Genomic DNA, 118,708 nt, shown 5'->3' with positions numbered 1-118,708 from the left:
TCAATCCCCATATCCCTTGATTCCCCTGGAGTCCAGAAATCTGCCTATCTCAGCCTTGAATTATATTCAATGACTCAGCATCCACAGCCACCTGGGATAGAGAATTCCAAAGATTCACAACCAAGTGAACAAATCCCTCATCTCAGTCTTTAAATGGCCAACCCCTTATTCTGCACCTATGTCCCCTAGAACTAGACTCTCCAGCCATGGGAAACAACCTCTCAGCATCTACCCTGTCAAGCCCCCTTATAATCTTATATGTTTCAATGAGATCACCTCATTCTTGTAAACTCCAGAGAATACAGGCCCATTCTACTCAACTTCTCCTCTTAGGACAACCCTCATCCCAGGAATTAATCTGGTGAACCTTCGCTGCACCGCCTCCAAGGCGAGTATATCCTTCCTTAGATAAGGAGACCAAAACTGTACACAGTATTGCAGGTGAGGTCTCACCAAAGCCCTGTACAATTGTAGTAAGACCTCCTTACTCTTGTACTCCAACTCCCCTCGCAATAAAGACCAACATGCCATTTGCTTTCCTAATTGCCTGCTGCACCTGCATGCTAACTTTTTGTGCTTCTTGTATGAGGACACCCAAATCTCTCTGGACACCAACATTTAATAGTTTCTCACCATTAAAAACGATTCTGTTTTTCTATTCTTCCTACCAAAGTGAATAATCTCACATTTCCCCACATTATACTCCATCTGCCACCTTCTTGCCCACTCATTTAACCTGTCTATATCCCTTTGCAGACTCTCTGTCCTCCTCACAGCTTACTTTCCCATCTAGCTTTGTATCGTCAGCAAACTTGGATTCATTACACTCAGTCCCTTCATCTAAATCATTAATATAGATTGTAAATAGCTGAGGCCCAAGCACTGATCCTTGCGGCAAATGACCAGTTTATCACTACTCTCTGTTTTCTGTCCTTTAACCAATCCTCTATCCATGCTAATATGTCACACATGATAAGGGCTCATGGGGTTGGGTGTAACAACCTTTTATGTGGCACCTTATCGAATGCCTTTTGAAAATCCAAAATATACAACATCCATTGGTTCCCCTTTATCTACCCTGCTAGTTACGTCCTCAAAAAACTAATAAATTTGTCAAACACTATTTCCCTTTCATAAAACCATGACTGCCTGATCATATGATTTAAGTGTCCTGTTACCACTTCCTTAATAATGAATTCCAGAATTTTCCCGACAACTGACATAAGGCTAACTGGCCTGTAGTTCCCTGTTTTCTCTCCCTCCTTTCTTGTAGCGGGGTGACATTTGCTACTTTCCAATCTGCCAGGACTGTTCTAGAATCTAGGGAATTTTGGAAGATCATAACCACTATCTCTGCAGCCACCTCTTTTAGAACCCTCCAACATAGGCCATCAGTTCCAGGGCATTTATATATATTGCTTGGATAATGAGTCTAAAAAAAGGCAAACCAAGCACTGGGGTTCATTTCTAGAGGGATAGAATTGAATTGAAAAGCAGAGAAGTTATGTTAAACTTGTATGGAGCCTTGGTTAGACCACATTTGGAGTACTGTGCACAGTTCTGGTCTCTATATTATACAAAGGATATAAAGACATTGGAGAAGGTGCAAAAAAAGATTCACAAGGATGATACCAGAACTGAGGCTATTCTTACCAGGAACAAGTAAACAGACTGGGGCCTCTTTTCTCTAGAAAAAGAGAAGGCTGAGGGGTGACCTGATAGAGGTCTTTAAGATTATGAAAGGGTTTGATAGGGTGGACTGAAAATGTTTCCACTTGTGGGGGAGACCAGAACTAGACATTATAAATACATGATGGTCACTAATAAATCCTATGGATAATTCAGGAGAAACTTCTTTACTCACTATCAAGGAGTAGTTGAGGCAAATAGCCTAGATCCATTTAAGGGGAAAGCTAGATAAGCACATGGAGGAGAAAGGGATAGAAGGATATGCTGATAGGGGTGGATGAAGTAGGGAGGGAGGAGCATAAACAGCATAGATCAGTTGGCCTGTTTCTGTGCTGTAGACTCAATGTAATTTTATTCTACATTTTGGCCTCTATCTTTGCATTCCAACTACTGATGTCAAGCTGCGTTCATTTTATGCTCAAGGTAGAACACTTTCGAGTATCTCCTGCTACAAGGTGTGTGTGGACATGGTAAGAACATAATAGGAGCCTGTTTCACCATTCCATTAGATCATGGCTGATCTATACATCATCTCCATATTTTGATACCTTACCCAACAAAAATCTATTGATCTCAGACTGGAAAGCTTTAATCAATGCAGCATGCATAGCCTTTTGGGATAGAGTTCCAGATTTCCACTACCCTTTGTGTGAAGTGCTTCCTGATTTCACTCCTGAATGGCCTGACTAAGATTGGACTCTCAAGATATCAAGCAAGTCAGTCAGTGCCTTAGAGAAAGAAAAGTGTGGAGTTCCACTAAGGAAACCAGCCTGCAGTAGGGGTAGAGGTAACTGGATTCCACATCAGGCAAAAATGGTGCAGCTTCTCCTCACATCCTGAAATGGTCCTGTTGGGTTTCTGAACTCACTCTTCAGTCACAGACATGCATTTATACAGCAACTTACCTCATCTCTCAAACACGAGTCACAACCAGTGAAAACAGCAGTCATCACCACCCCTCTCCCCCCAAACCCTTACAAACTAAAACAACCTGCATTTATATAGCAACTTTAACGTAGTAAAACATCCCAAGGCGCTTCACAGGAGCGATTATCAAACAAAATTTGACACCGAGCCACATAAGGAGATATTAGGACAGGTGACCAAAAGCTTGATCAAAGAGGTAGGTTTTAAGGAGCATCTTATAAAGGAGAGAGGTGGAGAGGTTTGGGGAGGGAATTCCAGAGCCTAGGCTGTTGAAGGCACGGCCGCCAATGGTGAAGCAATAAAAATCGGGGATGCATGGGGGGGCAAGAATTGGAGGAGCGCAAAGATTTCGGAGGGTTATAGGGGTAGAGGAGATAGAAACATAGAAACTAGGAGCAAAGGCAGGCCATTCGGCCCTTCTCCGCCATTCAAAATGATCATGGCTGAGATTACAGATAGGGAGGGGGCGAGGCCATGGACGGATTTGAAAACGGATGAGAATGTTAAAATCAAGGCTACCGCCCCATCTCCAAAATCGTTGAATGTGTTGTCGCCTCCCAAATCTGTGCACATCTTTTCCACAACTCCATGTCTTAATCTCCCATCAGGTTTCTGCCCCAGCACAATACAGAAACTGCCCAAATCAAAGTCACAAATGACATTTGTGAATGTGACAATGGCACATTTTCCATCCTTGTCTTCCCTGCAGACCTTGACACAGTTGACCACAGCACCCTCCTCCAACACCCTTCCCGTTACTATGCTCAAGAGAACTGCCCTTATATGGTCCTCTTTAGTGACATCATCCAGACATGACATCAGCTTCCACGTGTACACTGACAACATGCAGCTCTATCTCTCCACTGCCTGTGTCGTCAGGCTGCACGTCCAACATCCAGTCTTGGATGAGCCGCAATGTCTTCCAGCTAAACATTGGGAAGATCAAAGTCATTGTCTTGGGCCCCCACTACAAACTCAGTTCCCCCGCCACTGATTCCATCTCCCTCCCTGGCCACCATCTCAAGTTGAATCAAACTGATAGCAATGCAACCTCGGCATTCTACGTGACCCAGAGCTGAGCTTCCGGCCCCATAACCTCTCAATCACAAAGATCGCCTATTTCCATCTCCATAATATCGCCTATTTCCACTCCTGTCTCAGCCCATCTGCTGCTGAAACCCTCATCCAAGCTGTAGTCACCTCCAGACTCGACTATTCCGATGCTCTCCTGGCCGACCTCCCACCCTCCATAAACTTCAGCTCATCCAAAACTCTGCTGTCCATATACTAACTCGCACCAAGTCCAACTCGCCCAACGCCTGTCCTTGCTACACCTCAAATTTAAAATGTTCATCCGAGTTTAAATTTCTTCATGGCTTCCCCCCCGCCCCCCCCCCACCCCCAAGAGCTCCCTGACTCTGTCCTCTTGTACATCTCTCCCTCCCTTTGCCCCACCATCGACATCAGTGCCTTCAGCCAACTAGGCTCCGCGCTCTGGAATTCCCTCCCTGAGCCATTTCGCCACTCCGCCTCACTCTCCTTTCAGACCCTGTTAAAACCCACCTCTTTGACCAAGCTTTTGGTCCCCACCTTTGACTCGGCGTCCATTTTTGCCTGACTACACCTTTGTGAAGGTCCTTTTAACATTTTATTCTACGTGAAATACATTATGTAAATCTAAGTTGTTGAAATATTTACATAGGAAAACACAGCAGCCATTTTGTACACAATGTTCCACAAAGCGACGAGACAAATGACCAGTCTGCTCCACGGTGGTGTTGACTTAGGGAGGAATGTTGGTCAGGACAATGGAAAAACGCTCTTTGCTTTGACTGGTGCATGGGGTTCTTTAGCTTCCAGTGAAATAGTCAGACAGGCTTCAAATTAACCTCTGGCCTAAGGAGCGGAACCTCAGACAGCGCAGCACTCCCTCAGCGTCACTAGATCAAGTGTTCAAATCCTGGAATGGGGACTCAAGCCCACAGCCTTTCAAAATGATGTCAACTGAGTCAAGCTGACACTACTTGGACTCAAGAAAAATTTGCATTTATACAGCACCTCTCACCTTAGGACGTCCCAAAGCACTTTACAGCCAATTAAGTACTTTTGAAGTATCGTTACTGTTGTAATTTGGGAAACGCAGCAGCCAATTTGCACACAGCAAGATCCCACAAACAGCAATGTGATAATGACCAGATCATCCACTTTTCAGTGATGTTGGTTGAGGGATAAATATTGGCCAGGACACCGGTGAGAACTCTCCTGCTCTTCTTCAAAATAGTGGCCATGGGATCTTTTACTTCCACCCGAGAGGGCGGACGCGACCTCTGTTTAACGTTTCACCCAAAAGAGAGCACTTCTGACAATGCAGCACTCCCTCAGTATTGCACTAGAAGTGTTAGCTTGGATTATGGGCTCAAGTCTCTGGAGTGGGACTTGAACCCATGACGTTCTCATTCAGAGGCAAGAGTGCTACCCACTGAGCCACAGCTGACACCTGTGTCAGCAGAATCCAACCAAATCTTCACAAAAAGAACCAAGATACTGTATAGAAAAGTTTAATGATGGTTCACCATTCATACCAAATAGTTACGAGACTGTACAAAGAATATACACTGCAAGCAGCATGACCTTGCAGTTAAGCAGGTGACAGCATCACAGAACCCTCCCCCCCAACCCTATGGCAGTGAGTGTGAAAAGCATCTAGCTCATACATCCTGTTCATTATCCAAGGCAGTTAAAACCATATCAGCAGCAGCCTCCTGCTTAAGGAGCGCCCACCCATCACTAGAGCACAATGTCACACCAAAGAGACGGTCAGTATCCTCTTACCACCCTGCCCCACCTCCCACCCTACTAACAAGCCCAGTTCCAGCAATGGGAAAGCTGCTTGGTGACTGTGATTGGTGCTGTACCTCCCACACTATTCCGCATCAAGCATGAAAGGTAAATGAGGACAACCCTGCCTCCTAGTGTTGACCCCATTAGTTCTGCGTTTTGATCCAGGTTGCGATAAGGATTCATGTTACATTAATCTGTTAATGGTCCAGGTCTGGTGAACAGAAAGGCTCCTAGAATGCTCCTTGCTGTTGGGTTTGCCAGTGTACTCCTACATCCAGTATTAAATGGGCTAAAGGGCACATGCAAGGAATCGGGGAATGGCCCTGGGTTTAAGAGCCACACATCAGGCAATCCGCCCGGTTCTCCAGTGAGCACACCATGGCTGCTTTGTTCCTTTCCTTCTCGTCTGGTGTCACTGATGCGTTCTCGTGGAGCTTTTCCTTGTTCAGCGTGAACTGGATAGGATTGGCTGCAGGCCGGGTCCTTAAATAATACATCCCGGTCTTCAGTCCCTGTGAAGCGAAGCAGACTGGTTATCAATGCTGCATATTCAGACTTTCAGCACTCACCACAACCACCTGCTCTTTCCCTGTAGCCCTGTAAATTTTTTCCCCTTCAAGTATTTATCCAATTCCCTTTTGAAAGTTATTACTGAATCTGTTTCCACCGCCCTTTCAGACAGTGCATTCCAGATCATAACTCGCTACGTAAAAATTTTTTCCTCATGTCACCTCTGGTTCTTTTGTCAATCATTTTAAATCTGTGTCCTCTGGTTACCGACCCTCCCGCCACTGGAAAGTTTCTCTATCAAAACCATTCATGATTTTGAACGCCTCTATCAAATCTCCCCTTAACCTTCTCTGCTCTGAGGAGAACAACCCCAGCTTCTCCAGTCTCTCCACATAACTGAAGTCCCTCAAGCCTGGTATTATTCTAGTAAATATAGCACCTTTAATGTAGTAAAGCATCCCAAGGCGCTTCACAGGAGTGGTCAAACATTTGACACCATGAGATATTAGGACAGGTGACCAAAAGCTTGAGCTAAGAGGTAGGTTTTAAGGAAAACACACACACACTTTATATAGAGCGAGGGGTTTAGGGAGGGAATTCCAAAACTTAGGGGGCTAGGCTGCTGAATGCATAGCCACCAATGGTAGAGCGATGGAAATCGGGGATGTGCAAGGGGCCAGAATTGAAGGAGCCCAGAGATCTCGAAGCTCATGGCACAGAATGTAACCGCCCTATAAATATTTGTTTTTCATTAATCTCCCCCGTGGTAATCTTCCCCCCACCCTCCCAAAGGCACCAGCCCTTGCTGTGGGAAGGATTCGAGCAGCAACAGCCTCGGTACATGACCCAGTGAGCCAAAATGTTGAGAATCGGCGACTGATGGATTTTGGGGGTGGGAGAAAGACACGTTCACCCCAAGCTGAGTCGGATCAGTCTGTTCCACATAGTTACTGCCTCAGAGGGTTGGGAGTTTTGTTTTAATCTCCAGTTCTGCTCGAGACTCATTAATTTTAACTCCCATCTTCTGTAGATCTATGCTCAAACAACCTGCTTGTCTAACCATCTCAGGAAATTACAGATCTGGAACATCTTTCCTCTCGCCATCAAACCCTTCAAGTAGAATCTGCCGATACCGTTCAGCATCGCAGATTCCTCCACCCGCCCCGCCCCCCCCCGATATTTACCTGCTTCCAGCCGTAGAAGTGCATGCTGGTCAGCTTGCCATAATTGGGCTCAGCAACGTGAATATTCAGTGACTGGCTTTGGTCGATGTAAGCACCGCGGTCAGCCGCCATCTTAATCACCGTCTTCTGCGATATCTCCCAGACGGTCTTGTACAGCAACTTCAGGTCATCGGGGATCTCGGCAACGTTCTGCCAAAAGAAACAGGATTTATTACAGCTCCAATAGAGGCGTAGGACTGTACACCACAGGAGGGCACCATTTGGTCCATCTGTGCCCTCTCTCAACATAGGAACAGGAGTGAGCCGTTCAGCCCCTCGAGCCTGTTCAGCATCTTAACGCCATTTACCCACCTTGCTTCCATATCTTTAAATACCCTTACCTAAGAAAAATCTATCAATCTCAACGATCATACAACAAATCTATCAATCTCAATAAAAGAACTATCATTGCAGTCCCATCCCTCTGCCCTTTCACCACTTTAATTCAAGTATTTCTCCATTTCCCTTTAAGTGGTTATGGATTCTGCTCCCGTCACCTATGCCCTACAACCACTGGGCAAAATAATTTCTGCTAGCCCTGCCCCTCATTTGTTTGTTCATTTAATTATTTTAAATTCATGACCTCCAGTTACCGACTCACTGACCAGTGGAAATAGTTCTTCCTGATTTATCTCATCAAAACTCCACAATTTTGAACAGCTCTTGGCTCTCCTCTTAGCCTTCTTTATTCTAATGAAGCGATCCGTTTCATTTAGCATCTCCTTACTAGGGTTGTAGTAAAGTGCACGGGGGTGAAGGTTTGGTGGTTATAGGTCTGCCACCGGGGGTGGGAACATTGCAATCAATTTAAGGCGATGAATTAAAACACGCATTAAAATTGGTTTCAGCAGGATTTTTTCACTCCCCTCCTATAGCACATTGGTAACAAGACACTAAGCTCAAGAGACAAAACCAACTAGAATTAAACTAACACCAGTGACTTGAGTGAACGAGGCGAGCTGCAAGGTGCAGCGTTTCCTACCTGGATCGATCCATTCTGAGCAATGATCTGGTTCTTCATATCCTCGCTCCACAGCCCACGCTCAGTAAGGTCCTTCAATAAATGCGGGTTCACAATCTGCAAGCATGACACACAGCATCATGAGCTGCCCTAGTCCACCTAGAGCTCCCATTCTCTTACCCCGTTCCAACATTACCGTCACCCCATTATACGAGGGTGTCTCACCTGGAACTCCCCAGAAAGCACACGACGGGAGTAGATATTGCTGGTGTACGGTTCAATCGACTCATTGTTACCCAGGATCTGAGCTGTAGACGCAGTTGGCATTGGAGCAAGCAGGAGACTGTTTCGAACACCATGGCTACCCAGAGAGAAACATATAAAGAGCGACGGGAGGTTAGGAGGCCTTGTTATGAATTCTCAACTGGTCATGGTCTAACAAGTTTCACACAAGTCACTAAGTGCAAGAAAGGACACAACCCAAATACAATCAGATTTCCTCTCATTATAGATAATAGAATCACAGCACTGAAGGCGGTCATTGAGCTCACCGTGCCTCTGCCAGCTCTTGCATGCAAATTAAGAGCAGGAGTAGGCCATTCGGCCCCTCGAGCCTGCTCTGCCATTTGATAAGATCATGGCTGATCTGATTGTGACCTCAACCCTACTTTCCCGTCTACCTACTAGAACCTTTGACTCCCTTGTTAATCAGGAATCTATCTTTGAAAGAGCTATCCAATTAGTCCCACTCTCCTGCTCTTTCCCCATAATATTGCAATTTTTTCCTGTCTCAATCTCTGGTGCTAAGAATTTTCATGTACAGGCAAAGTCCAATGGGCCCAAATAACCAGAGTTTCTTTGACATCAAACCCAACTATCCCTCCTTCTAAACCAGGTAGCTACAGACCATTTAGCTTCATATCAATAGCAGACAGACCATCAAATTCCTCTGGGAGATTAGCATGTGTACAGAGGAAGGGAATACAGACTTTCTAAAAGTACCTGAAAAGACGTCACAGATCAGTGAGATGGAATCTATTTTGGGAACAGATATAGGTGGGGGCAGATACACAAATCTGGGGAAGGGGGAAAAGAGAGATGCACCTCATTATACAGCCATGGACGAGGTGCCATGTAGATTCACTGGGATAGTACCAGGGTGGGAGGGTGCAACTATAAGAGGATTCCAAAACTAGGGCAATATTCACCAGAGCAGGGAAGGTTAGAGGGGGATCTAATAGAAGGGTGTATGATAGAAGGGTTCAAATGATAAAAGCACTTGGGAAGGTACTGAAAGATTATTTCTACTGGTCAGTGAATACTGGTCATTAGGAAAGATTGGATAGGCTGGGGTTGTTCTCTTTGGAGCAGAGGAGGCCGAGGGGTGATTTAATTGAGGTGTACAAAATTATGAGCGGACTAAATAAATAGCTGATAGGGAGTACCTATTTCCCTTAGCAAAGAGGTCAATAACCAGGGGACATGGATTTAAAGTGAGTGGTAGAAGGATTAGAGGGGAGCTGAGGAAATGTTTTTACCCAGAGGGTGGTGGGGGTCTGGAACTCACTGCCTGAAAGGGTGGTAGAGGCAGAAACCCTCGTCACATTTAAAAAGTACTTGGATGTGCACATGAAGTGCGGTAACCTACAGGGCTACGGACCAAGTGCTGGAAAGTGGGATTAGGCTGGGTAGCTCATTTTCGGCCGCGCGGACACGATGGGCCGAATGGCCTCCTCCTGAGCCGTAAATTTCATATGATTCTAATAGGCAACGAGACTGCATAGCCTCAGGATCAGTGCTGGGATCACTAAAGGGAAAGGGAAGGAGGAATATAGTCACAAAGGGTTATCAGAGTACAGAAACCATTGTAGCAATTGGCCAAATGGCAGACTCCTGTGTTGAATGTTCATTGATTCTCGTGATGTCCCTCATCATTCCCCCCCTCCCCCTCTCACCACAACCAGAACACCATCAGTTTAACTAACCTGATTGAGTTCTTTGACAAAGTAACAGAGGAGGTTGATAGTTATTGTGATTGATGTTGAGTATATGGGCTTTCAGAAGGCATTTGATAAAGTACCACATAATAGATTTGTTCGCAAAATTAAAGCCCATGGGATTAAAAGGGACAGTGACAGCATGGATACAAAATTGGCTACGGGACAGAAAGCAGAGAGTAGGCGAACAGTTGATTTTCAGACTGGAAGTATACAGTGGTGTTCCCCAGGGGTCAGTATTAGGACCACTGCTCTTTTAGATATATAATAATGGCCTGGACTTGGCCATTATTATATATCTAAAAGAACATGGGTATAATTTCAAAGTTTGCAGATGACACGAAACTTGGAAACGTAGTAAACAATGTGGAGGATAGTAACAGACTTCAGGAGGACAGAGACAGACTGGTGAAATGGGCAGACACATGGCAAATGAAATGTAATACAGAGAAGTGTGACGTGATACATTTTGTTAGAATGAGGAGAGGCAATATAAACTAAATGGTACAATTCTAAAGTGGGTGCAGGAACAGATAGACCTGGGGGTGCACATACACAAATCTTTGAAAGTGGCTGGACAAGTTGAGAAGGTATTAAAAAAGCATATGGGATCGTGGGCTTTATTAATAGAGGCAGAGAGTACAAAAGCAAGGAAGTTATGCTAAACCTTTATAAATCATAGATTAGGCCTCAGCTGGAGTATTGTGTCCAGTTCTGGGCACCGCACTTTAGGAAAGATGTGAAGGCCTTAGAGAGGGTGCAGAAGAGATTTACTAAAATGTTATCAGGGATGAGGGACCTCAGTGACGTGGAGAGACTGGAGAATCTGGGATTGTTCGCCTTGGAGCGGAGAAAGTTGAGTAGGGTTTGATAGAGGTGTTCAAAATCATGAACAATTTTGACAGAGTAAATAAGGAGAAACTGTTTCCAGTGGCAGAAGGGTCGGTAACCAGAGGACACAGATTTAAGGTGATCGGCAAAAGAACCAGAGGGGAGATGAGGAAACATTTTTTTTTAAACATAGCAAGTTATGATCTGGAATTCACTGCCTGAAAGGGTGGTGGAAGCAGATTCAATAGTAACCTTCAAAAGGGGCATTGGATAAATATTTCAAGGGAAAAAATTTCGAGGGCCACAGGGAAAGAGGACTAATTAGATAACTCTTTCAAAGAGGCAGTACAGACACAATGGGCCAAATGGTCACCTGTGCTGTACAATACCCCTCAATCCCACCTACTGACCTTCTCCCTCAACACCTTCTCTCCAGAAACACATTTAATTCTCTTCTGACCCCATTTACACTGTCCTTCCCAGGGAACTTATTCCACAACACGATTTCCCCTTGCCGTCCATTCTCACCCCTTCACCACTTGCCTGGATCAGGTGTCAGTTCTCTTCATAATCTTGAGAAACTCAATTAAGTGACCTCAGTCTCCCCTTTCTCTAACAGGGTTGTTCCAACCCAAGAAAGTGCCAACTGAATAGACAAAGAATCCTCACCATCCTCTATTCAGCCCCTTCAAAATTATTTAACAGAAACTTACTTTGCAATCCTCTCCTTCAGCCCCTTCCAGTCCCAAAGATCAGTGGGAGTGACGTTCCACATATCATACTGAAGGATCTGAAAGCACAGCAGTCAGCATGTGATAAATTCATAGGGATTTTGTCCTGTTTAATACAGAAGAACGCACATGATCTTTAAAACCACTGGGACTGAAAACAAACTGCACATAATCAACCCCCACAGAACACAAGGCTTGCAATCCACGCATCGTGTACACTAAGCTCACCGTGACATAGGGCATTACAGTGTTTGATGGCACAGTGTAGAGGGAGCTTTACTCTGTATCTAACCCGTGCTGTACCTGCCCTGGGAGTGTTTGATGGGACAGTATAGAGGGAGCTTTACTCTGTATCTAACCCATTGGGACTAGTTGCTCATTAGTTGCCGGATGTCTGAAATCTCTGCTCTGTCACTCTAGACATTCCATTTGCTCCGGTTCTCTAACGCGGGTGATACGGATACATTAGCTATCAATAATAGTCACTGGCACAGTTCACTCAGCACATTTTCAGGCATTTAAACCCTCTCCTGACAGCACCTACACGTGCTGTGGTATGGGTTCCAGGCATGAGCTGTCCTCCAGCACTTTATCCAAATGTCCATATTTGATGTGTGAGCAAGGATTTACAAACATTTCAACCATGTAGGGTATCAGTCAAATCAGCCCTCATCTGTTGTCCACACACTCACTGAACTAGGAGGGGTCGTTGGATAGCCATTGGTAGCAGAAATTTCCCTCCATGACTCGGGGTGTCAAGTTGTAGCATCCAGGTTTAGATCAGATAACTGGGGACAGTAGTGCAGCGGTTATGTTACTGGACTGGACTAATAAGCCAGAGAACGTGCGTTCGAATCCCAACAGGGCATAACATATTATAAAATCTGGAAATAGAAAGCTGGGATCAGTAAGAGTGACCATGAAGCTGTCAGATTGTTGTAAGAACCCAACTGATGTCCTTAACTGGTCTGGGCCTGTGTGACTTCAGGCCCACACCAACGTGGTTCACTCTTAACTTCCCTCTGGTTTGCTAGGCCACTTCACTCAGTTGTGCAAGACAACCCACCAACTTCTCAGGGCAACTGGGGACGGACGGACAATAAATGCCGGCCTTGCCAGCAATGCCGACATCTCGAGAATGAATTTAAACAAAAACTCAGAAGGTGCTGGGAACTGAATGGTTATAAAAGGAGGCCTCAGAGATAAGTAACTGGGAGCTGTGCCACACTGAGGATTGAATGTGGGCCTGGAACTGTAATGGGGCTGAAGTCAGACTGTTTCACCAGAAACACTCACCCCTTTGCTGACAGGGCAGCCCTGGTAACTCTCATAGGGGCCCAGCTCCCTGGCTAGGTCACAGCTAGCATCCAATGCTGCGTAATAAATGGTCTCAAAGATCTGGATGTTGAGTTTCTGAGCTTCTTCACTTTCAAAGGGCTGTCGCATCAGGATGAAGGCGTCCGCTAGGCCCTGGACTCCGATTCCTATCGGCCTGTGTTTTTTGTTAGAATATTCTGCCTAAAAGACACCAATGATGGAAGCGCTCAGCAAGCATGTTAAACAATTTCTCATGTCATTCCTAAAATTTTGATCAGCAACGTCCCAACCCCTGCAACAGCCTCAGTGCTCACAGGCACGATGGCCCGAATGGCCTCCTCCTGTGCTGCCATTTTATGTTAAAGCCCAACCCCAAACAGAAAAAGTCATAACTTATTAAACAGCACAACAGGAAAACTCATTAAACCCCAACAAGCCTGACCCCTTTTCAAAGATCAACCTCATCTGTCCTCCACCCCAGCTCCCCACATCCTCCACCCTACCCACAATCTAACAATAAAATGAGACCCTCCCCAATATGGCCTCTATCCCACCAACTCTTGACGTACCTCAGGAACTGGATAGTAGTTCACGTCGATGATTTTATTCAGGTTTCTAACGATTACCCTCGTGACCTCAGCGAGTTTGTTGAAGTCGTAGGTGCGTTCTGCGGTGACGTACATATTCAGCGCCAGTGAAGCCAAATTACAAACTGCGACCTGCCAACAAAAAGCCGAACCAGAGGGTGGGATCAGTCTCAAATATTACAACAGGCTGTAGAAATACTCAATATATTACTTTAACATTAACACCAGTGATGGGTAATTCAGTGGACAGCTCCCCCAATGGCCATGTCAGTAAATGCACCATCGATTGTCTTTGAGAGACACACAAACCAGAAGCTTCAAACTCTCATCCCGGCCTCTGCTAAGTTAACTATGCCCAGCGAGGACAGTGTTTGGGGTGCTACAGCTGACTTTCCACAGGGGTGAGACAAAGATTCGAGTAGTGGTCTTTAATACCAGTCTTTCACCGATCACCAACAATAAATTACCAGATTTCTTTGGAGTGAATTGGTAAACACTGATTTCCTGTCAAATGAGAGTTAAACCACAAGCATCAGAATGTCAGCAAGCAAAAGAGCCTCGATAACGATACTGCGACGTTATTAGCAAAATTAATATACTGTGCTACATACAACAATCCTAATATTGTCTGGTGTGGCTCAGTAAGTAGCACAACTCACCTCTGAATCGGAAGGTCGTGGGTTCAAGTCCCACTCGAGACTTGAGCACAAAATCTAGGCTGACTCTCGCAGTGCAGTAGTCAGAAGTACAGTCTTTTGGATGAGACATTAATCCCTGTCGGGTGCATGTAAAAGATCCCTTCAAAGAGCAGGGGAGTTCTCCCCGGTGTCCTGGCTAATATTTATCCCTCAACCAACATCACTAAACAACAGATTATCTGGTCATTATCACATTGCTATTTGTGGGGTCTTGCTGTGCGCAAATTGGCTGCTGCGTTTCCTACATTACAACAGGGACTACAGTTCAAAGGCTGTGAAGCACTTTGGGATGTCCCACGGTCACGTAAGGAGCTCTACAATTGCAAATTCTTTATTGCAGTCGAATGCTACAGAAAGTATGTTAATTCCTTAATGTCCAAAGGAATTAAAAACACTGTGGTTATTCAAAGACTGCAGGCAGCGATATCTTTTTAGTCATTTGTTACAGGGACTTGAGGATTTGCCCACAAGTTACTGGTGATTTTGAACGGAGTGGGCCTGTGCACTCTGCTCACCTCGGTCTGACTGGTGTACTCCACAATCTCGGTGCACAGGTTGCTACATTTGATGGTGCCCAGGTTCTGCTGATTACTCTTCCTGTTACAGGCATCTTTGTACAGCATGTACGGAGTTCCCGTCTCGGTCTGCGACTCAATGATGGCGTACCACAGCTGCTGTGCCTCCACCACCTTGCGTGCACGCCCCTCTTTCTCGTACCTGCAGGGAGAGACAGCCGGTTGTAGCAGGAGCTGACAGGTTACAGTGAGATGGGGCAGACAGTCCGATATTTAAATACTCGTTGGGGTTACTCACATCAGCGCCTATACTTAGAGATAAAATCCACCAAACCAATTCACTTTTGACAGAGATCATGTCTACAATAGGTTAGATAGGTGGTTGAAGGAAAGGGAATAAAGGTATGTGGGAATGAGAACATGGACTAGAATTACAGCTCATGTGGACAGTAAACCAACACAGATTGGTTGCACCAAACAGCCAGTTTCTGTGTTGTAATTTCCATGTACCTTTGCTGTCTGTTACATGGAGGCCATTCAGCCCATCAAGCATGTTCAGTCATTCAATTAGATCATGGCTGATCTGTATCTCTACTCCCATCTACCTGCCTTAGCTCCATATCCCTTAATACCCTTGCCTAACAAAAATCTATCAATCTGTTTTGAAATTTTCAATTGACCCCCAGCCTCAACAGCTTTTCGGGGAGGGAAAAGAGTTTTTCAGATTTCCACTCCCCTTTGTGTGAAGAAGTGCTTCCCGACATCACCCCTGAACGGCCTGGCTCTAATTTTAAGGTTCTGCCCCCTTGTTCTGGACTCCCCCCACCAGAGGAAATAGTTTTTTTCTGTATCTACCCTATCAACTCCTTTTAACATTTTAAATACTTCAATTAGATCACCTCTTAACCTTCTACGCTCAAAAGGAACACAAGCCAAGTTTATGCAACCTGTCCTTATAATTTAACCCTTTTAGCCCCAGTACCATTCTGGTGAATCTGCTCTGCACCCCTTCAAAGCCAATATATCCTTCCCGAGGTGCGGTGCCCAGAACTGAACCCAGAATCTCCAGATGGGGTCTGACCAAAGCTTTATATAACTGAAGCATCATTTCCTCCCCTTTGTATTTCAGCCCCCTTGAGAAAAAGGCCAACATTCATTAGCCTTTATAATTATTTTTTGTACCTGACCACTAGCTTTTTAATAACTTACGTACATGGACCTCTAAACCTCTGTTCCTCCACAGGATACTTCATTCATAGCATCTAATTTCTTCCGGTCAATAGATAGGCCTGTACCCCCAGTGCTGTACAGTGACATGCCTGTACCCAGAGTACAGAGTAAAGCTCCCTCCACACTGTCCCATCAAACGCTCCCAGGGCAGGTACAGGATTAGATACAGAGGAAAGCTCCCTCTACACTGTTCCAATGTGTGACATCCCAAATTCAGGAGTGCCCCCCTCCCCAACTATCTCAGGCGAGGTTGCCAAATTAGTAACCATTGTGATATGGATCGACGGTCACTACAAAGCAGAATATCATCCAGTTCAGGGACACATTACCATCCCATCAGTCTGGGCTGCATTCAAACCCTTGTGCCAGTGGTGTCCATTTTTAGTTTTGAACAGGTGATCAGCGTGGTTCAGTGGCAGCACACTCCAGCCACACTCAGCCAGAGTTGTGGGTTCAAGTCCCACTCCAGAAGCTTGAGCACATCATGCAGGCTGGCTGTACAGAGGGAGTGCTGCACTGTCAGAGGTGCCATCTTTCAGAGACGACGCTAAACCGAAGCCCTGTCTGTCCTCAGCTGGGTGTAAAATATCCCATGGCACTTTTTTTTTAATGAACTGGTCATTATCACATTGCTGTTTGTGGGATCTTGCTGTGCATAAATTGGCTGTCATGTTTCTGACATTACAACAGTGACTACACTTCAAAAGTACTTCGTTGGCTGTAAAGCGCTTTGGGATGTTCTGAGGTAGTGAAAGGCGCTATATAAATGCAAGACTTTCTTTCAGATATTTGCATCTCAAACCAAGGTGGCCCCTTTTTCCTGTTTGCAACAGGTTGAAGGGGCTCCTTACCTCTCATACAGCACCTCAAACTCCTCCCCCCAGGTCTCATCCAGGCCTGGGCAATCGTGAGGACACATCAAAGACCAGTTCTGCAAAAATTAGAGAGCAATGAGTACAATGTGAAGAGATTACAGTACAGAAGGAGCCCCTTCACCCCCATCGCACCTCGAATCCCATTTCCTCGCTCTAATCTGAGCGATTTGAAGAGTTCAGCATCCTGTCTAGACTGGTCAGACGGGGTGCATCGCAGACAGTGCCTCCTGCTCCCACACCACAGGTACCCTAATGCAGCACAGCTTGTTGGATACACGCAAATTGTAGGATTCAATCTTTCAAATCCTTCAACTGACAGTCATGTGACACAAGCTGTACTGTCAAAACGTGACTGTCGGACGTGGCTCAGTGGGCAGCGCTCTGAGTCAGAAGGTCGTGGGTTCAAGTCCCACTCCAGAGACTTAAACACAATCTAGGCTGACACTAGTGCAGCACAGGGGAGGGAGCAGCAGAGTCACCAGAAACTGAGGTAAACCAAGGCCCCCTTCTGCCCTCAGGTGGGTGTAAAAAAAATCCCACCACCACAATTTTGAAGAGCAGGGGGGAGTTCTCCCCAGGTGCCCTGGGCCAATATTTATCCCTCAACCAACTTCACTAAAACAGATCACCTGGTCATCATCATATTGCTGTTTGTGGGATCTTGCTATGCACAAATTGGCTGCCGTGTTTCCTACATTACAACAGGGACTGCTCTTTGAAAAGTACTTCATTGGCTGTGAAGGGTTTTGGGATATCCGGAGGTGGTGAAAGGCACTGTGGAAATGCAAGTCTGTCCATCAGCGATTTGTTACTTTAACTGGCCTTCTGGCCAACGTTGGGACTTCCTGTGCTACAGGCCCTCGCCCTTCGTCTCTGCTGCTCCATCCAACAGGAGACAACTTTTGACTCTTCCCATTCCCTTCCCCCACTCTCACAACGACACTCTTACCTGGTTATTCTCAACGCGCTTCATGAAGAGATCCGGGATCCAAAGTGCGTAGAAGAGATCGCGAGCTCGTTGCTCCTCCTTGCCAGTGTTCTTTTTTAAATCCAGGAAGTCAAAGACGTCCATGTGCCAGGGCTCCAGGTAAATGGCGAAGGCCCCCGGTCTCTGCAGCGGAGCAAATGGTCACGGCTCGGTCAAGCTACGCTATAAGTTACTACGGCTTGAACTTCCTTCTAAACCCACTTCTAGACGCAAGCAAGCACTTAAGTTACCATGTACCTTGAAGCTTCGCTAGGGTGCAACTCCTAGAGTGGGCCATTCACGTAAATCTACACATGGAACTATTCGACGGCTATAAAGTACGCACATGTACTTCCAAACAGAGCCCCCCAACCCCCCTGTCTAACCCAAGGGGGCTGAAACCAACTGCAGTCCTTAACTAGCATTGTGAATGAGACCAGTTAACTCAGCACAAACTGGGAATTAAAGCTAGTTTCATTACACAGTCTCCCAAAATTGCAAGACCCCACTTAGGAACAGGAGGTGACCATTCAGCACCACAAGCCTGTTCCATAGTTCAATCAGATGACGGCTGATCTGTATCTTAACTCATTTACCCCTTTGCTCCACATCCGTCAACACCCTTACTTGACAAAAATTTATCGGTCTCAAACTGTGAAAATTTCAACTGACCCCCAGCATCCAGCTTTTTGGTGGAGCAAGTTCCAGATTTCTACCAGTGTGTGTGAAAATGTGCTTCCTGATTTCACCCTAGAACGGCTTCGCTGTAATTTTAATTTTAAGGTTACGCCCCCTCGTTCTGGACTCCCCCACCAGAGGAAATAGTTTTTTTCTGTATCTACCCCATCAACTCCTTAACATTTTAAATAATTCAATTAGATCACCTCTTAACCTTCTAAGCTCAAAAGGAACACAAGCTTAGTCTGTGCAACCTGTCCTTATAATTTAACCCTTTTAGCCCCAGTACCATTCTGGTGAATCTGCACTGCACCCCCTCCAAACCCAATATATCCTTCCTGAGGTACGGTGCCCAGAACCAAACTCAGCATCTCCAGATGGGGTCTGACCGAGGCTCTGTACAACTGAAGCACCACTGCGTTCCCTTTTGCATTCCAGCCTCCTTTAGATAAAGGTCAATATTCCATTAGCCTTTCTGATTGCTTCTTGTACCTGTGCACTAGCTTTTAGTGGTTTGTGCACCTCGACATCCAACGCCCTTTGTTCTTCCACAGCTCCTAGTCTCCCGCCATTAAGAAAATATTCCGCTCTGACTTCCTTGGATCCTAAGTGGATTACCTCTCACTTCCCCACTTCACTGGGGCAGAGTCTCAGTACTGTGATGCTGTGTAACTATAGCTGGCAGTTCTCAAAAACACTAACACACTCACCTTGTTTCCTCCTTGGTCCACGTAACGTGCAGTGTTATTGTAAACCCGCAGCATTGGGACAAGGCCATTGCTGTTTCCATTAGTCTGAAATGTTAAGAGTCGTTGTTACCAATGTACTACAACAGCTTGCCCTTACAGATTGTCTTTAACGTAGTAAAAACGTTCCAAGGCGCTTCACAGGAGCGTGAGCAAGAAAAGGCAATATAAACGAGTGGGCACAATTCTAAAAGGGGTACAGGAACAGAGATCTGGGGGTATATGTACACAAATCATTGAAGGTGGCACGGCAGATTGAGAAAGCAGTTAAAAAAGCATATGGGATCCTGGGCTTTATAAATAGAGGCACAGAGTACAAAAGTATGGAAGTCATGATGAACCTTTATAAAACACTGATTTGGCCACAACTGGAGTCGTGTCCAGATCTGGGTACCGCACTTTAGGAAAGATGTGAAGGCCTTAGAGGGTGCAGAAGAGATTTACTAGAATGATTCCAGGGATGAGGGACTTTAGTTACGTGGATAGACTGGAGAAGCTGGGGTTGTTCTCCTTAGAACAGAGATGATTGCGAGGAGATTTGATCGAGGTGTTCAAAATCATGAAAGGTCTGGACAGAGGAGATAGAGAGAAACTGTTCCCATTGGCGGAAGGGTCAAGAACCAGAGGACATAGATTTAAGGCGATTGGCAAAAGAACCAAAGGTGACCTGAGGAAAAACTTTTTTTTTAAACACAGCGAGTGGTTAGGATCTGGAATGCACTGCCCGAGGGGGCAGTGGAGGCAGATTAAATCATGGCCTTCAAAAGGGAACTGGATAAGTACTGGAAAGGAAATCATTTGCAGGGCTACGTGGATAGATTGGGGGAGTGGGACTAGCTGGATTGCTCGTGCATAGAGCCGGCACGGACTCGATGGGCCAAATGGCCTCCTTCCGTGTTGCAACCTTTCCACGATTCTAAGATTCTAAGGCACGGCTGCCAAAGGTGGGGCGATGAAAATCAGGGACGTGCAAGAGGCCAGAATTGGAGGAGCGCAGAGATCTTGGAGGGTTGTAGGGCTGGAGGAGGTTACACAGATAGGGAGGGGCGAGGCCATAGAGGGATTTAAACACAAGGATAAGAATTTTTTTTTTAAAAAACGAGTCGTTCCCAGACTGGGAGCCAAAGTAGATCAGCAAGCACAGGGGTGATGGGTACCATCAGGATCGCAGCCCAACTATTTTTGGTCCAATACATTTCTCCCAAGTTTGTGTGTAGCTGGTCAAAGCACTGAAATTAGCCCTCCTCCAGTTAAGTATCTTCACCTTTGATTGTTTACTTGTCCCTTTCCATAACTACTTTAAACCTAAATTGTAATGAACAAGATTTCGACGAGGAAATGCTTGGGCAATCTAGACGCACAAAAACATCTAAGGTCTGCACAATATGCCAGCCAATTTATAACTTAACTTCTGTTATGGGGTGACCTGATTGAGGTCTTTAAGATTATGAAAGGGTTTGATAGGGTAGACGTGGAGAAAATGTTTCCACTTATGGGGGAGACCAGAACTAGGGACCATAAATATAAGATAGTCACTAATAAATCCAATAGGGAATTCAGGAGAAACTTCTTTACCCAGAGAGTGGTGAGAATGTGGAACTCACTCCCACAAGGAGTAGTTGAGGTGAATAGTACAGATACATTTAAGGGGAATCTAGATAAACACATGAGGGAGAAAGGAGTAGAAGGATATGCTGATAGGGTGAGATGAAGTGGGGGGGAGGGGGAAAGAGTGGAAAAAGGAGACACGTGTGGAGCATAAACACCGGCATAGACCAGTTGGGCCGAATGGCCTGTCTGTGCTTTAATTTCGATGTAATGCTGTGAGCTCTCCTGAAAATCCGTTAGCATCGACACCCATAGGCCTCTCATCCAGAGTGCAAACCGCCAGCTCTTCATACTCACGCCTGCGATGTAGCTTCCTGTTGCTCGGATACTGCTCACGGCAACACCAATCCCCCCGGCCGATTTGGAAATCAGAGCACATTGCTTCAAAGTATCGTAAATCCCTTCAATGCTGTCATCCTTCATGGCTAGCAGGAAACAGCTGCAAGACAGAGTAGGTTCAGCGGGTGAACGGAAAGGAAGAGGGAAAGGTTCTGTCCTATATTCCCGAGACTCTATTGCGCAGGCCATTAGGTTTGAAGAATGGGAGATAGATCAGGAAATAGCTGTTAGGCGAAACCAAGCTTAGATAAAAACATATGATCAGGAGTAGGCCATACGGCCCCTCGAGCCTGTTCCACCATTCAACAAGATCATGGCGGATCTTCGACCTCAACTCCACTTTCCCGCCAGATCCCCATATCCCTTGATTCCCCTCGAGTCCAAAAATCTATCATGGTCTCGAACATACTCAACGACTGAGCATCCACAGCCCTCTGGGGTAGAGAATTCCAAAGATTCACAACCCAAGTGAAGAAATTCCTCCTCATCTCAGTCTTGAATGGCCGACCCCTTATCCTGAGACTATGCCCCCTAGTTCTAGACTTTCCAGCCAGGGGCAACAACCTCTCAGCATCTACCCTGTCATGCCTCCTCAGAATTTTATACGTTTCAATGAGATCACCTCTTATTCTTCTAAACTCCAGAGTATAGACCCATTCTACTCAATCTCTCCTCATAGGACAACCCTCTCATCCCAGGAATTAATCCAGTGAGGCTCTAAAGGTATATCCTTCCTTAGGAAAGGAGACCAAAACCGTACACAGTACTCCAGGTGAGGTCTCACCAATGCCCTGTACAATTGTTGCAAAACTTCCCTACTCTTGTACTCCAAGCCCCTTGCAATAAAGGCCAACATGCCATTTGCCTTCCCAATTGCTTCCTGTACCTGCATCTTAACTGTGTTTCTTGTATGAACTCACCCAAATCTCTGAAAACCTACATTTAATAGTTCCTCACCATTTAAAAAATTGTTTTTCTATTCTACCAAAGTGAATAACCTCACATTTCCCCACATTATACTCCATCTGCCACCTTCTTGCCCACTCACTTAACCTGTCTATATCCTTTTGCAGACTGTGTCCTCCTCACAGCTTACTTTCCCACCTAGTTTTGTATCATCAGCAAACTTGGATACATTACACTCGGTCCCTTCGTCTGTCTTTAATATAGATTGTAAATTGCTGAGGCCTGAGCACTGATTCTTGCGGCACCCCACTAGTTACAGCCTGCCAACCTGAAAATTATCCGTTTATCCCTACTGTTTTCTGTCCTTTAACCAATCCTCAATCCATGCTAATTATTACTCCCAATCCTGAGCCCTTACCTTGTATCACAATCTTTTGTGGCACCTTATCAAATGCCTTTTAAAAATCCAAATATACGACATCCACTGGTTCCCCATTATCTACGCTGCTAGTTACACCCTCAAAGAACTCTAATAAATTTGTCAAACACGATTTCCCTTTCATAAAACCATGACTCTCCTAATCATATTATGATTTAAGTGCCCTGTTACCACTTCCTTAATAATGGATTCCAGCATTTTCAGGATTTCAAACGGGTGAAGATTATGGGAGGAAGGAAAGACCGAGGGAGCTGGAGGTCTGAGGTGTTGGAAGCGACAAGAGAAGCGATCATAGTAATATTGATAAGACACGAACGAGGTTAAAAGCTAGCAGTGAGAAAAGTATTACCATCGGACAAGGCTTTTTATTGAATTTTGCCCAGGAATGCCATAGAGATAATGGGAGGGTTTGAGATAAGAGAGCAGCATTCAACTGGACTTTAGACAGAGGCTGGAATGGAGAGGCAACGTGGCCAAGAGTGCCAATAGAATTAAAAATCATACTGTCAAAGCTAAGAGATGGTGACTGTTTGGGTTTGTAAGCTATCGAGTACAGTCGTGGTTACAACATTGGACTAGCAACCCTGAGGTTGAGAGTTCAAATCCTACCATGGCAAGTTCAATGAATCTGGCAATTTGTGGGTTAGCACCAGGCATAATGACACTGAAACCAGCTGGATCGCAATAAAATCTGCCAACGCGATCCAGTCAGACCTACATGTGATTCCAGTCCCACTACATAGAATCATCGAATGGTCACAGCATAGAAGGAGGCCATTCAGTCCATCGAGCCCATGCCGGCTCTCTGCAAGAGCAATCCAGCTAGTCCCACTCCCCCGCCCTATCCCCATAACCCTGCAAATTTTTTCTTTCAAGTATTTATCCAGTTCCCTTTTGAAAACCACAAATGAATCTGCCTCCACCACCCCCTCGGGCAGTGCATTCCAGATCATAATCACTCGCTGTGTAAAAGTTTTTCCTCATGTCGCCTTTGGTTCTTCTGCCAATCACCTTAAATCTGTGTCCTCTGGTTCTCAACCCTTCCGCCAATGGGAACAGTTTCTCTCTATCTACTCTGTCTGGACCCTTCATGATTTTGAATACCTCGATCAAATCTCCTCGCAACAGTCTCTGTTCAAAGGAGAACAACCCCAGCTTCTCCAGTTTATCCACGTAACTAAAGTCCCTCATCCCTGGAATCATCCAGTGCAGCACGCTAAAGATCTTAAACTGTGCACAGATCTCCCCACAATGACTGAAATGTTTCAGGTCATTAAATATAGGACCAGTGCCCGATGTGACAACAAATAATGTTCCAGTATTTGACAAAAGATCTGCAATATGATCTTGGAAATACAAGTCCATTAGTGTCATCCGTTTAATGGGAATCCATCTCAACACAGTGCCCACAAACAGTGAGGAATTCCATTCTATCATGCGGACCACACACAGTGGGGAGATCCATCCCATCGCTGCCCACATACAGTGAGATCATTGTTGACACTGACCTCTGAAGTGGCCTAGTTTATTTTTTATTCATTCTCAGGATGGGAGTAACACTGGCACAGCTGGCATTTGTTGCCCATCCCTAGTTGCCCTCAGGTGGTGGGCCATGTTCTCGAACCGCTGCAGCCACTTCAGAGGGCAGCTAAGAGCCAACCACGTTGCTGTGGGACTGGAGTCACATATTCAGTGGCAAATACAATTTCTCCATCAATCCTTGGGAACTGAAGGTAGCAGATACCCTGTGGTCATGTTGATAACTTCAATAATCTTACAAGACACTGAAATGCACAGATGCTATTAACCTCATCGCCTCAACCACTAAAGTAACCCATGACTAAGCTCCATGGTCCAGCTCCCCTTGCGTGAATGGTCCACTGTCCATGACACAACCGAGATGGAGAAGGAGAAAAGACAAAGTGTAACCAGTGATCAGAAGATAAGGCTGGGTTTTAAAAGGCCCATAGGGTGTTGTAAGAGGAAGGGAAAACAGAGCAGGAAGGAGCTCCAGTTTTGAAGTTCTGGTAAAGAATGGTTTAGAGCAGTAGTTGTTGAGCCTTGGGGTTTAACTGTGAGGATTGCAGGGAAAAGGGAGACTGATCGAAATAGTGAGTGCAGGCCTGGGAAGCAACGAGGGGGCAAAGTTCAGAGGAGTGCCATACCTGGAGAGTTGAGGCCTGTTGGTGCCTGCGTTGAAGAGGGTGGGCGAGGCATGAGTAAACCACCTCTCTGACAACAGGTTGTACGTTTCAATGGCAGCATCGATGTCACACTTGTGGATTCCGACAGAGACCCTCATCAGCATGTGCTGAGGACGCTCCGCCACTAGAAAACAGAGCCCACGTCAAACAACGTAAAGGTAACTGAGCAGATACAGAATCAGAGACTCGCGGTGAATCTGGCGCTGCCGTGGGCTCAACGTCAGTCAGCCATCTTTGGGAACCAGGTTTTGCTCCAGTTCAGTGAACAACGCCTCCTGTCTTCAAGGGTTGGACATAAAATGAGTTTGGCCGTCTCACCCCCAGTTCCTCGTGACGATTCAGCACTAAACTGGTAAATGTAACTCAGGAGGGTGCCACTGGATGGCTGGTGCAGGAAATAGAACCACACACCACTGCAGTGTTGAGATTGGACAGCCGCCAGCATGTCTAGAATTCCCAGTACTAACCCCCCACACACTAAAACAAATCAATAAAAATCAACACTTCAAACTTGAGCTACCAGCTGCTGTCTCCTTTTGCAGCCCAATAGCTGTGCAAAGGTTTATCATACAGGGGCAATAAGAGAAGACTGAATCCCAGTGCTCTGCCAGCCAACAGTCACAGGGATAGGGAGATTTCCCATTTCACTACAGAAGTGAGTTAAACCTTCATCCCCCTCCATCTAGGCTGGAATTCAAACCAGGTCCCAGTAGCAAAAAGGTAGCGACTAAACCACCTCACACCCAATATGGATTGAAACTTGGGTCCCAGGGGGCAGGGCAGTCCCTGGCCCTCTGCACCGCCTGGTGGTCAGAAAGGATCTAGGGAGAGAGTCAGCATCTACGCAGAGCTTTTCCTGTTCCACAGCAAACCCCAGAGAGATAGCAGCAGGCCATACATACCCTTTCCAGCGATCTTCAGCAGATAGGAGCGTTCCAGTGTCTATAAAATGAAATTGCAAGAATAAGCCGACAACACCAAAGGCATTGCAACTAAAGCGAGCAATTCCTCCCCAACATACTCACCTTGAATCCAAAGTAATTGTAAGAGAAGTCCCGGTCGTAGATAATGACAGAGTTCAGGCGCTGAAGGAGAAGAACAGCATCATTTTAGTACAATTTGTAATTCAGCCAAGTTGAATTATATAACCTCTCCACCTCACCGGAAGGTGCAGACTTTTGTGTTGTCACTTGCACATCCCCGATTTTAATCGCTCCACCATTGGTGGCCGTGCCTTCAGCTGCCTAGGCCCTAAGCTCTGGAATTCTCTCCCTAAACCTCTCCCCCTCCTTTAAGACACCGCTTAAAACCTACCTCTTTGACCTCTTTTACCGGTCCCAGTATCTCATGTGGCTCGGTGTCAATGTTTGTCTGATTATGCTCCTGAGACACACCTTAGGACTTTTTCTACACTAAAAGCACTATATAAATGCAAGTTGTTGCATTGCACAGTTCTGTAGACACTCTGGTACCTTGTGAAGGTTTCCATCGGGTCACACACGAGCTTAGAGAGTGAACACTGGCAGGCTATTGGACTATGGGGGGAACATCACAACTGAGCCCGGTCGTGTCACTACCGAACATCCAGGCACATTCCAGCATGTCAATGTATGGGGATCAGGGACCCGGAATTCCACTCCCCAACCTAACCTGAGGGCACTAAAGCCAAATGTTGCTTCCACTGTAGTACCCAACTGTACTCAGCAGATCTAGGATCAAATCTGGGTCCTGTCACATTACATCAATTGTTACCTTCAGTGGCTAAAAGGAGCTATCTTTCCTCCCCATCATTCCCACAGCAGGAAAGAACTCACATCTTTGTTTTCCAGTACAAAATTCATAGTTTCCTTGGAAATCATGGGCGAGTGGTGGCTATTCAGAGGGTTCACATAGTTATACAGATCCTCCATGACCTCTGGAAAAGAAAGCAAACAGGCATAAGACAGAGTATGATCCCTCTAAACTAGTGTCAATCTACTAGTTATAAGGCCTAATACCCAAGTCGCAGTAATAACCAAAGCAGAAATAATCAGTAATGTCAAACAATCAAACAATGGCTGGTTTGGGAAATGAAAAAATGAAAAATGGATCTAACCCGTGCTGTACCTGCCCTGGGAGTGTTTGATGGGACAGTGTAGAGGGAGCTTTACTCTGTATCTAACCCTGTACCTGCCCTGGGAGTGTTTGATGGGACAGTGTAGAGGGAGCTTTACTCTGTATCTAACCCATGCTGTACCTGTCCTGGGAGTGTTTGATGGGACAGTGTAGGGGGAGCTTTACTCTGTATCTAACCCTGTACCTGCCCTGGGAGTGTTTGATGGGACAGTGTAGAGGGAGCTTTACTCTGTATCTAATCCTGTACCTGCCCTGGGAGTGTGTGATCCATATGCACGAGAACTTCTGGCCATTGAGAAAGCAGCCTGTACACGTGGTCAGTCCCCACCGGTGAAGACGACCCAATGGGCCATGCCCAATTGCTACAGTATACATTGATTGTAACACCGACCAAGAGATCCCCTGTTCGTTTCTCACACACAACTCACCACTGAACACTTTCTTAGTTTCTTTGTGGAGGTTGGAGACTGCAATCCGTGCAGCCAGAATGGCGTAGTCAGGATGTTTGGTTGTCATGGTAGCAGTAGTTTCTGCTGCCAGTGTATCCAGTTCGACTGTGGTGACACCACTGTACAGGCCCTGAATCACCTTCATCGTAATCTGCACCTAAAGGAGAATAAAACCATTTCAGCAAGATTACACTGGGTACAACTCAATCTCAAAAACACAAGGGCACCATTAATTTGATCCCCCACCCCATCTCACCTAAGTGACACTTTTTGGGGTACAGGTTCCCCAAGTGACAATCTCCCCCCAGCACCACGCCAAAGCAGCCACTCCTTGTTTACACCTAGACAGTGTGTTAGAAAGAATGAAAGGACCTGCATTTAGATAGCGCCTTTCACATCCTCAGGACATCCCAAAGCGCTTTACCGCCAATGAAGTACCGTCACTGTTATAATGTAAGAAACGCAACACAGCACAGCAACATCCCATAAAATGGCAAAGAGATAAATGACCAGATCATCTGTTTTAGTGATGTTGGTTGAAGGGTAAATATTGGTCAGAATGCCCCTGCTCTTCTTCCAATAGTGGCTGTGGGACCTTTTCCATCCACCTGAGGGGGCAGACTGCGCCTCGGTTTAATGTCTCATCCGCAGCACCGCACCTCCGACAGTGCAGCACTCCCTCAGTACTGCAATGAAATAGTGCTGGGACACTATTTGACAATGGGAGGCTTTACAGTTAACCACATTATGAGGATGGATTAGAAAAACTTGGGACTTCAGCCTTGAGGGGGATACATAAGGAGGCTTCATCCCTGTACCAGGTGTATTAGAAAAGATAATCCTGAGTATTACCTCAAGTTAAACTATAAGAGAAGGGAGAGAGGCATAAACAGGATAGGCGTCACGAAGACTTCACACAGACTGATCAATTTCTGGAATGGGCACCAGGTGGAGATAAGAGTCTGGGTCTTTGAAGAGGTAGGCTGCATGCTGTGATAGTGGGGATTGTAGGTCTCTGCTGAAGGATGGGCTGAATACCCCAATCCTGTCCTCACCTATCATGTGTCAGTGATCACAAGTGGTAACCCTGCCTGATTTCCCCCTTCCAGAGACCAGGTCAACAGCAGGCACTCCTGCAACTGTGAGCAATCACACAACGATTTGTATTTATATAGAAGTTTTAATGTGGTAAAAAGTCTCAAGGCGCTTCACAAGAGCAATCAAACAAAATTGACACTGAGCAAAGGAGGCGTTAGGACAGGTGACCAAAAGCTTGGTCAAAGAGGCTGGTTTTAAGAGGGGGGGGGGTCTTAAAAGGAGGAGAGAGAGGCAGAGAGGTTTAAGGAGGGAATTCCAGAGCTTAGGGCCGAGGCAGCTGAAGGCACGGCCGCCAATGGTGGAGCGATGAAAATCGCGGATGGACAAGAGCAAGAATTGGAGGAGCGCAGAGATCTGAGGGTTGTAGGGCAGAATCCAAGGACAGCACTGCCGCCCTATTCCTGCAGCTCTCGCACCCATCTGACAGGAATGCAGATAGCGGCTCACCCCTTGACAATGGAAATTAGACGTCCAAGACGGACCAGAGAAGACAACACAGAGCCAAAATAGCAGTGTCTGTACAGGACAATTCGAAACCCCTGGTGGCACCAATAGGCAGATCATCAGTACCTCAACTAATTCTCGTGGTGATCAACAGCTGAGCCCAATCAGACCGACCACTTTCAACAGGAGTCACTAGGGAACAATCAAGTGCACGAGCCATGGTTAACTTCCACTAGTCGCAGGCCCCTATTTACAGCAGCTAATTCAGCAGAGACTGGTGATGGAACTAGCCACCTAACTCCACCTAAAGCTTTGCGATTAGTGATCTTCGGTGTCAGCCGTGGCTCAGTGGGTATCACTCTCACCGCTGAGTCAGAACGTCGCGGGTTAAAGTCCCTCTCCAGAGACTGGAGCACAAAATCCAGGCTAATACTCCGCTGGATGAGACGCTAAACCGAGGCTCAGTCTGCCCCCTCATGATGATATTTGAAGAGCAGGGGGAGTTCTCCCCAGTGGCCTGGCCAATATTTATCCAACATCACTAAAAACAGATTATATCTGGCCATTTATCACATTGCTGTTTGTGGGATCTTGCTGTGCACAAATTGGCTGCTGCGTTTTCTACATTACAACGGTGACTACACTTCAAAAGTACTTCATTGGATGTAAAAAGCTTTGGGACGTCCTGAGGTCGTGAAAGGTGCGATATAAATGCAAGTCTTTCTTTAACATCACTTGACATTTATCCAATCTCAATCCTTCGAGGTCATTTTTTTCATGTGTTGTTTGTGGGACCTTGCTGTGCACAAATTGGCTGCCACGTTTCCTACAGTATTCTCTCTTTCACGATCTATATGATTTAGTGCCACACCAGGTGACACATTTATCCAATTAAATCACTGGTAGAGCTCACAAACTGTCTGTGGAATAAAATCAAACACTTAATGGTGAAATTGGCTTCAAAGTCAATCACAACAGAAAAACATTAACATAACAAGCCACTCACTGGATCCACAAAGTCAGGGTTCAGGCCGTAGCACAGTTTCTGTATCCGGGAAGTGATCTTGTCAAACATGACTCGCTCCTGACGGCCATCTACACAACAAAACATTACAAGTTCAAACACTTTGCCATCCATTGGGAAGTCAACAACTGGGATTTATTTTGGGCCTTTAACATAGTAAAACATCCCAAGGTGCGTCACAGGAGTGATCATCAAACAAAATCTAACACCGAGCCACAAGGAGATATCAGGATAGGTGACCAACAGCTTGGTCAAAGAGGTAGGTTTTAAAGGATTACTTTGCGTCAGTATTTACAGTAGAAAAAGAGGATAGCATGCCGGAAATCCCAAGAAAACTAATATTGAATCGGGGACAGGGACTCTATAAAATTAATATAAGTAAAGCAACAGTAATAAGAAAATAATAGCACTAAAGAGTGACAAATCCCCAGGACCAGATGGTTTCCATCCCAGGGTTTTAAAGGAAGTTGGTGAGCACATTGAAAGATTATAGTTAGGGCATCTGCAAAGTTCTCTAGATTCAGGAACTGTCCCTAGATTGGAAAATTGCACGTCACTCTGCTTTTTAAGGAGAGAGAGGGAAACCGGGGAATTATAGACCAGTTAGCCTAACATCTGTTGTGGGGAAAATGCTGGAGTCTATAATTAAGGATAGGGTGACTGAACACCGAGAATTTTCAGTTAATCAGGGAGAGCCAGCATGGATTTGTGAAAGGTAGGTCGTGCCTGACAAACCTGATTGAAATTTTTGAAGAGGTGACTAATGTAGTGGTCAGGGGATTGTCAATGGATGTTATTTATATGGACTTCCAGAAGGCATTTGATAAAGTCTCATAAAAGACTGTTAGCTGAGATAGAAGCCCATGGAATCGAGGGAAAAGTACGGACTTGGTTAGGAAGTTGGCTGAGCGAAAGGCGACAGAGTAGGAACAATGGGTAGGTACTCACATTGGCAGAATGTGACTAGTGGAGTCCTGCAGGGATCTGTCTTGGGGCCTCAATTATTCACAATATTTATTAACGACTTAGATGAAGGTGTACAAAGTCTCATATCTAAGTTTGCCGATGACAAAGATTGGTGGCATTGTAAGCAGTGTAGATGAAAACATAAAATTACAAAGGGATATTGATAGATTAGGTGAATGGGCAAAATTGTGGCAAATGGAATTCAATGTAGACAAATGTGAGGTCATCCACTTTGGATCAAAAAAGGATAGAACAGGGTACTTTCTAAATGGTAAAAAGTTAAAAACAGTGGCTGTCCAAAGGGACTTAGGGGTTCAGGTACATAGATCATTGAAGTGTCATGAACAGGTGCAGAAAATAATCAAGGCGGCTAATGGAATGCTGGCCTTTATATCTGGAGGACTGGAGTACAAGGGGGCAGAAGTTATGCTGCAGCTATACAAAACCCTGGTTAGACCGCACCTGGAGTACTGTGAGCAGTTCTGGGCACCGCACCTTCGGAAGGACATAATGGTCTTGGAGGGAGTGCAGCGTAGGTTTACTAGAATGATACCCGGACTTCAAGGATTAAGTTACGAGGAGAGATTACACAAATTGGGGTTGTATTCTCTGGAGTTTCGAAGGTTAAGGGGTGATCTGATCGAAGTTTATAAGATATTAAGGAGAACAGATAGGGTGGATAGAGAGAAACTATTTCCGCTGGTTGGGGATTCTAGGATTGGGGGGCACAGTCTAAAAATTAGAGCCAGACCTTTCAGGAGTGAGATTAGAAAACATTTCTACACACAAAGGGTGGTAGAAGTTTGGAACTCTCTTCCGCAAACGGCAATTGATACTGGCTCAATTGCTAAATTTAAATGAGAGATAGATAGCTTTTTGGCAACTAAAGGTAATAAGGGATATGGGCCAAAGGCAGGTATATGGAGTTCGATCACAGATCCGTCATGATCTTATCAAATGACGGAGCAGGAATGAGGGGCTGAATGGCCTACTCCTGTTCCTATAGGAGCATCTTAAAAGGAGGAGAGGGGTAGAGGGGTTTAGGGAGACAATTCCAGAGCTTAGGGCCTAAGCAGCTGAAGGCACGGCCGCCAATGGCGGGGCGAAGGGAGTTACGTGCCAGTAGTGAAAACTAGTGAGTCAAACCACACAAATTTCTTTGAGCATTTGGTGCACACTTCCTCCACAGCCTACTGCCAACTAGATACTAGCTGGAACCGAAATGCTGACGAGCCATGTTGTAGGATGCAGCCAGAGACAGTACAGACTAAGCCAGGAGAGAGCACTCTGTGTGCGTGCAGACTAAAAACATTAAAAATAGATTATGTCCCATGTTTATAAAATGCCACAGTGAGGCCAATGGATGGTTTGTGCATTTTTCAAACCACAGCCTGTCATCGCTCCCCGCATCAAGCTCGAGTGGTGCAAGATGGCATTCCCCAGGGGTCATAATCCCGAGCCTTGAGATATGTTTCTCGCTCCATAGATCCTGCCTGACCTGTTGAGTTTCCAGCATTTTCTGTTCTTATTTCAGGATTTACATAGGAAGGAACAGGAGTAGGCCATTCAGCCAATCGAGCATGTTCCGCTATTTGATAACATGGCTGATCTGTATCTTACCACCATTTGCCCACCTTGGTGCCACATCCTTAACTACCAAAAATCGATCAATCTCAGTTTAGAAATGTTCAATTTTCCCCCCAGCCTCAACAGCTTTTTGTGGGAAGAGAGTTCCAGATTTCCACTCCCCTTTGTGTGAAGAAGTGCTTCCTGACATCACCCCTGAACAGCCTAGCTCTAATTTTAAGGTTATGCCCCCCTCCCCACAGCATCTGCAGTATTTTGCTTTTAGTTTTAGACAGATTAGAATTGGACTATGGACCTATACTGTCATTTTAGCATCTGTAGAATGCAACCCACTTTTTTTTTTAAATTCATTCATGGGATGTGGGCGTCGCTGGTGAGGCTGGCATTTATTGCCCATCCCTAATTGCCCTTGAGAAGATGGTGGTGAGCCGCCTTCTTGAACCGCTGCAGTCCGTGTGGTGACGGTTCTCTCACAGTGCTGTTAGGAAGGGAGTTCCAGGATTTTGACCCAGCGACAATGAAGGAACGGCGATATATTTCCAAGTTGGGATGGTGTGTGACTTGGAAGGGAATGTGCAGGTGGTGTTGTTCCCATGCGCCTGCTGCTCTTGTCCTTCTAGGTGGTAGAGGTCATGGGTTTGGGAGGTGCTGTCGAAGAAGCCTTGGCGAGTTGCTGCAGTGCATCCTGTGGATGGTACACACTGTAGCCACAGTGCGCCGGTGGTGAAGGGAGTGAATGTTTAGGGTGGTGGATGGGGTGCCAATCAAGCGGGCTGCTTTGTCCTGGATGGTGTCGGGAGATTCTTGAGTGTTGTTGGAGCTGCACTCATCCAGGCAAGTGGAGAGTATTCCATCACACTCCTGACTTGTGCCTTGTAGATGGTGGAAAGGCTTTGGGGAGTCAGGAGGTGAGTCACTCGCCACAGAACACCCAGGCTCTGACCTGCTCTCATAGCCACAGTATTTATATGGCTGGTCCAGTTAAGTTTCTGGTCAATGGTGACCGAGATGAAGGGACTGTTATAACTGCCATTTAAATGGGACAGCCTGGATCATCCAAGTTCAAGAGAATTGACTCATGAGTTCTGATCTTCACTTTCAAATTGCTCCGTAGCCTCAGCTCTCCCGAACTTTGTGATCTAGAACAACTTCACTTCAGTTCCCCGCTCCCTCCACTCCAACAGCAGCTCTGAAAACCATTACCCCCTCCTCAAATTCCCATCAATATCTTCACCGTCTCACCTCGCCTCGCACGGAAACTTGATAAACACCAACATAGACTTATCCATCAAAAGCTTCGAGACCCTCCTCTATGTGCATTCGTCTCCTCCTGAGACCTCCGTACTTAAAGTCCACCTTTTTTTTTTATTTGTTTGTGGGATGTGGGCATCACTGGCGAGGCCAGCGTTTATTGTCCATCCCTAATTGCCCTTGAGAAGGTGGTGGTGAGCCGCCTTCTTGAACCGCTGCAGTCCGTGTGGTGAAGGTTCTCCCACAGTACTGTTAGGAAGGGCATTCCAGGATTTTGACCCAGCGATGAAGGGACGGCGATATATTTCCAAGTTGGGATGGTGTGTGACTTGGAGGGGAACATGCAAGAAAGAAGGGAGAGTAAAAACAGGGAACTACAGGCCAATTAGCCTGAAATCAGTCGTTGGGAAAATGCTGGATTCCATTATTAAGCAGTAACAAGGCACTTAGAAAATCATAATATGCTTAGGCAGAGTCAAAATGGTTATGAAAGGGAAATCGTGTTCGACAAATCTATTAAGAGTTTTTTGAGGATTTAATTAGCAGGGTAGATAAAGGAGAACCAGTGGATGTCATATATTTGGATTTTCAAAAAGCATTCGATAAGGTGCCACATAAAAGGTTGTTACACAAGATGAGGACTCATGGGGTTGGGGGTAACACGTGGATAGAGGATTGGTTAACAGACAGAAAACAGAGTAGGGATAAACGGGTCATTCTCAGGTTGGCAGGCTGTAACTAGTGGGGTGCCACATGGATCAGTGCTTGGGCCTCAGCTATTTACAATCTATATTAATGACTTGGATGAAGGGACCAAGCGCAATGCATCTAAGATTGCTGATAATACAAAGCTAGGTGGGAGAGTAAGCTGTGAGGAGGACACAAAGAGCTTGCAAAGGGATATATACAGATTAAGTGAGTGGTCATGGTGGTGGCAGATGGAGTGTGATGTGGGGAAATGTGAGGTTCTTCACTTTGGCAGGAAGAATAGAAAAAAATGCTGAGAAACTATTAAATGTTGGTGTCCAGAGACACTTGGGTGTCCTCGTACAAGAAACACAAAGTTAACATGCAGGTACAGCAAGTAATTAGGAAAGCAAATGGAACGTTAACCTTTATTGCAAGGGGGTTGGAGTACAAAAGTAAGGAAGTCCTACTACAATTGAACAGGGCTTTGGTGAGACCTCACCTGGACTGTGTACAGTTTTAGTCTCCTTACCTAAGGAAGGATATACTTGCCTTAGAGGCGGTGCAGCGCAGGTTCACTAGATTGATTCCTGGAATGAGAGGGTTGTCCAATGAGGTGAGCTTGAGTAGAATGGGCCTATACTCTCTGGAGTTTAGATGAATGAGAGGTGATCTAATTAAAACATAAGATTCTGAGGGGGCTTGACAGGGTAGATGCTGAGAGGTTGTTTCCCCATGGCTGGAGAGTCTAGAACTGGGGGGCATAGTTGGAGAATAAGGGGTCAGCCAGTTAAGACTGAGATGCGGAGGAATTTCTTCACTCAGAGCTGTGGATCTTTGGAATTCTCCACCCCAGAGGGCTGTGGATGCTCAGTCGTTGAATATATTCAAGGATGAGATGGATAGATAGATTTCTGGACTCGAGTGGAATCAAGGGATATGGGGATCGGGTAGGTAAGTGGAGTTGAGGTTGAAGATCAGCCCTGGTCTGATTGAATGGCGGAGCAGGCTCGAGGGGCCGAATGGCCTACTCCTATTTCTTATGTATACGTGCGTGTGCATGGTTGGTCATGGGGTGGGAAGAAGATCACAGTCAAACAAGGGGCAAAAGTTCACTGCGTGGCCTGCATGAGCTTCTGAAATCTGCATACCCACGGCCAGAGCGACAGCACAAGTCATGCTCTGTAGCAGTTACACCAACCTATAGTGCAACGGACACCGAGCAAAACACCTCTGCGGTGCCTAAATTTTGCCCGTTGCCGGAGATTCTTACCGACCCTCAACAGCTTGCCCAGTGTTACAAGGTGCTTGCTTTTGGCTGTTTGAAAATGCTGCAACGTGGCTCAGGTCTCTCAACGTGGTGCACCTGCTGAATCCCTACATCCACCTTCCGATGTACAACGGTCGAATTTCTTCAGGTACTGACTGTCTAATTTGAAAGCATTTGTTTCTTTAGAGTTAATCTTCTTCCATTCTGACCCAAGTTAAAAGCTTTTCCTTCAGATCATCAGGTCTGCCCTAGTTTTAAGCTCCCTGTACTTGTATTCAGTTTCTCATGGGTCTGACCCAGTTTCAAACTCTTTCTATTTACTTTTGCCTGGGTTTTTAACCCAGTTTTAAAACCCTCTAGAGTTATATTCCGTTTCTCTTGCGTCTGATCCAGTTTTAAACTTTCTATTCAGGTGACTTGGTTTATTGGAGCGCTCAGATTTACACAGGTTTCTAGCTGCATCAGGCTCATGTCTATCTCTCTATATGCAGCTTCCCGCGCCATGTCCCAGTTTAAATTTCTTTCATACTTATAGTTCCGGGTATAATTGCCTCACCCACTTCCCGCCATTGTGTAACAACCGAAAGCTTAGGCGCCAAATTCAAACTATAAACAGGCGGGAGAGGGGGAGCGCGGGAAATAAAATACTGCAAAAGGAGAACAGAACCGGGAAATAAATCGAACCGGGAGCGGGGCCGGCGGATACCGTGCAGACCGAATATATAAAGCCGGAAAATAAACCAAGAAGCGGCGGCCTGACAGCCTTTTCCCGCCCGCACCTCTTACAGAAAATTAGAATAAAATAAAAGACACCGACACAGAAAGTAACAGGGCAGTAACCAGCCCGAGTGTAAAGGACAGGGGAATATAGATATAAACACAAACTAACAGGGCAGTAACCAGCCCGAGTGTAAAGGACAGAGGAATATAGATATAAACACAAACTAACAGGGCAGTAACCAGCCCGAGTGTAAAGGACAGGGGAATAAAGATATAAACACAAACTAACAGGGCAGTAACCAGCCCGAGTGTAAAGGACAGGGGAATATAGATATAAACACAAACTAACAGGGCAGTAACCAGCCCGAGTGTAAAGGACAGAGGAATATAGATAAACACAAACTAACAGGGCAGTAACCAGCCCGAGTGTAAAGGACAGGGGAATAAAGATAAGCAGAAACCGATAGATTGATGCAGACGGACACGAAGTCCCAGAATATAACAGAAATTAAACCATTAATAAAAAGACACGGTCTATAATCTTCCCAAAGCTAGGACATAAGAAATTGCTAGACTAAAAAGGCCAAGGTGCACCGAGACCACCTTGTACCATCCTGGTAGTCACATGATACACGATAATGGCGTTGTCTAATCATAGCAATCAATTTCCAATTAATCTACAACAGACCCAGACATAGAATAACAGCACAGAAGGCGGCCATTCGGCCCATCGAGCCTATGCTGGCTCTTTGTAAGAGCAATCCAGTTAGTCCCATTCCCCCACTCTTTCCCTGTAGCCCTGGATTTTTTCCCTTTCAAGTATTTGTCCAATTCCTTTTTGAAAGCCACAGTGTTGTTTTCGTTGGAACAGAGGAGGCTGAGGGGTGATTTGATTGAGATGTACAAAATTCTGAGGGGCCTAGATAGAGTGGATAGGAAGGACCTATTTCCCTTATCAGAGAGGTCAATAACCAGGGGGCATGGATTTAAAGTAATTGGTAGAAGGATTAGAGCGGAAATGAGGAAAAAAATTTTCACCCAGAGGGTGGTGGGGGTCTGGAACTCACTGCCTGAGAGGGTGGGAGAGGCAGAAACCCTCAACTCATTTAAAAAAAACCTGGATATGCACATGAAGAGCTTTGACCTGCAGGGCTACGGACCAAATGCGGGAAAGTGGGATTAGGCTGGATGGCTTGTTTCTGGCCAGCGCGGACATGATGGGCCGAATGGCCTCCTTCTGTGCCGTAAATTTTCTATGATTCTACGATTGAATCTGCCTCCACCACCCTTTCAGGCAGTGCATTCCAGATCATAACTACTCAGTGTAAAAAAGTTTTCCCTCTGGTCGCCTTTGGTTCTTTTGCCAATCACCTTAAATCTGTCCCCTCTGGCTCTCATGAGGTGAGGAAAACCCCCAGTGGGGGAGAGCTTTGGGAACCATAGGTCCAAAGTCACCTGTTCCTCCCAGTCCTGTTACACTCACCACATGTCATGTCTCAAATTACTCATACGCTGTATCCCAAAATATTGTTTTCTGAAAAATCTAACTTGCATTTGAATGAATCAATACTAACTGTTTCCACTGAGCCTGTTCCTGATTTAGGACACTGGTAATTCTAAAATTAAGGATATATTCCATTCTGAGAACACCAAATCTCCTATGGGTGAGGGCTTACAGCTTCAGTGCGCCTGGTGGTCTCGAGCTTTGCTGCACACTTAAAACCACTTGGTATAATTTGAAAGTGGCAGTATAACTACAGTCTAAAACCACATGAACCCCTCTCTCTCTGGCAATCTTATCATAGAGCTGGGATCAGAGTCCCATACATACATCTGACTTCATGTAATCTGTACATGTGATTATATCTGTATATTCCACATACACACACTAAACATCTTAACAAATTGTCAACTTTTTCATATTCTAAATTTTTATACCCACATTTATAATTGAAACTGCAGATATAAACTAGTCCCATAAACACCACCCCCCACCCAGTGGATTTTCACCATCATTTACAGGAGGATGTAGTTACAGCGTGACAAGTTAATACAAATATACACATAGGAATTTATAATTGAATACATTTAGAAATAAAGGACAGATAACATGACTTTAAAATGGGATCTGAATCACCTCTAAGCACTCCAGCCCAATTATCCCTTCCCTTCAGCTGAAAACTACACTTGATTTTGACTCTGCAAGAAACCATTGTTAGCCATTTCTCCATCCTTGCACCCAGACTAGTTCTCCAAAACCCCACAGACTGCAGTCCCCCCCCAAAAACCCCACAGACTGCAGTTTACCCCGAGTCGGGCCCCCTCACTGCAGACGGTACCTCTTTTGATGACGAACATGGTGCAGACCGTCTCTCTCTCTCTCTCTCTCGGACTCCTTGGTCCGGGCTGACTGGGGCCTGCGGCCGAACTGTCTCACCGTGGGCCTGGTGCCGGGGCCTGACTCGCTATCCGCTCGGGGCCTGGGGCCCGGTTGTCTGTCGGGTGCGGGGGTCGGGGTGTCCGCTGGGCCGGGTGTGGGGGGTCGGGGTGTCCGGGTGTGGGGGCCTGAGGGTCGGGGTCCGGGTGTGCGGGGGGGCCGCTGGGCCTTTTGTAGGAGAGTTGGGTGGGTCGGGGTCTGGTTGTCTGTCCGGTGCGGGGGTCGGGGTGTCCGGGTCTGGGGGTCGGGGCCGGGTGTGCGGGGGGTCTGGGGTCTGGGCCTGGTGTCCGCGGGCCGGGTCCGATTCTCCGCTCCGCTCGGGGTCTGGGGGTCGGGGCCGGGTGTCGGGGTGTCCGGGGGGTCGGGGCCTGGTGTCCGGGCCGGGTCCGATTCTCCGCTCCGCTCGGGGTCTGGGTGTCGGGGCCGGGTGTCCGGGGGGTCGGGGCCTGGTGTCCGGGCCGGGTGTCGGGGTGTCCGCGGGCCGGGTCCGATTCTCCGCTCCGAGCCTCAGACTGAACGCGCGCTCGCGCCTCCCGCCGGGATATTTACGCGGAGCGACCAATCAACAGCCGGGTAATCCCGACTTCAGCCAATCATAAATAGTGTAACATCACGTTGGCCAATGAAGACGAGGCTATTGGCGGCGGCTAGGGGAGAACCCTACCTCCGCCAATCAGAGCAGAGCCCGCTCGGCCGCGGTCACCATGGTAGCGCCGGGATTGCGGCCTGCTGCGGCCAGTGAAGCCTGAGCCTGGCTTTAAAAGTGTTGCTGAGCTGACCCGGTTCAGGAAACAAGACTTAGGAGGAATTACATTGAAACTATGGCTCAGGGTGATAACATGGGAACCGGAACTCTTTTTACTCATCCAGTTGTTCTGATCTGGAATTCACTGCCTGAAAGGGCGGTGGAAGCAGATTCAATAATAACTTTCAAAAGGGAATTGGATAAATACTCAAAGGGGAAAATTTTGCAGGACTCTGGGGAAAGAGCAGGAGGAGTGGGACTAATTTGTTTGCTCTTACAAATAGTCGGCATAGGCTTGATGGGCCAAATGGCCTCCTGTACTGTAATTCTATGATTCTAGGAGTAGGCCATTTAGCCCTTCCAGCCTTCAGTTAGATCATGGCTGATCTGACCAAAAAACATCAATCAACAGCCTGCAAGCTATCATCTGACAAGTTCAGAGGCAGTGGGCACCTTTCTGTGGAAAAGTTGAAGGAGAACAAGTTCTCAAACAAATCTGGCTGCAGATCCACAGGGCAGAGCCAGGGTAAGAACATATCCTGGGCTGCAGTACAGAGAGAGGCTCAGGGAGGCTTCATCGAAAGGGAACAGCTCTGCATTGTCCACACCAGACCAAATCACAACAAATTCATTCGTACCGTAGTTGGGAAAAGGAAGTGGACAATCGGAACTGTCCCAACCTCTGAGCACTGCCCCTACAAACAACAGGCAGACTTTTTTTTTTATTCGTTCACGGGATGTGGGCGTCGCTGGCAAGGCCGGCATTTATTGCCCATCCCTAATTGCCCTTGAGAAGTTGGTGGTGAGCCGCTTTCTTGAACCGCTGCAGTCCGTGTGGTGACGGTTCTCCCACAGTGCTGTTAGGAAGGGAGTTCCAGGATTTTGACCCAGCGACAATGAAGGAACGGCGATATATTTCCAAGTCGGGATGGTGTGTGACTTGGAGGGGAACGTGCAGGTGGTGTTGTTCCTATGTGCCTGCTGCTCTTGTCCTTCTAGGTGGTAGAGGTCGCGGGTTTGGGAGGTGCTGTCGAAGAAGCCTTGGCGAGTTGCTGCAGTGCATCCTGTGGATGGTACACACTGCAGCCACAGTGCGCCGGTGGTGAAGGGAGTGAATGTTTAGGGTTGTGGATGGGGTGCCAATCAAGCGGGCTGCTTTATCTTGGATGGTGTCGAGCTTCTTGAGTGTTGTTGGAGCTGCACTCATCCAGGCAAGTGGAGAGTATTCCATCACACTCCTGACTTGTGCCTTGTAGATGGTGGAAAGGCTTTGGGGAGTCAGGAGGTGAGTCACTCGCCGCAGAATACCCAGCCTCTGACCTGCTCGCGTAGCCACAGTATTTATATGGCTGGTCCAGTTAAGTTTCTGGTCAATGGTGACCCCCAGGATGTTGATGGTGGGGGATTCGGCGATGGTAATGCCGTTGAATGTCAAGGGGAGGTGGTTAGACTCTCTCTTGTTGGAGATGGTCATTGCCTGGCACTTATCTGGCGCGAATGTTACTTGCCACTTATGAGCCCAAGCCTGGATGTTGTCCAGGTCTTGCTGCATGCGGGCTCGGACTGCTTCATTATCTGAGGGGTTGCGAATGGAACTGAACACTGTGCAGTCATCAGCGAACATCCCCATTTCTGACCTTATGATGGAGGGAAGGTCATTGATGAAGCAGCTGAAGATGGTTGGGCCTAGGACACTGCCCTGTGGAACTCCTGCAGCAATGTCCTGGGGCTGAGATGATTGACCTCCAACAACCACTACCATCTTCCTTTGTGCCAGGTATGACTCCAGCCACTGGAGAGTTTTCCCCCTGATTCCCATTGACTTCAATTTTACTAGGGCTCTTTGGTGCCACACTCGGTCAAATGCTGCCTTGATGTCAAGGGCAGTCACTCTCACCTCACCTCTGGAATTCAGCTCTTTTGTCCATGTTTGGACCAAGGCTGTAATGAGGTCTGGAGCCGAGTGGTCCTGGCGGAACCCCAACTGAGCATCGGTGAGCAGGTTATTGGTGAGTAAGTGCCACTTCATAGCACTGTCGACGAAACCTTCCAACACTTTGCTGATGATTGAGAGTAGACTGATGGGGCGGTAATTGGCCTTGTCCTGCTTTTTGTGGACAGGACATACCTGGGCAATTTTCCACATTGTCGGGTAGATGCCAGTGTTGTAGCTGTACTGGAACAGCTTGGCTAGAGGCGCAGCTAGTTCTGGAGCACAAGTCTCCAGCACTACAGCTGGGATGTTGTCGGGGCCCATAGCCTTTGCTGTATCCAGTGCACTCAGCCGTTTCTTGATATCACGTGGAGTGAATCGAATTGGCCGAAGACTGGCTTCCGTGATGGTGGGGATATCGGGAGGAGGCTGAGATGGATCATCCACTCGGCACTTCTGGCTGAAGATGGTTGCAAACGTTTCAGTCTTGTCTTTTGCACTCATGTGTTGGACTCCGACATCATTGAGGATGGGGATGTTTACAGAGCCTCCTCCTCCCGTTAGTTGTTTAATTGTCCACCACCATTCACAACTGGATGTGGCAGAACTGCAGAGCTTTGATCTGATCCGTTGGTTGTGGAATCGCTTAGCTCTGTCTATAGCATGTTGCTTCCGCTGTTTAGCATGCATGTAGTCCTGAGTTGTAGCTTCACCAGGTTGGCACCTCATTTTTAGGTATGCCTGGTGCTGCTCCTGGCATGCTCTTCTACACTCCTCATTGAACCAGGGTTGATCCCCTGGCTTGTTGGTAATGGTAGAGTGAGGAATATGCTGGGCCATGAGGTTACAGATTGTGGTGGAATACAATTCTGCTGCTGCTGATGGCCCACAGCGCCTCATGGATGCCCAGTTTTGAGCTGCCAGATCTGTTCTGAATCTATCCCATTTAGCACGGTGGTAGTGCCACACAACACGTTGGATGGTGTCCTCAGTGCGAAGACGGGACTTCATCTCCACGAGGACTGTGCGGTGGTCACTCCTACCAATACTGTCATGGACAGATGCATTTGCGACAGGTAGATTGGTGAGGACGAGGTCAAGTAAGTTTTTCCCTCGTGTTGGTTCGCTCACCACCTGCCACAGGCCCAGTCTAGCAGCTATGTCCTTCAGGACTCGGCCAGCTCTGGTGCTACCAAGCCACGCTTGGTGATGGACATTGAAGTCCCCCACCCAGAGTACATTTTGTGCCCTTGCTACCCTCAGTGCTTCCTCCAAGTGGTGCTCAACATGGAGGAGGACTGATTCATCAGCTGAGGGAGGACGGTAGGTGGTAATCAGCAGGAGGTTTCCGTGCCCATGTTTGACCTGATGCCATGAGGTCCAGAGTCAATGTTGAGGACTCCCAGGGCCACTCCCTCCTGACTGTATATCACTGTACCACCACCTCTGGTGGGTCTGTCCTGCCGGTGGGACAGGACATACCCAGGGATGGTGATGGAAGAGTCTGGGACTTTGGCTGAAAGGTATGATTCTGTGAGTGTGGCTATTGTTTGACTAGTCTGTGGGACAGCTCTCCCAATTTTGGCACAAAGTCCCCAGATGTTAGTGAGGAGGACCTTGCAGGGTCGACTGGGCTTGGTGTTTTGCCGTTGTCGTGTCCGGTGCCTAGTGGTCCGTCCGGTTTTATTCTTATTATGACTTTTCGTAGCAAGATTTTACAACTGAGTGGCTTGCTCGGCCATTTCAGAGGGCAATTAAGAATCAACCACATTGCTGTGGGTCTGGAGTCACATATAGGCCAGACCGGGTAAGGACGGCAGGTTTCCTTCCCTAAAGGACATTAGTGAACCAGATGGGTTTTTACGACAATCCGGTAGTTTCATGGCCATCATTACTGATACTAGTATTTTAATTCCAGATTTTTATTTAATTAATTAATTGAATTTAAATTCGCCAGCTCCCACGATGGGATTTGAACTCATGACTCTGGATTTTAGTCCAGGCCTCCAGATTACTAGCCCAGTAACATAACCACTATGCTACCGTACCCTGGCAATGCAACTGCTCATACTCCTGCTGAACTCTGGTTGAGGCTAAGGAGCATGCAAGAGAAATTCCCAGGAGAGGATGGCATTGCCAAATGCGTGCTCAGTGAGGCCCCCCCAGTGACATGATGGCCATGAGCTCTTCACCAAGTTGTGAGTGCTGGGCTACTTTTCTCAGAAGCTAGAAATCAGCAGTGGCCATAATGGTCCATAAACCAGGCAAAGGCCCCATGACACCAGTAATTACTAACCTGTCAGTTTGAGAAACCAGCTGGAGAGAATCATCACATACCATCTCTAAGATCACCTCAAGGGCATTGACTCCAAACCAGGCCATGCAGTGGTCAGGAGATGAAAAAGTACCAGTGATAACTGCTACGTCTGACAGTGCGCATCCTCTGAGGCTTAACAAGAAAGAGTGCGCAGTGGCGTTGCTCCAGGATGTGGAAATGGCTTTTGAGAAGGTTTGGCACTATGGGCTGAGATTTGGACTCTCCCAGCCCTCCATACCCAGTGAGCTGATTCGATGGATATCAAATCATAGAATCATAGAAAGGTTACACCACAGAAGGAGGCCATTTGGCCCATCGAGTCTGTGCCGGCTCTATGCAAGAGCAATCCAGCCAGTCCCACTCTCCCGCCCTTTCCCCACAGCTCTGCAGTTTTTTTCCTTTCAAGTACTTATCCAGATCCCTTTTGAAGGCCATGATTGAATCTGCCTCCACCACCCCCTCGGGCAGTGCATTCCAGATCCTAACCACTCGCTGTGTAAATAAGTTTTTCCTCATGTCACCTTTGGTTCTTTTGCCAATCACCTTAAATCTATGTCCTCTGGTTCTTGACCTTCCGCCAATGGGAACAGTTTCTCTCTATCTACTCTGTCTAGACCCTGCATGATTTTGAACACCTCGATCAAATCTCCTCGCAATCATCTCTGTTCCAAGGAGAACAATCCCAGCTTCTCCAGTCTATCCACGTAACTAAAGTCCCTCATCCCTGGAATCATTCTAGTGAATCTCTTCTGCACCCTCTCTAAGGCCTTCACATCTTTCCTAAAGTGCGGTGCCCAGAACTGGACACAATACTCCAGTTGTGGCCAAACCAGTGTTTTATAAAGGTTCATCATGACTTTCATACTTTTGTACTCTGTGCCTCTATTTATAAAGCCCAGGATCCCGTATGCTTTTTTAACCACTTTCTCAACCTGCCCTGCCATCTTCAACGATTTGTGCACATATACCCCCAGATCTCTCTGTTTCTGTATCCCTTTTAGAATTGTGCCCTCTAGTTTATATTGCTTCTCCTCGTTCTTCCTACCGAAATGTATCACTTCGCATTTTTCTGTGTTAAATTTCATCTGCCACGTGTCCGCCCACTCCACCAGCCTGTCCTCTTGAAGTCTATCACTATCCTCCTCACTGTTCACTACCCTTCCAAGTTTTGTGTCATCTGCAAATTTTGAAATTGTGCCCAGTACACCCAAGTCCAAGTCATTAATATATATCAAGAAAAGCAGTGGTCCCAGCACTGACCCCCGGGGTACTCCACTGTACACCTCCCTCCAGTCCAAAAAAGAACCATTTACCCCTACACTCTGTTTCCTGTCCCTTAGCCAATTCTGTATCCATGCTGCTACTGCCCCCTTTATTCCATGGGATGCAACCTTGATGATAAGCCTACCATGTGGCACTTTATCAAACTCCTTTTGAAAGTCCATATACACAACGTCAACTGCATTGCCCTCATCTACCCTCTCTGTTACCTCATCAAAAAACTCAATCAGGTTAGTTAAACACGATTTGCCTTTAACAAATCCGTGCTGGCTTTCCCTAATCAATCCACCCGCATCCAAGTGACTTTTAATTCTGTCCCGGATTATCGTTTCTAAAAGTTTCCCCATTACTGAGATTAAACTGACTGGTCTATAGTTGCTGGGTTTATCCTTACACCCTTTTTTGAACAAGGGTGTAACATTTGCAATTCTCCAGTCCTCTGGGACCACCTCCATATCTACAGATGTTTGGAAGATTTGGGCCAGTACCTCCGCTGTTTTATCTCATCACTGTTTGTGGGATCTTGCTGTGCGCAAATCGGCTGCTGCGTCTCCTACATTACAACAGTGACTACACTTCAAAAAGTCCTTCATTGGCTGTGAAGCACTTTGGGAAGTCCTGGGGTCGTGAAAGGCACTGGTATAAATGCAAGTTCTTTCTTTAATTCTTAGTTGGCTAAATAGTGAGTCTCAGGAGGCTAATTTGCATCCCATCTTCATCCAACATCTACGCATGTGCTCCTTCCAGCAGGGATTGGTGATTAGTACTGGAAAGTCTGACTGTTCTCCCCCACCCCTATCCATCGACCGGAGAAGCTGAGGCTGGTTGTAGCACCTCTACTGACACCCTCGCTGAAATCAGCTGATTCACCGTGGACCGGGGATTTTGTAGTTTTATGGCCCATGTGGTGCTTTAACTGCTGAGCTATTAGTGATGGTCCCTGCCAGAATGTGTGAGGGTGCACCGTGGAAACTGCTCAATTCATGACAGCCAACAGGGCCATATCCTGCCTGTCAGATGCCATTCGGCCCATCGTGCCTGTACTGGCTCTTTGAAAGAGCTATCCAATTAGTCCCACTCCCCTGCTCTTTCCCCATAGCCCTGCAAATTTTTCCTTTTCAAGTATTTATCCAATTCCCTTTTGAAAGTTATTATTGAATCTGCTTCCACCGCCCTTTCAGGCAGCGCATTCCAGATCAGAACAACTCGCTGCGTAGAAAAGAATTCTTCTCATCTCCCCTCTGGTTCTTTTGCCAATCACCCTAAGTCTGTGTCCTCTGGTTACTGACCCACCTGTCACTGGAAACAGTTTCTCCTTATTTATTTTGAACACGTCTATCAAACCTTCACTTAACCTTCTCTGCTGTAAAGATAAAATCGAAAAGACAAGAGGTAAAATCTCTTATCCAGCTGAGGTGTGTCGTCGCCAGTGGAGTCTACTGAGCTCCAATAACTTTAGGGTATGTTGCTTAACGAGTTTTGCATTCGGTCTAAATCTCAAGCAGCAGCAGGCTCCAGCCAGCGGAATGAGCTGTGCTTTGAGCTGAGCTCCCGCATGCTGGACACTTTTAAGAAATACGGAAGAACAAACAAACTTGCATTTCTCTTGCACCTTTTATGCGCTCAGGACATCCCAAAGGTGCTTCACGGCCAATTAAATACTTTTGAAGTGTTGTAATGTGGGGAAAGAAGGCAGCCAATTTGCTCACAGCGAGGTGTCACAAACAGCAAATGAGATAAATGACCTGTTCTAGTGTTTTTTTTACTCATCTCCCTCGACACAGATTTAAGGTGATCGGCAAAAGAACCAGAGGAGACATGAGGAAACTTTTTTTTTTACACTGTGAATTATTACGATCAGGAATGCGCTGCCTGAAAGGGCGGTGGAAGCAGATTCAGTAGTAACTTTCAAAAGGGAATCGGATAAATACTTGAAGGGAAAAAATTTACAGGGCTAGGGGGAAAGAGCTGGGAGTGGGACTAATTGGATAGCTCTAACAAAGAGCCAGTACAGGCACGATGGGCCGAATGGCCTCCTGCGCTGTACCTACCATGATGATGCTGTGACTTCGTTGCACCATTGACACAGTCGATAACACCATCCTCCACTAACTCCTTTCCTCTGTTGTCCAGCTCAGTGGACTGCCCTCGCTTGGTCCCACTCTTACGTATCCAATCGTAGCCAGAACATCTCCAGCAAAGGCCCCTCTTCCCTCTCCTGTTCCGTTACCTCAGGATCTGTCCTTGGCCCCTTCATCTTCCTCATCCACATGTTTCCCCTTGACAACATCATCAGCGGATATGGGGTCAGCTTCCACATGTGCACTGACGACACCCAGCCCTACCTCTCTCAACCCCACCACTGACTCTTGTCCAACATGCAGTCCTGGATGAGCCACAATTTCCTTTGGTTAAACATTGGGAAGACTGAAGCCATCATCGTAACCTCAGCACCCTATTTGACCCCACACTGTGCATACGTCTATTCTCCATCACAAAGACCACCTACTTGCACCTCCGTAATATCGCCCGCCTGATCTTCTTCGAAATAGTGGCCGTGGGATATTTTACATCCACCTGAGAGGGCAGACAGGGCCTCGGTTTAACGTCTCATCTGAAAAACAGCACCTCCGACAGTGTCAGCCTGGATTATGGCTCAAATCTCTGGAGTCGGACTCAAGGGGCTGAATTTTTTTTAATTCATTCATGGGATGTGGGCATCACTGGCGAGGCCGGCATTTATTGCCCATCCCTAATTGCCCTTGAGAAGGTGGTGGTGAGCCGCCTTCTTGAACCGCTGCAGTCCGTGTGGTGAAGGTTCTCCCACAGTGCTGTTAGGAAGGGAGTTCCAGGATTTTGACCCAGTGACGATGAAGGAACGGCGATATATTTCCAAGTCAGGATGGTGTGTGACTTGGAGGGGAACGTGCAGGTGGTGTTGTTCCCATGTGCCTGCTGCTCTTGTCCTTCTAGGTGGTAGAGGTTGCGGGTTTGGGAGGTGCTGTCGAAGAAGCCTTGGCGAGTTGCTGCAGTGCATCCTGTGGATGGTACACACTGCAGCCACGGTGCGCCGGTGGTGAAGGGAGTGAATGTTTAGGGTGGTGGATGGGGTGCCAATCAAGCGGGCTGCTTTGTCCTGGATGGTGTCGAGCTTCTTGAGTGTTGTTGGAGCTGCACTCATCCAGGCAAGTGGAGAGTATTCCATCACACTCCTGACTTGTGCCTTGTAGATGGTGGAAAGGCTTTGGGGAGTCAGGAGGTGAGTCACTCACTGCAGAATACCCAGCCTCTGACCTGCTCTTGTAGCCACAGTATTTATATGGCTGGTCCAGTTAAGTTTCTGGTCAATGGTGACCCCCAGGATGTCGATGATGGGGGATTCGGCGATGGTAATGCCGTTGAATGTCAAGGGGAGGTGGTCATTGCCTGGCACTTGTCTGGCGCGAATGTTACTTGCCACTTATGAGTCCAAGCCTGGATGTTGTCCAGGTCTTGCTGCATGCAGCCACGGACTGCTTCATTATTTGAGGGGTTGTGAATGGAACTGAACACTGTGCAATCATCAGCGAACATCCCCATTTCTGACCTTATGATGGAGGGAAGGTCATTGATGAAGCAGCTGAAGATGGTTGGGCCTAGGACACTGCCCTGAGGAACTCCTGCAGCAATGCCCTGGGGCTGAGATGATTGGCCTCCAACAACCACTACCATCTTCCTTTGTGCTAGGTATGACTCCAGCCACTGGAGAGATTTGCCCCTGATTCCCATTGACTTCAATTTTACTAGGGCTCCTTGGTGCCACACTCGGTCAAATGCTGCCTTGATGTCAAGAGCAGTCACTCTCACCTCACCTCTGGAATTCAGCTCTTTTGTCCATGTTTGGACCAAGGCTGTAATGAGGTCTGGAGCCGAGTGGTCCTGGCGGAACCCAAACTGAGCATCGGTGAGCAGGTTATTGGTGAGTAAGTGCAGCTTGATAGCACTGTCGACGACACCTTCCAACACTTTGCTGATGATTGAGAGTAGACTGATGGGGCGGTAATTGGCCGGATTGGATTTGTCCTGCTTTTTGCGGACAGGACATACCTGGGCAATTTTCCACATTGTCGGGTAGATGCCAGTGTTGTAGCTGAATGGCCTCCTCCTGTTTCTAAGTAATTCCTGGCTGTCATTTCAGGGGATGTGCTGGTTTTGTTTTGTTTTTTTGTATTTTTGCCCTCCCACCACAGAATTAAGATGTTCCACTGACACCAAACACATAACTGATCCGGAAGAGTTGACATGGGAACAGCTCCACCCCCTCTCTGCATTATTATACCTGTGATAAACACAGCAGCCTCCAGGTGTTTTATTACCGACTCCGTGGAGACAGGTGAGGGATCATTTTACAGGTGAAACTCTGGTGTCAGTCTCAGGGGTTCGTGCTGGGAAAAGTTTCCTGTCAGCACCTCGCTCTCTGCCTCTACCTGTGGACTGATCCATCACTCCAGCTTCCATCTTATTTATTACTTGATGTCAACCGGGAGCAACTTAAAGCTGTTCTAAATGAGACTTCTAGAAAAATGGGCCAATTACATGAAGAACACAGACAGCATCAGTCAGGAAATAAAACCATCGGGGGCCCAACAGGTAAGGTGGGCTTCTTGTCACTCTCTGAGGGGGAGAGGGAGGGGGTGTGCATGTTTGGCCCGTGAACCTTGAAACCTGCTGACTCCCTTCAACTTTCAATCGGTTAGCAGATGACTTGAAAAACATGCCAAGAAAGCAGGGTGTAAATGGAGATTCGTCAGAAGGATGTTGAAGCAGAAACTTCTTTAGTGGGAAATGTTTGGAATAGTCCAGTGACAGAGGCAAAAACAAACCTCTGGGGCTGCTCGAGATGCAGTGAGATGGCAGGATAGGAGAGGGAGGGGCCTCGACAGATCCACTGGGCTTTCCTCAGCCCCCGACTACTCTTCCGGTCCTGGTTAGTAATTGTAAACCCAAAGAGAGAGCACTAACTGGCTGTTTAGCTGAATAGCTGTCTCAAAGAGCCGGCACATGCAAGGTGGGCCGAATGGCCTCCTTCTGTGGTGTATCATTCCACGATTCTGCCGGAGGGGTAGAGGCGAGGTTGTTGGCATCGGAGGACCGGGTGTTATCCATTCCTCTTTACACAGAGAGGATAACTTTATCTCTGTACCTGTTGTTGGTATTTCCTGATCGCCGGAGTTTGGGGGAGAGTTTGGGGCACACAGCTTGTGCCTCATTGGCAGCACGTCTCGGGAAATGACTCACCAGGTGGAGCTGAAGTTCTGAGTGTAAACCGGTCTGATCACTGGCCCCTGCTCGTGCCTGTGCGTGATATGGTTGACGAGGGGAAAAAAAATCTAATTTTTGGCAACTAGTATGAACCTGCAGATGACCTCATCGCAGTGTCATCACATGCCTGGGGCTGTCATTTCTTCACAAAATAATGAAAGACTTGCATTTCTACAGCGCCTTTCACCACCTCAGGACGTCCCAAAGCGCTTTACAGCCAATGAAGTACTTTTTGAAGTGTAGTCACTGTTGTAATGTAGGAAATGTGGCAGCCAATTTGCGCACAGCAAGATCCCACAAACAGCAATGTGATAATGACCAGATAATCTGTTTTTCTAGTGGTGTTGGTTGAGGGATAGACATTGGCCCCAGGACACTGGGGAGAACTCCCCTGCTCTTCTTCGAAATAGTGGCCATGCAATCTTTAATGTCCACCTGAGAGGGCAGACGGGGCCTCGGTTTAATGAATATTAAGGGAGCGCTGTAATGTAGGAGGGTCAGTACTGAGGAAATGCTGTAATGTCGGAGGGTCAGTACTGAGGGAGCGCTGCACTGTCGGAGTGTCAGTACTGAGGGAGCGCTGCACTGTCGGAGGGTCAGTACTGAGGAAATGCTGTAATGTCGGAGTGTCAGTACTGAGGGAGCGCTGCACTGTCGGAGTGTCAGTACTGAGGGAGCGCTGCACTGTCGGAGGATCAGTACTGAGGGAGCGCTGCACTGTCGGAGGGTCAGTACTGAGGAAATGCTGTAATGTCGGAGGGTCAGTACTGAGGGAGCGCTGCACTGTCGGAGTGTCAGTACTGAGGGAGCGCTGCACTGTCGGAGGGTCAGTACTGAGGAAATGCTGTAATGTCGGAGGGTCAGTACTGAGGGAGCGCTGTAATGTCGGAGGGTCAGTACTGAGGGAGTGCTGCACTGTCGGAAGTGCCATCTTTCAGATTAAATATTACACCGAGGCCCCGTCTGCCCTCTTAGGTGGATGTAAAAGATTCCATGGCACTATTTGAAGTGGTCGGCCACCCATTATGCACCGACTTGTTTTTTCTTTCCATGGGTATAGCGGCGATCGGGGGGGGTATAGCGGTGATCGGGGGTATAATGGTGATCGGGGGGTATAGAGGTGATCGGGGGGGTATAGCGGTGATTGGGGGGTATAATGGTGATCGGGGGGTATAGAGGTGATCGGGGGGTATAACGGTGATCGGGGGGTATAACGGTGATCGGGGGGTATAGAGGTGATCGGGGGTATAGCGGTGATCGGGGGGTATAATGGTGATCGGGGGGGTATAGCGGTGATCGGTGGGGTATAGCGGTGATCGGGGGGGTATAGCGGTGATCGGGGGGTATAATGGTGATCGGGGGGTATAGAGGTGATCGGGGGGGTATAGCGGTGATCGGGGGGTATAGAGGTGATCGGGGGGGTATAGCGGTGATCGGTGGGGTATAGCGGTGATCGGGGGGGTATAGCGGTGATCGGGGGGTATAATGGTGATCGGGGGTATAATGGTGATCGGGGGGTATAATGGTGATCGGGGGGGTATAGTGGTGATCGGGGGGGTATAGCGGTGATCGGGGGTATAATGGTGATCGGGGGTATAATGGTGATCGGGGGGGTATAGCGGTGATCGGGGGTATAGCGGTGATCGGTGGGGTATAGCGGTGATCGGGGGGGTATAATGGTGATCGGGGGGGTATAGTGGTGATCGGGGGGGTATAGCGGTGATCGGTGGGGTATAGCGGTGATCGGGGGTATAATGGTGATCGGGGGAGTATAGCGGTGATCGGGGGGGTATAGCGGTGATCGGGGGGTATAATGGTGATCGGGGGGGTATAGCGGTGATCGGGGGGTATAGCGGTGATCGGGGGGGTATAGCGGTGATCGGGGGGGTATAGCGGTGATCGGGGTGGGTATAGCGGTGATCGGGGGGTAAAATGGTGATCGGGGGGGTATAGCGGTGATCGGGGGTATAATGGTGATCGGGGGGTAAAATGGTGATCGGGGGGGTATAGCGGTGATCGGGGGTATAATGGTGATCGGGGGGTATAGCGGTGATCGGGGGCGTATAGCGGTGATCGGGGGGTAAAATGGTGATCGGGGGGTAAAATGGTGATCGGGGGGTATAGCGGTGATCGGGGGTATAATGGTGATCGGGGGGTATAATGGTGATCGGGGGGTATAGCGGTGATCGGGGGTATAATGGTGATCGGGGGTATAATGGTGATCGGGGGGTATAGTGGTGATCGGGGGTATAATGGTGATCGGGGGATATAGCAGTGATCGGGGGTATAATGGTGATCGGGGGGTATAGCGGTGATCGGGGGTATAATGGTGATCAGGGGGTATAGCGGTGATCGGGGGTATAATGGTGATCGGGGGGTATAGCGGTGATCGGGGGTATAATGGTGATCGGGGGGTATAGCGGTGATCGGGGTATAATGGTGATCAGGGGGTATAGCGGTGATCTGGGGGTATAATGGTGATCGGGGGGATATAGTGGTGATCAGGGGATATAGCGGTGATCGGGGGGTATAATGGTGATCGGGGGGTACAGCGGTGATCGGGGGTGTAATGGTGATCGGGGGGTATAGCGGTGATCGGGGGTACAGCGGTGATCGGGGGTATAATGGTGATCGGGGGGATATAGTGGTGATCGGGGGGTATAGCGGTGATTGGGGGGTATAATGGTGATCGGGGGGTATAGTGGTGATCGGGGGTATAATGGTGATCGGGGGGATATAGCGGTGATCGGGGGGATATAGCGGTGATTGGGGGGGTATAGCGGTGATTGGGGGGTATAATGGTGATCGGGGGGATATAGTGGTGATCAGGGGGTATTGCGGTGATTGGGGGGTATAATGGTGATCGGGTGGGTATAGCGGTGATCGGGGGGGTATAATGGTGATCGGGGGGTATAATGGTGATCGGGGGGATATAGCGGTGATCGGGGGGATATAGTGGTGATCAGGGGGTATAACGGTGATCGGGGGGGTATAGCGGTGATCGGGGGGTATAACGGTGATCGGAGGGTATAGCGGTGATCGGGGGGGTATAACGGTGATCGGGGGGGTATAACGGTGATCAGGGGGTATAGTGGTGATCTGGGGCGGGGTGTAACGGTGATCGGGCTGTGGGGGAGGGTTTAGTAGCATTACAGTAAAGAATAGTTCAGAAATAGGAGGGATCAGACAGGGGGCAAACACGAGGCAGTCTAAGATGAGTTTGGAGTGCGTATGCATAAATGCACGTAGCATGGTATATAAGGTTGGTGAGCTGCAGTCTCAAGTCGCCACATGGGACTATGATACACTGGCAGTAACAGAGACCTTGCTCAAAGAAGGCGAGGATTGGGAACTTAATATTCCTGGCTACAAGGTATTCAGGAAAGACAGGGAAGGAAAGAGAGGAGGGGGAGGTGGCAGTATTGATCAAAGAAACTATTATGGCACTGGAAAGGGATGATGTAGTTGAGGAGTCAAAGACAGAATCTATTTGGTTAGAATTAAGGAACAATAGAGGAGCTATTTACGCCATTGGGTGTATACTATAGCCTATCAAATAGTGGGAAGGAGGTAGAGGAGCAAATTTTCAGGCAAATTACAGAAAGATGCAAAAACTATAGAATAATGATAATAGGGGACTTCAATTATCCAAATGTAGACTGGGATAGTAACAGTGTAAATCCTGGAATGTGTACAAGAGAACTTTCTTGATCAGTGTGTTTTCAGCCCAATGAGGAAGGAGGCAGTGCTGGATCCAGTTCTGGGGAATGCAGTGGGGCAGGTGGAGCATGTTTCAGTGGAGAAGCATTTCGGAAACAGTAATCATAATATCATCGGGTTTAGAATAGTTATGGAAAAGGATAAGGAACAATCAAATGTGAAAATGCTTAACAGGATCAGGGCTAATTTCAGTGGGATAAAAGGGGATCTCGCCCAGGTGGATCGGAATCAAAAATTGTCAGGCAAAACAATAATTGGATAATGGGAGGCCTTCAAGGGGGAGTTGGTTCGGGTACAGAGTAGACACAGAGTAGATACGAGGGGGAAAGGAAGGGCATCCAAAGCTAGAGCTCCCTCGATGACTAAAGATACAGGGATTAAAATAAAACAGAAAAAGGTTATGATGAATGTAAGGTTCATAATACAGTAGAGAACCAGGCTAAATACAGAAAGTACAGAGAAGATCTAAAAAAGGGAATAAGAGGGGCAAAGAGAGAGTGAGACTAGATTAGCGACTAACATAAATGGGAACCCAAAAGTCTTTTATAAACATATAAATAGTAAAAGGGTCGTCAACTCTAGCCTCTAGCCAAGCTGTTCCAGTACAGCTACAACACTGGCATCTACCCGACAATGTGGAAAATTGCCCAGGTATGTCCTGTCCACAAAAAGCAGGACAAATCCAATCCGGCCAATTACTGCCCCATCAGCTCACCGATGCTCAGTTTGGGTTCCGCCAGGACCACTCGTCTCCAGACCTCATCACAGCCTTGGGCCAAACATGGACAAAGAGCTGAATTCCAGAGGTGAGATGAGAGTGACTGCCCTTGACATCAAGGCAGCATTTGACCGAGTGTGGCACCAAGGAGCCCGAGTAAAATTGAAGTCAATGGGAATCAGGGGGAAAACTCTCCAGTGGCTGGAGTCATACCTAGCACAAAGGAAGATGGTAGTGGTTGTTGGAGGCCAATCATCTCAGCCCCAGGACATTGCTGCAGGAGTTCCTCAGGGCAGTGTCCTAGGCCCAACCATCTTCAGCTGCTTCATCAATGACCTTCCCTCCATAAGGTCAGAAATGGGGATGTTCGCTGATGATTGCACAGTGTTCAGTTCCATTTACAACACCTCAAATAATGAAGCAGTCCGAGCCTGCAAGCAGCAAGACCTGGACAACATCCAGGCTTGGGCTCATAAGTGGCAAGTAACATTCGCGCCAGACAAGTGCCAGGCAATGACCATCTCCAACAAGAGAGAGTCTAACCACCTCCCCTTGACATTCAACGGCATTACCATCGCCGAATCCCCCACCATCAACATCCTGGGGGTCACCATTGACCAGAAACTTAACTGGACCAGCCATATAAATACTGTGGCTACAAGAGCAGGTCAGAGGCTGGGTATTCTGCGGCGAGTGACTCACCTCCTGACTCCCCAAAGCCTTTCCACCATCTATAAGGCACAAGTCAGGAGTGTGATGGAATACTCTCCACTTGCTTGGATGAGTGCAGCTCCAACAACACTCAAGAAGCTCGACACCATCCAGGACAAAGCAGCCCGCTTGATTGGCACCCCATCCACCACCCTAAACATTCACTCCCTTCACCACCGGCGCACTGTGGCTGCAGTGTGTACCATCCACAGGATGCACTGTAGCAACTCGCCAAGGCTTCTTCAACAGCACCTCCCAAACCTGCGACCTCTACCACCTAGAAGGACAAGAGCAGCAGGCACATGGGAACAACACCACCTGCACGTTCCCCTCCAAGTCACACACCATCCCGACTTGGAAATATATCGCCGTTCCTTCATCGTCGCTGGGTCAAAATCCTGGAACTCCCTTCCTAACAGCACTGTGGGAGAACCTTCACCACACGGACTGCAGCGGTTCAAGAAGGCGGCTCACCACCACCTTCTCAAGGGGCAATTAGGGATGGGCAATAAATGCCGGCCTCGCCAGCAACGCCCACATCCCATGAACGAATTTTTTTTAAAACGGAAGGGTGGGAGCGATTAGGGACAAAAACGATCTTCTTGTTGAGGCGGAGGGCATGTCTGAGGTACTAAATGAAAACTTCACATCGGTCTTCACTGGAGAAGAGGATGTTGCCATTGTAGCCGTAAAGGAGGAGGTGGGAGCGATATTGGAGAGGATAAAAATAGATAAAGAGGAGGGACTTAAAAGATTGGCAGTACTCAAAGTAGAAAAGTCACCTGGTCCAGATGGGATGCGTCCGAGGTTACTGAGGGAAGTGAGGGTGGAAATTGCGGAGTCTCTGGCCACAATCTTCCAAACATCCTTAGATATGGGGATGGTGCCAGAGGACTGGAGGATTGCAAATGTTACACCCCTGTTCAAAAAAGGGGAGAGGGATAAACCCAGCAATTACAGGTCAGTCAGCCTAACGTCTGTGGTGGGGAAACTTTTAGAGACAATAATCCAGGACAAAATTAATCGTCACTTGGAAAAGTCTGGGCTAATAAATGAAAGTCAGCACGGATTTGTTAAAGGAAAATCGTGTTTGACTAACTTGATTGAGTTTTTTGATGAAGTAACAGAGAGGGTTGATGAGGGGAGTGTGGTTGATGATTGATGTGTATATGGACTTTTAAAAGGCATTTGATAAAGTACCACATAATAGACTTGTTAGCAAAATTAAAGCCCATGGGATTAAAGGGACAGTGGCAGCATGGATACAAAATTGTCTACGGGACAGTAAGCAGAGAGTAGTGGTGAACGGTTGTTTTTCAGACTGGAGGGAAGTATACAGTGGTGTTCCCCAGGGGTCAGTATTAGGACCACTGCTCTTTTTGATATATATTAATAACCTGGACTTGGGTTTAGAGGGCATAATTTCAAAGTTTGCAGATGACACGAAACTCAGAAATGTAGTAAACAATGTGGAGGATAGTAACAGACTTCAGGAGGACAGAGACAGACTGGTGAAATGGGCAGACACATGGCAGATAAAATTTAACCCAGAGAAGTGTGAAGTGATGCATTTTGGTAGGAAGAATGAGGAGAGGCAAAATAAATTAAATGGTACAATTTTAAAGGGGGTGCAGGAACAGAGAGACCTGGGGGTGCACATACACAAATCTTTGAAGGTGGCAGGACAGGTTGAGAAGGCTGATAAAAAAGCATATGGGATCGTGGGCTTTATTAATAGACATGATGTGGAGATGCCGGTGATGGACTGGGGTTGACAATTGTAAACAATTTTACAACACCAAGTTATAGTCCAGCAATTTTATTTTAAATTCACAAGCTTTCGGAGATTTTCTCCTTCCTCAGGCAAATGTTTTCAAAACATTTGCCTGAGGAAGGAGAAAATCTCCGAAAGCTTGTGAATTTAAAATAAAATTGCTGGACTATAACTTGGTGTTGTAAAATTGTTTACAATTTATTAATAGAGGCACAGAGTACAAAAGCAAGGAAGTTATGCTAAACCTTTATAAATCATTGATTAGGCCTCAGCTGGAGTATTGTGTCCAGTTCTGGGCACCGCACTTTAGGAAAGATGTGAAGGCCTTAGAGAGGGTGCAGAGGAGATTTACTGGAACGGTACCAGGGATGAGGGACTTCAGTTACGTGGATAGACTGGAGAAGCTGGGGTTGTTCTCCTTAGAACAGAGAAGGTTAAGGGGAGATTTAATAGAGGTGTTCAAAATCATAAGGAGAAACTGTTTCCAGTGGCAGGAGGGTCGGTAACCAGAGGACACAGATTTAAGGTGATCGGCAAAGGAACCAGAGGGGAGATGAGGAAACATTTTTTTACACAGCAAGTTGTTCTGATCAGGAATGCGCTGCCTGAAAGGGCGGTGGAAGCAGATTCAATAATAACTTTCAAATGGGAATCGGATAAATACTTGAAGAGAAAAAATTTGCAGGGCTATGGGGAAAGAGCAGGGGAGTGGGACTAAATGGATAGATCTTTCAAAGAGCCGGCATAGGTGCGATGGGCTGAATGGCCTCCTCCTGTGCTGTAAGATTCTATGATACCATGTCAGCAGTGATCAGGTGGGGAGGGTATAGCGGTGATTGGGTGGGGGTAGTGGGGAATGGTGGGGGTATAGAGGTGATCGGATAGGGGGGTATAGAGGTGATGGGGGGTATAGCAGTGATCGGGTGATCGGGGGTAGCGGTGATCGGGGGGTAGCGGTGATCGGGGGGTAGCGGTGATCGGGGGGTAGCGGTGATCGGGGGTAGCGGAGATCGGGGGGTAGCGGTGATCGGAGGTAGCGGCGATCGGGGGGTAGCGGTGATCGGGGGGTAGCGGTGATGATCGGGGGGGTAGCGGTGATCGGGGGGTAGTGGTGATCGGGGGGTAGCGGTGATCGGGGGTAGCGGAGATCGGGGGGTAGCGGTGATCGGGGGGTAGTGGTGATCGGGGGGTAGCGGTGATCGGGGGTAGCGGAGATCGGGGGGTAGCGGTGATCGGAGGTAGCGGTGATCGGGGGGGTAGCGGTGATGATCGGGGGGGTAGCGGTGATCGGGGGGTAGCGGTGATGATCGGGGGGGTAGCGGTGATCGGGGGTAGCGGTGATCGGGGGGTAGCGGTGATGATCGGGGGGTAGCGGTGATCGGGGGGTAGCGGTGATCAGGGGGGTAGCGGTGATCGGGGGTAGCGGTGATCGGGGGGGTAGCGGTGATCGGGGGGTAGCGGTGATCGGGGGTAGCGGTGATCGGGGGTAGCGGTGATCGGCGGGTAGCGGTGATCGGGGGGTAGCGGTGATCGGGGGGTAGCGGTGATCGGGGGTAGCGGTGATCGGGGGGTAGCGGTGATCGGGGGTAGCGGTGATCAGGGGGGTAGCGGTGATCGGCGGGTAGCGGTGATCGGGGGGTAGCGGTGATCGGGGGGTAGCGGTGATCGGAGGTAGCGGTGATCGGGGGGTAGCGGTGATGATCGGAGGTAGCGGTGATCGGGGGGTAGCGGTGATCGGGGGGGTAGCGGTGATCGGGGGGTAGCGGTGATCGGGGGGGTAGCGGTGATCGGGTGGGGGGTATAGCGGTGATCGGGGGGTAGCGGTGATCGGGGGGTAGCGGTGATCAGGTGGGGGGTATAGCGGTGATCGGGGGGTAGCGGTGATCGGGGGGTAGCGGTGATCGGGGGGTAGCGGTGATCGGGGGGTAGCGGTGATCGGGGGTAGCGGTGATCGGGGGGTAGCGGTGATCGGGGGGTAGCGGTGATCGGGGGGTAGCGGTGATCGGGGGGTAGTGGTGATCGGGGGGTAGCGGTGATTGGGGGGGTAGCGGTGATCGGGGGTAGCGGTGATTGGGGGGGTAGTGGTGATCGGGGGTAGCGGTGATTGGGGGGGTAGCGGTGATTGGGGGGGTAGCGGTGATCGGGGGTAGCGGTGATCGGGGGGGTAGCGGTGATCGGGGGGTAGCGGTGATCGGGTGAGGGGTATAGTGGTGATCGGGGGGTAGCGGTGATCGGGGGGTAGCGGTGATCGGGTGGGGGGGTATAGCGGTGATCGGGGGTAGCGGTGATCGGGGGTAGCGGTGATCGGGGGTAGCGGTGATCGGGGGGGTAGCGGTGATCGGGGGGTAGCGGTGATCGGGGGTAGCGGTGATCGGGGGGTAGCGGTGATCGGGGGGTAGCGGTGATCGGGTGAGGGGTATAGTGGTGATCGGGGGGTAGCGGTGATCGGGGGGTAGCGGTGATCGGGTGGGGGGGTATAGCGGTGATCGGGGGTAGCGGTGATCGGGGGTAGCGGTGATCGGGGGGTAGCGGTGATCGGGGGGTAGCGGTGATCGGGTGAGGGGTATAGTGGTGATCGGGGGGTAGCGGTGATCGGGGGGTAGCGGTGATCGGGTGAGGGGTATAGTGGTGATCGGGGGGTAGCGGTGATCGGGGGGTAGCGGTGATCGGGGGGTAGCGGTGATCGGGTGGGGGGGTATAGCGGTGATCGGGGGTAGCGGTGATCGGGGGTAGCGGTGATCGGGGGGTAGCGGTGATCGGGTGAGGGGTATAGTGGTGATCGGGGGGTAGCGGTGATCGGGGGGTAGCGGTGATCGGGGGGGTAGCGGTGATCGGGGGTAGCGGTGATCGGGGGGTAGCGGTGATCGGGGGGTAGCGGTGATCGGGGGGTAGCGGTGATCGGGGGGGTAGCGGTGATCGGGGGTAGCGGTGATCGGGGGGTAGCGGTGATCGGGGGGTAGCGGTGATCGGGGGGTAGCGGTGATCGGGGGGTAGCGGTGATCGGGGGGTAGCGGTGATCGGGGGGTAGCGGTGATCGGGGGTAGCGGTGATCGGGGGGTAGCGGTGATCGGGGGGTAGCGGTGATCGGGTGAGGGGTATAGTGGTGATCGGGGGTAGCGGTGATCGGGGGTAGCGGTGATCGGGGGGTAGCGGTGATCGGGGGGTAGCGGTGATCGGGGGGGTAGCGGTGATCGGGGGGGTAGCGGTGATCGGGGGGTAGCGGTGATCGGGGGGTAGCGGTGATCGGGGGTAGCGGTGATCGGGGGGTAGCGGTGATCGGGGGGTAGCGGTGATCGGGGGGTAGCGGTGATCGGGGGGTAGCGGTGATCGGGGGGTAGCGGTGATCGGGGGGGTAGCGGTGATCGGGGGGTAGCGGTGATCGGGGGGTAGCGGTGATCGGGGGGGGTAGCGGTGATCGGGGGGTAGCGGTGATCGGGGGGTAGCGGTGATCGAGCGGGGATGATGTCGAGCCGGTGCCCGATCCACTACCTCCTGTTTAGCCCACTCGCTGAAGTCGAATTTCCCCCCACCATTTTCCCCCTCCCTGTACACTCTATTAATTTTTTTCTTTTTCAAATATTTAACCACTTCCCCTTTTAAAAGCTATTGTTATGGATTCTGCCTCCCCCTCCCCCCGCCCCCCCCCGATCAGGCAATCCATGTCCTAACAACCCACTGCAGAAAAAATAATTTCTCCACACCTGCCCTTCCATACTGCAGGAGTGCTGCATTGTCAGAGATACCGTCCTTCAGGTGAGATGTTTAAGCCGAGGCCCTTGCTCTTGATGAAGAGCTGGTAGTTTTCCACTGTCTTGGCCAATATTCCTCCCTTCACCACTCCTCCTGCCAAAAGTACAATTACCTGGGTATTCACCCACTGCTGCTTGTGGCTGCATCTAAAAATAGCTCCGTATGCTCAATGCGTCAAAACATTTTTGATTATGTCATAAATAGAAGTACATATTTCTTTTGTTCCTGTCACTCTCCATCACTACTTAGGTAATACAGGGAAAGATTATTGTGCATTCTTTATTTATTTAGCTCAGTGGGCAGCGCTCTCGCCTCTGACTCAGAAGGTCGTGGGTTCGAGCCCCACTCCAGAGACTTGAGCACAAAATCCAGGCCGACACTCCCAGTGCAGTACTGAGGGAGCGCTGCACTGTCGGAGGGTCAGTACTGAGGGAGCGCTGCACTGTCGGAGGGTCAGTACTGAGGGAGTGCTGCACTGTCGGAGGGTCAGTACTGAGGGAGCGCTGCACTGTCGGAGGGTCAGTACTGAGGGAGCGCTGCACTGTCGGAGGGTCAGTACTGAGGGAGTGCTGCACTGTCGGAGGGTCAGTACTGAGGGAGTGCTGCACTGTCGGAGGGTCAGTACTGAGGGAGTGCTGCACTGTCGGAGGGTCAGTACTGAGGGAGTGCTGCACTGTCGGAGGGTCAGTACTGAGGGAGCGCCGCACTGTCGGAGGGTCAGTACTGAGGGAGCGCCGCACTGTCGGAGGGTCAGTACTGAGGGAGCGCTGCACTGTCGGAGGGTCAGTACTGAGGGAGCGCTGCACTGTCGGAGGGTCAGTACTGAGGGAGTGCTGCACTGTCGGAGGGTCAGTACTGAGGGAGCGCTGCACTGTCGGAGGGTCAGTACTGAGGGAGCGCTGCACTGTCGGAGGGTCAGTACTGAGGGAGTGCTGCACTGTCGGAGGGTCAGTACTGAGGGAGTGCTGCACTGTCGGAGGGTCAGTACTGAGGGAGTGCTGCACTGTCGGAGGGTCAGTACTGAGGGAGTGCTGCACTGTCGGAGGGTCAGTACTGAGGGAGCGCCGCACTGTCGGAGGGTCAGTACTGAGGGAGTGCTGCACTGTCGGAGGGTCAGTACTGAGGGAGTGCTGCACTGTCGGAGGGACAGTACTGAGGGAGTGCTGCACTGTCGGAGGGTCAGTACTGAGGGAGCGCCGCACTGTCGGAGGGTCAGTACTGAGGGAGCGCCGCACTGTCGGAGGGTCAGTACTGAGGGAGCGCCGCACTGTCGGAGGGTCAGTACTGAGGGAGTGCTGCACTGTCGGAGGGTCAGTACTGAGGGAGCGCTGCACTGTCGGAGGGTCAGTACTGAGGGAGTGCTGCACTGTCGGAGGGTCAGTACTGAGGGAGCGCTGCACTGTCGGAGGGTCAGTACTGAGGGAGAGCCGCACTGTCGGAGGGTCAGTACTGAGGGAGCGCCGCACTGTCGGAGGGTCAGTACTGAGGGAGCGCTGCACTGTCAGAGGGTCAGTACTGAGGGAGCGCCGCACTGTCAGAGGGTCAGTACTGAGGGAGCGCTGCACTGTCAGAGGGTCAGTACTGAGGGAGCGCTGCACTGTCGGAGGGTCAGTACCGAGGGAGCGCTGCACTGTCGGAGGGTCAGTACTGAGGGAGCGCCGCACTGTCAGAGGGTCAGTACTGAGGGAGCGCTGCACTGTCGGAGGGTCAGTACCGAGGGAGCGCTGCACTGTCGGAGGGTCAGTACTGAGGGAGCGCTGCACTGTCAGAGGGTCAGTACTGAGGGAGCGCCGCACTGTCAGAGGGTCAGTACTGAGGGAGCGCTGCACTGTCAGAGGGTCAGTACTGAGGGAGCGCTGCACTGTCGGAGGGTCAGTACCGAGGGAGCGCTGCACTGTCGGAGGGTCAGTACTGAGGGAGCGCCGCACTGTCAGAGGGTCAGTACTGAGGGAGCGCTGCACTGTCGGAGGGTCAGTACCGAGGGAGCGCTGCACTGTCGGAGGGTCAGTACTGAGGGAGCGCTGCACTGTCGGAGGGTCAGTACCGAGGGAGCGCTGCACTGTCGGAGGGTCAGTACTGAGGGAGCGCTGCGCTGTCGGAGGGTCAGTACTGAGGGAGCGCTGCACTGTCGGAGGGTCAGTACTGAGGGAGCGCCGCACTGTCGGAGGGTCAGTACTGAGGGAGTGCTGCACTGTCGGAGGGTCAGTACTGAGGGAGCGCCGCACTGTCGGAGGGTCAGTACTGAGGGAGTGCTGCACTGTCGGAGGGTCAGTACTGAGGGAGTGCTGCACTGTCGGAGGGACAGTACTGAGGGAGCGCTGCACTGTCGGAGGGTCAGTACTGAGGGAGCGCCGCACTGTCGGAGGGTCAGTACTGAGGGAGCGCCGCACTGTCGGAGGGTCAGTACTGAGGGAGTGCTGCACTGTCGGAGGGTCAGTACTGAGGGAGCGCTGCACTGTCGGAGGGTCAGTACTGAGGGAGTGCTGCACTGTCGGAGGGTCAGTACTGAGGGAGCGCCGCACTGTCGGAGGGTCAGTACTGAGGGAGCGCTGCACTGTCGGAGGGTCAGTACTGAGGGAGAGCCGCACTGTCGGAGGGTCAGTACTGAGGGAGCGCTGCACTGTCAGAGGGTCAGTACTGAGGGAGCGCCGCACTGTCAGAGGGTCAGTACTGAGGGAGCGCTGCACTGTCAGAGGGTCAGTACTGAGGGAGCGCTGCACTGTCGGAGGGTCAGTACCGAGGGAGCGCTGCACTGTCGGAGGGTCAGTACTGAGGGAGCGCTGCACTGTCAGAGGGTCAGTACTGAGGGAGCGCCGCACTGTCAGAGGGTCAGTACTGAGGGAGCGCTGCACTGTCAGAGGGTCAGTACTGAGGGAGCGCTGCACTGTCGGAGGGTCAGTACCGAGGGAGCGCTGCACTGTCGGAGGGTCAGTACTGAGGGAGCGCCGCACTGTCAGAGGGTCAGTACTGAGGGAGCGCTGCACTGTCGGAGGGTCAGTACCGAGGGAGCGCTGCACTGTCGGAGGGTCAGTACTGAGGGAGCGCTGCACTGTCAGAGGGTCAGTACTGAGGGAGCGCCGCACTGTCAGAGGGTCAGTACTGAGGGAGCGCTGCACTGTCAGAGGGTCAGTACTGAGGGAGCGCTGCACTGTCGGAGGGTCAGTACCGAGGGAGCGCTGCACTGTCGGAGGGTCAGTACTGAGGGAGCGCCGCACTGTCAGAGGGTCAGTACTGAGGGAGCGCTGCACTGTCGGAGGGTCAGTACCGAGGGAGCGCTGCACTGTCGGAGGGTCAGTACTGAGGGAGCGCTGCACTGTCGGAGGGTCAGTACCGAGGGAGCGCTGCACTGTCGGAGGGTCAGTACTGAGGGAGTGCTGCGCTGTCGGAGGGTCAGTACTGAGGGAGCGCTGCGCTGTCGGAGGGTCAGTACTGAGGGAGTGCTGCGCTGTCGGAGGGTCAGTACTGAGGGAGTGCTGCGCTGTCGGAGGGTCAGTACTGAGGGAGTGCTGCACTGTCGGAGGGTCAGTACTGAGGGAGTGCTGCACTGTCGGAGGGTCAGTACAGAGGGAGCGCTGCACTGTCGGAGGGTCAGTACAGAGGGAGTGCTGCACTGTCAGAGGGTCAGTACTGAGGGAGCGCTACACTGTCGGAGGGTCAGTACTGAGGGAGCGCTGCACTGTCAGAGGGTCAGTACTGAGGGAGCGCTGCACTGTCGGAGGGTCAGTACTGAGGGAGCGCTGCACTGTCGGAGGGTCAGTACTGAGGGAGCGCTACACTGTCGGAGGGTCAGTACTGAGGGAGCGCTGCACTGTCAGAGGGTCAGTACTGAGGGAGCGCTGCACTGTCAGAGGGTCAGTACTGAGGGAGCGCTGCACTGTCGGAGGGTCAGTACTGAGGGAGCGCTGCACTGTCGGAGGGTCAGTACTGAGGGAGCACTGCACTGTCGGAGGGTCAGTACTGAGGGAGCGCTGCACTGTCGGAGGTGCCGTCTTTCGGATGAGATGCTAAACCGAGGCCCCGTCTGCCCTCTCAGGTGGACGTAAAAGATCCCACGGCACTTTTTGAAGAAGAGCAGGGGAGTTCTCCCCGGTGTCCTGGGACAATATTTATCCCTCAACCATTGGAACAGGAGTAGGCTATTCACCCCCTCGAGCCTGTTCCAACATAACTAAAACAGATTATCTGTTCATTTATCTAATTGCTGTTTGTGGGATCTTGCTGTGCGCAAATTGGCTACTACGTTTCCTGCATTACAACAGTGACTACACTTCAAAAGTACTTCATTGGATGTAAATCACTTTCGGACGTCCTGAGGAGGTGAAAGGTACTATATAAATGCAACATTTGAAGGTCTTTGTCCAATCAGCGCGCACCGTTTGTCTGTGGACCAGAAGTGACCATGGGGATCATTTATTTCTCATTTTCTTTGTAAGGAAGAACTTGCATTGGTCCAGTGGTTTATAATGGCCGGGAATTTCCTCAGAGCTATTCTCGTTCTGCTCCCAAACTTCGTCAGAATCCCAGTTCACCTGTGTAAACAGGATTTCCATTGAAACTGCCGCCAAGTTACGACGGTGGGACAGGAGCAGCTCCGAGGAAATTCCCAACGTATATCTTGCGGGACATCCTAAAACGGTTCGCTGCCAATAAATTACTTTGATGTGCAGTCACTGAGGCCTGTAACACACAAATAACATTCAAAGTAATAACCAGCTCATTTATTTTTTGGGTGTGAGAATGTTGGCCAGAACCACTCCCTGCTCCTCTTCGAATAATGACACGGCATCTTTTACACCCTCCTCTGAGGATGCAGCACTCCCTCAGTACTGCACTGAAACTTAGAGGGTTGAATTATGAGGACAGGTTGCAGAGACTGGGCTTTGTATTCCCTCGAGTTTAGAAGATTAAGGGGTGATCTAATTGAGGTGTTTAAAATGATAAAGTAATTCAATAGGGTAGATAGAGAGAAACTATTTCCTCTGGTGGGGGGAGTCCAGAGCAAGGGAGCATAACCTTAAAATTAGAGCTCGGCCGTTCAGGGGTGATGTCAGGATGCACTTCTTCACACAAAGGGGAGTGGGAATCTGGAACTCTCTCCCCCAAAAAGCTGTGGCTGCTGGGGGTCAATTGAAGCTTTCAAAACTGGATAGGTTTTTGTTGGGTAAGGGTATCAAGGGATATGGAGCTAAGGCGAGTAAATGGAGTTGAGGTATAGATCAGCCATGATCTAATTGAATGGCAGAACAAGCTGAAGGGGCTGAATGGCCTCCTCCTGTTCCTATGAAGTGTCAGCCTAGATTATATGCTGAAGTCACTGGAGTGGGTCTTGAACCCACAACCTTCCGACTCAGAGGCGTGAGTGCCACCAGCTTTGGCTGATGGTGGAACGGGACAGAGGTGATGCAACGAAGGGCAGACAGGATACATACTGGGACCTGGGGCTGGAGGAGGTTGAAGAGGTTGGGAGGGGTGAGGCCACGACAGGACTCGCAGGCGAGGATAAGGATTTTGAAATTTGGTGCGTTGCGCGATGGGGAGCTCATGAAGTTCGGTGAGGACAGGGTGAAAGGGAAGCAAAGCTTAGTGCAATAGGATGTGGGCAGCAGAGTGTTGGACGACTTGCAATTTGTGAAGGAGGAGGTCAGAGGGGACGGAATTGGAGTAATGGATTCTGCAGGTAACCAAGGCCTGGAGAAGGGTTTCAGCGGCAGCAGGGGTGAGTTGAGGTGGAGATGGGCAGTGTCGCGGAGGTGGAAATATATAGTGAGGTTGAAAATTAGAATCAATTTTCAAAGGGCTAGTGTCCCTATTCTGAACTCTCCGACAGATGATAGACCACCTTGGTCCACTTCAAATGCAAGTTAGATAGATTTCTTTCAGAAAATAACATTTTGGGATACAGTGTATGAGTAATTTGAGACTTGACCTGTGCTAACTGTACGAGGCTCGGGAGGAACAAATGACTTTGGACCTCCTGATTCCCAAAACTCTCCACCACTGGGGGTTTTCCTCGCCTCATGTCTGGGTCTGTTGTAGACTCATTGATGGAGATTGATTGCTATGATTAGTGGTACCTGTGTGGTAGAAGGTGAACTAGATGGACCTTGGTCTTTTATCATCCAGCGATTCCGAGGTTCCTAAGGGATGGAGGTTTAGTTGACGACCATTTCTGTTTTTCTATTCGAGGGAGTGCCTTGCCTGCCCATGTGTTGTAGAGAGTGCTGAGGGGGGTTCGGTGCTAGGGAGGCTACCAGTGCTGAAGAACATAATGAACCAGTTGGGTTTTTTTTCAACACTCTGGCAGCTATCATGGTCCACAAAATATCAGGCTATTGAATTTAATTTCAGAATTTGCTATGGTGGATTTGAACTCGTGGCCTCTGGATTGCTCATCATAAAACCACTAGGCTACCATCTCCTCTGTATGGTAGCTCATGCCAATGAAATGACAATACGGACTCAAAATTCCAGCCTAAATCAACCAGATGTGACCAGATGTTGGGATAACGCCTTTTTTTTTTAACATTACAACAGTGACTACACTTCAAAAGTCCTTCATTGGCTGTAAAGCTTTGGGACATCCTGAGGTTGTGAAAGGAGCAATATAAACACAAGTCTATCGCCACGTCACCGGGAATATCTGTGGAGCAAACTCACTGAAGGACTCATGTGAGCTTTACGGCAGATGAAGCAAGGGGACCCACCTCTGTAATGCAGAAGCAGTGAAACTTACGAGAGGGTGGGGCGGATGGGATTGTATACCTAAAGCAATTAGATCAGGAGCAAGGAACCAAACCATGCACTAGGTGTTTTTTCTGATGATGCACGATCTCCCCTCCCCTCTCGTGGGCATCGATTGGTACTGGGGTACAGTGACATGTTTGTCAACTGACCTCCAGTACCTCACCCAAGTGTTAACCATGACCCTTGGTAGTAAGTGTTGGCAAAGTATTCTGGTAGGGTTATTGGTCTGGCTCCTGGTATGGATGTGGTAATCTAGTGGTTATGGTGCTAGACTGCCAACCCAGAGGTCATAGGTTCAATTCCCACCATGCCAAATTATGAGGTTGAATTCAGTCATCATAAAAATGACCATGAAAGCTGCTGGATTGTTGTAAAAACCCAACTGGTTCCTTTCTCTGCCAATTGTAGTGTCCCAGCTGTGTTCAGTTCTGGGCACCGCCACCTCAGGAAGGATAAATTGGCCTTGGAGGGGGTGCAGCTCACATTCACCAGAATGATACCAGGGCTAAAAGGGTTAAATGATGAAGACTTGGCATGCATTAACTCGTTTTGTATTCACTTGAGCTTAGAAGGTTGAGGTGTGATCTAATCAAGGTGTTTAAAATGATAAAGGGATAACATGTCAGGAGTGCATTAAAGAGTAAAGCTACACTCCCAGGGCAGGTACAGCACGGGTTAGATACAGAGTAAAGCTCCCTCTACACTGTCCCATCAAACACTCCATCACAGTACTGAGGAGTGGTGCATTGCTGAAGGTGACATTAAACCAAAGCTCGTCTGCCAGTTTGGTTGAAGTAAAAGATCCCATGGCACGATTTGAAGAAGAGTGGCGAGTTCTTCCCGGTGTCCTGGCCAATATTCATCACTCAACCGACATCACCAAAATAGGATTAACTGGTCATTCTTCCTATTTGCTGTTTGTGGGATCTTGCTGTGCACAAATTGGATACAGCATTTACTAAATAATATCAGTGATTGCACGTCAAAGGTAAATTCGTCAGATATGAACGACTTTGGGATGTCCTGAGGATGTAATGAAGCACTACTTCTTTACCCAGAGAGTGGTGAGAATGTGGAACTCACTCCCACAAGGAGTACTTGAGGTGAATAGTGTGGATACATTTAAGGGGAAGCTCGATAAACACATGAGGGAGAAAGGAATAGAAGGATATGGTGATAGGGTGAGATGAAGTAGGGAGGGAGGAGGCTCGTGTGGAGCATAAACACCAGCACGGACCAGTTGGGCCGAATGGCCTGTTTCTGTGCTGTAAATTCTATGTAATTCTATATAACAGCAAGATCTTTCTTTAATGAGACGAATGGTCCTTTCTTGTCTCTAGTTTTCCCATTTTGCGAGTGCTCAGTTTACAATTCCCCCCTCCCCCTCAATCCTTTGATTGCCACAATGCTGATTTTCATTGATCCCATTCCCTTCTCTCTTCTCTGTGAGCGGGCGATGCTGAGTTCCTTCGTCCGATGTGTTCCGTTACTGGTGGTCAGTTCAGTTTGACACTCGCTGTGTCAGAGACCGGACACTGAAGGACGTTGTCTTTGTTGAGCAGAGATTGCCCAAACACGTCTTGACTGTGAGTAGCACCGTGCATACTGGAGAGTCAGTCTTTAAGGAACGCCTGCTCAGCTGGTATCAGACATATTGTCCTGTCTCTGCTGCATTACAGGGACGATAGTGTAGTGCTTATGTTATTGGACTAATAACCCAGGGCACATGAGGTCAATTCCCACCATGGGCAGTTAGAGAATTTAAATTCAGTTTCAATAAATCTGGAAATAAAAAAACTGTTATCAGTAAAAGTGACCATGAAACTTACCATATAAAACCCAACTGGTTCATTAATGTCCTTTAGCGACGGAAACCTGCCGTCCTTCCCCGGTCTGGGCCTATATGTGACTCCAGTCCCCACACCCAACGTGGTTGACTCTTAACTGCCCTCTGAAGTGAGCCTAGCAAGAAATGCAATTCAAAGCAAGTAGAGACAGGCAATGAATGCTGGCCTTGCCAGTGACACCCACATCCTGTAACCCAGCTCTGTTTTTTGCCCTTATTAAATCTTGGCCTGAGGCTACATTACTAACCACCATTTATCTTTTTGTTTTCCCACACAGGCTCCTGTGACTCTAAGCAGTGGAAACTCGGAGAGCAATGTCCGGGCCCAGGAAGGTGCCCAGCCTCTGCCCCTGCCTTCCTCTGAGACGCCAACAGCAGCTCCCGAGGCACTGCCACCCCGAGGCACCTGGGGTGGAAAGTACGAGTTCTTGCTGTCCTGTATCGGGTACTGTGTGGGACTGGGCAATGTCTGGAGGTTCCCCTACCTCTGCTATCGCAATGGAGGAGGTAGGAAACGGGCAGAGTTCTGGGGGAATGATGGGCACCACAGTTTCTCACTCTCCCTACTTTTCCTTTCCGCTCAGTGTCAAATGTTCCCACCCCACACCCCCCACCCGCCCCCCCCCTCATAAATCTCCTTGAAACCTCTCTCTCCTGAGGAGCGCTACAGAAATGTAATTTGCCGTTACAAGCTGGTGCAGATCCACAGGCGACTGAGCAGGATAAGCGGTACCCAATATAGGCCTGTAGGCCAGGATCACTCTTTCCAATCCCCTTTATCTCAGGGGGGTTGGAATTCAAAGGGGAGGAAGTGATGTTCCAGCTGTACAGAGCTCTGCTCAGACCCCATCTGGAGACTGCATTCAGTTCTGGGCACCGCCCCTCAGGAAGGAGATATTGGCCTTGGAGGGGGTGCAGCGCAGATTCACCAGAATGATACTGGGGCTTAAAGGGTTAAATTACGAGGACAGGTTGTATAAACCTGGTTTGTATTCCCTTGAGTTTAGAAGATTAACGGGTGATCTAATCGAGGTGTTTAAGATGATTGAAGGATTCGATAGGGTGGATAGAGAGAAACTATTTCCTCTGGTGGGGGGAGTCCAGAACAAGGGGGCAGAACCTTAAAATTAGAGCCAGGCCGTTCAGGGGTGATGTCAGGAAGCACTTCTTCACACAAAGGGGAGTGGAAATCTGGAACTCTCTTCCCCCAAAAAGCTGTTGAGGCTGGGGGTCAATTGGAGTTTTCAAGACAGAGATCGATAGAATTTTGTTGGGTAAGGGGATGGAGGGATATGGAGAAAAGGCGGGAAAATGGAGTTGAGGTACAGCCATGATCTAATTGAATGGCAGAACAGGCTCGAGGGGCTGAATGGCCTCCTTCTGTTCCTATATTCCATGTGTTCATGAGAGTAGAGTGAGTGGAGTTCTTTGATTACACAACTACAAATACAGTCCCCACCACTTACAGCGGCTGCGTTGGTGATAACACGATTTGCCCGCTATATGCCTGAAAGGGCGGTGGAAGCAGATTCAATAATAACTTTCAAAAAGCATTTGGATAAATTGAAGGGGAAAAATTTGCAGGGATTTGGGGAAAGGGCATTGGGAAGGGGGATTAATTGGATAGCTCTTTCAAAGGGCCGGCACAGGCACGATGGGCCGAATGGCCTTCTTCTGTGCTGTAAGAGTCTATGATTCTATGTGTCGGATGGTTTATATGAATCACTTGCAGCTTGCGAAACTTGACATGTTGCTTTCTGTGTGAGTAAATGAGGGGAAGTGAAGGAGCAGCTTTACTGTAAACTGCCGCCAATCGATAAACTCTCGACATGGAATCTGGACTCAGCGCAACGGAACCTGGTTTTTGGGATATCGGCTCGGCAGGTGGAATCCAACATTTAGTGACCAATTACAAAGTCAAACTGAGGCTTGAAAGCAGCCTGGGTGGGGGGGGTAGGGGGGTGTTGGGAGAAGGGGGATCGGAGGGGGGCAAGTGGTGGAGGAGGGGGATGGGCGGGAAGGGGTAAAGGGGTAGGAGGGGTGTAGGGTGGTGGGAGGAGGGGTACGGGAGTGGGAGGAGGTGGGGGGTGACTGTAGGGGTAGGGGTTTGGGAGGAGGGGGTAGGGGGATGGGAGGGGGTAAGGGGATGGGAGGCGGTGGGTAGGGGGTGAGGGTAGGGGTAGGGGGGTTGGGAGGAGGGGTGGGGGGTGGGGAAGGGGGGGTAGGGGGGTAAGGGGATCTGGGATACTTCCCACTTGGCTCCAGGTATTCCTGCAAGGCAATGTCCTAACGTATAGGCTGATCCTCATTGGACAAACAGCAGGAATCTCACCAGTGCTTGGTGTACAGTTTTAGCTGCTCAAGCCCCAGCAATTGCCCTGCAACATTTAGAAGTCCCTAAACATTCACTCCCTTCACCACCGGCGCACTGTGGCTGCAGTGTGTTCCATCCACAGGATGCACTGCAGCAACTCACCAAGGCTTCTTCAACTTACTTCCCAAACCCGCGACCTCTACCATATAGAAGGATAAGAGCAGCAGGCACATGGGAACAACACCACCTGCACGTTCCCCTCCAAGTCACACACCATCCCGACTTGGAAATATATCACCGTTCCTTCATCGTCACTGGGTCAAAATCCTGGAACTCCCTTCCTGACAGCACTGTGGGAGAACCTTCACCACACGGACTGCAGCGGTTCAAGAAGGCGGCTCACCACCACCTTCTCAAAGGCAATTAGGGATGGGCAATAAATGCCGGCCTCGCCAGCGATGCTCACATCCCATAAACGAATTTTAAAAAAGCCAAACTCTCCTGGGCCTAGGTAATGGGGCAGTGTCCCTACGAGGGAGAGAGTGCACTCCATATTTCCCATATAGGTTCCTCGGGGGAGTCTCCTAAACATGACCGTGAGTTTCTGGGTGCATCAGACACCAATCTATGAACAGAAATCACCTCCACCACCGCTGAAATTCTCATTCCCTATCTTTGTCACCTCAAGGCTTGATTTATCCAATTCCCTCTTCACCAGCCATCTCCACTGATTCCCAGTCCACCAATGCCGCAATTTGAAAATTCTCATCCTCGTGTTCAAATCCCTCTGTGACCTCGCCCCCTCCCTATCTCTGTAACCTTCTGCAGCCCTACAACCCTCCGAGATCTCTGCGCTCCTCCAATTCTGGCCTCTTGCGCATTCCCAATTTCATTGTTCCACCATTGGCGGCCGTGCCTTCCGCTGCCTGGGGCCTAAGTTCTGGAATTCCCTCCCTAAACCTCTCCGCCTCTCTCTCCTCTTTTAAGACGCTCCTTAAAACCTACCTCTTTGACCAAGCTTTTCATCACCTGTTCCAATATAAGAACATAAGAAATAGGAGCAGGAGTAGGCCATACAGCCCCTCGATCCTGCTTCGCCATTCAATCAGATCATGGCTGATCTTCGACCTCAACTCCACTTTCCTGCCCGATCCCCATATCCCTCGATTCCCCTCGAGTCCAAAAATCCATCCATCTCAGCCTTGAATATATTCAATGACTCAACATCCACAGCCCTCTGGGGTAGAGAATTCCAAAGATTTACCAGCCTCTGAGTGAAGAAATTCCTCCTCATCTCAGTCTTAAATGGCTAACTATTCTACGACTATGCCCCCTAGTTCTAGACTCTTCAGCCAGGGGAAACAGCCTCTCAGCATCTACCCTGTCAAGCCCCCTCAGAATCTTATATGTTTGAATTAGATCACCTCTCATTCTTCTAAACTCCAGAGAGTATAGGCCCATTCTACTCAATCTCTCCTCATAGGACAACCCTCTCATCCCAGGAATTAATCTAGTGAACCTTCGTTGCACCGCCTCTAAGGCAAGTATATCCTTCCTTAGATAAGGAGACCAAAACTGTACGCAGTCCAGGTGTGGTCTCACCAATGCCCTGTACAACTGGTGTAAGACTTCCTTACTCTTGTACTCCAACCCCCTTGCAATAAAGGCCAACATGCCATTGGCCTTCCTAATTGCCTGCTGTACCTGCATGCTAACTTTTTGTGTTTCTTGTATGAGGACACCCAAATCTCTCAGAACACCAACATTTAATAGTTTCTCACCATTTAAAAAATATTCTGTTTTTCTATTCTTCCTACCAAAGTGAATAACCTCACATTTCCCCACATTATACTCCAACTGCCACCTTTTTGCCCACTCACTTAACCTGTCTATATCTCTTTGTGTCCTCCTCACAGCTTACTTTCCCGGTGTGTTTCTGATCCCCTGCTCTGTGTCTCTGGTCCAAATGTGTTCCTGATGCCCTGCTGTGTGTCTCTCTGTTCCAGATGTGTTCCTGATGCCCTGCTCTGTGTGTCTCTGTTCCAGATGTGTTCCTGATGCCCTGCTCTGTGTGTCTCTGTTCCAGATGTGTTCCCGATGCCCTGCTCTGTGTGTCTCTGTTCCAGATGTGTTCCTGATGCCCTGCTCTGTGTGTCTCTGTTCCAGATGTGTTCCCAATGCCCTGCTCTGTGTGTCTCTGTTCCAGATGTGTTCCTGATGCCCTGTTCTGTGTGTCTCTGTTCCAGATGTGTTCCTGATGCCCTGCTCTGTCTGTCCCTGTTCCAGATGTGTTCCTGATGCCCTGCTCTGTGTGTCCCTGTTCCAGATGTGTTCCTGATGCCCTGTTCTGTGTGTCTCTGTTCCAGGTGTGTTCCTGATCCCGTATTGCATCATGATGCTGTTTACAGGCCTGCCACTTTTCCTGATGGAGCTGAGCCTGGGACAGTATGGTGGGGCTGGGCCAATAACCGTGTGGAAATGCTGCCCTCTGCTGAAAGGTTCCGTATTTCACAATCTGTCGTTGCTAGTGTTAGAATTGTAGAATCATAGAAAGGTTACAGCACGGAAGGAGGCCATTCGGCCCATCGAGTCCGCACCTGCTCTATGCTGGACCAATCCAGCTAGTCCCACTCCCCCGCCCTTTCCCCGTAGCCCTGCAAATTTTTTCCTTTCAAGTACTTATCCAGTTCCCTTTTGAAGGCCATGATCGAATCTGCCTCCACCACCCCCTCGGGCAGTGCATTCCAGATCCTCACCACTATTTGTTAAACACAATTTGCCTTTAACAAATCTGTGCTGGCTTTCCCTAATCAATCCACACTTGTCCAAGTGACTGTTAATTCTTACCGTTTCTAAAAGTTTCCCCACCACCGAGGTTAAACTGACTGTAGTTCTGTAGTTGCTGGGTTTATCCTTACACCTTTTTTTGAACAATTCTCCAGTCCTCTGGCACCACCCCCATATCTAAGGATGTTTGGAAGATTATGGCCAGTACCTGTGCAATTTCCACCCTTACTTCCCTCAGCAACCTAGGGTGCATCCCATCCGGACCGGGTGACTTATCTACTTTAAGTACAGCTAGCCTTTCTAGTACCTCCTCTTTATCAATTTTTAGCCCATCCGGTATCTCAACTACATCTTCATTTACTGAGACTCTGGCAGCATCTTCTTCCTTGGTAAAGACAGATGCAAAGTCCTCATTTAGTACCTCAGCCATGCCCTCTGCCTCCATGAGTAGATCTCCTTTATGTTCCCTAATCGGCCCCACCCCTCCTCTTACTACCCGTTTACTGTTTACATGCCTGTAGAAGACTTTTGGATTCCTTTTATGTTGGCCACCTTTCTATTCTCATACTCTCTCTTTGCCCCTCTTATTTCCTTTTTCACTTCCCCTCTGAACTTTCTACATTCAGCCTGGTTCTCACTTGTGTTATCAACCTGGCATCTGTCATACACCCCCTTTTATCTGGTTCATCTTACTCTCTGTCTCTTTTGTCATCCAGGGAGCTCTGGCTTTAATTGTCCTCCTTTCCCCCTCGTGGGAATGTACCCAGACTGTACCCGAACCATCTCCTCTTTAAAGGCCGCCCATTGTTAGATTACAGTTTTGCCTGACAATCTTTGATTCCAATTTACCCGGGCCAGATCTGTTCTCATCCCACTGAAATTGGCCCTCTTCCAATTGAGTATTTTTACTTTACAGTGATCCATGTCCTTTTCCATAGTTATTCTAAACCTTATGATACTATGATCGCTGCTCCCTAAATGCTCCCCCACTGACACTTGCTCCACTTGGCCCGCCTCATTCCCCAGAACCAGATCCAGCAATGCCTCCTTCCTCATTGGGCCGGAAACGTACTGGTTAAGAAAGTTCTCCTGAACACACTTCAAAAATTCCTCCCCCTCTTTGCCCCTCTTATTATTACTACCCCAGTCTATATTAGGATAATTGAAGTCCCCCAGTTATCACTACTCTGTGGTTCTTGCACCTCTCTGTAATTTCCCTGCAAATTTGCTCCTCAATATCCTTCCCACTAGTTGGTGGCCTATAGAATACACCCAGTAGTGTAATGGCACCTCTGTTGTTTCTTAACTCTAACCAAATAGATTCTGTCCTTCACCCCTCCAGGACATCCTCTCTCTCCAGCACTGCAATATTCTCCTTAATCAATACTGCCACCGCCTCCTTTCTTCCCTTCCCTATCTTTCCTAAACACCTTGTATCCAGGAATATTTAGTACCCAATCCTGTTGTTTTTCGCTTGTATATTTTTTAACCCTTCTTCTCATGAGGGAGCTGACTCATGCTGGGTACAGTTGCTCAGGTCAAGGGTCAGCTCTCTCGTTCACAGACAGGGTCAGAAGGTATTGGGTTCAAGCCCCATTCCAGAGACTTGAGCAGATAATCTGGGCTGACGCACACAGTGCAGCGCTGAGGGAGCGCTGCGCTGTCGGAGGTGCCGTCTTTCGGCTGAAACGTTAAATCGCGAGTCTGCCGCGTTACAGGAGAAGACCATTCAGCCCCTCTAGCCTGCTCCGCCATTCATTTAGATCATGGCTGATCTGTACCTCAACTCCATTTACCCGCCTTTGCTCCATATCCCTTGATATCCTTACCCAACAAAAATCTAATCGATCTCAGTCTTGGAAAATTCTCAATTGACCCCCAACACCCACAGCCTTTTGAGGATGGGAATTCCAGATTTCCACCACCCTTTGTGTGAAACACCTGCACGCTAACCAATAGCCAGCACCTGCAGGGCTACAGATGGCCAGAGAGCATTTATTGCCCATCGCCAATTGCCCGGTGGGCATTAACAGTCAAGCACACAGTGGTTAAGAAAGCACGATCGTGTTACCCAGTGAAGCCTGACGTCAGTCCCCTTTGCTGCTCTCCCAGGGATTGGAATCGGAATGCTCGTAGTTGCATCGTTGGTCTCACTTTACTACAATGTGATCATCGCCTGGACGTTCTACTATCTGGGAAACTCCTTCCAGAACCCTCTGCCTTGGTCTTGTGAGGCTGCAGCAAACATTCACCTGTGTCAGGTAAGGAGCGAGAGCCCCCGGCCTATCGATCCCAGGTGGGTGGGGAATCTCTGGAGGGGGGGGAATAGAGAAAGACCAGACCTCCATCTATAGAAACAGCCCGACACATCTCACAGTACTTCACACACAGCGGATGAGAAGAATAATTGGTTCATCTGTTTTTGTTGGTTGGGGGAGGAATGTTGGCCAGGACACCGGGAGAACTCCCTGCTTGTCTTCCATCGCTGCCACGGGATCTGTAACACCCACCAGAACAGGGAGCTGGGATCATGGTTTAACTTCTCATCCGAGAAACGGCACCAACGACAGTGCAGGACGGGGCCAAGGGTCGCAGTGCAGGACGGGGCCAAGGGTCGCAGTGCAGGACGGGGCCAAGGGTCGCAGTGCAGGACGGGGCCAAGGGTCGCAGTGCAGAAACATCGAAACATAGAAAATAGGAGCAGGAGTAGGCCATTCGGCCCTTCCATCCTGCTCCGCCATTCAATATGATCATGGCTGATCCTCTATCTCAATACCATATTCCCGCTCTCTCCCCATACCCCTTGATGCCTTTTGTGTCTAGAAATCTATCCAGCTCCTACTTAAATATATTCAGTGACTTGGCCTCCACTGCCTTCTGTGGTAGAGAATTCCACAGGTTCACCACCCTCTGAGTGAAGAAATTTCTCCTCATCTCAGTCCTAAACGTCCTACCCCATATCCTGAGACTGTGACCCCTCGTTCTGGACCCCCCAGCCAGGGGAAACATCCTCCCTGCATCCAGTCTGTCTAGCCCTGTCAGACGGGGCCGAGGGTCGCAGTGCAGGACGGGGCCGAGGGTCGCAGTGCAGGACGGGGCCGAGGGTCGCAGTGCAGGACGGGGCCGAGGGTCGCAGTGCAGGACGGGGCCGAGGGTCGCAGTGCAGGACGGGGCCGAGGGTCGCAGTGCAGGACGGGGCCGAGGGTCGCAGTGCAGGACGGGGCCGAGGGTCGCAGTGCAGGACGGGGCCGAGGGTCGCAGTGCAGGACGGGGCCGAGGGTCGCAGTGCAGGACGGGGCCGAGGGTCGCAGTGCAGGACGGGGCCGAGGGTCGCAGTGCAGGACGGGGCCGAGGGTCGCAGTGCAGGACGGGGCCGAGGGTCGCAGTGCAGGACGGGGCCGAGGGTCGCAGTGCAGGACGGGGCCGAGGGTCGCAGTGCAGGACGGGGCCGAGGGTCGCAGTGCAGGACGGGGCCGAGGGTCGCAGTGCAGGACGGGGCCGAGGGTCGCAGTGCAGGACGGGGCCGAGGCTGGAAAGTATAAGAGAGATAAAATAAATTAGTTTCAGTGATTCGATGACGCCAGGTTTGCGTCGTAAAAGGCTGGAGGTTGTGGAATGTTACACTCTTTTCTCATTCTCTGCAGAATTTAACAACAAACCAAACTCGGCAGAGTGTCAGTGAAGTCTTCTGGAAGTACGTATCCTCATTCCTTCCCCTGTTGGTCTAGTTTTATTACCGATAATGTTACTAGCGCTGTTAAAAATCTTGCATAAGATAGAAAAATTAATTTAGATATAAATATTTCATTTATACAGCACCTTATCACATCTCAGAAACATCTTACAATACATAGAATTTACAGCACAGAAAGAGGCCACTCGGCCCAACAGGTCCATGCTGGTGTTTATGCTCCACACGGGCGAGAAGTTTCTCCTGAGTTCCCTATTGGATTTATTAGTGACTATCTTATATTTATGGTCCCTAGTTCTGGTCTCCCCCACAAGTGGAAACATCTTCTCCACGTCTACCCTATCAAACCCTTTCATAATCTTAAAGACCTCGATCAGGTCACCCCTCAGCCTTCTCTTTTCTAGAGAAAAGAGCCCCAGCCTGTTCAGCCTTTCCTGATAGTTAAAACCTCTCAGTTATGGTGTATCATCCTTGTAAATCCTTTTTGCACTTTCTCCAGTGCCACTATAGCCTTTTTGTAATATGGAGACCAGAACTGCGCACAGTACTCCAAGTATTGTCTTAAATCTATGCCCCCTGGTTATTGACCTCTCTGCTAAGGGAAATAGATCCTCCCTATCCACTCTATCTAGGCCCCTCATAATTTTATACACCTCAATTAAATCTCCCCTCAGCCTCCTCTGTTCCAAGGAAAACAACCCCAGCCTATCCAATCTTTCCTCAGAGCTAAAATTCTCCAGTCCTGGCAACATCCTCGTAAATCTCCTCTGTACCCTCTCTAGTGCAATCACATCTTTCCTGTAATGTGGTGACCAGAACTGTACACAGTACTCAAGCTGTGGCCTAACCAGTGTTTTATACAGTTCTAGCATAACCTTCCTGCTCTTATATTCGATGCCTCGGCTAATAAAGGAAAGTATCCCATATGCTGCCTTAACCACCTTATCTACCTGTCCTGCTACCTTCAGGGATCTGTGGACATGCACTCCAAGGTCCCTCACTTCCTCTACACCTCTCAGTATCCTCCCATTTATTGTGTATTCCCTTGCCTTGTTTGCTCTCCCCAAATGCATTACCTCACACTTCTCCAGATTGAACTCCATTTGCCAATTTTCTGCCCACCTGACCAGTCCATTGATATCTTCCTGCAGTCTACAGCTTTCCTCCTCACTATCAACCACACAGCCAATTTTTGTATCATCTGCAAACTTCTTAATCAAGCCCCCTACATTTCAGTCTAAATCATTAATATATACCACAAAAAGCAAGGGACCCAGTACTGAGCACTGCGGAACCCCACTGGTAACAGCCTTCCAGTCACAAAAACAGCCGTCGACCATTACCCTTTGCTTCCTGCCACTGAACATATTTTGGATCCAATTTGTCACTTTCCCTTGGAACCCATGGACTTTTACTTTTTTGACCAGTCTGCCACGTGGGACCTTGTCAAAAGCCTTGCTAAAATCCACGTAGACCACATAAAATGCACAGCACTCCAAGTATGGTCTAACCAGACCAGAACTGTGCACAGGACTCCGAATGTGGTCTAACCAGACCAGAACTGTGCACAGTGCTCCAAGTGCGGCACACGCCATCGGTTAATTTGCTGTGAGCTAGAGTTACAGCCCCTTGGCTCTGCAGCCTACAGACTCACATCTCCAAGTCCTGCTGTACAAAGAAGGATGCTGGAGGAGCCTCGCACTTACACGGAGGTGCTGAGGTGCATCTCAGAGGACCAAATACAGGTGGCAGGGGTAACCACAGAGTGCAGTGCTGTGGTCTGGATTGCAAACTATGTGGCACTACCTGGAACGTAAGTTCTGGGACCAATTTCACCCGCAGGCAGACGCAGCAGTTCAACAGCCTTGTGTACACAGCACGAGCCAACAAACAGGGAGCTGAATGACCAGTTGATCTGTTTTTAACTGGTGCTGGTGGAGGGGGATGTGCTGATCAAGACACCGGGAGAATTCCCTGCTCTTCTTCGAATAGAACCGTGGAATCTTTAATATTGGAAGCAGCAAACAGACAGCTGTCAGTGCAGCACTTCTGAAGGGGGTGAATATCGACCCCATAGAATGATCAATAGTTGAAATGGACTCCCAGACAGATGAGGGGAGACAAAAACCCTGTAATCATTTAAGAAACAAGTGAATGCTGAAAATAACAGGATGGGTCAAAAGGCCTCCCTCGTCCAGTAACACTGGAATAGAGTGTGAGCTCCAGGTCAATCACCACAGGTCGGAATCCTGGACGGGATGTTGAACATGACCTTGGTTTAGTGAGTCCCTGCAAACGCTCTGACTCTTTGTACATATCTCAGGGTCACTCTTTGCTGCAGTGTTAGTGTTCGCACAAGCCTCTGATGCAGTGGGTTCCTTGTTTTGCAGTGAGCGTGTCCTGGGATTGACGAGGAGCTCAGGCCTACATGACCCTGGCCCTGTCCGTTGGGAGTTGGCGATTTGCCTCCTGGCTGCCTGGGTCATTATCTTCTTGTGCTGTCTGAAGGGGATCCGCAGCTCAGGCAAGGTGAGTCGATTACAGAGAAATCTATTTCATGGAAAGGGCCTCCCAGATAGAGCATCAGACAAGCAGCTGATGAGAAAAGACCATTTGGCCTATCCTCTAGTCCCCTAACTCTCCCATCGAAGCCCATCCCTCCAGTCCCCCAACTCTCCCATCGAAGCCCATCCCTCCAGTCCCCTAACACCCTCATCGAAGCCCATCCCTCCAGTCCCCTAACTCTCCCATTGAAGCCCATCCCTCCAGTCCCCTAACTCTCCCATTGAAGCCCATCCCTCCAGTCCCCTAACTCTCCCATTGAAGCCCATCCCTCCAGTCCCCTAACTCTCCCATTGAAGCCCATCCCTCCAGTCCCCTAACTCTCCCATTGAAGCCCATCCCTCCAGTCCCCTAACTCTCCCATTGAAGCCCATCCCTCCAGTCCCCTAACTCTCCCATTGAAGCCCATCCCTCCAGTCCCCTAACTCTCCCATTGAAGCCCATCCCTCCAGTCCCCTAACTCTCCCATCGAAGCCCCTCCCTCCAGTCCCCTAACTCTCCCATCGAAGCCCCTCCCTCCAGTCCCCTAACTCCCCCATCGAAGTCCATCCCTCCAGTCCCCGAACTCTCCCATCGAAGCCCATCCCTCCAGTCCCCTAACTCCCCCATCGAAGCCCATCCCTCCAGTCCCCGAACTCTCCCATCGAAGCCCATCCCTCCAGTCCCCTAACTCCCCCATCGAAGCCCATCCCTCTAGTCCCCTAACTCCCCCATCGAAGCCCCTCCCTCTAGTCCCCTAACTCCCCCATCGAAGCCCATCCCTCCAGTCCCCTAACTCTCCCATCGAAGTCCATCCCTCCAGTCCCCTAACTCTCCCATCGAAGCCCATCCCTCCAGTCCCCTAACTCTCCCATCGAAGCCCCTCCCTCTAGTCCCCTAACTCCCCCATCGAAGCCCATCCCTCCAGTCCCCTAACTCTCCCATCGAAGTCCATCCCTCCAGTCCCCTAACTCTCCCATTGAAGTCCATCCCTCCAGTCCCCTAACTCCCCCATCGAAGCCCATCCCTCCAGTCCCCTAACTCTCCCATCGAAGCCGATCCCTCCAGTCCCTAACTCTCCCATCGAAGCCCATCCCTCCAGTCCCCTAACTCTCCCATCGAAGCCCATCCCTCTAGTCCCCTAACTCCCCCATCGAAGCCCATCCCTCCAGTACCCCAACTCTCCCATCGAAGCCCATCCCTCCAGTCCCCGAACTCCCCCATCGAAGCCCATCCCTCCAGTCCCCTAACTCCCCCATCGAAGCCCATCCCTCCAGTCCCCTAACTCCCCCATCGAAGCCCATCCCTCCAGTCCCCTAACTCTCCCATCGAAGTCCATCCCTCCAGTCCCCTAACTCCCCCATCGAAGCCCCTCCCTCTAGTCCCCTAACTCCCCCATCGAAGCCCATCCCTCCAGTCCCCTAACTCTCCCATCGAAGTCCATCCCTCCAGTCCCCTAACTCTCCCATCGAAGCCCATCCCTCCAGTCCCTAACTCTCCCATCGAAGCCCATCCCTCCAGTCCCCTAACTCTCCCATCGAAGCCCATCCCTCCAGTCCCCTAACTCCCCCATCGAAGCCCCTCCCTCCAGTCCCCTAACTCTCCCATCGAAGTCCATCCCTCCAGTCCCCTAACTCTCCCATCGAAGCCCCTCCCTCCAGTCCCCTAACTCTCCCATCGAAGCCCATCCCTCCAGTCCCCTAACTCTCCCATCGAAGCCCATCCCTCCAGTCCCTAACTCTCCCATCGAAGCCCATCCCTCCAGTCCCCTAACTCCCCCATCGAAGCCCATCCCTCCAGTCCCCTAACTCTGCCATTGAAGCCCATCCCTCCAGTCCCCTAACTCCCCCATCGAAGCCCATCCCTCCAGTCCCCTAACTCTCCCATCGAAGCCCCTCCCTCCAGTCCCCTAACTCTCCGATCGAAGCCCCTCCCTCCAGTCCCCTAACTCTCCCATCGAAGCCCCTCCCTCTAGTCCCCTAACTCTCCCATCGAAGCCCCTCCCTCTAGTCCCCTAACTCTCCCATCGAATCCCATCCCTCTAGTCCCCTAACTCTCCCATCGAAGCCCCTCCCTCCAGTCCCCTAACTCTCCCATCGAAGCCCCTCCCTCCAGTCCCCTAACTCCCCCATCGAAGCCCATCCCTCCAGTCCCCTAACTCTCCCATCGAAGCCCCTCCCTCTAGTCCCCTAACTCTCCCATCGAAGCCCCTCCCTCTAGTCCCCTAACTCTCCCATCGAATCCCATCCCTCTAGTCCCCTAACTCTCCCATCGAAGCCCCTCCCTCCAGTCCCCTAACTCTCCCATCGAAGCCCCTCCCTCCAGTCCCCTAACTCTCCCAACGAAGCCCCTCCCTCTAGTCCCCTAACTCCCCCATCGAAGCACATCCCTCCAGTCCCCTAACTCTGCCATTGAAGCCCATCCCTCCAGTCCCCTAACTCTCCCATCGAAGCCCATCCCTCCAGTCCCCTAACTCCCCCATCGAAGCACATCCCTCCAGTCCCCTAACTCTGCCATTGAAGCCCATCCCTCCAGTCCCCTAACTCTCCCATCGAAGCCCATCCCTCCAGTCCCCTAACTCTCCCATCGAAGCCCATCCCTCCAGTCCCCTAACTCTCCCATCGAAGCCCATCCCTCCAGTCCCCTAACTCTGCCATTGAAGCCCATCCCTCCAGTCCCCTAACTCTGCCATTGAAGCCCATCCCTCTAGTCCCCTAACTCTCCCATCGAAGCCCCTCCCTCCAGTCCCCTAACTCTCCCATCGAAGCCCCTCCCTCCAGTCCCCAAACTCTCCCATCGAAGCCCATCCCTCCAGTCCCCTAACTCTCCCATCGAAGCCCATCCCTCTAGTCCCCCAACTCTGCCATTGAAGCCCATCCCTCTAGTCCTCTAACTCTCCCATCGAAGCCCATCCCTCCAGTCCTCTAACTCTCCCATCGAAGCCCCTCCCTCCAGTCCCCTAACTCTCCCATCGAAGCCCCTCCCTCCAGTCCCCTAACTCTCCCATCGAAGCCCATCCCTCCAGTCCCCTAACTCTCCCATCGAAGTCCATCCCTCCAGTACCCTAACTCTCCCATCGAAGCCCATCCCTCCAGTCCCCTAACTCTCCCATCGAAGTCCATCCCTCCAGTCCCCTAACTCCCCCATCGAAGCCCATCCCTCCAGTCCCCTCACTCTCCCATCGAAGCCCATCCCTCCAGTCCCCTAACTCTCCCATCGAAGTCCATCCCTCCAGTCCCCTAACTCCCCCATCGAAGCCCATCCCTCCAGTCCCCTCACTCTCCCATCGAAGCCCATCCCTCCAGTCCCCTAACTCTCCCATCGAAGCCCCTCCCTCCAGTCCCCTAACTCCCCCATCGAAGCCCCTCCCTCTAGTCCCCTAACTCTCCCATCGAAGCCCCTCCCTCTAGTCCCCTAACTCTCCCATCGAAGCCCATCCCTCCAGTCCCCTAACACCCTCATTGAAGCCCCTCCCTCCAGTCCCCTAACTCTCCCATCGAATCCCATCCCTCCAGTCCCCTCACTCTCCCATCGAAGCCCATCCCTCCAGTCCCCTAACTCTCCCATCGAAGCCCATCCCTCCAGTCCCCTAACTCTCCCATCGAAGCCCATCCCTCCAGTCCCCTAACTCTCCCATCGAAGCCCCTCCCTCCAGTCCCCCAACTCTCCCATCGAAGCCCATCCCTCCAGTCCCCTAACTCCCCCATCGAAGCCCATCCCTCCAGTCCCCTAACTCTCCCATCGAAGCCCATCCCTCCAGTCCCCTAACTCTCCCATCGAAGCCCATCCCTCCAGTCCCCTCACTCTCCCATCGAATCCCATCCCTCCAGTCCCCTAACTCTCCCATCGAAGCCCATCCCTCCAGTCCCCTAACTCTCCCATCGAAGCCCATCCCTCCAGTCCCCTCACTCTCCCATCGAATCCCATCCCTCCAGTCCCCTAACTCTCCCATCGAAGCCCATCCCTCCAGTCCCCTAACTCTCCCATCGAAGCCCATCCCTCCAGTCCCCTAACTCTCCCATCGAAGCCCATCCCTCCAGTCCCCTAACTCTCCCATCGAAGCCCCTCCCTCCAGTCCCCCAACTCTCCCATCGAAGCCCATCCCTCCAGTCCCCTCACTCTCCCATCGAATCCCATCCCTCCAGTCCCCTAACTCTCCCATCGAAGCCCATCCCTCCAGTCCCCTAACTCCCCCATCGAAGCCCATCCCTCCAGTCCCCTAACTCCCCCATCGAAGCCCATCCCTCCAGTCCCCCAACTCTCCCATCGAAGCCCCTCCCTCTAGTCCCATAAATCTCCCATCGAAGCCCATCCCTCTAGAGCTCCCAGGCCCTACACAACACGTTGATTGTAGTGCCAGTTACTGTCTGAGCAATTGGAGGTGGCAGCCTTTATCTCCAGATTTGATCAGCTGCATAAAGGGTCTATATGGCATTGAAAAAATCCACATGATTGTGTCAGACTCAGAACACCAGGCACTATTGCACTAATGAGATTGACAATTTAGTGCCAATAGGCAGTAGATTTGTGCGGAGGGACAAAGCTCACTAGGAATTGGACTGAGGCTGCCCCAAACTGATTCCATGTAGACCTCTTACAGCTGGGAGACAGACGAGACTTTCTTTCCATCAACCTGGGCCGGCTTGAACCCAGGCCCCAGATGTGAAAGGCCAGTGTCTCGCTCCACCACCCTGCACACTGTGTTGTGTGAAAAAAGTCAGCTGGACTCCCTCAAACACTTCACTCAGCTCAACGACGTGCACCCGCCCATCCGACTTTGCTTTCTCCTGACATCCTCCCGTTTCTCTGTATGTTTCAGGTCGTTTATGTCACTGCGACGTTCCCTTACCTGGTCCTGATCGTGCTGATTATCCGCGGTGCCACACTCAAAGGCTCCTTACAGGGAGTGAAATTCTACCTCAGCACCGACTGGAAACGCCTGGGAAGTGCTCAGGTACTGTACAGATCGCAAATCCACACACTCCTGCTCCTCCCCGTCTTAAAATAGAGTTCACATCGCACTGTTTCCCTACTCTAACCCATTCTTTACCAGGGCCGTAAAACTGTGGAGCTCTTTCCTTCAAACTTCCCATAGGAGAACAGGAGGAGGCCATTCAGCCCCTCGAGCCTGTTCCGCCATTCAGATCATGGCTGATCAGTATCTGTCTTCGTTCCACAAGCCTTAATACCCTTACCCAACAAAAATCTATCAAAAGCAAGATACTGCAGATGCTGGAAATCTGAAATAAAAACAGAAAATGCTGGAAATACTCAGCAAGTCAGGCAGCATCTGTGGAGAAAGAAACAGTTAACGTTTCAGGTCGATGGCCCTTTGTCAAAAATCTATCAATCTCAGTTTTGAAATTTTCAATTGACCCCCAGCCTCAACAGCTTTTTGGGGGAGAGAGTTCCAGATTTCCACTCCCCTTTGTGTGAGGAAGTGCTTCCTGACATCACCCCTGAACGGCCGAGCTCTAATTTTAAGGTTATGCCCTCTTGTATTAGACTTCACCAGCAGAAGAAATAGTTTCTCTCTATCGACCCTATCAAATCCTTTAATCATCTTAAGCACCTCAATTCGATCACCCCTTAATCTTCTAAACTCGAGGGAATACAAGCCCAGTCTATGCAACCTGTCCTCGTAATTTGACCCTTTTTAGCCCCGGTATCATTCTGGTGAATCTGCTTCCCCTCCAAGACCAATATCTCCTTCCTGAGGTGCAGTGCCCAGAACTGAACACAGCAACTTCCTCCTACAATCTACAGGCTTTTAAAACCCAAGTTTGGTGGCACCAACTCGCTGCTTCCTGGTTTACCTTATCTTCTCACCTACTTTCTCATAATCTTAAAATTAGAGCTTGGCCGTTCAGGGGTGAAATCAGGAAGCACTTCTTCACACAAAGGGGAGTGGAAATCTGGAACTCACCCCGCCATGATCTAATTGAATGGCAGAACAAAGTCAAGGCCAACTCCTGTTCCTATGTTACACCTTGTCTTCTCTCCTTCTTTTACAGCCTACGTGCCGTCCTGCACAGTGAACCTCGGCCCTTCACCTGGGAATCAGAGTAATAAAACAATATCAGTTGTAAGGGATGAAAGTCCACTTGGTAATCGAGCAACTCCTTCTCCCAACGACCCCTTCTCCCCAATTACCCCTTCTCCCCAACAATCCCTTCTCCCCAATTACCCCTTCTCCCCAACAATCCCTTCTCCCCAATTACCCCTTCTCCCCAACAACCCCTTCTCCCCAATTACCCCTTCTCCCCAACGACCCCTTCTCCCCAATTACCCCTTCTCCCCAACAATCCCTTCTCCCCAATTACCCCTTCTCCCCAACAATCCCTTCTCCCCAATTACCCCTTCTCCCCAACAATCCCTTCTCCCCAATTACCCCTTCTCCCCAACAATCCCTTCTCCCCAATTACCCCTTCTCCCCAACAATCCCTTCTCCCCAACAATCCCTTCTCCCCAACGACCCCTTCTCCCCAATTACCCCTTCTCCCCAACGACCCCTTCTCCCCAATTACCCCTTCTCCCCAACGACCCCTTCTCCCCAATTACCCCTTCTCCCCAACAATCCCTTCTCCCCAATTACCCCTTCTCCCCAACGACCCCTTCTCCCCAATTACCCCTTCTCCCCAACGACCCCTTCTCCCCAATTACCCCTTCTCCCCAACAATCCCTTCTCCCCAATTACCCCTTCTCCCCAACAATCCCTTCTCCCCAATTACCCCTTCTCCCCAACGACCCCTTCTCCCCAATTACCCCTTCTCCCCAACAATCCCTTCTCCCCAATTACCCCTTCTCCCCAATTACCCCTTCTCCCCAATTACCCCTTCTCCCCAACAATCCCTTCTCCCCAATTACCCCTTCTCCCCAACAATCCCTTCTCCCCAATTACCCCTTCTCCCCAACAATCCCTTCTCCCCAATGACCCCTTCTCCCCAACGACCCCTTCTCCCCAGCCACCTCTGTCCCAGACAAGCAAAGTGCCACATATAATGTGTGACCTGTGCAGTGTGTGATTGCTGTTCCATGGAGTTTGTTTCTATTTTATTCATTCTCGGGATGTGGGCATCACTGGCAAGGCCGGCATTTATTGTCCATCCCTAGTTACCCCAAGGAGCTGGTGATGACAGGATTTACGAAAGTCTGGAGCAGGACTGAGACATTTGACTCGGATTCTCTGGCTCACAGTCTCCTCTGGGAGCATGGAATTGTTCAATTGCCTCCACCAAGGGCTCCTGTCACGTAAAATCCAGATAAATCATAAAAATTTTCCCCAAGATCTCTACCTCCTTCAACCCCCTTGACCACAGATAACGATCCAGCTCCCCTTTAAAAGGTCTCAGTGGAATGAGTTTCCAAGTCCAGGAGTCTGTTCCACGTTTCCCACCACATAGAAATTACAACACAGAAACTGGCCATTCGGCCCAATCAGTCGGTGTTGGTGTTTATCCTTCACACGAGCAGTATCCCGTTCCCATCCCCTTTATCCCCCTTTCCTTCAAGCCCCTGTCTAACCTGTTCTTCAATGTTGACCTGGTCCGTACTTCAATCACTAACTGCAACCCACAGCCTCACAACTCTGTATAACAAAAGGTTTCTCCTGCTCTCTCTCCTAAATCTCTTATATGTAATCTTGTATCTACGTCCCCTTGTTCTAGACCCCCTCAATCACTGGAAACAGTTTGGGGGGATCTTGGCTTGGTATAAAATGAGTCGGTCGCCCGTCTGACGTCTCTCCCGTTTGTTATTTCCATTGAAGATCGATTTTTGGTCATTTCTCTTGATTTATTTTCTGCATTCTATCCTTTCTGCTAAATTCTATCTTTGTATGTTTCCCTCCCCTCAATATCCACCTTCACTATTTGCTCTTTCTGATTGGGATATTTTTTATTTTGCGGTGGTTGGGGGAGGTGCTCTGGGAACAGGGCTCCATCACTGTGGCCTCAATTCTCCGCCCCGCACTCCCAGTGAGTACGGCTCCCCACCGGAAGAGTGGGGTCTCGGCACTGCCCCTGGCGTTCCATCGCTCGACTCCCACCCCGGTGCAGGAGTGAGAATTCCTCTTATGCCTTTTCACTATTTGCCCTAGGTGTGGAACGATGCTGCCTCCCAGATATTCTACTCCCTGGGGATCGGTTTTGGCGGCTTGCTTTCAATGGCATCCTACAACAAGTTCGACAACAACGTTGTCAGGTAATAACGGCACAGACCAATGAAGGTACAGGGCAGGTACAGCACGGGTTAGATACAGAGTAAAGCTCCCTCTACACTGTCCCATCAAACACTCCCAGGGCAGGTACAGCACGGGTTAGATACAGAGTAAAGCTCCCTCTACACTGTCCCATCAAACACTCCCAGGGCAGGTACAGGGTTCGATACAGAGTAAAGCTCCCTCTACACTGTCCCATCAAACACTCCCAGGGCAGGTACAGGGTTAGATACAGAGTAAAGCTCCCTCTACACTGTCCCATCAAACACTCCCAGGGCAGGTACAGGGTTAGATACAGAGTAAAGCTCCCTCTACACTGTCCCATCAAACACTCCCAGGGCAGGTACACGGGTTAGATACAGAGTAAAGCTCCCTCTACACTGTCCCATCAAACACTCCCAGGGTCAGGTACAGGGTTAGATGCAGAGTAAAGCTCCCTCTACACTGTCCCATCAAACACTCCCAGGGCAGGTACACGGGTTAGATACAGAGTAAAGCTCCCTCTACACTGTCCCATCAAACACTCCCAGGGCAGGTACAGGGTTAGATACAGAGTAAAACTCCCTCTACACTGTCCCATCAAACACTCCCAGGGCAGGTACAGCACGGGTTAGATACAGAGTAAAGCTCCCTCTACACTGTCCCATCAAACACTCCCAGGGCAGGTACAGGGTTAGATACAGAGTAAAGCTCCCTCCACACTGTCCCATCAAACACTCTCAGGGCAGGTACAGGGTTAGATACAGAGTAAAGCTCCCTCTACACTGTCCCATCAAACACTCCCAGGGCAGGTACAGGGTTAGATACAGAGTAAAGCTCCCTCTACACTGTCCCATCAAACACTCCCAGGGCAGGTACAGAGTTAGATACAGAGTAAAGCTCCCTCCGCACTGTCCCATCAAACACTCCCAGGGCAGGTATAGTACCAATGCCTGTGGCGCAGTGGGCTGTACTGAGGTGGGAAAAGCGTAGAGTGAGGCAAAGGAAGAGAAGGAGAGTTAGTACGAAAGGGTCTGGTTCTACCCCAGGTCATCGGAATATCCTGGGACTCACGGTGCCTGTGGGCTACGCTCAGTGTCTCTCTGGGGAGGGTGGGGAAGAGGATTCTTGTTCGGGGCGGAAAGTCCACCTGCCCCAAACACAGCCCCTGAGGCGAGGGAGTCTTCAGGCGGGAATTCCACCCCCCTCCCCACGAGTGGCTGGTTAATGGACTCCATGAGGTGTATCGGCCCTCAGCCCATTGTCAGTGGGACCTGAATCCCGAACACCTTGGTAAGAATCTGCAGGGAATCCCTTGTAAAGGGGTCACTCGGGCAGGTGTCACTCTTTAGACTACTCGGAGTAGTGAGCACAGTCTTGATCTGGTTAGACCACAGTTGGAGCACTGTGCACAGCTCTGGTCTCCATATTATAAAAAGGATGTAAAGGCACTGATGAAAGTGCAAAAAAGATTTACTAGGATGATACCAGAACTGAGAGGTTAGACCTATCAGGAAAGATTAAACAGGCTGGGGCTCTTTTCTCTCGAAAAGAGAAGACTGAGGGGGGACCTGATTGAGGTCTTTAAGATTATGAAAGGGTTTGATAGGGTAGACATGGAGAAGATGTTTCCACTTGTGGGGGAGACCAGAACTAGGGACCATAAATATAAGATAGTCACTCATAAATCCAATAGGGAACTCAGGAGAAACTTCTTTACCCAGAGAGTGGTGAGAATGTGGAACTCGCTCCCACAAGGAGTAGTTGAGGTGAATAGTGTGGATACATTTAAGGGGAAGCTGGATAAACACATGAGGGAGAAAGGAATAGAAGGGTATACTGATAGGGTGAGATGAAGTAGGGAGGGAGGAGGCTCGTGTGGAGCATAAACACCGGCATAGATCAGTTGGGCCGAATGGCCTGTCTCTGTGCTGTAAATTCTATGTAATTCTATGTAGAAGTTGCCTGTTACCGGTCCCTCCACCCTCTCTTGTCGAGCAGCCTTCCCATGCCCTGTCTGTTCTTCTGTGTAGGCCGAGACAGCGAGTGCTGGCAAGCTATTCAACCAAGGGAGGGGGGGGGAGAGGCATTAAAACCAAGCCCCCGTCCTGTCCTCACCCGAACTCCAACTGGAGTCACCGTATAGCGATCAGGAGCAGGAAGCCTGGCAGTTGTAGAACTCCATCCCTGGAACTCTGGCTAACTCAGCGTAGACCAGTAATTGAAGCGGGGGAGCTGCTGATCTGCACCGGGCACTGCCTTTCCTCTCCAGGCCACCCCGCCAGCTGACTATGGAGCTTTGAGACAACGTTACAGGATGTTGGACGCTGGACTCCCAGCACCTACTTGATAACTTTTACTGAATGTAACTCCGATTTGGATGGGAGTCCGTGTGAGAGGACGATGGAGAGAGGTGCATGCTGCGCTGTCTGGTGACTTTACCGTCAGTAACCGAGGTTCTGTCTCTCCAGGGACACCCTGATCATAGTGACCGGAAACTGCATCACCAGCTTCTTCGCTGGATTCGCCATATTCTCCATCCTGGGTCACATGGCCTGGAAGAAAGGGGTGGCGGTAGAAGATGTCGCAGACTCTGGTGAGGACATTGGTCAACAGTCATCTCCAACCAGCGGGACCGTCTCTCAGGCCGCAGGGTCCCAGGCTCTCGGTCTTCTTTTCAATTGCTTTGCTTCCAAACACTCTTTAATACCAGAGTTTTCAGGGCTACGACTGTCCCATCAAACACTCCCAGGGCAGGTACAGGGTTAGATACAGAGTAAAACTCCCTCTACACTGTCCCATCAAACACTCCCAGGGCAGGTACAGCACGGGTTAGATACAGAGTAAAGCTCCCTCTACACTGTCCCATCAAACACTCCCAGGGCAGGTACAGGGTTAGATACAGAGTAAAGCTCCCTCTACACTGTCCCATCAAACACTCCCAGGGCAGGTACAGGGTTAGATACAGAGTAAAGCTCCCTCTACACTGTCCCATCAAACACTCCCAGGGCAGGTACAGGGTTAGATACAGAGTAAAGCTCCCTCTACACTGTCCCATCAAACACTCCCAGGGCAGGTACAGGGTTAGATACAGAGTAAAGCTCCCTCTACACTGTCCCATCAAACACTCCCAGGGCAGGTACAGCACGGGTTAGATACAGAGTAAAGCTCCCTCTACACTGTCCCATCAAACACTCCCAGGGCAGGTACAGGGTGAGATACAGAGTAAAGCTCCCTCTACACTGTCCCATCAAACACTCCCAGGACAGGTACAGGGTTAGATACAGAGTAAAGCTCCCTCTACACTGTCCCATCAAACACTCCCAGGGCAGGTACAGGGTGAGATACAGAGTAAAGCTCCCTCTACACTGTCCCATCAAACACTCCCAGGGCAGGTACAGGGTTAGATACAGAGTAAAGCTCCCTCTACACTGTCCCATCAAACACTCCCAGGGCAGGTACAGGGTTCGATACAGAGTAAAGCTCCCTCTACACTGTCCCATCAAACACTCCCAGGGCAGGTACAGGGTTAGATACAGAGTAAAGCTCCCTCTACACTGTCCCATCAAACACTCCCAGGGCAGGTACAGGGTTAGATACAGAGTAAAGCTCCCTCTACACTGTCCCATCAAACACTCCCAGGGCAGGTACAGGGTTAGATACAGAGTAAAGCTCCCTCTACACTGTCCCATCAAACACTCCCAGGGCAGGTACAGGGTTAGATACAGAGTAAAGCTCCCTCTACACTGTCCCATCAAACACTCCCAGGGCAGGTACAGGGTTCGATACAGAGTAAAGCTCCCTCTACACTGTCCCATCAAACACTCCCAGGGCAGGTACAGGGTTCGATACAGAGTAAAGCTCCCTCTACACTGTCCCATCAAACACTCCCAGGGCAGGTACAGGGTTAGATACAGAGTAAAGCTCCCTCTACACTGTCCCATCAAACACTCCCAGGGCAGGTACAGGGTTCGATACAGAGTAAAGCTCCCTCTACACTGTCCCATCAAACACTCCCAGGGCAGGTACAGGGTTCGATACAGAGTAAAGCTCCCTCTACACTGTCCCATCAAACACTCCCAGGGCAGTTACAGGGTTAGATACAGAGTAAAGCTCCCTCTACACTGTCCCATCAAACACTCCCAGGGCAGGTACAGCACGGGTTAGATACAGAGTAAAGCTCCCTCTACACTGTCCCATCAAACACTCCCAGGGCAGGTACAGGGTTAGATACAGAGTAAAGCTCACTCTACACTGTCCCATCAAACACTCCCAGGACAGGTACAGGGTTAGATACAGAGTAAAGCTCCCTCTACACTGTCCCATCAAACACTCCCAGGGCAGGTACAGGGTTAGATACAGAGTAAAGCTCCCTCTACACTGTCCCATCAAACACTCCCAGGGCAGGTACAGGGTTCGATACAGAGTAAAGCTCCCTCTACACTGTCCCATCAAACACTCCCAGGGCAGGTGCAGGGTTAGATACAGAGTAAAGCTCCCTCTACACTGTCCCATCAAACACTCCCAGGGCAGGTACAGGGTTAGATACAGAGTAAAGCTCACTCTACACTGTCCCATCAAACACTCCCAGGACAGGTACAGGGTTAGATACAGAGTAAAGCTCCCTCTACACTGTCCCATCAAACACTCCCAGGGCAGGTACAGGGTTAGATACAGAGTAAAGCTCCCTCTACACTGTCCCATCAAACACTCCCAGGGCAGGTACAGGGTTAGATACAGAGTAAAGCTCACTCTACACTGTCCCATCAAACACTCCCAGGACAGGTACAGGGTTAGATACAGAGTAAAGCTCCCTCTACACTGTCCCATCAAACACTCCCAGGGCAGGTACAGGGTTAGATACAGAGTAAAGCTCCCTCTACACTGTCCCATCAAACACTCCCAGGGCAGGTACAGGGTTAGATACAGAGTAAAGCTCCCTCTACACTGTCCCATCAAACACTCCCAGGACATGATGTGGAGATGCCGGTGATGGACTGGGGTTGACAATTGTAAACAATTTTACAACACCAAGTTATAGTCCAGCAATTTTATTTTAAATTCACAAGCTTTCGGAGATTTTCTCCTTCCTCAGGCAAATGTTTCAAGATCTCCTTGAAGCCTACGCATTTATACATATTGAACAATAATACATGGTGTTTACAGACTGCCCCTGCAACTGCCCGTTGCCAAGGCAATCACCGTGTTCAGACAGAGAGGTGTTACCTGCAGAACCTCCGAATACACATTCAACAAAAAAACAAACAGGGAAAAAAAACAGAGAAAAAAAAACACAGAGAGAGGCAGAAACATCCGGAAGGCAGAGAGAGCCAGCAAATGATCCATTATATTAAAAACAGATAACATTTGTTCGCTGGTGGGGTAACGTGTAGCGTGACATGAACCCAAGATCCCGGTTGAGGCCGTCCTCATGGGTGCGGAACTTGGCTATCAATTTCTGCTCGACGATTTTGCGTTGTCGTGTGTCTCGAAGGCCGCCTTGGAGTACGCTTACCCGAAGGTCGGTGGATGAATGTCCATGACTGCTGAAGTGTTCCCCGACTGGGAGGGAACCCTCCTGTTTGGCGATTGTTGCGCGGTGTCCGTTCATCCGTTGTCGCAGCGTCTGCATGGTCTCGCCAATGTACCATGCTCTGGGGCATCCTTTCCTGCAACGTATGAGGTAGACAACGTTGGCTGAGTCACAGGAGTATGAACCATGCACCTGGTGGGTGAGTACCCTTTGTCGTCCAGTACTTCCCCGGAGCGGAGAAACTACGCCATGTTCTCCGCAGCCTTCAACATGTCATCAATGAGGACAAACACCTCGCTATGGCCATCCCCACACCTCCACTACTCGCCTTTAAACAGCCACCCAACCTCAAACAGACCATCGTTCGCAGCAAATTACCCAGCTTTCAAGAGAACAGCGTCCACGACGCCACACAACCCTGCCACGGTAACCTCTGCAAGACATGCCAGATCATCGACACAGATACCACCATCACACGAGATGACACCACCCACCAGGTGCATGGTTCATACTCCTGTGACTCAGCCAACGTTGTCTACCTCATACGTTGCAGGAAAGGATGCCCCAGAGCATGGTACATTGGCGAGACCATGCAGACGCTGCGACAACGGATGAACGGACACCGCGCAACAATCGCCAAACAGGAGGGTTCCCTCCCAGTCGGGGAACACTTCAGCAGTCATGGACATTCATCCACCGACCTTCGGGTAAGCGTACTCCAAGGCGGCCTTCGAGACACACGACAACGCAAAATCGTCGAGCAGAAATTGATAGCCAAGTTCCGCACCCATGAGGACGGCCTCAACCGGGATCTTGGGTTCATGTCACGCTACACGTTACCCCACCAGCGAACAAATGTTATCTGTTTTTAATATAATGGATCATTTGCTGGCTCTCTCTGCCTTCCGGATGTTTCTGCCTCTCTCTGTGTTTTTTTTTCTCTGTTTTTTTTCCCTGTTTGTTTTTTTGTTGAATGTGTATTCGGAGGTTCTGCAGGTAACACCTCTCTGTCTGAACACGGTGATTGCCTTGGCAACGGGCAGTTGCAGGGGCAGTCTGTAAACACCATGTATTATTGTTCAATATGTATAAATGCGTAGGCTTCAAGGAGATCTTGAAACATTTGCCTGAGGAAGGAGAAAATCTCCGAAAGCTTGTGAATTTAAAATAAAATTGCTGGACTATAACTTGGTGTTGTAAAATTGTTTACAACTCCCAGGACAGGTACAGGGTTAGATACAGAGTAAAGCTCCCTCTACACTGTCCCATCAAACACTCCCGGGGCAGGTACAGGGTTAGATACAGAGTAAAGCTCCCTCTACACTGTCCCATCAAACACTCCCAGGGCAGGTACAGGGTGAGATACAGAGTAAAGCTCCCTCTACACTGTCCCATCAAACACTCTTTTTAAACTGAATTCGAATTCTCATACTGCCATGGTGGAATTTGAACTCAGTTTCTCTGAATTATCAGTCCAGGCCTCGGGATTACTAGCCCAACCACATAATCACTATACTACCATACCCATAAGTACCAAAGCAGCCATTTCATGACAAGGGCCACCATCTTACTGACCCCAGCACTGACCATCTCAAGCAGCAAACAGGAGACCTACATTCTCTCTCTCTGGGTTGGATTTAAACCCAAATCCTCGAGTTATACGGATAGTGTCTGACCTACTGCACCACTCAGTCCCCATGAATAGCTGTCCTTAATTGAGACTATCGTTATCACACAGATGAGGCCTTACCTTGATCCTCTGTTTGTTCACCGTAGGTCCAGGATTGGCGTTTGTTGCGTACCCAGAAGCCCTTGCACTGCTGCCCGGTTCGTTCTTTTGGTCGATCCTGTTTTTCCTGATGCTGTTCACACTGGGGATCGATACGCTGGTAACTATGGCCCTCAGCGCTGGCTGGGAGGGAACCCCTGCTCCCCACTCGTAATATCGGGGTACAATCTGCCAGCCCATTCGAGTCACATTTTATGCAATTCGGGGAACCATGGTGACTGATGGGATGACCCAGGGTACCATGGTGACTGATGGGATGGCCCAGGCAGCCATGGTGACTGATGGGATGACCCAGGGTACCATGGTGACTGATGGGATGACCCAGGGTACCATGGTGACTGATGGGATGACCCATGAAGGGCCACGGTAACTGATGAGAGGGCCCAGTGACTTATGATAACTGACTTCAAGGGTTAAGTTACGAGGAGAGATTACACAAATTGGGGTTGTATTCTCTGGATTTTCGAAGGTTAAGGGGTGATCTGATCGAAGATTATAAGATATTAAGGGGAACAGATAGGGTGGATAGAGAGAAACTATTTCCGCTGGTTGGGGATTTTAGGAGTAGGGGGGCACAGTCTAAAAATTAGAGCCAGACCTTTCAGGAGTGAGATTAGAAAACATTTCTACACACAAAGGGTGGTAGAAGTTTGGAACTCTCTTCCGCAAACGGCAATTGATACTAGCTCAATTGCTAAATTTAAATGTGAGATAGATAGCTTTTTGGCAACCAAAGGTATTAAGGGATATGGGCCAAAGGCAGGTATATGGAGTTAGATCACAGATCAGCCATGATCTTATCAAATGGCAGAGCAGGCACGAGGGGCTGAATGGCCTACTCCTGTTCCTATGTTCCTATGATGGGATAGCTCAGGGAGCTACGGTAACTGATGAGAGGGCTCAGTGACCCATGATAATGGATGGGATGGCCCAGGGAGCCATAGTGATGGATGGGATCGCCCAGGGAGCCATAGTGATGGATGGGATGGCCCAGGGAGCCATGGTGATGGATGGGATGGCCCAGGGAGCCATGGTGATGGATGGGATGGCGCAAGGAGCCATAGTGATGGATGGGATGGCCCAGGGAGCCATAGTGATGGATGGGATGGCCCAAGGAGCCATAGTGATGGATGGGATGGCCCAGGGAGCCATAGTGATGGATGGGATGGCCCAGGGAGCCATGGTGATGGATGGGATGGCCCAGGGAGCCATGTTAATTACCCCTCACCCATCCAATCATTCTTCATACCAGAGACCGGACACTGAGTGTTTGCTGCTGTGCTGGGGAATAACACAACTGACTTCACCCAATGTCTGCTGTACTTTCCAGCTGGGCTCACTGGATAGGGATGAGGAGGGAGAACCCTGACTGCTTTTCCCTCCTCCCTATCCCAGAGGGCGCTGTCTGTTAACTGGATCCTTATTGAAGCCAGCGAAAGTAACATTCTGTCAACAAGGCCAATGTTTAGCACTGTCTTTGGTTCATAAACGTTCAGGGGGGCACTGATGGGAAATGTCATGGTTTGACCTGCAGATATTGGCACAAGAACAAAGTCTAAGGCTTGACTAGAAGTTGTGTGAAGAGGGGACAATCCCCAGATTTTGACTTCTCTGGTGTACCAAGACGTCCACCTGTGAGGCAGGGCTGGCAGTGCCCATGTGAGAACTGGTCACCCTGTCCCAAACTGCCCGGTCACTCTGAACTGGTCATCCTAACTTAGACTGAGCAAAATTCATCTTCAAAGACTCACAGTCAGCTTCCATAGGATGGGAATACAGTAACAGGGGGAGGCCATTCAGCCCCTCGGGTCTGCTCTGCCACTCTATTAGATTATGACTGATCTGCACCTCAACTCCATTTACCCGCCTTTGCCCCATATCCCTCGATACCCAACAAAAATCTGTCGCTCTCAGTTTTGAAAACTCCAATTGACCCCCAGCATCCACAGCTTTTTGGGGGAGAGAGTTCCAGATTCCCACTCCCCTTTGTGTGAAGAAGTGCTTCCTGACATCACCCCTGAACGGCCGAGCTCTAATTTTAAGGTTCTGCCCCCTTGTTCTGGACTTCTCCCACCAGAGAAAATAGTTTCTCTCTATCGACCCTATCAAATCCTTCAATCATCTTAAACCCCTCGATTAGATCACACTTTAATCTTCTAAACTCAAGGGAATACAGGCCCAGTTTATGCAACAAAATATAAAGGATAGGTGAGGATATAAACATGTGATATAAACTTGGGTGTACAGGGTACAGTTTCAAAATTTGCAGATGACACAAAACTTGGAAGTGTAGTGAACAGTGAGGAGGATAGTGATAGACTTCAAGAGGATATAGACAGGCTGGTGGAATGGGCGGACACGTGGCAGATGAAATTTATTGCAGAAAAATGCGAAGTGATACATTTTGGTAGGAAGAACGAGGAGAGGCAATATAAACTAGAGGGCACAATTCTAAAAGGGGTACAGGAACAGAGAGATCTGGGGGTATGGGGGTATATGTGCACAAATCGTTGAAGGTAACAGGGCAGGTTGAGAAAGTGGTTAAAAAAGCATACGGGATCCTGGGCTTTATAAATAGAGGCACAGAGTACAAAAGCAAGGAAGTCATGATGAACCTTTTATAAAACACTGGTTCATCCACAACTGGAGTATTGTGCCCAGTTCTGGGCACCGCACTTTAGGAAAGATGTGAAGGCCTTAGAGAGGGTGCAGAAGAGATTCACTAGAATGATTCCAGGGATGAGAGACTTTAGTTACGTGGATAGACTGGAGAAGCTGGGGTTGTTCTCCTTGGAACAGAGAAGGTTGAGAGGAGATTTGATAGAGGTATTCAAAATCATGAAGGGTCTAGACAGAATAGATAGAGAGAAACTGTTCCCATTGGCGGAAGGGTCAAGAACCAGAGGACATAGATTTAAGGTGATTGGCAAAAGAACCAAAGGTGACATGAGGAAAAACTTTTTTACACAGCGAGTGTTTAGGATCTGGAATGCACTGCCCGAGGGGGTGGTGGAGGCAGATTCAATCATGGCCTTCAAAAGGGAACTGGATAAGTACTTGAAAGGAAAAAATTTGCAGGGTTACGGGGATCGGGCGGGGGAGTGGGACTGGCTGGATTGCTCTTGCATAGAGCCGGCACGGACTCGATGGGCTGAATGGCCTCCTTCTCTGCAGTAACCTTTCGATGATTCTATGTGTTAGACAGGGGCCCAACTGATCTGGGAGGGAGTGCGGGGTGATTAACCTTCACTAATGCAATTCAAGAGACAAACCCAACTTCAAACGTAAACTTTACCGACTCTCCGTCTCCTCCTGAGTGAGCAGTGTCTTTGCCCACCAGGTGTCACCGCTGCTCATTCAATCTGCTGATTGTAAACTATTTTACACCAAGTTATAGTCCAACAAATTTATTTTAAATTCCTCAAGCTTTCGGAGGCTTCCTCCTTCCTCAGGTGAACGGTATGGAAATGAAATTTTCGAATCCTTCGCATTTGAAAATCACAGAACAATGCCTGGTGATTACTGCCCGTTGCCAAGGCAATCACAGTGAGCAGACAGAAAGGTGTCACCTAAAAAGGCCACCGAATATACAAACCCCCCAAAAAAGAGAGAGATAGAAGGAAGACAGTCAATGACCCGTTATATTAAAAACAGATAACATTTGTTCGCTGGTGGGGTTACGTGTCGTGTGACATGAACCCAAGATCCCGGTTGAGGCCGTCCTCATGGGTGCGGAACTTGGCTATCAATTTCTGCTCGACGATTTTGCGTTGTCGTGTGTCTCGAAGGCCGCCTTGGAGAACGCTTACCCGAAGATCGGAGGCTGAATGTCCTTGACTGCTGAAGTGTTCCCCGACTGGGAGGGAACCCTCCTGTTTGGCGATTGTTGCGCGGTGTCCGTTCATCCGTTGTCGCAGCGTCTGCATGGTCTCGCCAATGTACCATGCTCCGGGGCATCCTTTCCTGCAACGTATGAGGTAGACAACGTTGGCCGAGTCACAGGAGTATGAACCATGCACCTGGTGGGTGGTGTCCTCTCGTGTGATGGCGGTATCTGTGTCGATGATCTGGCATGTCTTGCAGAGGTTGCCGTGGCAGGGTTGTGTGGTGTCGTGGACGCTGTTCTCCTGAAGGCTGGGTAATTTGCTGCGAACGATGGTCTGTTTGAGGTTGGGTGGCTGTTTGAAGGCGAGTAGTGGAGGCGTGGGGATGGCCATAGCGAGGTGTTCGTCATCATCGATGACATGTTGAAGGCTGCGGAGAACATGGCGTAGTTTCTCCGCTCTGGGGAAGTACTGGACGACGAAGGGTACTCTGTTGGTTGCGTCCCGTGTTAGTCTTCTGAGGAGGTCTACGCGATTTTTCGCTGTGGCCCGTCGGAACTGTCGATCGATGAGCAGTTTGGGTCATTCAATCTGCAGTTTGGGTCATTTTTACGCAACTAAAATTTTCACAAAACGAGGGGAAAATAAAAAGGTCCAGAAAGAACGGCATTGGTTTAATACTCAGGACAGAAAGGGTCAGCGGAGAAATCCGCAGAGTGAGGCCTCCGTTAATCATGGAAAGATGATAACGAGCCCATCACTTCCTCTGTTTAACTTAGACTGTGAGCAAAGACCCACAGGGCACGGATGCAAAGGGGCGAGGAGGAGGAGAGATTAGATCAAGAGCTGTTTTTTTGTTTCTCTGAACAGACTGGCGAATGTGGGATAGATTCCAAGAAAAAAAAAAGCAGTGGATTCTGCACTGTCCCTTCAACAGGAGCAGGATAAATCCCTGGGATCAGAGGCTACAGGAATAGGGGCAGACTGAAGGGGTCAAATACTCAAATAGTACAGGCTGAGAGAATAAAATACACCCGGGACACAATGGCAGATAGGCAGGGGAGGGGGAACAGAGAGTAATTCCCAGAGGCCGGCAGACCATGGGCGGATTAGTGGAGACGGGAGGGTGGATGAGCGTTCTCAAGGTTCACTCGATTCCCTTTAGGGATCAGGGAATATTTGTAAAGGACTTTTCATCACATGATTAAATGGGTGGGGAGAGTCGGTGATAGGGGAGAGTGTACATGGGCTGTGGGGGGAGATTAAATGGGTGGGGAGAGTCGGTGATGGGGGAGAGTGTACATGGGCTGTGGGGGGAGATTAAATGGGTGGGGAGAGTCGGTGATGGGGGAGAGTGTACATGGGCTGTGGGGGGAGATTAAATGGGTGGGGAGAGTCGGTGATAGGGGAGAGTGTACATGGGCTGTGGGGGGAGATTAAATGGGTGGGGAGAGTCTGTGATAGGGGAGAGTGTACATGGGCTGTGGGGGAGATTAAATGGGTGGGGAGAGTCGGTGATGGGGGAGAGTGTACATGGGCTGTGGGGGGAGATTAAATGGGTGGTAGAGTCTGTGATAGGGGAGAGTGTACATGGGCTGTGGGGGGAGATTAAATGGGTGGGGAGAGTCGGTGATAGGGGAGAGTGTACATGGGCTGTGGGGGGAGATTAAATGGGTGGGGAGAGTCGGTGATGGGGGAGAGTGTACATGGGCTGTGGGGGGAGATTAAATGGGTGGTAGAGTCTGTGATAGGGGAGAGTGTACATGGGCTGTGGGGGGAGATTAAATGGGTGGGGAGAGTCGGTGATGGGGGAGAGTGTACATGGGCTGTGGGAGGAGATTAAATGGGTGGGGAGAGTCGGTGATAGGGGAGAGTGTACATGGGCTGTGGGGGGAGATTAAATGGGTGGGGAGAGTCTGTGATAGGGGAGAGTGTTCATGGGCTGTGGGGGGGGGGATTAAATGGGTGGGGAGAGTCAGTGATAGGGGAGAGTGTACATGGGCTGTGGGGGGAGATTAAATGGGTGGGGAGAGTCTGTGATAGGGGAGAGTGTACATGGACTGTGGGGGGAGATTAAATGGGTGGGGAGAGTCTGTGATAGGGGAGAGTGTACAGGGACTGTGGGGGGAGATTAAATGGGTGGGGAGAGTCTGTGATAGGGGAGAGTGTACATGGGCTGTGGGGGAGATTAAATGGGTGGGGAGAGTCCATGATAGGGGAGAGTGTACATGGGCTGTGGGGGGAGATTAAATGGGTGGGGAGAGTCTGTGATAGGGGAGAGTGTACAGGGACTGTGGGGGGAGATTAAATGGGTGGGGAGAGTCTGTGATAGGGGAGAGAGTACATGGGCTGTGGGGGGGGATTAAATGGGTGGGGAGAGTCTGTGAAAAGGTACATTGTACATGGGCTTGGCAACTCCGATTGGGTGAGCAGGTAGACTGGACAGTACCCAGCAGAATGCAGGTGACAGCGCACAAAACGCCATCACTAATGGAAACTGCCAGACTGTTACCGACTTATTGCCAGTGTCTCTGTGTTTTGTTTGCAGTTTGGGAACATGGAGGGGATCACCACCGCATTCCTTGACGAGTTCCCGATCTTACGGGTATGGAAATGGAAGGTGATGTTCCTGGCCGGTCTCTGCTTTGTATTCTACCTCCTGGGACTGCTGCTCATCACTGAGGTACAGGGTAGTGAAACCTGCCAGAGTAAGAGGGGAACAGCTCCAAACACAGTAACCAATAGGAAAACTGGGGGGGGGGTGTCCAACCCCAACACAGTAACCAATAGGAATACTGGGGTGTCCAACCACAACACAGTAACCAATAGGAATACTGGGGGGTTCAACCCCAACACAGTAACCAATAGGAATACTGGGGGGTTCAACCCCAACACAGTAACCAATAGGAATACTGGGGTGTCCAACCACAACACAGTAAGCAATAGGAATACTGGGGGGTTCAACCCCAACACAGTAACCAATAGGAATACTGGGGGGTTCAACCCCAACACAGTAACCAATAGGAATATGGGTGGGAGTCGATACAAAATACCAATAAGAATCTAGGGGAGTTACCCCAAACACAGCAATCTACGAAACATGGGAACAACCCCATAGTAACCCATAGTGACACAGGGAGGGGTTAAACCCAACATAATCAATGAGAGTATTGGGGGGGGGTCAATCAAAATACAGGAATCAATAAGATTATCGGAGAGATCCACCAAACACAGTAACCCACTGAAATATGGGGATATCCCCAATAAAATAACCAATAAGAATATAGAGAGTCAATCCCCACACATTGCTGAACCTAATCAGAGGCTGAATCCCCGCACTGATCACTGAATCCCCGCGCAGATCACTGAATCCCCGCGCAGATCACTGAATCCCCGCGCAGATCACTGAATCCCCGCGCAGATCACTGAATCCCCGCGCTGATCATTGAATCCCCGCGCTGATCACTGAATCCCCGCGCAGATCACTGAATCCCCGCGCAGATCACTGAATCCCCGCGCTGATCACTGAATCCCCGCACAGGTCACTGAATCCCCGCACTGATCACTGAATCCCCGCGCAGATCACTGAATCCCCGCGCAGATCACTGAATCCCCGCGCTGATCACTGAATCCCCGCGCAGATCACTGAATCCCCGCGCTGATCACTGAATCCCCGCGCAGATCACTGAATCCCCGCGCTGATCACTGAATCCCCGCGCAGATCACTGAATCCCCGCGCTGATCACTGAATCCCCGCGCAGATCACTGAATCCCCGCGCAGATCACTGAATCCCCGCGCAGATCACTGAATCCCCGCGCAGATCACTGAATCCCCGCGCAGATCACTGAATCCCCGCGCAGATCACTGAATCCCCGCGCAGATCACTGAATCCCCGCGCTGATCACTGAATCCCCGCGCTGATCACTGAATCCCCGCGCTGATCACTGAATCCCCGCGCTGATCACTGAATCCCCGTGCAGGTCACTGAATCCCCGCGCTGATCACTGAATCCCCGCGCTGATCACTGAATCCCCGTGCAGGTCACTGAATCCCCGCGCAGATCACTGAATCCCCGCGCAGATCACTGAATCCCCGCGCAGATCAACGAATCCCCGCGCTGATCACTGAATCCCCGCGCTGATCACTGAATCCCCGCGCAGATCACTGAATCCCCGCGCTGATCACTGAATCCCCGCGCTGGTCACTGAATCCCCGCGCTGATCACTGAATCCCCGCACAGATCACCGAATCCCCGCGCAGATCACCGAATCCCCGCGCAGATCACGGAATCCCCGCGCAGATCACGGAATCCCCGCGCAGATCACTGAATCCCCGCGCAGATCACTGAATCCCCGCGCAGATCACGGAATCCCCGCGCAGATCACTGAATCCCCGCGCAGATCACTGAATCCCCGCGCTGATCACTGAGTCCCCGCGCAGATCACTGAATCCCCGCGCAGATCACTGAATCCCCGCGCAGATCACTGAATCCCCGCGCAGATCACTGAATCCCCGCACTGATCACTGAATCCCCGCGCTGATCACTGAATCCCCGCGCAGATCACTGAATCCCCGCGCTGATCACTGAATCCCCGCGCTGGTCACTGAATCCCCGCGCTGATCACTGAATCCCCGCACAGATCACCGAATCCCCGCACTGATCACCGAATCCCCGCGCAGATCACCGAATCCCCGCGCAGATCACGGAATCCCCGCGCAGATCACTGAATCCCCGCGCAGATCACTGAATCCCCGCGCTGATCACTGAGTCCCCGCGCAGATCACTGAATCCCCGCGCAGATCACTGAATCCCCGCGCAGATCACTGAATCCCCGCGCAGATCACTGAATCCCCGCACTGATCACTGAATCCCCGCGCAGATCACTGAATCCCCGCGCAGATCACTGAATCCCCGCGCAGATCACCGTATCCCCGCGCAGATCACCGTATCCCCGCACTGATCACCGAATCCCCGCACTTATCACCGTATCCCCGCACTGATCACCGTATCCCCGCACAGATCACCGTATCCCCGCACAGATCACCGAATCCCCGCACAGATCACCGAATCCCCGCACATATCACCGAATCCCCGCACAGGTCACCGAATCCCCGCGCTGATCACTGAATCCCCGCGCTGATCACCGAATCCCCGCACAGGTCACCGAATCCCCGCACAGATCACTGAATCCCCGCGCAGATCACAACATGTCGCTGTGTTTGTCCAGACCTGGTTGAACAGCTCTGTCTCTTGCTCTTTTCACACAGGGCGGCATCTACTGGTTCACTCTGATCGATGCTTACAGCACGAGCTTTGGACTCATCATCATCACCCTCTTCATGTGCCTGGGGATGGCATTCTTTTACGGTAAACCCTCACCAAGAGACAGAGAGCGTCAATCCCTGACAGACTGGATTAAGGAGGTTTCGGGAAACATCGAGACCCCGTGACTGTTCTTAAGAAAAACTCTTATTGTTTGAATTTTTTGTACCTGTCAGGTGAAGGATGTCATTGCGGGGAAACAGAATAATTTCCCGTTCAGACACCCAGGGGGTGATTTTAACCCCCAAGACCGGTGGGTTGGGGGCAGGTAGGAGCTGAAAATAGTTGTTTTTTTGGGTCGCAACTGCAAAATTCTCGGACTTTGCATTCCCAGTGGGAAGCCTGGACTTTTACACGCCCGAGTTACACCCGGAAATAAAGCCGGGTTATGGTCGCAACCCAAAAAACAACTATTTCAACTCCCGCCCGCCCCCAACCCACCCGTTCTTAAGAGTTAAAATCACCCCCCCAGTGTACGCTTCACACTCCCCCCAGGCAGGAATCAATAACATCGACTACTTACATTTATACAGAGCCTTTAACGTAGAAAAATGTCTCAATGGGCATAGTGAAAAAATTAACACTGAGTCCACAAGGACTGTTAAAAATAAAATAAGGGGAACATTTACTAAAAACAAATGAAATTGCCTGTACAGCAACGTGCACAGCACCCGAAGCAAAACAGGGGAACTGGAGGCAATAATTCATAGTGAGGAGCCAGCTGTAGTGGGGATAACTGAAACATGGCTACATAAAGGACAGGACTGGCAATTAAATATTGCAGGATATGATGTATTTAGAAAGGACTGGGGAGGAAGAAGGGAGTGGGGTTGCTGCACTAATTAGAGACAACGTAATGGCAATAGAAAAAAGGGAAATAAGTAACATTAAGATAGACACAGAATCCATGTGGATTTAGACAAAGGATAAGAAGGGATCGATCACATCAATAGGCAGATTCTACAGACCACCTAATGGTGGAAGGGAAGGAGAGGATGAAATATGAAATGAGTATAAAACATTGAAGAATAATCAGGGGAGATTTCAACTCCCGTCAAATAAACTGGCAAGAAAGGGGAAGGGGGGATGGAGTTTTTACAGTGTGTACGGGACTCCTTTCTTACCCAGAATGTGAGAAGCCCAACAAGAGAGGAATCACCGCTGGATCCAGTAATGGGAAATGAACCAGAACAGATAAGAGAAGTAAGCGTGGGGGAGCATCTAGGCAATAGCGATCACAGCATAATAAGATTTAAAATAATGATTGAGAAAGACATAAGACAAAGACCAAAATAATAGATTGGAAGAAATTTTAAGGGGATGAGAGTGGAACTAGGGAAGGTAAACGGGAAAAAAATGTTCACAGACAAAGAAATAGAAGAGCAGTGGGAAATATTTAACACGGTGATCAATAAAGTTCAGGAGAAATATATTCCACTAAAAAACAAGAACAAACTGTCCAATAATGAAACACCAGGGATGAATAACGAGATACGGGTAAAACTGAAACTAAAGAAAAAGGCAGACACTAAATATACAGACAGTAAAAGAGAGGATGAGAAAAGGGAATATTAGGAAAGCAAAGAGGAACGACGAGATTAAATTCTCAAGGAATATAAAAAGAAATAGTGAAGTATTTTACAGACACATAAATAAAAGAAAAATCAGGATAGGGACAGGGTCACTGAGGGAAACACACGATAAACTCACAGGTGATGACAGCGAAATGGCAGAATATTGAATAGTTACTTTGCCTCAGTATTTACCAGGGAGACTAACAAGGTGGGCAGGACATTAGAAGAGGAGGTTGAAAAAGATATAAAGATATTTAAGGTAGAAAGTGGGGAGATAATTGATAAACTATTCAAGCTTAGAGAGGGTAAAACCCCTGGTCCGGATGGATTACATCCACACATATTAGAAGGAGTTAGAGAGGAGATAGCAGAGGCACGATTACATATATAGAAAAACTCATTAGAAAAGGGAATAGTGCCAGAGGACTGGTGGACAGTTAATGTGATTCCTATATTTAAAAAGGGAGATGGAACCAGGGAACCAAAGACCAATTAGCTTAACGTCGGTGGTAGGAAAGATAATGGAATCCTTGCTCAAAGATGTATTAGAAAAACATCTCGAAACTGAAAATATAATAAAGAATAGTCAGCACGGATTTCAAAAGGGAAGGTCATGCTTGGCAAACCTTATTGAATTCTTTGAAGAAGTAACAGAAAGGGTAGAAGATATGGATAATGTAGTAGATGTAATATATTTGGATTTTCTAAAGGCCTTCGATAAGGTACCGTATTGTAGACTCATCACTAAGTTCACAGCATGTGGAGTCAGGGGACAGGTAGCAGAATGGATAGCAAACTGGCTACACAGGAAAGAGTAGGGATTAAAGCTAGTTACTCAGACTGGCAAAAGGTGGGAAGTGGTGTTCCTCAAGGATCATTGCCGGGACCACTGTTGTTCACAATTTACATAAACGATATGGACTCGGGAATCGGAAGTACAATTTCAAAATTTGCCAAATGACGCCAAATTGGGGGAGTAAAATTAATACCGAGGAGGACTGTGACAAAATACAAGAAGACATTAATAAACTTACAGAATGGGCGTGTAACTGGCAAATGAATTTCAATATAGATAAGTGTGAGGTATTACATTTTGCGAGGAAGAATAAGGAGGCCACACACTGCTTGGAAAATAAGAGTCTAAATGGGGTAGAGGAGCAGAGGGATCTGGGGGTACAGATACACAAATCACAAAGTAGCAACGCAGGTTAATAAGGCCATAAAAAAAGCAAACCAAGCAGTGGGGTTCATTTCTAGAAGGATAGAATTGAAAAGCAGAGAAGTTAAATTAAACTTGTACAGAACCTCGGTTAGACCACACTGGAGTATTGTGAACAGTCCTGGTCTCCATATTATAAAAAGGATATAGAGGCATTGGAGGTGGTGAAAAAAACATTTACAGAGATGATACCAGAACTGAGAGGTTATAACTATCAGGAAAGATTGAACAGGCTGGGGCTCTTTTCTCTGGAAAAGAGAAGACTGAGGGGTGACCTGATCGAGGTCTTTAAGATTATGAAAGGGTTTGATAGGGTAGACGTGGAGAAGATGTTTCCACTTGTGGGGGAGACCAGAACTAGGGGACCATAAATATAAGATAGTCACTAATAAATCCAAAAGGGAATTCAGGAGAAACTTCTTTACCCAGAGAGTGGTGAGAATGTGGAACTCGCTCCCACGAGGAGTAGTTGAGGTCAATAGTGTGGATACATTTAAGGGGAAGCTCGATAAACACATGAGGGAGAAAGGAATAGAAGGATATGGTGATAGGGTGAGATGGAGTAGGGAGGGAGGAGGCTCGTGTGGAGCATAAACACCGGGATAGACCAGTTGGGCCGAATGGCCTGTTTCTGTGCTGTAAATTCCATGATGTAACGATGGAACACATAAGGAGATCTTCGGACAGTCGAGAAAAAGCTTGGTCAAAGAGGGAGGTTTTAAGGAGGTTCTTAAAGGAGGAGAGAGAGGCGGAGAGGTTTAGGGAGGGGATTCCAGAGCTTAGGGCCCAGGCAGCTGAAGGCACGGCCGCCAATGGTGGAGCGAAGGGAGTGGGGGATTCACAGAGTCCAGCGTTGGAGGTATAAAGAATTTGGGGCAGGTTTGTAGGGCTGGAGGAGGTTAGAGATGAGAAGGAGTGGGGGATGAAGGGATTGAAACACGAGGATGAGAATTTTAAATCTGAGGCCTTGGTGCTATTTTCTTTCTCCTAACTCTGCTGTCTCTCTCCCTCAGGAGTAAACCAGTTCTGCAGCGACATAATCGACATGATCCGCCTCTGCCCACCTTGGTGCAGCAAACTGTTGCTTTATTTCAAGGCATGCTGGGCCCTGTTTACACCAGCGCTGCTCCTGGTGAGTGTGCAAGTCTGCTCACTTTTAAAATAAATCTTTCCCGTTCCCCCCCCCCCCCGCTGTCCCCCCGCCCCCGCCCCCGCCGTGCCCCGCCCCCGCCCCCACTGTCCCCCCGCCCCCGCCCCCGCCGTGCCCCGTCCCCCCGCCCCCGCTGTGCCCCGTCCTCCCCCCGCCCCCGCCGTGCCCCGTCCCCCCGCCCCCGCTGTCCCCCCGCCCCCGCCCCCGCCGTGCCCCGTTCCCCCCCCCCCGCTGTCCCCCCGCCCCCGCCGTGCCCCGTTCCCCCGCCCCCGCCGTGCCCCGTTCCCCCGCCCCCGCCGTGCCCCGTTCCCCCCCCGCCGTGCCCCGTCCTCCCCCGCCCCCGCCGTGCCCCGTTCCCCCGCCCCCGCCGTGCCCCGTTCCCCCGCCCCCGCCCCCGCCGTGCTCCGTTCCCCCGCCCCCGCCGTGCCCCGTTCCCCCGCCCCCGCCGTGCCCCGTTCCCCCCCCGCCGTGCCCCGTTCCCCCGCCCCCGCCCCCGCCGTGCCCCGTTCCCCCGCCCCCGCCGTGCCCCGTTCCCCCGCCCCCGCCGTGCCCCGTTCCCCCGCCCCCGCCGTGCCCCGTTCCCCCGCCCCCGCCGTGCCCCGTTCCCCCCCCGCCGTGCCCCGTTCCCCCGCCGTGCCCCGTTCCCCCGCCCCCGCCGTGCCCCGTTCCCCCGCCCCCGCCGTGCCCCGTTCCCCCGCCCCCGCCGTGCCCCGTTCCCCCCCCCGCTGTCCCCCCGCCCCCGCCGTGCCCCGTTCCCCCGCCCCCGCCGTGCCCCGTTCCCCCCCCCCCGCTGTCCCGTCCCCCCTCCCCGCCCCCGCCTTGCCCCGTCCCCCCGCCCCCGCCATGCCCCGTCCCCCCGCCCCCCGCCGTGCCCCGTTCCCCCGCCCCCGCCTTGCCCCGTCCCCCCGCCCCCGCCCCCACCGTGCCCCGTCCCCCCGCCCCCGCCGTGCCCCGTTCCCCCCCCCGCCCCCGCCGTGCCCCGTTCCCCCGCCCCCGCCCCCGCCGTGCCCCGTTCCCCCCGCCCCCGCCGTGCCCCGTCCTCCCCCCGCCCCCGCCGTGCCCCGTTCCCCCCGCCCCCGCCGTGCCCCGTCCTCCCCCCGCCCCCGCCGTGCCCCGTCCCCTCTGCTCCTCCATTCCTGGAAAACTTGTTCCTTGCTCGGGTACAGTTCCAATGGCATCAGTCGTCCTCTGGTGCCGTTCCCCATGAACAAACTCAGTCAGCCAGTAACTGCAGGATATTCAACCAAGGGGTGAGGTATCCTGTCCAAAACCCTCGTCCACTGACTCACACCAGCAGGAACCCAGTCTGATGTTTACCGTGTTCTGGCCCGGGGGGCACTGAGGCAAATGTGATTCAGACCCGGTTATGGCACTGGATTAGCAAATCAGAGGTCGTTTGTTTAAATTCCATCACGGCCACCTGTGAAATTGAACACAATAAAGCGCCAAGAAAAACTGTCATAAAACCCCAACAGGTTCACTAATGTCCTCTGTGGAACCTCCCACCCATTCCCGGTCTGGGCCGACCCTTCCTCCAGTCCCACCCATTCCCGGTCTGGGCCTACCCTTTCAGGCAGTGAATTCCAGATCAGAACAACTCGCTGCGTAAAAAGATTTCTCCTCATCTCCCCTCTGGTTCTTTTGCCGATCACCTTAAATCTGTGTCCTCTGGTTACCGACCCTCCCGCCACTGGAACTGTTGTGTGGAGTGATATTTGCTGTTGTGTGGAGTGGTGTGTTTTGGTGTGTGGTGTAATGTGCTGTGTATTATATATGTGTTGGTGTGTGTGGGGAGACGGGCCGTGTGTGGGGAGACGGGCCGTGTGTGGGGAGACGGGCCGTGTGCGGGGAGACGGGCGGTGTGGTTTGTGGGGAGACGGGCCGTGTGGTTTGTGGGGAGACGGGCCGTGTGGTTTGTGGGGAGACGGGCCGTGTGTGGGGAGACGGGCCGTGTGGTTTGTGGGGAGACGGGCCGTGTGGTTTGTGGGGAGACGGGCCGTGTGTGGGGAGACGGGCCGTGTGGTTTGTGGGGAGACGGGCCGTGTGGTTTGTGGGGAGACGGGCCGTGTGTGGGGAGACGGGCCGTGTGGTTTGTGGGGAGACGGGCCGTGTGTGGGGAGACGGGCCGTGTGGTTTGTGGGGAGACGGGCCGTGTGTGGGGAGACGGGCCGTGTGGTTTGTGGGGAGACGGGCCGTGTGGTTTGTGGGGAGACGGGCCGTGTGTGGGGAGACGGGCCGTGTGTGGGGAGACGGGCCGTGTGCGGGGAGACGGGCCGTGTGGTTTGTGGGGAGACGGGCCGTGTGTGGGGAGACGGGCCGTGTGGTTTGTGGGGAGACGGGCCGTGTGGTTTGTGGGGAGACGGGCCGTGTGGTTTGTGGGGAGACGGGCCGTGTGGTTTGTGGGGAGACGGGCCGTGTGCGGGGAGACGGGCCGTGTGGTTTGTGGGGAGACGGGCCGTGTGCGGGGAGACGGGCCGTGTGGTTTGTGGGGAGACGGGCCGTGTGCGGGGAGACGGGCCGTGTGGTTTGTGGGGAGACGGGCCGTGTGCGGGGAGACGGGCCGTGTGAGGGGAGACGGGCCGTGTGCGGGGAGACGGGCCGTGTGCGGGGAGACGGGCAGTGTGCGGGGAGACGGGCCGTGTGCGGGGAGACGGGCCGTGTATTATGTCTGATCGTCTATAATACATTTCTCTCTCTTTTACAGTTCATCCTGATGTATGTATTTATTGAGATGTACAACACCCCCCTGCACTATGGCTCCTACGAGTTCCCGTTGTGGGGGAAGGCTCTGGGAATCTGTCTGGGGGTGCTGTGCTGTATACAGATCCCAGTCTGGGCTGTGGTTGCTGTACTGAAGGAGTCGGGGACAATGCGAGATGTAAGGACCTCGTCTCATTCTCATGTGTGGGGCTGTTTAATTATTAGATTAAAATAACCTGCCTCTGCTCCTGTCAGAAGGGAAGGAGAGATAAGGCATTTATAGAGTGCCTCATCTCACCAGAATGTCCCACGTACGGTGAATTACTGCGGAGATGCAGTGACTGTTGTTATGTGGGTAAAAACGGCAACCAATCACCCACAACAACGAGATTAAAGGCCAATTAATCAGTTTCTTGATGAGGGAGGAATGTTGGCCGAGGCTCTGGGGGAAAGACAGCCCCTCTGACAGTGCAGCGCTCCCTCAGTACTGACCCTCCGACAGGGCAGCGCTCCCTCAGCACTGACCCTCCGACAGGGCAGCGCTCCCTCAGTACTGACCCTCCGACAGGGCAGCGCTCCCTCAGTACTGACCCTCCGACAGGGCAGCGCTCCCTCAGCACTGACCCTCTGACAGTGCAGCGCTCCCTCAGTACTGACCCTCCGACAGTGCGGCGCTCCCTCAGTACTGACCCTCCGACAGTGCAGCACTCCCTCAGTACTGACCCTCCGACAGTGCAGCGCTCCCTCAGTACTGACCCTCCGACAGTGCGGCGCTCCCTCAGTACTGACCCTCCGACAGCGCGGCGCTCCCTCAGTACTGACCGTCCGACAGTGCGGCGCTCCCTCAGTACTGACCCTCCGACAGCGCGGCGCTCCCTCAGTACTGACCCTCCGACAGTGCGGCGCTCCCTCAGTGCTGACCCTCCGACAGTGCGGCGCTCCCTCAGTACTGACCCTCCGACAGTGCGGCGCTCCCTCAGTGCTGACCCTCCGACAGTGCGGCGCTCCCTCAGTACTGACCCTCCGACAGTGCAGCGCTCCCTCAGTACTGACCCTCCGACAGTGCAGCACTCCCTCAGTACCGACCCTCCGACAGTGCGGCACTCCCTCAGTACTGACCCTCCGACAGTGCAGCACTCCCTCAGTACCGACCCTCCGACAGTGCGGCACTCCCTCAGTACTGACCCTCCGACAGTGCAGCGCTCCCTCAGTACTGACCCTCCGACAGTGCGGCACTCCCTCAGTACTGACCCTCCGACAGTGCGGCACTCCCTCAGCACTGACCCTCCGACAGTGCGGCACTCCCTCAGTACTGACCCTCCGACAGTGCAGCACTCCCTCAGTACCGACCCTCCGACAGTGCGGCGCTCCCTCAGTACTGACCCTCCGACAGTGCAGCGCTCCCTCAGCACTGACCCTCCGACAGTGCAGCGCTCCCTCAGCACTGACCCTCCGACAGTGCAGCGCTCCCTCAGCACTGACCCTCCGACAGTGCAGCACTCCCTCAGTACTGACCCTCCGACAGTGCAGCGCTCCCTCAGTACTGACCCTCCGACAGTGCGGCGCTCCCTCAGTACTGACCCTCCGACAGCGCGGCGCTCCCTCAGTACTGACCCTCCGACAGCGCGGCGCTCCCTCAGTACTGACCCTCCGACAGTGCGGCGCTCCCTCAGTACTGACCCTCCGACAGCGCGGCGCTCCCTCAGTACTGACCCTCCGACAGCGCGGCGCTCCCTCAGTACTGACCCTCCGACAGTGCGGCGCTCCCTCAGTGCTGACCCTCCGACAGTGCGGCGCTCCCTCAGTACTGACCCTCCGACAGTGCGGCGCTCCCTCAGCACTGACCCTCCGACAGTGCGGTGCTCCCTCAGTACTGACCCTCCGACAGTGCAGCGCTCCCTCAGCACTGACCCTCCGACAGTGCAGCGCTCCCTCAGCACTGACCCTCCGACAGTGCAGCGCTCCCTCAGTACTGACCCTCCGAGAGTGCGGCGCTCCCTCAGTACTGACCCTCCGACAGTGCAGCGCTCCCTCAGTACTGACCCTCCGACAGTGCAGCGCTCCCTCAGCACTGACCCTCCGACAGTGCAGCGCTCCCTCAGCACTGACCCTCCGACAGTGCAGCGCTCCCTCAGTACTGACCCTCCGAGAGTGCGGCGCTCCCTCAGTACTGACCCTCCGACAGTGCAGCGCTCCCTCAGCACTGACCCTCCGACAGTGCGGCTCGAGTCTCTGAAGTGGGACTTGAACCCATGACCTTCTGATGCCATGGTCGGGGGGTGTTGATACCCACTGAGTTGCTGCTGACGGGCAGTGTGATGGTGGGAGAGGTACTGAGGGAATCTCCCACTCAACCCCCCAGTCTTCCATTGTGTGAATATTCGATGACCCCTGACCCGGCTCTCACGCTGCTGACCCCTGACCCCTCACGTCCCACTGCACATTCATCCTCTTGCAGATTTCAGCCCCAAACCCCCTAATCTTTGCGTTGGGTCGGTTCCCAGTGGAGGCCAATCTCACCCCCAGCCCGCTGCCACAGGGCCCCCCCTCTTTCCAGGAGGAGTGACTGGGTAGTGATCAGGTATCAGGTGGGCTCCCAGTAGGGGATGGGTGACCCCCCCCATGTCTGATTTACCTCCGTTCACTGTGCCCAGGAAAGTTCCTTTATCCCCTCTGCCTGTGGTTCGATTTGACCCCGGGCCCCAGAGGGTGAAAGGTCAGTGTCTGACCCAATGCCCCTCCCAGTTCCGTTTCACCTTTACGCTGCAGACAGGACGGCCTGATTGGAACCCAGCCCTCTGCTGCCACCATTGACTCAAAGTTGCTGTCGGCCATGTTAACGATCAAACCTTTAAAGTGCTCGCGTCAGGCTCCCCCGTTGCCCCGCCATTTTAGCGGAGGCGCTAACCCGTTTCCAAGGCACGGGCTGAGGCCTCGTATAAGTAGCAGGGAGCGGGACGTGGCACGGAACGGCCGAGCAAGCGCAGCCCGTAGACTTTCACCGCGGCGGTACGGTGCTGTTGATCCGACTGACCCCATTATCTGTTGCCGTTAACCTCCAGCGGTTTAGAAAAGCCATCCGACCCCTCAACTCCTGGAAGGTCACCGGCGGCGACCGAACGTTCACCCAGGAAACGGTGGACGTGCCGTTTTCCGTGACGCTGACCGACCACGACCACAACGAGATGCAGGCCTGACCGACCGGCACCGGCACCGGCGACCGGTCCTCGCACCGAAGGGTTTTGCCGCAGATCCGCTCCCAGACGGCGGGGGGAGAGAGAGGACGGGCTCCTGTCGGTATATCGTGCCCCTCGCCGTGGTAAAAAGGACAGAGACCACCTCCCCACCAGCGAGGGCCGCCTCGGGTCACATCTCGGAACGGAAAACACCGGACAATACAAGACTGCCCTGGGGCTGACACACCTCGAGCTAAGGGACAGCCAGGCCGTGGATTACCCCACACCCCTCGGCTTCCGGGGAGTGACCCGCCGCCTCGTCGCGCCCGTGACCTCCGGTCAATGATTTTCACTGAACAAACCGGGCTCTGTCGGGAGCCCTTTGGAATTTCACCGCCGCGCTCGCAGTGAGGACAACACGCAGTGATGAGGGAATTCGGCCCACTCCCAATTCTGGTCCCTGTCATCGTCTTGGACTTGTAATTATTAAAAAAAAATTCCTTTTCTCTCCGCACTCGTGGTTGGGTTCTTGCAGTTTCCTCCTGGTGGGGGTGGGGGGGGGTGAGGGACCAAATTGCCTCCCCCCCGGCCAAAGGTGCCAACTGTTGTGATGTAGGAAACGCAGCAGCCAATTTGCGCACAGCAAGATCCCACAACCAGCAGTGTGATAACGATCAGATAATCTGTTTTAGTGACATTGGGTTGAGGGATAAATTTTGTGGACCCTGATCTTCCTGGGGTCCCTCCTTGGGCTCCTCCTCTTCCAAGTCCTTCAGGCAGTGCAATTCCCATTGGGAAACCCATTGGTGTCAATAATGGTACTGGAGACAAGAAATAAGTAATAAACAACGGAGTACCAGCAGGAAAGAAAGTAGAGTCAGATAGGAAATGCATTGACCTTCCCGTTATTGTATCCTTTCCACAATCAAAAATATATTTACTGTCACCGAGCAACCCAAGAAGCCCCAATCACAAGGGCATGTTTACATTTGGCGTCCTGTATGGCACAACAGGAAATGACATGCCAGATGGACACGCCCCCTAATTAATATTTAAATGAGACGCCCGAGTCACGTGACAGAAAATCCGCGCTTCATTGTCCAGGTTCGCACATCGAGATTAGACACGGGGGCCGTGCCCAATCACAGGGGCAACATTTTCAGGAGGGCAGGGGAAGAAAACTGGGGAGTTTAACCTCACCCTCATGCCCCGCCCCGGGAGCAACGTGGTGTAGTATTGGAGAGAATCTGGCTGGGAATTCTCAAACCACGCAGGCCATAGCCCACAACTCGGGCATTTAAACGGCACGTTCCCCCATCATGGCAGACAGAAGCTCCCCTCACCGCAAGAGATGTGTCCCAATCAAGTGTACAAGAAAACCCTAGGCCTGTCTGCCTATCAGGGCAGGGTCACCAACTTTGGTTAGACGTATTCTTGGAGGTTTCATCACATGATCTTTTGTCTCCTCCCCCGTACTCACGCCATTGGTCGCCCAACATGTCCATCCTCGCGGTGCCCCTCCCTCCCTCACTCCCGCCATTGGTCGCCCAACACGTCCATCCTCGCGGTGCCCCTCCCTCCCTCACTCCCACCATTGGTCGCCCAACACGTCCATCCTCGCAGCACCCCTCCCTCCCTCACTCCCGCCATTGGTCGCCCAACATGTCCATCCTCGCGGTGCCCCTCCCTCCCGCACTCCCGCCATTGGTCGCCCAACATGTCCATCCTCCCAAAGCCCCACCTTCCCACACCAAGTGTAAAGGGAACAGACTCTTTGTTACTTGTTTGGATGATTCTTGACTGTCAGTCAAACAGCCATCGCCAATATTTTTATAACTAATAAATGAAAGTGCGCAATGTAAATGAAAACAACACACAATATCTACAACTGGAGTATTGTGTCCAGTTCTGGGCATTGCACTTCAGGGATGAGGGACTTCAGTTACGTGGATAGACTGGAGAAGCTGGGGTTGTTCTCCTTGGAACAGAGACGGTTGCGAGGAGATTTGATCGAGGTATTCAAAATCATGAAGGGTCTAGACAGAGTAGATAGAGAGAAACTGTTCCCATTGGCGAAGGGTCAAGAACCAGAGGACATAGGTTTAAGGTGATTGGCAAAAGAACCAAAGGTGACATGAGAAAAAACTTCTTTACCCAGCGAGTGTTTAGGATCTGGAATGCACTGCCCGAGGGGGTGGTGGAGGCAGATTCAAACATGGCCTTCAAAAGGGAACTGGATGAGTACTTGAAAGGAAAAAATTTGCGGAGCTGCAGGGAAAGGGCGGGGGAGTGGGACTGGCTGGATTGCTCTTGCATAGAGCCGGCACGGACTCGATGGGCCGAATGGCCTCCTTCTGTGCTGTGACCTTTCTATGATTCTATGATATACAATTATTTTTAACGCCATTATGATCTTTTCTGCCCTGAAGATTAATCTTCAATTCCTGGAGACTCTGGGCCAATCCTGGAGGGTTGGCGACCTCATAACGGAGAGGCGGAAGGGCTGTGAAAATTATATTTTGTGAATGTTGTCTTGAAAATATTTTCCATGGAGGGAATAACGCCCATATAAGTTGAAAGAGTTAAGGTCCGACTCGGTGTTGGACATGGACTCTAAGCTCCAGGAGCTCCTGTTTGCTCTGTTCAGGGAGGTGTGTGCTCTGAGTACATAGTCACTATCAGCAGTTTGTACCCTGCAGCTGGATCTCTCCATAGACACCTGGCTCATAAATTGTGTACAATCCAGGTCTCCTCCTACAGTACACAAGCCAAGCACAGTGAGCTCATCGCACACTTACCAGGCCCTCCCGCCCACCCCCGAAAAATACTCGAGGGGAAGCAATGTTCCCCTCCCTCCCCTGACCCCCCGCCTCCCAGACCCTGTGCGCTGAGGGGAAGTTGCGAGGGTGGAATTCGAGACTTTTCACTATATTTATCGATGACTTGGTCGAAGGAATCGAGAGCCGTATTTCCAGTTTTGCTGACGACACTGAGTGAGGTGACCCAGTAAATAGTGCCGATGGGAACAGAAAGTTGTAAAGGGACATTAATAGATTCAGCGAGTGGGTAAAACTGGGGGCAGATGGAGTTCAATCTGGGGAAGTGTGAGGTCATCCACTTTGGACCTAAGAAAGACAAATCAGAGTATTTTCTAAACGATGAGAAGGGAGGAACTGTGGAGG

At 50.3% G+C, this 118,708-nt stretch overlaps 2 protein-coding genes across 3 annotated transcripts; one reads left to right on the top strand and one right to left on the bottom strand.

Annotated features, from left to right (window-relative positions):
* Nucleotides 1-5,158: 5,158 nt before the first annotated feature.
* Nucleotides 5,159-39,391, bottom strand: rrm1 (ribonucleotide reductase M1 polypeptide). Its single transcript, XM_067985561.1, has 19 exons — nt 38,770-39,391; nt 29,932-30,020; nt 27,363-27,540; nt 26,634-26,734; nt 25,845-25,904; nt 25,722-25,761; nt 24,781-24,943; nt 21,229-21,370; nt 19,288-19,371; nt 17,882-18,043; nt 16,909-16,988; nt 14,828-15,029; nt 13,597-13,746; nt 13,007-13,228; nt 11,693-11,769; nt 8,377-8,512; nt 8,173-8,268; nt 7,152-7,340; nt 5,159-5,969 (listed from the first exon to the last, which is right to left on the bottom strand). The coding sequence occupies exons 1-19, from the start codon at nt 38,786-38,788 to the stop codon at nt 5,787-5,789; spliced, it is 2,373 nt and encodes a 790-aa protein (XP_067841662.1). The 5' UTR covers nt 38,789-39,391; the 3' UTR covers nt 5,159-5,786.
* Nucleotides 39,392-49,489: 10,098 nt separating this feature from the next.
* Nucleotides 49,490-116,032, top strand: slc6a7 (solute carrier family 6 member 7). 2 transcript variants are annotated; one of them, XM_067985559.1, is made up of 15 exons: nt 49,490-49,772; nt 69,986-70,214; nt 74,388-74,519; nt 76,921-77,069; nt 78,453-78,502; nt 80,890-81,028; nt 85,860-85,994; nt 89,139-89,242; nt 91,709-91,833; nt 96,547-96,659; nt 102,932-103,066; nt 105,653-105,752; nt 109,514-109,632; nt 112,355-112,528; nt 115,413-116,032. In XM_067985559.1, exons 1-15 carry the CDS (start codon nt 49,689-49,691, stop codon nt 115,545-115,547), a joined length of 1,923 nt encoding a protein of 640 aa, XP_067841660.1. In that variant the 5' UTR covers nt 49,490-49,688; the 3' UTR covers nt 115,548-116,032. The 2 variants fall into 2 exon arrangements, with proteins under 2 accessions (XP_067841660.1, XP_067841661.1); XM_067985560.1 differs by lacking the exon at nt 74,388-74,519.
* Nucleotides 116,033-118,708: the final 2,676 nt, after the last annotated feature.

The sequence above is a fragment of the Heptranchias perlo genome, chromosome 6, assembly GCF_035084215.1.
Source record: "Heptranchias perlo isolate sHepPer1 chromosome 6, sHepPer1.hap1, whole genome shotgun sequence".
In the NCBI taxonomy this organism is placed as follows: domain Eukaryota; kingdom Metazoa; phylum Chordata; class Chondrichthyes; order Hexanchiformes; family Hexanchidae; genus Heptranchias; species Heptranchias perlo.
This window is presented reverse-complemented; position numbering and strand designations above follow the sequence as displayed.

Coding starts and splice junctions, on each gene's coding strand:
- slc6a7 (XM_067985559.1), top strand. CDS start 49,689: ATGAGACTTCTAGAAAAATGGGCCAATTACATGAAGAACACAGACAGC. Junction 78,503..80,889: donor GTCAGTGAAGTCTTCTGGAA/GTACGTATCCTC, acceptor CTTGTTTTGCAG/TGAGCGTGTCCTGGGATTGA. Junction 103,067..105,652: donor GACTGCTGCTCATCACTGAG/GTACAGGGTAGT, acceptor CTTTTCACACAG/GGCGGCATCTACTGGTTCAC.
- rrm1 (XM_067985561.1), bottom strand. Junction 19,372..21,228: donor CAGGAAGCTACATCGCAGGC/GTGAGTATGAAG, acceptor TTAACATTTCAG/ACTAATGGAAACAGCAATGG. Junction 13,229..13,596: donor ACTACTATCCAGTTCCTGAG/GTACGTCAAGAG, acceptor GGTGTCTTTTAG/GCAGAATATTCTAACAAAAA.